This window comes from Streptopelia decaocto (genome assembly GCF_964273445.1).
Source record: "Streptopelia decaocto genome assembly, chromosome: 1".
Taxonomy (NCBI): domain Eukaryota; kingdom Metazoa; phylum Chordata; class Aves; order Columbiformes; family Columbidae; genus Streptopelia; species Streptopelia decaocto.
The window spans coordinates 116,923,943-117,067,595 of NC_138663.1; the positions used below are offsets into that span (position 1 = coordinate 116,923,943).

Sequence of the window (143,653 nt, forward strand, 5' to 3'; positions counted from 1 at the left end):
GGTTCAACCATAAATCTTAAAGAAGCATATGAGTTTAAAGACATCTTTTTCCAAGGCTCTGGAAAAAAAACTACTATGAAGTCAAAAAATGTGCAACTTCAATAATAATTGGTTTTAAAGGATGGCTGAGTTTTGGTTTTTTTTTTTTTTACCTGTATGCTGTGCAGTGATTCCTTTCTCACTGTTTTCCCTCACTGTAGTAGCAACCTTGGCTTGGGTGCTCTGAGCAGTGGAAAGCTGGACTAGTGTGAGTATCAGATGTGTGTACCTGTGTGTTAAAGACACTTTTCAAAGCTGGCCTAGCTTTTCTAGGCTGAGCAGCTCTGTCTTACTTCTGTTGCTGCTTGGCAGAGCCTACTAAATTATCTTTCGAAGTGTGTTTTGCATTTTCAGTTTCATAAATCAATCTCTGTAGTGTAAAAAACAGGTAGTATTGCTTGACTAAGAAAGAGGGGTGGTTAGAGCTGGAAAGGAAGAGGGGATGTGAGCCTGAAGCAATCCAAGTAAGTCAAAGTCTCGAAAGAAACCAACCTGTGCCACTCCACCTGTACAGTTTGGTAAGAGCAGGAGCTGTGTCAGGACACAGGAACAGGTTCTACACTGGCATAGGAAGGAAACGACAGCCACCAGCCACTCGAATTCACTGTAGCAACCCTGTTTGACCAGAGGATTTGGGGAAATAAGTGGGGTTGCTGAATGACTGAAAAACTTTCCAGAGCTCTTTCTCATAGTAAGGATAAAGGTGACAAAGAGAAGGGGAGGAGGAATCCTGCAAAATTGAAGTTTTTCTGATGCAAAAACTTATGAGTGTGATATATTTCTGCATGTCTGAGAATGTTGTTACTAGCCTGGCCCTGGTTAGTGGTATCAGTAGCTGTATTACCGCTGGATTCATCTCTCTTTCAAATACTGTGAGGACCAAAAAAGACATTGCAGTTTGTTTGGTCTTTAACCTGAAATTCCTGTCCAGAGCTCAAACAAAGCTGTATTTTTTCCGAAAGTAGGTGCCGATGTCTTCTGTTTACCTGTGCTGGCTAAACAAGTGCTGACCATATGCCTGAAAACTGTTTTGCACATGGATGTTTATATCAACAATTTATGCTGTATTTGTTTGTCACTGTAAGAGAATATCAATCCTTTTGGTCTGATGTTGGCTCTGCAAAAATAATTTTCTTACCTGAAGACAATTGTCCGGTAAACTCTGTATAATATTTTGCAAGCAGTTATCAGGCAATGACTTAAGGATCATTTTGAAGTTGTCATGTCCAGTGTTATTTCCTGCTTCTTGCACAAGCTGTGGCTGACTCCAGAACTCCGTCTAGCTGAGTTTCCTCTAAGCAGCCAGACCAGTCTCATCTGCCCACTGAGCTCGTCACTAAATGGTTTCTGGAAACTTCTGCGCACTGTTAAGAATTTCACACAATATGCTCACTTCTAGGTATTGACTAGCATTGTCCCTGTCATCCAACAGCCTGTCTTGCTGCGTAGTGTCAAGACACTAACATGGCACAAAGGCAGGTATTGTTATGCTTTAAGGAGCTGGGAAAAATCAATACTATGTGCTGCATTGCACAAATGTTCAGAAATGTACAGTACAAAAGTTCAATAAAAGTTGTTTGATTGCAGAATGACTCTGGGTTTTTTTTAATGGCATTTCAAGCGGAAAGTGAAATTGACTGTAGACTGTGAGAAATTTCTATCAGCTGCCCAAGATCTCCTGGTTTTAGTATGTGGGCTTAAGGCCTCACTGGGACATCGTCCCATCTCTGGGACTCGATGGGGGAAGGCTGGTGGGTGGAGAAGTGCAGGGGGAGTTTCCTCTGCCTGTCTCGGGTGCCAGTCCTCTGGGTGTGTGGCATGAACTCCTTGCTGGCTTGCTTGCCTGTGTGCTGGGTTTTCTTACAGGGGCATGGTCCATCTACCTCCTCACACATGGAGTGCTCTGTCCTCAGTTTTATCTTCTCATTCCTGATCCAGTTTGCCCTCCAGCAGCGTGGAGTGACTGACACAGCAGGCAAATGGTACACTAAACTTTCTTTACCTTACACATCCTTTTCATGTGATCTGCTGAAATGCTGTCATTGGCAGCAATTGCAGATCACTGCCTTACCTTTACCTTCGGGCAGTCCACTGAGAGGCAAAAAGGATCCTGCTATCGCAGTCTGATACGCAGAAGGCCAACGTTGCTCCTATGCTCACCCGAGCAAGGAAAAAGCGTTTCAGCAGAAAGGCCAAAGGCTAACCAGGCACAGAGAGCAGGAGGATCAAGTTCCACCTGCCAGCAGGCTGAAGCCATACCTGGCCTGGCCCTTGCCCTCTGCTGCTTCTCTGCATGTGGTTGTGGTCACAAACAGGAAGCTGAACCACTTAAAAAAGATACTGCAGCAAGGTAGATCAGGGGTGGCTTTGGCCAGTGCAGCTATTGAGAGAAAGATCCAGGGCTCCTCGGTGTGCCCCAAGGGCATCCCGTTATCAGCAGTGCCCAGGTTCAAACGTTGCATGAAGGGGACAGTGTACACCTCATAATTGCAGGAGAAGGCAAGATGTTTCCTGAGGGCTGAGGCGCTGCCTAATGGCACTGCTGGAACTGAACGGGCTCTGGCTGCAGCAGTGCCCCTCCTCACAGGTCACAGATGCAAGGAAAATTACTGGGTACAATCTACTGTACTGGCTCTGGAGATAAACGGAGGACTTCAGTCCAGAAAGGTACCTTACAAAAGCAATAAATTCCATTTGGGAAAATAAAAAAGAACACCAACTCATGCTTGTGTTGCTGATGGAATCACCACTACCTTTTGCTACTGCTGGGTAAAGGCAGACGTGTTTGAGCTTTGCTCATGGAATATTCCTGCAGGCGTTTTTTATCTGTACGGGTGTATCAGGAGCAGAGGGAGGTGGCTGCACACACGTGCACAGGCACGGCCCCTGCCCGGGCACAAGGAGTCCAGCCTTCACCAGGGTGCTGGCTCCACTCACCACAGGGTTAAACGCATACAGCGGGAATGCTCCATGTGTGGGTGGGTTCCACAGAGCTTGGACCTTCTCCCTTAGTTCCTGCCTAAGATGTGCTGCAGCCATGCCCCTGCCCAGCCTTGCACACAGCCACCCATGCTGCCATCCTGCCTTCCAGGGCCATGGCTTGGCTTCAAAGCTGCCCCAGCTCTGCATGGTCAGCTGCACTGCAAACCACATCCAGCTGAAATGCAGCTTTCTGCCTCCCCGCCCTCCCCTGGCCCCACACCACATTACCTCATCAGTGAAATCAGGTTTCTGGTTTGTTTCTCTAGGTGTCCTTAGTCGACGTAGCAACACGTGATCTGGATGGCTGGAAGGAGGGTGGGAAGGAGGACTGGGGGCAAGGGCTGCTCAGCTGGGCACCCCTGCTGCATCAAACAGGAGCTCCTGCAAAGCAGGACCAGCCCCCTGCCTAACTCAAGGCCAGGGGAGGAAACGATGGAGGAGAGCCACCTGTTATAGCTATGTCTGGCCATGCCGAGAGTCGCTTGGTGGCTGTAGTGCTGGAGGACAGTGAGTGTGGGAAAGGCCTGCAGGACCTGACCCATGGTGTGGCAGTAAGAAGAGCAGCCAGCTCACCTGCCACCACCTGTGCAGCCCTGCCTTAGTCTTAAGGAAAAATCTACCCGTATTCGGGAAAAAAAGCAAGCGGTGTTTACACTGCAGCTTGCACCACTCAATCGGTGGCCAAAAATATGCCATAGCTTCTTCAAACAAACGTACTTTCTTCTTTCACACTTGCCAACTCTCAGGCTTTGAAAAATTGCTGCCTCTTCTAGTGGTAACCAGCTGGATTTATGTGCCCGAACAGGGCAAGTGGCCTGCATGGCCCTGTATTCCCTGTGTAGCATGGTGTGTAACAGATGCTTCATGTCCATGAGGAAGCTGGAGTGAAGGGAATGTGCTGATTTGCAGTGAGTCTGCTGCCTTTTGGCCCCATCGAGATACAGGAATGTACTTACCAGACCCATGGAGCAAGCACAGCAGCTCTGACCTGTGAAGGGTGGGAAACTCAGTGTGTTCGGAACTGCTCCTGCCTTGGGTTCCTTACAGTGTCCTCCTAAGAAAAGCTAGCAGGTCTGCTCTTACCCCACCTGTCTCAGGAGCATTGCTCTCCCTACAGCCACCAGCAATAGATAGACTGTCAAAGGAGGAACATAGGATGCCCTAAAAACCTGTGTGAGTTGTACAAGCAAATGCTGACCCCTCCTGAAATGGGTGGGTGTGAATGGCTTCTTGAATGCAGTTACAAAAAAGGAAATTTTCCACCCCATTTCTGCCTTGGACTGTGACAGGCTTGGGCTCATGCACCTCACACTGAGTACATCACTCCATCATACAGATCCCTGCGAGGGGAGGCTAGTCATGAAATGCAGCACTGCTCAGAAGCATCAGTGGGATCTAGCCACAGGCAATTTTTAACTGTTTTTGGTAAGACTTAAACTACAGGGAGGGGGGCTTAATAAAATCCATATTTTGGACAGATGGCACATGTCCTGTTTCAGCTGGAACAGCTCTGCACTAAAATAAGGATTTTACATTGAGTGTGTTGAACACGTGAAAAATATATTTAACAGCAAGTAACATCCTCCTTTTTTTCCCAGTTTACCCACGTAACTCAGCAGGTGTTATGATCAGTATTCCAACTCACAGTCCTATTCAGCTTGACCAGTAGCATTTTCGATCCTTTTCTCTGATGGCCAAAGATAAGCCAAGAGCCAAGGAAAGCCTTCGGCACTGAATTCTCTGCTGGGCCTTCCCAGAACATTACTGACCCCGCTTCTCCTGGCAGCCTATCAAGCCCTACCATGGAGCTTCAAGTGCTTTGACGAAGCTATTTCGATTATTAAATTACATGGGAGAGGAAAACGTGGATTTCTTCCTGCTTGGTACGGCAGAATCAGGAACATTTTAAAACGAGATTGTCTCCTCCGGGAGAAAAAAAATCAACAGGGACGTGGATCTGTGGTCCTGAAAGATCTCTCCTTCCAAGCACCCAGAAGTAAAATCTGAGTGCTGTATCCATTCCGACCCTGCCAAGATGGGTACTGTGAAATTACCTCTGCAAAGAGTCTTTTCAGTGATGCTTTAAAAGCAGATGCCCTCTCTCTGTGCATGGGCATGATCTCTCCCGTCCCGCTTTCTTCTGAAAGCCAGGAGCCATCCCAGTGCTCACAGTCACCTCCATTACCCCCTGTGCCTCTCTCTCCTTTTATGGCCTGCTGGCTGGTTCTCTCCGGCTGCTGCTTCCAAGCCAAGGATGCTGCCGTCAAGTCAGCGGGATCCTGCAGGGTAAAAGCTTCAAGGTAAGAGTTCAGATAAAGGGCAGGGTGATGTGAGCTGTGCCATGTGCTCTCCTGTGTTTTTTCCACTTAGTAGTGCTTAAACGCCGCAGAATGGCAAGGTAAGGTTGGGTACTCAGGGGCCATGTTTTTATTATGTGCGTGGGCTGCGCATGGTGTGCAAGTGTGCATGGGCAGGTGCCTGGTGTGTCTGTGTGGAGTGGAAGCGTGACAAGGGTGCCAGTGCACACCCCAAACACCCCCTGCAGACCAGATCCTCCTCAGCTCTTAACCCAGGCACAGGCAAAGCAGGAAAATCCATGTCAGAACACCCACCGTCCTCACTTACCGGGGGCAAAACTGGCTGCGGCGTGCCGGTACAGCTCGTGGTGCCGAACAGAGTCTGAGTGCATAGCAGCTCTGGGGATGGTGGTTGTGGGCAAGTTTCTTGAGTATTTTGAGCAAATTTAGCTCACAGCTTTTACCTTGCTCAAAAGAAAAAAAAAGCAGGGGGGGAAGGAGAAGGGGCATGGGGAAATTTTTTTCGAAGTCCCCGAACTTGTCATTGAAATATTTTCTGAAGAAAATTATTCACGAACATAAAATTCATTAAACCAAGTGTTTTATTTCAAAATGATCTCCTGCCTCTCCAGATGCCCATCCATCCATATCTCTGTTTCATTTTAAGGTGAAAAGATCTCAATTTCTTGCCGTTTGGTCTTATTTTTCACTGTGTCTTCACTTGGAGCAGGCGCTGCTTCAGGAGGCAGCCAGGAAGGGGTGGCTGGGTTATCCTGTAACTGCAATACCCAGAAAGCACAATTCTTGCTGGGGTTAGGGTTATTTGCGGCCTCTTTATGAGAGACCTGCATGCTCTGTGTCACATCAGATAGCCCACAAGATTTTTTGACAATGGATTACCTCTGGCAATGTTTTCCAGAGAGTTCATTTATTGCAAAAAGACCAAAGGTAATGGCATTCCTGTGCTAATACCTACAACAGTCGCGTCTTTGAAAGGTTTAATTCCAAAATAAGCATTCCAATAAGCCTTATTTTCACCTGATCATCTAAGTAGTGGTGAAGATTCCTTCATGACTGTGTTTTGTGGGAGCATGGCCCCAGCCTGGGCCCAGCGGCTAGGAAGGAGTGGAAAAAGAAGGGACTGAAATTCCCATGGACTCTTCCTCTTCCAGTAAATCTGCATTCAGATATTTTCCTAATTGCCCTGCTGGCGTTTGGGAATCACCGCAGTGCACGAGCTGATCGCTGTGCTCAGCTGATTTACTAGTAAAGCAGTAGCATGAGGAGCGTAAGAAAATAGAGTTTTAGGGCTGGAGGCAGAGTGGAGACCAACCCTGTGTTCCCAGAAGACACAGAGAGTCCATATCAGACAGCACCTAATGTAATATGCCATTTCTGTCATTGCTTATGCCTGATTCAGCAAAGCACATGCTGACACAGACGGGACAGGTGGAAGCAGCAGGTTCAGTATGAAACACAAAATCAGCTCAGAAGCCCCATTCTAAAACCATCACAAAATTGCTGGGGGATGGGTGGAGAGCACTTCCGAAGATAAATGTGAATTAAAACGGACACTAAATCACTTTATATATAGATATATTTTTATATCCCAATCATTTATGCTCAGAGAGCAATCAGGTGCTGGGCATAATAAGGCGTGGGGCAGGACCCAATCAGCGTCCCTGCGCAGAGCGCTCACCGCTGCTCATTGGTGTCCCCAGCCACCCGGCACGTATAAGCCCCGGGCAGGAGCACAGCAAAGGCACTCCGCTGATACGCTGAAGGTGGTAAGTATGGCTTATCTGTCACCAAACACACAGCTTTTTTCTATTGGGCAGACTGCATGGGAGCCGTGCCTGCTAACCAGGTAACTTTGCTGTCGTGGAGATGCTTAAAAAGAGCAGGAATCTGGTAGCTGCTGCTTCTCAGCCTGTTCAAAGGCTGACTCTGATCCGGGGAGTGTCTGCGCTTTCAGCAAGATCTGAATAAATCTGAAAACTGGGGAGGTCCTGGCTTTACATGCAAGCTCGGTTGGGTGGTGGAGCAGGTTGCCTGGAGAGCTTGTGCAGTCTCCATCCTTGGAGGTTTTCAGGACCAAGAGGACAAAGCCCTGAACAACCTGGTCTGAACTTAGCACTGACCCAGCTTTGAGCAGGTGGCTGGACTAGGGGCATCCTTAGGCCCCTTCCAGCCCGGGTCACTCCATGTTTCTATTAAATCGATGTTGCATTTGTCTTGCTCAGTGACAGCAATACACTTCTTTACAATAAAGCAAGAAAATAGCATTTTACTTTGAATGGGGCAAGCTCATAGGTAACTTTCTTGACCTTGCTGAGTTCATCTTATTTTCCTTCAGTCTACTTAATAAGTGTCTTGATTTTATCCTTTTGAAGTTATCAGTGCAGCCTGATAACCTAATAATTGCAATCACCTTTCAGCAAAGTACTCTATAAACATTAGCCTGTGCTTTTTGTCATGTGTTTGCGTTAAGCGGCAGCAGCTGCAGAATTGTGTGTTATCACATCTCGTTTCTTGGCTTGCATCCCAGCTCCAGTGGATATTTCCATTTATCCTTTGTCCCATCTTGTACTATCTCAAGATTCTTCTCTATTTAGAAGAGAGTAACGGGGCCAGTACAGGACACCTACAACAGGCCAGACGTATTTGATGGCTGGGCAGATGATAGCTGAAGCCTCAGGCAGGGATTAGGAGCAGTATTGGGACAACAGTAAGATCTTCAGTAACCAAGAGAGGGCATATCTTTGCTTTGTGTTTTAAGGTGACTTGAAACTGCACTGGGAGGCAGCATGAGGAGATGTTTGCACTGCACATTGCTTCTCTCAGCCATTCTTGGCTGCAGTCAGACTGTCCACAGTGGTGCCATGCTCCTTTCTACCTTTACTTTCCACACAGCCTGCATTGTCACGGGGTTTGACTGCTGACCCATCAGCAGAGGAGTGCCTCGCTGGTGTCGTGTCAAGGCATCCAAAAGATGGGAAGGTCAGATTCTTCTCATCCTTTGGTACCATTTCAGGTTGTTGGCCATCTTGCATAGGTATTGTTGGGGTTCCTACACTTCAGCCAGTATTTAAGGTTACCTTCAGAACCGCAGGGGTTTTTGACATTACTCAAATATGAATCCAAACCTATGGCACAGCTCTGCAGAGATGGATCCAGATGTCTGGACACTGACATCTGTGCAGACCTGCAGCACCGTACTAGGAATTAACCAGCCTTTGAGGAAATACCTGAGAAATGCTCCAGCAGAGAGGAATGTAGGTGTTAACCTAGTCAAGGGGCAAGTATTGTTTCTTTGTTCTCTGGGCCTCTAGAAAATGTGTCTTTACCCACTTTGGATGAGCAAACAAAAGAAAACCCCCACTGTTGCCGTTTTCTGATATCAGATGTTAAGGGAACTGAACACAATAAGTAGAATGCAACTTTATTTTAGAAGGTGGAAAGCCAGTAGTGGTCTTTTCTCCATGCAGCAGCACAGCATGCTGCCTCCAACAGTTGGCTTTAGGGCTGGCTTGGCTGCTCCTGGCAGGGGTGATACTGGGGACTGTGGCCGTTCTTGGCAGTGGTGGGGTAGATACTCAGATGCTGCCATTCCCAGACTGGTGCCCGAGGGGCACTGGGTGCTCCTGAGTCTCCAGGGAGGTTGCCCACATTCAAGACCAGGCTGGACGGGGCTCTGAGCAACCTGATCTAGTTGAAGATGTCCCTGGTCATGGCAGGGGGGTTGAACTAGATGAGCTTCGAAGGTCCTTTCCGACCCAAACTATTCTATGATTCCATGATCCGGGGCCTGGCAGGACGCTGTCCCCACATCTGGACACATGGCGTTGGCTCAGCTGAAATGTGAAGTGGCTCTGGGGCTGTTGCCCTGAAGTGGGGGTGCAAACTCCTGCCTGGAGGGGGGCTGGTGGCACCGGGCCTTCTCCAGCCATCCTCACAGCTTGATGTCGCTCCCGCAGATGCCCATGGAGAAAGGTGTGGTGCATCCACACAGCCAGGGCTGGAGGGGAGAGGGTGCTTGTGTGGGGTCCCACAGCCGATGCTGGCCTTCCCGGGGGCCGGCACCCATCAGGGTAGGTAGCCGCATAGTAGCAAAGAGGGAAAAGACCCACAAAAGCAGCCCTAATAATTTCAGCCTCCTGCCTCTCTTCTCTTTCCACCCCACCACAAAATGGTAGAGATGGGCATCATAAAAAAAAAAAAAAAAATCCCCAAAACTTGTAAAATCTCGTTTGCTAATATTTTAGTTGGTAACTACTGACCTCAGTTGTGAAAGCGTGTTAACTACCTCTGATATGCTGTGACTTATCTCTTCTTTACACACAAGTGACTTTTGCTCCTTCCCAGTTAATTCATTAGGTAAATAAGGATTTGCCTGGGGACATACACTCAAGGCCAACACAAATCTTGGCTTGTGAGAAAATGAACATTTTTTTTCTTGACTTTAATCCCTCCCAAAAAGCAACAGGTTTGGCAGTGATGGGGAGGAGTACTGGGAGGCAAAGTTCGGTGGGAGAGATTTTGTCAGACTGGCTGCGGGGTCCAGATTGTTTTGGCATGATTGCTCTGCAATTTCTCGCTGCTTCGAGAGGTTGGAACCGGTGTCTCCGGAGAAGGAAAGGTGGCTCATCACTTGGTGTGGAGGTGGCCCGGTGTCCTCTGCCTACTGCCCTTCTCCAAGCTTCAGTTGTGAGGCCAGGCTTGCTGGGTTGCTGACCTCCATCTTCAAGATGCCCTAACACCTCTGGCTGAGAAGAAAGCTCAGCCTCACCCCACAAGCCATTTCAGCCCTCTGCTATGGCTGCAATAACTGTGAGGTGTATTTCTGTGTTTCAGGGACAGCCCAACACACAGGGAGCAACCCATAGCCCCATCCTCCCATCCAGCGGGGAAAACACCAGGAGAACACAGCACGAACCTCAGTCCTGCCGAGCTGCTGCAAAGAACCTACTGCCAATTCAGTGAAGCAAACAAGACAGCAGGAGTATGGCAGAAATGGTAATTAAGGCTGGCCTTGGGCTCACATGTCAAACCACAAATTGATTAGATAATCAGGACCCAGCCATAACAGCGTATTGGCTGCTTGCCTGGCCTTTGTGAGTCAACTGGGCTTTGCAGGCACTGCAGGCAGACTGGGTGACCAGGAGGGGCAGAGCAGTGGCTTTATGGCCTGGGATGAAGATGATACTCCACACACCCCTTGTCTTCCGCTATCGATGCTGCTTGTGTTGGCTCCAGCGTCCTCCTGTCAGCAGCCTGAATTATCTTCCTGGAGGACAGGCAGTAGTTACCGTGGATTTCCTGCATCCCTTCACCTACAGATGGCAGGTCTGGTCCTTCTGCAGGCAGTCCTCGGCATTTGGAAATAGGGTATTTCTTCTTTCTGTCATTGGAGGTCTGGGTTGGTTCTACCAAATTCCCAAAATTACATTTTTGCTCTCAATCTGAAGCAAAATGTGGAAGGCAGGTCCAACATCATGCCCTTGAGAATTTCTGCTGCAATACAGCTAATGAGAGCATTACACTTGCTCTAATTGCAAAATGTACCACTACAGTAGTGTAGGAAGATAGGGCAGGCTTTACTGCAACAAGCAGGTTAACATCAACTTTCGTCATCAATCCAACTGAGACACAAGTCTCCAGCCATGATCCTACTGAGCTGTAAGATCCCTTTATTCAACAGAAGCTGAATCAAGGCAAATTCATGTTGTTAACAAGCCAGAAAAGAAACTTCCAAGTACCAAAATCCTGTGTCTTTTCTCCATGCAGCTGGTTTCCTTAGCACAAAGGGTGGCTGATGAGTTGCAGAGTGGGTCACACCAAAGCTCCATGTAACCCTTGTTTCTACTATTGGTCAGTAGCAGATGCTGAGAATAAACTATAAAACCAGATTCCTCCTTTTCTCTATATCTGCATCAGCAACACAGAGAAATGAGCACAGCAAATTACCATGTTCACACAGTGCAGGTACCATTAGGGCCACTGTCTTTAAAAGCCACTAATGAACCAGACCTTTTCAAACTTGTTTAGCTCTTTTCTTGTTCCACTTTTAGCTGCTCTGCTCCTATAGTTGTTCCTGATAATTTGATTTTGCCTTATTATTTGATGCTGTGAAACAAAAAAGTGTTTTTCAGTCACCTTCTCCAGATCTTCCAGGATTTACCACCTGTTCTCATTTCCAGTTTGATGAATCCTCTGCTATTTAAGCAGTTTTACTCTGTAATCCTGAGCACCTCTGTTGCCCTTCCCTGATGTTTTGTTTCTATCGGTTATCTTTTTTTCACTCTTAAAACACTCATGCCAGAGTAGAGAGGCCACTACCACTGTACAAGTATTCTCGGTTATTGCTGGGTAGACTTATCTGCAGTTTCTTCACTGCTACACTGAAAAATACTGCTCTTGACCAAATAATTAGATACATAGCACCAATTTTTTTAGTGGAGGGGATGCTTCAATATACATGAGAGCAGGGGAAGATTTACAGGAGATGGTGGCCAGAATATGGTTTAACATGTATCTGATCTAGTATGCCACTCTAAAAGAGCGACTTTATGCATCTGTAGAATTGGGTTTCTGAAATGGCATAGCAGGGATGCCCCATGAAGCCTGGCCACAGTCTTCACACCCAAATGTAATTTATTGCTTTCAAAAATTATTGCCCAGTTGCCTGCCTGCCCTCTTTTCCTCCTGGGTGACTGTGGGTCTCTATTTCCACAACACAGGAGACGACCAAGGTGTGCCCGCTCATGAACGGTGGATGTGTGGGGAGTCAGGAAAGCAAAGCTGACAGCACGTGGACTCTTCCCAACTTGCCCAGTAAGTGCACATGGACAGCTGCAATGCCTGCCGCCAAGTCTCCACACTCCTGTATACCCTTGTAAGTAATTCTTTCATGCTGTTTTTTAAGCGTGCAGACAGCTCAGTGTCTTTTTCTGAAGGTGAAGTACAACTGTTACACCAGGCTGGTCATGACCAGAAGTCAGTAGCTTGACAATGTGTTGCATTAATAACCGTTTATTTTCCAGAAGGCAAAACCCACCTAGTACCTCTTGTCCAGAAAGAACTTTCTCACTCCCTTTAATCCTGCAGAAAGATGTGGCTGACTCGAGACTCAGCTCTGTGTTTTCCAGCACATATATGAAAGTGTCTGCTAGTCTGGGGCATCTCATTTTAGAGTTAAGATGAACATATTGTAGAGGTGGATTTTAACCAGGGACTTGTACACTTCTGCAAAGTGGACTCTGTGGGATCTGGTGCCGTACAGCAGAAGTGGAGGCACTCCCAGCTGCTGAGCACTGGAGGATCTGCAGTAATGGCTCTCCCAGCTGTAGTGTAATGCATGTGTACACCCCAAAGCTCTTGCACCCATCCTGTTGTACAGCACAGTCAGTAGCAGCCATGCAGTCACCAGCCATGCAGCTCAGCTTCCCTTGTTCATTCAAACAGTCCAAGGCTGTGTGTAAGAAGATTTCTAAGTACTAGCAATCCTCAGTGATGGCTAAGAGACCTTCATGAAAACGGATTACCAGGGCCTGGACTTTTAAATAAGCAGAAAATGGCCCATGCAGAGGTTGCCCACTGTGTATAAATGACTCAAGAGCGCAGTTCAAGGTGAAGTGTTTGCTACGAGCAGTTTTTTCCTCACCGTAGCAGGTTTCCACCCAGGGCAAGGTAAGTCTGCCAAAGTGCCCAGTCTAGACTGGATGAGAGGTGCTTTAATGGCTCGATCAACCAGGCCCAGACAAGCTATTAAAGATAAGGCTGTCCTATAAAGGTCAGGAGAACTGCAGACATGTCCCTGCTGTGCCAAAGATGTAAAACATGAATTCAGCTCCAGCATGTGAGGAACTGGAGCCTGTGGGAGGTGCGGCACTGCTCCTGGTGGACACCTGCCAGCTGGGAGCTGGCTGTGGGGGCTTCATATGACAAACCAGGCAGGACATAGCCAGATCGCAGCCATCACCATGTGCGAGGCCTCAAACAGCCCATGGGTCTGGCCCATGAAGGACAAGTGGGCTCCACAGCCTCAGAGCTGATCCAGCAAACCTGCACCCAGGCACTCACTCACTGTGATCCCTGCAGCTAGTATCTGAGGGCAGGATCAGCTCTTTTCAGTTTGGGGGTTTTATTTTGTTTTGGTCAGTCACCATGCTGAGCAGGATAACGTTCTTGGGTTTTAGCAATTTAGCATCACGGGCAGCAAGGCGGGGAAGGTGCCAGGTCCCTCCCACACCCAGCCAGGAGTTTTGGGGTAGAAACAGAGGATGGGGGCTGGCAAGAAGACAAGATGCTATTTTAATTAAGAACATTAATTATTTCGGTCTTCCCAAAGATACAGAGGTGGATTGGTTCTGATAGTCCTTGAGCCAGTTCTGACCCACTATAACATCAACAAGAATCACTTAGTTTGCCAGGCCTATTTTTATAGGGGCACAGTCGCTATGGCTGGTGGCAATGCAAAAAAGCAGTCCTGTTTCTGGTTCCCACCCTCTCCTTCCCCGCATGGCTCCCCTTGGCATGCAAGGCAGCACAGGTTGCTTTCCCTTTCCCCTTCCCCTTCCCTATCCATTTCCCCTTCTCTTTCCCCTTCCATTTCCCTTTCCCCTTCCCCTTCCCCTTCTTCTCTTGTTCCCCTTCCCCTTTCCCATTCTCTTCCCCTCTTGTTTCCCTTCCCCTTCCCCCTCTTCCCTTCTTCTCTTGTTCCCCTTCCCTTTCTTCCCTTCTTCTCTTGTTCCCCTTCCCCTTCTTCTCTTGTTCCCCTTCCCCGTTCCCTTGCCAGGCTCCAGTACGGCATACCGTGGAGCTGCACAGCGTGTTTCCGTGCCACATCACACCTTGCTGGCATTCAGAGGGCATGGTATCCTCTTGTTTGCCACAATTACTGGCTGATGGTAAATAACTGGTTTTGCTTGCTTCTCTTGAGCTGAATTCCTGCAATCTAGATGTGTAATGTAATAGGCAGGTCACTCTCTTGAAAGTCACGCTCTAGTTGCACACTGCCTGAAGGAGCTGGAGCCTCCTGGTGCCATCGCTCAGCCCCACTGAAATCCCTGAGCATTTTGGTGGATTTTAGAGCAGATGGAAAAATGCTGCAGCTATGGGGGAAGCTCATTTATTGAGTTATTGCCTTACATTTACCAGTACTCAATAGAGTGTGTGTGCAGTGACACTTTCCATGGAGACAGAAGCAACACTGTATGTGTAATACTCCATAATTTCTGGGCTTGAGATGGAAGGAGGCTGCCTCCTTCTAGTAGTAAAAAACTACTAACCCTGTACTCCTGCAAAACAAGAAGTGTTTATATCATGCTTGCAAAACCTGGAGGGAGGTGTGTGTGTGTGTGTGTGTGTGTGTGTGTGTCTTTAAATGAATCAGCATGTCATCCCTGTTCCGTATGGACTTTCTGTGAGCAGACAGCCATCTGCCTGGCTGTGATAGCAGACAAGGATCACTTGGGTTCAAGGTTCAAAGGATGATAGTAGGCGAGAGCTGTGCAAAGGAGAGCTGAGCAGTGAGGGAGTGGGTCTTTGTCACCCCACTCAGAGAGACGTGCTGGCGCTCAACCAGGGTCGTTACGTTTGTGGCCCCAATAAACTCAGCCTTCATCAATCTTTTCCCCATGTCTTTTTAATAGTTCAAGGACACAATTTTCCTGGCTGCGTGGCAAGATGCATTTGGTTGCATGTTGGGCAAACAAGTCTTTTCCATTCTGGTTGCAATTGCTGTGACGTGTTTCTTGGCTTCTGCTAGAGTCTGGCTGAGACTGGGAGGGTGGATCACACTGATCCAAGAGCTCAGTTTAATTATTTGCAAAAAACCCTCCAGAGTCCCCTGTGGCCTGGGCCTTTCTGATGGCTTGGAGCCATCCTTGCAAGTCTGGGAGTCCTGGCCAGACAAACAGTAGTTGGCCCAAGGAGAGCTGAAAATATGAAATGCAGAGGTGGTGCTGGGTAGGATGGAGGAAAGAGGAAGACCCATGTACCATGCATGGCCTTCTGGCTTTCTCACCCACTACATAAAATCCCGACGCTTCTCAGCTCTTCTCACCTCAGTAGTTATAAGCTTGGCTGAGGGTCTTGCAGAATGAGACATTTCAGAACAGCACTGAAAATTACTTAGTTTATTTTTTATGCAAAAGAATTAATAACATTGTTAGAGCGATGGAAAACTATAATTAACTCCTGTTGCCATTAATTGTTGATGATGACCTTTTCTCTTGGAGTTGGGGTGTATCTCAGTGGCCTTGCTAAAGTTGCTGAAACCTCACTCAGATTTTACCTTGGTTCATGTTGCATGCCAGTTGCTTTGACTTTTTTTTTTTTCCTGCATTATTTCAGGCCAGAAGAAACAAAGATCCTGCCCAACATCCTGAAGAAAATTGGCTGCACCCCAATGGTCCGAGTCAACAAGATTGGGAAGTCCTATGGGCTCAAGTGTGAACTCTGTGAGTGTCCCCTTTCCACCAGTTTTTTCCATGCCACGAGGTGAGTGTGAGGGGCAGTGTTGGAGGGGACTTCAGAAGAGGCTCTGTGGAGACCAAGCAGAGATGAGGAGGGCCAGATGCAGCACGTGTTGGGTATGCTTATTGGGTTACACTACAAGTAATTTGTCAGAAGAAACAGGATGCTTTCAAGCTGCAATGAGCAGGAAGCTAATGGTAGTGGAGGCACCTCTACCCCTAGATAAGTGCAGCACAAGCTCAGTGCGGAGCTGGGCTGAATTTGGGCATGAGTGGATGACAACACAGCAAGGGGCAGGGATGCTGCAGCACCCCTGGTAGCACATGGTGTGCACAGGAGAGACTGGCTGAGCCTTCCCAAAACGTGGTGGCTGGGACAGGGTGAGGGGCACAGTAGGACCCTTCCTGCAGCCTGCCCAGGCAGAAGGAGCTGCAGAGAGCTGGGTTTATCAGCCACACAGGTACTAGGTCCTGGTGCTAAAAGCCAGGCCAAGGTGCTGGCTGCAGGGACAGGTTTTCCTGCAGAACCCAAACTCTCTGAGGGGATGTTAGTGTAGTGCTGGTGCTGTCTCAAGTAAAGGTTGTTTTTAGCCTGCTCCCCTATGGAAATAAGGATGATATGATTAGGCTGTCTCTGCATATATGGGCTTTTCATTCTCCTTTGCTGTAACTTTGGTTGTCCTCCAGTACTCAGTACTGGTGAGGCCACACCTTGAATCCTGTGTTCAGTTTTGGACCCCTCACTACAGGAAAGACATTGAAGTGCTGAAGAGAGTTCAGAAAAGGACAATGAAGCTGGTGAGAAGCCTGGAGCACAAGTCTGATGAGGAGCAGCTGAGGGAACTGGGGCTGTCCAGCATGGAGAAAAGGAGGCTGAGGGGAGAGCTTCTGGCTGTCTACAACTACCTAAAATAAAGTTGTAGCATGGAGGGTGTTGGTCTCTTCTCCTGAGTAGCAAGTGATAGGACAAGAGGAAATGGCCTCAAGTTGTACCAGGGGAGGTTTAGACTGGATATGTGGAAAAAATTTCTTCCCTGAAAGGGTTATCAAGCATTGGAACAGGCTGCCCAGGGAAGTGGTGGAGTCACCATCCCTGGACGTGTTTAAAAGACTTATAGATGTGGTGCTTAGGGACATGGTTTAGTGCCAGAGTTAGGTTAACAGCTGGACTCGATCATCTTGAGGGCTTCTCCCAACCAAAATGATTCTACGATTCTAACTTTTAACCCTATTTAATTAATGTCAGCCAAACTGGGCAGAAGGACAGTAAGATTCAGGCAGTAAGACTGATGAGTGTCATGTAGCTGTGTAGGAAGGAGACCTGGTGAGAGCTCACACCCAGTAGAAGGGCACAGCAGGACCTTGCGATCCTGTGTGGCAGCAGGGATTCCACCTGGCAGCCAGCCCCCCCCCCCCGGCCAAACAGCCACACAGAACATGTTGTGCCCTCTCATCAGATCCCTTCTCAGGATCTGGGATCCTCAGGCCGCTAACCCTGCAGCCTCCGTGTTGCACCATCTCTTGCTTTGCAGAATGAGGCCTCAGGGAATGGTAGGGGACCGTGGAGCAGAGGTGGCAGAGGTGGGAGGGCAGGACTGCAATGTCTGGTCCCCCTCTGAAGGAGTCTATTCCTTGGAGAACATCTTGCTGTGGAAAGCACCTAACGGGAGTGAGAGGACTTGGTGCAAACAGCAGTGAGGAAGCCAGGGAGACTTTGCTGGGATGATGTCTCCCTCCCCTGGTGCAGGAGGGAAAGGAGAGCAGGACAGGCAGAGCAGCTGCACAGTGCTCTCTGAGCTGCAGGTCAGCACAGAGCCTCTTACCAAGCAAACACAGGAATGCCGGCAGCAGTTCTGTGTCAAGGAAGCAGTTGTGGTTGGACACAATAACCTTGTAATCTTTCTACCACCAGGGATCTCTGAGTAGCTGGTAGTTTTGCATTGTAGAATGTAATGATGAGCACAAGATTTTCTTCCCCGTTGCTCTGGCTGCTCAGGTATCATCGAGTTGATTGTCAGCCTGAAGTAGCTGTCTCTGCTGGGATGAAGTGAGTGACACCCCCACAGTACCCATTTCTCCCTGTTGTTCCTAAAACAGAGCTTCGTATCATCAGTTAAGATGTATATGCTCATCAAAACCTTGGTATGAAGAGTGCTCCCCAAGCACTAGCTGTGGGGGGGCCTGATTAGGAACAGTTTGAGCGAGCCTTGAAAAGTCTCTGTTACTTGGGTCTTGGTAGCTCAGCTAAGAAAGCATAATTTTGGCTGGCACTTGAAAGTGCCCTTTCTATTGTTTGTTTTTCTTTACGGCACCACATTCAGGACTACAGATCATCCCTACAGAAGGGTGCCTTTTTAGATACCTGTTGATAACCGTTAGGGCCCAGGAAAGACCATAAGACTTTGCTGTCAACTCTGACAGTGCCTTGCTCAGAGAAAAGTCCTCAAGGCATGGCAGCAAGGTACATCGTACTGGTGTGGGACCTTCCCCCTAGCAACCACTGTACGTCCTGTTGATTTTAAACCCAACTTGGACTTAACAGGCCTGCCCGCTGCCTTCAGGGTGCTTCAGGTAGACGAAACATGGGGGAAAGATGGACTATGGGCAGGTACACTTGTGAGTAATCCCATGACAAGCTGTGGCACTCTGTAAGCAGACAGTGGATGTGCTTCCCTCCAGCAAAAGACCCTCCTGCAGGGGAGGAATGGGTGTCCTCAAAGACCACAGTGAGGGCTGGGGGAGCAGGGAGCTGATGTTCCCAGCTGCAGCTGGTCAATGACAGAGCCTCATCTTTCATTTCCAGTGGCAAAATGCGAGTACTTCAATGCGGGGGGCAGTGTGAAGGACCGCATGAGCCTGAGGATGGTGGAAGATGCGGAGAGAGCCGGGATTATAAAACCGGGAGACACACTGATTGAAGCCACTTCAGGAAACACAGGTAGGAAAGGCAGGGATGCTCTCTTCACCGGGGTACCGCGCAGGGTGGTATCTCTGATGTGCTGCAAGAGGGCTAGGGATCTCAGGAGCTCTTGCACTGCCAATTACAAGGTCAGCTTGAGGCTCCATGGCTCTGGCTCCATCCTCCCCTTGGCTCCCCTCCCGGTGGCTGCAGGCGGCCCGGGGTGCTGAGATGCCTCATGGCTGAAATTCCTGAGGGCCTGTGAAGGTCCTGTGCCTGTGCCAGGTTACCTTGCAGCAAGGTAAACAGCCTCGGGAGCTGGAGAAGCTGGGGCAACCCCAGGCGTTTTCAGGCTGGGAAGCTCTTGGATATTCAGAGGTTTCCAGAGAGGGCTTCCCTGACAGGCTGGAAGATAAATAATCTGGTTTTTTTCCTGGTCACTGTCATCATGTTCAGGCACTAGATTATGGTGGAGTACAAGACGAAGGAGCACAACAGAGGAGCGTCCCCTTTCTTTTGCAGCCTGCACAGGACCATTGGTGCAAGTTTCCACAACTCCTTGCTGGTCCATGCAACAGTGTCCCCACCATGTCAGGGATGTGTGTGTGCACAGTGTGCTTTCCTGAGAGAAGGCAAGGTGGAGGCTGTAGAGACAGAGCTGAGGCTGTGTCTTTCACTGTGCTCCCTGCCTCCCCCTCACTAGCCATGGAAAATGGGGCTCATATCCAGGAATTTTTCTCTGTACCTGCCTGTTTGCTACAGGCACCCCAGAGCCAGCTGCTCTTTCCCCAGACATGGGGCTGAGGGGACCTGTGTGACCCTGGTACTGTTCCCCTGGGGGACTGCACTGCCTTCCTGCTCTCTGGGGGGTCACCATGCTCCCTGCAGCAAACCCCAGTGCCCTCTTGCAGGAACACACTGCTCCTACCTTGCCTTCCCCCTCTGGCTGGGGAGCAGCTGGCTCCATCCATCACCCCCAGTGAAATTGGAGCAGAGGTCCCCGTTGCCCACAGGGTGACATGTGCAGCTCCATGTGTCCCCTCCCAACTGAGAGCATTTGAGGGGGAGGGGAAGGCACTCCTGAAGGCAAAATCTCTCTCTTGTGTTTCGGAAAACAAAGGAGGAGGCCTGAGCCTCGGTGAGGGAAGGAAAGTGGTGCCCAGCCTTGCTGTTTGCTCGGTGTCATGCTAATAGACTCTTGCAAGCAAGAGGGATGCTACAGCTCGGCTCGTCTGATAGCACATCCTTCTGTTCTCCCTGGCACTCCTGGCACATGCCAAGAGGCTCACAGAGGATGCCCTCACCTGTGGGTCGTTCGTGAACATTTATAGGTTATGCTCACCATCGGAAAGAGTACTATAGGAAGCAATATACATCAGTCAGCTTTGTCAAATGCTGTTGTCGACCAATTCCCTTTCCTCCCCACCAACCAGGAATTGGGCTGGCACTGGTGGCTGCAGTGAAAGGTTACCGCTGCATCACTGTCTTGCCGGAGAAAATCAGCATGGAAAAGGTCAGAGCTCTGTATGGTATTACCCCGCAGCTGGGGAACATCTCCTTCCCTGTCTCTCTCTGCCTCTCCCTTTCTAGAGATAGAATGCCCTCTCTTTTAAAGGGTAACAAGCCTTGGTGCACACACTGACATAGCTTTGTAGTTATTAAGATTTCATCTAGATGAAAAAAAAAAAAATGCTGTGATGGCCTGGCTGATCATCTAGTGTCAGCAGTGCAGTTGGGGTCACACATTAGCTAAACATGGTGTGTGACTGCAGAGAAATACAGCAATATTTGCTGTCTGCAAGGGCAAGAGCCGGATGGAGCAGAGGAGAGGGAGGCAGGGCGCTGGGACTTGGCTGCCAGTCCTGCTAACTCCCCCTCTGATGTCTGATGTGTCACTTGGTCTCTCTGTGTCTCTACAGTTTTCTTTAACCTAGAGACACTTATGGTTATCTGAGCCTGCTTTCTTGCATGGCAGTTAAATTATTTGCATGAGAGCTGATGATCAGGTGAAACTGCTGCCCTGGAGATGGCAGAAACCATTGCATCGGGGAGCCAAAAGTCTGGCAACTGCTCAGCTGAATGCGTGCCAGTGAAGGCAGACCCGGACCCTGACTTGGCTAAAAGCTGAGCCCTTCTCCAAGTCACTACCCTCATTTCAACCTAAATCTCACTTAAGCTCAGTCTGGATCAGGTGCCACCTCCAGCTGCCATAGGCTTTACCTCCAGGTGCCCTGACACTCACCCACCCTTCTCTTTTGATCACCTCTTCTCCCGACAGCCACATCTCTCTGTGAATTAATACCCTTGGGCTGATTTGTAGTTGCTCTTTCCCCATTCTTTGTGAGGGAAGAGAAGGGACAAAGACAGCTGGGGCAAAGACAGCTTTAAGACCTCTTTGCATGCAGGGGCTCAGACCACACCACCCAGGAGATGCTGCTCCCTTACCTGGTTCCCTCTGCCCCTTTCCCCAGGCACCAAGGAGCACCACAGTGTTACCTACCTCTGCTGTGCCCCCCTCCTGCCCCACAAGTAGGACAGGGCACAAGGCCAGGCTTGAATACCTCTGCCAGTTTCAGGCAGAAGTTCCTGGGTGCCAGGAGGATGTCAGAGATAGTATAACTGAGAATTGGACATTGTGTCTCCAAATGCTAAATGTCTCCCATGTGCAAAGCTCTTCTGGCATCTGAGGCTGCCATGAGTCTGCAGGTTCAGATTACCAGCAGTACGTGGGATCACTTGCGTTAACATCTACTCTCTTCCCTCCCAAAGATCGATATTCTGAAGGCTCTGGGTGTTCAGATTGTGAGGACCCCATGTGCGCGCTTTGATGCCCCAGAGTCTAACATTCGTGTTGCCTGGAAGTTGAAAAGTGAAATCCCAAACTCTCACATCCTGGACCAGGTAAAAACCATTCCTTCCCTGACTCTCTTTCGAAACACAGTTTATAGTGTGTGCTCCAAGTGTGCTTGTGTTTGGGGGCTTGATTTGAACCAGCAACAGAGGCAGATTTCATCAGCATTTTATGGTATTTGAAATTGAATCGCTCCTCTGTAAAGCACAGTGTGACAGAAACACAATAAGGGACACTTCCAAACTTGTAATACTTCTGCCAAAGCCTGGATGTGGGCGAGGCTGGGTTTTCTTGCACACTTCAAAGGCTCCTCAAACTGCTTCAGATTTAACTTTGACCTAAAAAAAAAACCCTACTTTTTATGCCTGGCTAGCAGTCTCTGTTCTGCTTAAAAAATGAGCCTCATGCTCTGGAGGGCAAGCACCAGTGATTCACACCAGCAGTTCCTGCAGCACTGGGACTGTACAGGAGGGCACTTCTCCCTCCGGTCTGACCCTGCTGCAGGAGCATCCCTATAATGAGTAGGGAGCCCCCAAAGTGCAGAAAAGTCAGTGAAGTCCACTCCTTTAAAGAAAAAGGGAGCTCAATATCTGAATACGTTTTTCAGAAGCAGGCTGCTCTACGGGTGTGAACATGGGGCGCACACATTTCAGTGCTGTACTTGTGTCCCACCTGTAGTAAATCCCTCGGTACACGCAGGGCAACTACTCTGGCCCACAGTTCCCAGCCACCTAACTTGCTGCACTGCCAGCCACAAATGCCCCTAAATGACAAAACAGTTCTCAAAATGATACTTGAAAGAAGTTTTCTAATTTTTTTTTAGGAGGGATTTTTTTTTTCCTGAGCTTTTAGGAGTACCGTGGGTCTGTGTTTTCAGTTTTTTCAGGGCAACAGAAAAAGCTAAAAATGCTTCTACTTAAGCAACAGATAAAATACTCAGGAGCTCTCTTGCTTCCAGCAGCTAGCGCTTTAACAAAACCACCAGATCTCACAAAGCCTGGCAATGTGGCATATGGGACAGCCCCACCACTCCCTAACTAATAGTCACCGACTGCCAAAGAGTGAGTGGTTTTGGGCACACTTAGTCTTCCAATGTGGACAAATCCTTAGAAACCTGTCCCAAAGTGACAACCAGGAGGAATACTTGTGACCTGGCCTGGCCAGGTTGCAGTCTACCTCTTGCCAAGGAGGGGGGGAGGGGAACGTTTGCATGCTTTGGGTAAAGCTCATCAGGAGCTATTGCTAGTTTGGTATCTGACCTGTGCTTCAGACAGTAACTCACGCTGTTCTCTGTTGTAATAAACAGTACCGAAATCCAAGCAACCCCCTGGCTCATTACGACACCACAGCTGAGGAGATCCTGGAGCAGTGTGAAGGTACTGTCTGCGCTGCTGTTTCTATGTGCTGAGGATGTGCAGAGGGCTATAGCCCTCTCTGAGAGACTTGGTTTACACCATTTATTGTTCTAAATGTCTAGAAATGGCCAAAAGGTTCTCTGTAGTTGAAGGCACCCTTGATAATACTGATACGCAGACTGTGGCAGCTTCACATAATCCACTCCAGATCCACCTGAGCCTGCAAGACTTCCCTGCTACAGCCTCCCATTTCAAAAGCCTGAAGGAGGAGACCAGAGGCTTAACAAATTCAGGCTGTACCCAAGGAAGAAGAACTCATTTCTCAGAGGCTACAACATCTCTGTGACCTGTTAGCTGACAACACAAAATGGCCCAAGAGGCCTCACTGAGGAATATAAGTCCATCAGGGCATGACAGGCTGCATCTGATCTAGCACACTCATTTGCAAATCAAAATAGACTGAAACTTCACAGACTAATGACATTTGATGTGGCAGCTAGGGGAGTTTAAAGGACTGTCCCAGTCCATGTCTGTGCAGATAGAAGTGAAATTTATTGACAGTACTGGGAGGACTGCGAAATGTAAACAGGACTCAAGGGCTGTAGCTGGAGAGAAGTTATCGTAACAGTGAAGCAGCTTGGTAGCAACAGGAACAAGAAAGCCCCAGCCTTCCCTCCACTACAATACTTGGATTTGTTCCTACTGGCTGCCAGCAGTGAATTGCAAGTTTCCTTTTCCCAATGTAGCTCTCTCAAGCTCTCTCAAACTTTCCCAACATCTCTCTCAAGGCCTGACTCTGATTCTGCTCCTACCAGTCCTAATTCAGGATAATATGACTGATGCCAGTGGTGCTATATCTAACTGACACAGGTGCCATGGCAGAGCTCTGCCATCTCTCCGCTGTGGATGCTAACGCTAGCTGAAAATTTGTGCCTGTCATTGACATGTGCTGCTACTCATGTGCATGCTTTGCTTCATCGTGGTTTGGTTTGAAAGTGCTGAGATCCTCCCTCCCGCTTAAGCCACTAGATGCCAAAGATGCAGGAATCATGGACACCAGTGGGAGATCTGGATGTCACCTTCAGCTCCCTGTGCTGAGGCAATATTAGCTGTGCTCAGATCCTGCAAGCTTATCTAAGCTTCTCAGCAGGACCACACTTTGGCCACCAGCATGACTTATGACTACACAGGGTTGTAGCAGCTGCAGGGCACAGGATCTGTCTCTGCGCAGGGCCCTGAATAAAGGGGAGACTGTGCTGGGGCCATGCTGAGTCCCTGCACGCCTCTCTCTTCCCTAACCGACAGGCAAGGTCCACATGGTGGTGATTGGTTCTGGCACAGGAGGCACCATCACTGGTGTTGCCAGGAAGCTGAAGGAGAAGTGCCCGGAGTGCAAGGTAAGCTGGGAGGCAGGGCTACGCGCTGGGAGTTCTGCCCCGCTTGGGTTTTCCTGCCTGTGCTTTTGATCAAGCCTAACCCCATGGCTCACCTGAACTGGCACTTGTTGTCTCCACTTATTTGTTTTTTTCACAGCAAGCCTGGTTTTTGGTGGAAGCAATTTGATGTTGTGCGCAGCTTGACTTAGATCCACCTCAGTGCCTTAGAAGTCACAGGCTCCACAGCCCCATTACTAATCTCACCCTGCCCTTTGCAGGACAGTCAGATGTCCCCTGCAGAAGCGGCTGGCCCAGCTGACAGCATTACTGCTTCTGCTCATGGTTAACCTGGCTGCTGAAAGTTCCTGCTCTGGCACCTCTGTGAGAGGCACAGACTGTGCATGTGCTTCTCATCTGCCCCTGCAAAAGACTCTGTGCTGTCTGGTTGACATCAGTCATAGGTGCTCATTCTGCAGAATCTGTGCTTCAAGGCAGACGGGAGGCTTGTGCGCAATCCCTGGTCCACTAGAAGCAAATTGACGTGGTGTAGACCCAGCCACAGGGGAGCCTGGGCAGGAGATAACCTCACTGACTGCTTGAAGCTGCATGTGGAGCAGTGTCACCATCCCTTCGCAAGCCAAATGCTGAGGGAGGCAACCTCAGCCTTTACACTGAGCTATAAGCAGCCAGGGAGGTGCCACTGTCAGCCAGCACACCTATATGCAGAATGGATGTTTGTGGCCATGGGTTTCCCCAGGTCTGGGCTAGCTGCCTGGCTTTGCACTGGGGCAGATTAAGGAGCACTCACACTATCCTAAGAGTTGAGCTTTGGAAGCAGCAGGCTCTGCCAAAGGGGTTAAAAGAAACACCTTGAGAGTGATAATATTTTAAGCTGCCAGTCACTTCTGCAGCAGCTGAACTCTACCTAGGATGTTCTTAAAAAGCCAGTGGGGAACAAGACCCTTCTGTCCTGGAAGATCTCCATGCTGCCAGTGGATAGGAATATGAATATAATGGGAAGGAAAACATTGTGGTTAAGGGCATGAGTAATGTCTTCCTTTGAGCTGTGTGGTTGACAATTTCTGAATTCCTCTTGTGTCCTCTTCCTTCACTCGAAGATCATTGGTGTAGATCCTGATGGCTCCATCGTTGCTCTGCCCAGTGAGTTGAACAGGACGAACACGACAAACATCGAGGTGGAGGGCATTGGGCACGACTTTATCCCTACTGTCCTTGACAGATCAGTAAGTGGCTGTGTGATAAGAGGCCCCCATTTGATCTCTGGCTTTGCATCCAAGCTGATCCCAAGTCCAGAGGTAGCCAGCTCTGGCACCTGGCCGTGGCTCATCCCTAAGGCTACTTGTGTGCCTTCCCAGTGCAAAACAAGATGTTGTGTGCGAACTGAGGCCTCAGCCCTAAAGCATCTCTCTGAGTAAAACTGACTATAACTGACCTACGAGGAAAGGTCAATCACAGTGGCAAACGAGGAATATGCCACCGTATCAGCCACTTCAGCTCAGCCTCACCGATATTCAGAGCATACCTCTTGTGTTATGATCACATAGAAGAGGTCAGTCTGAGGCTGCTCTTCATCACGTTAGTGCTTCCTGAGCCTTTGCTGTTGTAAGCACCACATGCACACAGCAGAAACCCTGCACCATTTATGGGCTGGAAGACAAGATCTAAGCCATGTGAGACAATAGATCGTGAATGTTGTACAGCTTCTTGTCAAGTTTCTTTTCATTCTATCAGTTGCCACTAGGCACAGGGATTTAAAGCCCTGACTCAAGCTGCCTGTGCTTCCCTGGCCTCATTCTTAGAAAGGTCCCCCACAACCACAGACCCCAGATTCTTTCTATTTTCTGATGTTGTGTAAACAACATCTCTGCTATTGGTGCATGGCTTTAGAGCTGTGACATGTAATGACCCAACACTCTTTTTGTAGTTGGATCTGATTTTGCCTGGTAAAATCTGGACCATTAGTGTAGCCTAGCCCAGGACATCATGCACACCACTCCCTCTTCTGCATCCTAACTCTGGGCCTGTCAGACGTTCCCAGCTCTCCAAGGAAAGGGTGCTGGCTGGAAAGGCTGGCGGGGGTGCCTGCAAGCAATGTCATGCCCTCTGAACCAAGGATGCCTTGACAAATGCACTTGCTTTCAACAAGTGTGGAAAGCAACTCAAAGCTGCCAGATGTTGTAGGTGTCAATACCATGGCATGCCTCAGAGGGTCGGCACAGCCTGAAATAACACTGCCAAGACCCAACCTTCTTGCTTTCTCTTCAGGTGGTTGATCAGTGGTATAAATGCAACGACAGAGACTCGTTCCTCATGTCTCGCAGGCTGATCAGAGATGAGGGATTATTGTGTGGTAAGCATCAATGACAACAATTGATTCTCTTAACAAACTTTACGAACACCACCCTTTTGAGACCAAACAGCTTTGGGGTAGGTGCTCTCTGCATTTTGTATCTGCTGTAGGTTAAAGGTCTGAGTGGCCGGACCCTGAGCTAGGTTGCTGTAGACTTCAGACGTGTGGCAGTGAGTCCATGGTCTGGGATCTGACTCATGGGCCGCAATAATTATAGAAGCAATAACTCTCCTCTTACTGAAGCACTGTTGCGCATGGAACTGGATCTTCAGGCCCATCTCTGTGTGGTGTAGTGTTACCCACTCTGAAGAGAGGATTAATGGGACTTGGGGCAGGACAGGTGGGCTAAAACTGTCGCTCCACTAACAGCTCTGTAAGGCTGCACTCTGTCATTGAACAGTTGCCACACTAGAGGTGCCAGGTTTGGACCAGGAAAGTTTGAAAATAAAGAAAGTGTAAGATGTTCTTACTGAGTATTTCTTCCTGTGCCAACAAGCTGTAAGTGATCCCACTGGCTTTCCAAAATGAACAGGTGCCCTCAGAGGGACCCTGCCTGTAACCTAACAGCCTCAATACAGCATCAGCCTTTTTTCAACTTTTCCTGCCACTGAGCAGGTAGCTATATATTTGCTTCCAGGACCAGACAATTTGCAGGCTTGTAGTTACAGCTGATAAAAGTCCTGCCTGCTCACATCCAGGGAGTTTTGAAAAACTTCAGGCCATTAGTAATGAAACACATGAATGTTGATTTAACCTAGCAGGCACAGAGTCATTGTGTTTCAACAGAAACCACTTGCTGAACTTAACTATAATTTGTGAATAGTTTAATGTTCTCTGAACTGCATTTTTCAGGGCTGTTCCTCATTTGTTTGAAAAATGTGACCCAGTGCTAATTAGCCTGCTGTAAAATACGTGCTGCCTTGAATGCAGTGTGTAATTGGCACACAGTGGAATGTGTTTGACTTCTAGTACTCAAACTACCAGTGGAAGAATTGCCTCCGTAAAGCATGGACCTGCTTTCCCTACGTGCTGCAAACCACATGCGTGCACACAGACACAGGGAGTGTTTAAGTCTTCTCATCACGTTGGCCTGGTATTCCAAGCATGAATGTAATGTTTATGGTTTTTTCAGCCTTTACAATGCATTTAAAGCCAATTTTTGATTGCCAAATATGTCAGGAAGAAGCTCTAGATTTGGCATGGTCTTCTCCTCACCCAAATGAAGGTTATGGCATGGGCAGCAGTGGTATGAATGTCCCCATATTGAATCTTTCAGCCCTTGGACTGCCCACAGAATCATCACAAGAAGTGTTTCGTGAAGTTCCTAAGGTGACTCTTATGCTGCCTCAAAAGCCCATGGCCAAGAGCCACCGTATGAACACATCCCTTCTGTCCCTTGCCTCTTCTCAACCCTAAACCCTACAAGGCTGTGGGGCCGATTGTCCTCCCACTCCTAGCATCTTGAGCTGCCCTGGTGTACAAGGTGCCACCTCTGCTACTGCTTTGCCTGGGTGCCACCATGCTATTAGCTGGGGCAGTGCTGTGCCCCTCACACTGGGACTGTGGCCCTGCTCCCTGGGCAGCCCCAGCTCTTATCTCTCTCTTCTTGGTACCCATCCAGGCGGCAGCTCGGGTAGTGCCATGTCCGTCGCTGTGCGGGCTGCCAAGGACCTGAAGGAAGGTCAGCGCTGCGTCGTCATCCTGCCCGACTCCGTCAGGAACTACATGTGAGTTTCTGGCTTCCTCCCCTGCTTTCCAGTGTTGGGGTGGGAGCTCCCACAGCGGCCTCCCACACTTTCTGCATATGGCCTGGGCTGGGGCCATAGGGCCCCTCAGTGACATGAGCTTAGCACTGCTGAGCCCAGGTGGTGTGGGCTGCTGGAGAACCACCCCAATAATTCAGGCCAGACATGAGGAAGAAATTTTTCACCATGAGGGTGGTGAAACACTGGCCCAGGTTGCCCAGAGTGGTGGTAGATGCCCCATCCCTGGAGACATTCCAGGCCAGGCTGGATGGGGCTCTGAGCAACCTGATCTAGTTGAAGATGTCCCTGCTTATGGGAGGGGGTTGGACTAGATGAGCTTTGAAGGTCCCTTCTAACCCAAACTATTCTATAAATTTATGGTTCTATGATTCTAGCTCTGATAGCACGGCACTTGGAGTGAGCCCAGAGCTGGGAGTCTCCCCGGAGCAGCTCACAGGAAACAAACAAACAAACCAACCCACAATAAAATGCACAACATGGAGAAATAGCATACTACCCCATGGCAAGCACGAGGAACTGGGTGTTGGGAGACTTCGGTTTTATTTCCTCTTGTCACTGACTTACTGCACGGAGCAGGAATCAGTCAAGCTATAGTTTTTGAACTTGCATGCCTAAAGTTAGGAAGATAAATAGCTGACGTGCTTCTAAGAGTTACTGAGCACCTACAGCTCCTGTTGACCTTAAAAGGCGCTAAGAGCAGCCAGCTGCAAAAATCATGGGAGCCCCGGGGCAGTGTTGCAGTCTAATGCATGAAACAAAGCACGACTTCTTCTGGAAGGCTCAGACTTGCTCTTTGTTGGTGATTTCTAGGTCCAAATTTTTGAATGATAATTGGATGACAAAAAACGGTTTCCTAAATGAGGTCCAGGAGCACAAGCCTTGGTAAGACAACTTCTTTGGTATAAGCTGTGATAAGGGAATCAGCTTTCTGAGTCTGTAAATTATTATCTTCAAAGAAAAATGTAATCTTTTAGTATTTAGAAAAAATGCACTGAAGTCCCGATGCCTCTGGGGACTCCCTTCTTTTGAGTAGTCAGATATCCGAGTTCTCCAGTCAAAGTCTGTAAAGGAGCCACTTCTGTCCTGAAGTTGCTGAACTACTCCCATGTGACAATCATTGTCCAGGCCACCTAAACCCTGCCGAGCAGAACAGCTGTGGTGGACATCTAGCCCCATGCAAAACCTTCTCTCTTTACTCTACAACTGATGTTCAAAGGAACATCGGGCCAGAGGGGAGATTGGTCCCTCCTGTAGCAAGCACTCTTTCAAACGGCTCTCGAGGTCTTTTCAGGCAGGGAACAGTTCATTTTCATTTTCCAGAGCTGTGGGACAGAAAAGATTACCAACTCAGCACACCCTGGGGAAAGAGTCCCCTCAAGTCATGGAATCACAGACAAACTGCTGGTGCCAGTTGATATGTGGCTGGGCAAAAGCTGGTTGTTTAGAAAGCATCTAGTCCCACATTAAAGAGCAGGCCTTATTGATGTCACCTGCTCCTTTGGGTTACTATAACCAAAGATTATTGAAAAATATTTCTTAAAAACTTAATACATTTCAAAGGCCTCTCATGCCTAGTTAGAATTGCTATTGGCCCTTCCGGCCTCTATCATTGCCTGGCCTTTTCTGCAAAGACAAATGTCTGAGCTGAGTTGGGAGCTGCTTGTGGTCCCCAGCAAAGAAGCATGGCTTGTCCCTCATGAGTCACATGAACATCTCTGCCAGGCTCTCTCCTGGAGAAGCTGCAAATGCTGCATTTTGAGGACCAAGGATGCAAACTAAAGAAATGAAACTGACAGGCCTCTTCCACTCATGAGTTTGAAGTGAATGCCTCAGTAGCTTCCTTGGATTCAGGACAGCTCAGCAACTTGCTGACTGCTCGCCTCAGCCGTGCCTCTGACTCTGAAGTTGTATGAACACTGGGTGTGGGGAAAGCTTGGCTTCAACAAGACCTGGTCATGGTGGAGTTGTAGTGTTACTGCTTTTGGGGACAGGAGTGGGGTGAGCTTTGCAGGCAGACAGAATATCTCTGCGTGGGTGGTCTCACCTCTACCGGCCTTGCCTCCCTGAACAAGGCTCACGGCTGCGCAGCAGAGGGTAACAGCTTGGTACTGCCATTTGTCTTCCAACAGGTGGTGGAACATCAAGGTGCAGAAACTGAATCTCTCAGCCCCTCTCATTCTCCTCCCAGAAGTCAGCTGTCAAAAGGCAATTGAGATCCTCCAGGAGAAGGAATATGACCAAGCTCCTGTTGTTGCTGAATCAGGGTAACTATTTTTACTCATTACTGAGATGGCCATTCCCACGGGAAGAACAGCCATGATGAAGCTAAAGAGAAACCTGCATTTACTTATCCAGTGACGGGGCTCTTGTGTTGGATTTTGTGATGCATATTTTTAAAATATTATCATCTGCCTCCTTGTGAAGATTAATCAAGAAAGCTCCCTATAAGTGAGCTAGTTAAGGTCAATGCCAAATCCAGTACCTACTGGATTCAGCAGGTGTTGATTCAGTGCACAAGCAAGGGGAGGTCAGAGGAGAGGTAAGGGCTGGGTGGGAAACCCACTCAGATAAGCAACTGGAGAGCCCACAGGATTTACTTTTTGCAGCTGCTGGGTCTTGGACTGCAATAGAAGACTTTAACTGCTGTTAAACCAACAGCTTGGTGAGGACAAGGATCTTGTCCTGCTCAGATGAGCAAAAATCTGATGGCAGCAGCAATTTAGTCACTGACTTCAAGGGGAGCAGTTCAGCCTCTACATTAAATGTGTGCCTTACCTCAGGTCTGACCTTTTGGAAAACTCCCTGTTCCCTTGCAGACTTATTTTGGGAATGGTGACCCTGAGCAACACCCTCACCTCGGTGCTGAGTGGAAACGCACAGTTCTCAGACCCTGTTACGAAGGTCATCTATGACCAGTTCTCAAAGGTACCACTAAGGCTGTAACTGGTGTCAACTGCTTTTTGGGGACAGAGAAGGGGGAAGAGTTGCACCATGACCCTGAGATGTGAGAGGAGCTAGGAGAAAAGACAGAAAGGTGAAGGTAGAGAGAGATGGGGAAGGCAACGGGGATGTCATGGAGATGAGAGTAAGGACGGGCACCTGCAAAAATGTTGCCAGGCCTGTGGGGTTCAGACGTGGAAGCTTTCACATCAGGGGCAAAGCGTGTGAATGTCCACTCCCTTTCTGACATTGCCAGAGGATTTCATCCAGCCAGGGATCGTCCCCCTCTGAAAGCACAGCCCAGACATTCCCAGGGCTCAGCAGGGCTGGGGCAAGAGGCCCAGGCTCTGATGGGACACAGGGCAGGTCCTGTGGGTGTGCAGGGGAGTGATGCCTGGTCAGATGGCCATCAGCCGTCCAGAGATGGAGTGAGGTAAATGGATGGTGTTTTAGGGGAGTGGGAGCCATTACCCCATGCTGGTCCATGGAGGCCCTTTGGGCTGGGAGGAAACAGCGCTGTAATTCAACTACAGCAAAGGCAGGTTTGCAGGTTGCCTGCATCCCCTCCCATCTCTCCAGAACAGTGTGGGTGGGTGAGGTGTGTCTGATCCTGGTCCAGCTGGCTGCCACCCTGTGAATTCAGGGCTACAGACAGAGACAGGAGTCAGGATCCCTGATGCTGTCCTTTCAATATGAAGTGAAATGTAGAATGGCTTTTTTTTGTCCTTTTTAGATTGGCCTGGAGGACAACCTTGGGAAGCTTTCCTGCATCCTGGAAAATGACCATTTTGCTATTGTTGTATATGAGCAAATCCACTGTAGGTATCTGCAGAAGCAATGTACAGGCTTTGCACAAATGTTTGAGAGGGGAGAGGGAAATTCTCAAGCTGCGCTTGCGCAGCTCCTCCACATGTGCAGCCCCTGAGCCTCTGCAGGAAGGATTTCTGCCCTGTGGCTCTGCAAAGCCCTGGAACTGCCAATTATTTGCCCATTTCCTTTCCTGACACCATAGGGTTGAGAGGGTGCAATCTTAACCGCAGGAGCCTGGGACCAGCACACTGCGGGGCGTGTGTCCTGCAGGAGCACTTCCCAGATCCTGGCCATGGGACCTACATTGTCCCCCTATGCAGGGGTGATGCTGAAGCACCCAACAGCTCCATACCCTCTTCTCATCTCACAGCTTTCCATGGAAACCCACTTTTGAGGTTGCAAAGGTATTTATTATTGGATCTCATTTAGTCCCCTCCTCTGACAGCTGCAGTGGACTGCAGGCAGCAGCTTGGAGCACAGTGCCTTTACTGTACAGATGTAGGTTCCGAACTCTAGTATTTGTTTAGTCTTTTAACCTTGCTGGTTGTGGGCAAGAGAGGAAACATGGGGGACATGAGGGATCTCCACAGATTCAGTATCCCAATGGCAAGGTCGAAAAGAGCTCTCTGGTACATTAGATAAATCTTAGATGGAATTCAGACATGTAGGTGTAAAGGCAAAAACTACACAGCCTGCATCCTACTGCTTAAAGACCTCATGCTGTCCATGACCAGAGGCTGTGCCATCTTCTCTCAGCACCACTGTTCTTGCTACCCTTGGAGATGCAGCCAAGAGATGTCCTCATGCCTGTGTGCCCCAGGGTGTCTTGGTAAATTGATATGCTAAGGGGCCTTGCATGCTGGGTGCTATCAGATACCTACCCTGGAGGTCCAGGGTGAGTCAAGAAAGCTGAAGATAACTGTGTGGGACTGCAGGCAAGCCCTGTGGTGGGGCATGTGAGTCAGGAGCCACAGTACACACTCGTGTGTGGCCTGGGACATCTGTGTATAAGCCATACCTGGATCACGGCTGGGCATAGGGGTGCTCTGCCAATTCAGAAGCACCATTAGACTAGTCCTATAAAGCAGCTGTACCAGGAACTTTGGTTTATTCTCAAAACACTGTACATCCACCCTCTCCTTGGTGAAGCAAATTGACTCACTAGAGTCATGTGCTGTAGGACCACATTAGGTTGCTGACACAACCATAGCAGCAGGGGTCACACCTTGTTGCTCCTCTGACCGAAACAGGAGTGGTGACAGATGCTGTTCTGCAAATCTGACCTAACGCAACTTTCCAGTACAATTATAACGTAAAACTTCTACAAGTACAAATTTGGCCTTATCTCGAGGGAGTTGCATTGTTTAAAGTGTTAGCAACATCAAAAAGCAGTCAGATGACCCATGTTTAGGTCTTCTAAATTAGATCCAAAGGGTGTGATTTTATGGGATTACACGCACATTGAACATGCAAAGCATTCTTGTGGTGCTCAGCATGTGATACTGCACTGTATCGACTCCCAGCAAAGGGCTGTTTGCTGAACTCAGGACCTCGAAACTGACTGTGCGCAAACATCCCAACCCCTCTGCTTGTACCTCCGTGGTCAGCCGCCGCATAGCCCCATCGATTCTAACGCTGGCTTGCAAGTCCAGCCATGTTCCCACAAAATGTTGCAAACAAAAGTCAGTAATTCAAAACTGCCTTTGATGCGCATTTCAAATTATCCCACCAAAAATAATGCTAGGCAGAATTTCCTCTTAGCTATGCTGACATATAATAACAGAAATCTAATTTGTATCACATTTTTTATATAAATTAAGTGGTATCTGCAAATTAAATGATACTCACCAAAAAATAACGGCCAGCTGTATGCAGTGCCTCTTGCTCTGGTTTTCAAACAACACCTGTTTTCTTTTCCAGAGCTGCTGTTTTAATGCTGTCATGGTTAACCCTTTATTTATTACTTTCTTCCCAGGCCTTCAGAGCATGCATTTTATCTTGTGTTTGGACTCTGGTGGCTAGTTCAGTTTTTATTTAAGAAAACATTTATCAGATACTTAAAGCAATTGCTGCAGTGCTGTTTTATTAATGGAAGTGTAAGACATTATGAGAACAGAGACTAAAGTGTGTCCTTGCTGCTCTTAAGGAGTGTCATTAGCTTGACTTGAAAAGTTTTGTGGTGATAGAAACAGGACTGGAACAGAAGTTTAGTAATAACAACTTGGAAATTAAGTTTCCTGCTCTGGTAAAGGGTTCATTATTTGCAGCGAAAACCTCCCTGACGTGATCCCAGGCTGAGGCTGCATCAGTCATTTCTGTTGAGGCAGAGCAGAGACAGCTGCTGTATCCATTAATGTTTTATTTTAATAAATGAATAGCAGCCTCTGCAAAGCTGGGGGTGAGGAGGGTGCTTGTTTGCTTGTTTTTATGTGGCTTTTTGTTTCATTTTGGTTTTGGTTTGGTTTTAGGTTTTTTGTTTGTTTTTGGTTGTTTGGTGGTTGTTTTTTATTTGTTTTTGTTTCACTAAACTGGTATTTTCTGTGCTCACAGTCAATGGAAATGGCAGTTCCTTCACGAAGCAGATGGTGTTTGGTGTGGTCACAGCGATGGACCTCCTCACCTTCATCAGCCGAAACGAGAAGTAGCAGAGCATCTTGGCTGCACCCCACTCTGCTCCTCTGGCAGGGCCAGGCATGCCGCCCCAAGCCTGAGACACCCAGCTGAGGGTGCTTGCTGGTCTCATGCAGCTGATTGTTTCTCAAAATGACTAGGTGAAAATTGTAATGTAATAACTATTTGTCTGCTAAATGCCACCCAGAATGTCACTAAAGAGAAGATAACTAAAGAAATTGCCGTGTGTTGTTGCATGGAACGTCCCAGTGCAGGAGAGGTAACACAGGGGGAGGGTGGGGGTGGGAAAGGGATGATTGAACTTTACTTAAAAGGGACTTATAAGAAAGATGGGGACAGACTTTTTAGCAGGGCCTGTTGCGATAGGACAAGGGGAATAATTTTAAACTGAAGGAGGGGAGATTCAGGCCAGACATGGGGAAGAAATTTTTTACAATGAGTGTGGCGAAACACTGGCCCAGGTTGCCCAGAGAGGTGGCAGATGCCCCATCCCTGGAGACATTCCAGGCCAGGCTGGACGGGGCTCTGAGCAACCTGATCTAGTTGAAGATGTTCCTGCTCATGGCAGGGGCGTTGGACTAGATGACCTTTGAAGGTCCTTTCCAACTCAAACCACTCCATGATTCTATGGTTGTTATCACCCAGATTTTAGCAGGTGGGGGGGGTTTGGTGTGTTTTCCAGCAGTAGGTACTGATGCACTGCTAGTGTTGCAGCTGCTGCAAATCACCCTGGTCCCACTGGGGCTGGACCCACATCTCCACCACCAGAGAACCAGGGCTGGGGCAAGCCACATCATGGCTGCACTCTCCTGCCCCTCTCCAACCCCCATGAGGAGGGCTGCAGGCACCCCTGGGAGACCCTCCTTCTCCTCTCCCCCACAGTTCTGTTTGCAGGCCATGGAGGGCCCCAGAGGAGTGATGAGGAGGGGGGAACCAGTGGGATGTGGCACCTCAGTATGTGAAAGGTGAGGAACTGGACAGGAGAGATGAGAAGGGACAGTCAAGGGCTGTGAGAGGCAGGGAGGATGAGGTGCTGGGCGGGTAGGGAATGGTCACTCCTGTAGCAGCAACTGGCCTTTGGAAAGCTCTTTCCTCACATCTGGGGGAGCCGGTGGCACCGGTTGTCTCGGGCACTGTCCCACAGGACGTGGCAGTGAACAGAGCCCATTCAAGATGACTCATTCTCATGCTACAGTATCTGAGAGAGGGGATACGGCTGCATCCCTGTGTCCTGTAACACTTATCTCACGAACATGCATCCTGAGAGCTCGTTATCAAGGGGCAGAGGCAAAGGAGAGGTTGATCTTAAGGTTGCTGTCTGAATGTTGTGTTCCGAGAACTGATAATGAAGATCAGAAGAGCCATTTGCCACGGGTGAAAAAAACCACAAATGAAAGCAAATACGAAAGGAGGGCTGTGATACCAAACTAAGAACCAATGAAACCTGGTTTGGGGGAATTGCTCTCAAAAGACACTAAGAAGTTTGCAGTCTTTCCATATGTCTCGGCAACTGCCCTAAGGGACAACAAACAATTCTGATCTTGGGTTGCTGCTAAGTGCCTAGTCCATACTTTCAATCTAATCTAGTTTGTTTGAGACTTCTATTAAATAATAGAATCCTGAAGTATTTATATTTAGGAAGAGTGTCTCCACTGTCTTCTGTTTCTTGAGTGACACAAACTATAGCAGATCTCTGCGAGTTTTCACTTGAGTAATAACCATATTTGTCCAGAAAAAGTAGAGACTGATTAGTTTGACCTCATTGTATTGTATTTATTTTAGCAACTCTGATGCAAGCTGAAGTGTATTTGTCCATGAACGTATTCCAAACTCACATGAATAAGTCTTTAAGTGCCCCATAATGCCATGAAGCCCAGAACTAAGTCTGAATCTGGACCACTTTGAAGCCTGGGACATACCAGACCCTTCCTGGTGCCCCTCACTGTAAAACAGAATCATTTAGATTGGAAAAGACCTTCAAGATCATCGAGTCCAATGTTAACACTGTCATTAAACCATGTGCCTGAATCTCACCTGTGTGTCTTTTAAACACCTCCAGGGATGGTGACTCAACCACCTCCCTGGGCAGCCTGTCCCAGTGCCTGACAACCCTTTCCATGAAGAATTTTTTCCTAATATCCATGCTCTCCTCTGTGGTAGACCTGGCTGTAAGAGGAGGGGAGATTTGCCTCCACCCCACAGCAAGGGACACACCTCTCTTTGCAGGGGCCTCCTCTTCATTGGGGATTGGGACCCTCCCCTCCAAGCCCCAGCTCCCCCACCGCTTCTGCAAGTACCCCAGTGGAACGGTTCTTGACCCAAAGGCAGCTCATGGGTTCAGAGGGCAGGTGTGAGACCACTCCTTGGGCTGCTCCAGAGACACAGGCCCCTTCAAGGGAGTGACCTGTCTATGCCTGGAGACTGCTGACACCCTGTCCCAAAACAAACCCCTCTAAGTGCACACGGAAACAAGTCCCTGCATGCTGGGCAGGTCTTTCCTGGGGGTTCAGGGAATCTCTAGGGTCCCTGGGTTGCACCCAAGAGCTTTGCAGCAGGAATGAGAGTTCCAGGCTGCTGCTGCATACATGTGTGTGCAAACAAGGGCTTATGACAGCTCTCCTTTTGGTCTAGCAGTACCAAGGCTGTAGGGGACAATCCGTGCTCACGGGCTGTCCTCTCAGAAGTTGCATGTTTACGTAAAAGATGTACAATTACTGTGAGTTTGAACAGAAACAAATAAAATATTTGACGTGTTTGAACTGGACGTTTGCTTGCAGAGCCAGCTGCTGCCTGGCACATTGAGCACGCAGAGTGTGGGGCTGTGTGCTCACCTGGGCCTGCAAAATGAGGCAGTTTTGAAACAACAACCAGCTGAAGACGCAGAGGACAAACTAATGACATGGAACAATGGCCCAGACTTCTGCCACCCTGGACCTCTTTGCAGTCCTCATGTCCCCTGTGGTTTAGCCCGAACCCCAGTGCTCCCAGCAGCAGCAGCAGCAGTGCCATGGGGCAGCGGCTGTCAGCTGTGGGCAGGCTATGGGACAGAGAGCTCCACTTCAGTGAAGGTGAGGTGACTTCTGAATAGTAACCAAGGATATTTACAACGGCTTCTGTATGTTAACTGTGAGTTGTGGGAATTAACAAAGTTGGGCACAAGCTCCAGGCGTTTCAGGATTGCTCCACCTGGGCTGGAGCCAGCCTCACATTCTGCCCCTCTGCTCTGCTCTGGTGAGACCCCACCTGGAGAATTGTGTCCAGCTCTGGAGCCCTCAGTGCACAAAGACTGTTGCAGAGGGGCCAGAGGAGGCCACGATATGATCGGATGGCTGGAACAGCTCTGCTGTGAGGGCAGGCTGAGAGAGTTGGGGCTCTTCAGCCTGGAGAAGAGAAGGCTCCAGGGAGACCTATTGTGGCCTTTCAGTACTTAAAAGGGGCCTATAAGAAAGATGGGGACAGACTTTTTAACAGGGCCTGTTACTATAAGACAAGGCGCAATGGTTTTAAACTATAGGAGGATAGATTCAGTCTAGATTTGAGGAAGAAACTTTCTACAGTGAGGCTGGTGAAATACTGGCACAGGTTGCCCAGAGAGGTGGGAGATCAGGTTGCTCAGAGCCCCGTCCAGCCTGGCCTTGAATGTTTCCAGGGATGGGGCATCTACCACCTCTCTGGGAAACAGAAGGAACAAATGGCCCCAGGGTAGCTTGGGCTGCCTGGCCAGTCAGGGCATGTGGGTCATGCCCACACATGAAAACCATGCAAACCTCCTCTACTGGATGAATGGTCTTGGCTTCCCACAGCTTTACCCAGAGGAAATCAGCTGTGCAGGGCTTAAGGTGTGTAGAGACAGAGATAAAAAGAGTGCCCCAGGAAGATCCATGCCCATCTCAGGTGCCTGTGGAGGAGCATCGTGGGGTGCATCACCCTGTAGCTGGCTGCTCTCCACCAGTGTTGTCTCAAGCTTTAAAATCGTTTTGCTTTACCTCTAGACACCAGCATCCATGCCTCTGGTAGCGTGCAAAACACAGGGGAATGCTGACTCTTCAGAAAGCCTGGCTGCAGTCTGCAAAGAGAGGCGTGGGGAGAGAGGACAGACCTGCGGACAACCTGCGGATGGCTGGGCGACGCCGGATTAGTCTGCGGTCAGACTAAACCAACATCACAAGCAAGATAAGCATCTTGCTGGCCCTGCCCAGCCACCTTTTGTGTTACGGAGGCCTCTCCTCCTCCCCCACCAGTGTTTCATCATGGAGCCACCGCCAGTGGCACATAAATAGAGGTCCCGGGCAGGCTACAGGGCCAAGACCAGAGGCGTCGCTCAGGGTCCTGCAGCGCACTCCAGCACCTGTCCCGCCTGGCCCGGACACCCTGCAGGTAACCAGCACCGTGGCCATGGTTGGGAGGGGAGCACCTTGGCCAGCCTCAGCCTGGTGTTCCAAAACTTAGGGGGAGGATGAGCATTTTCACCAGGAAAAGTGGCCTGGCTGGAGCAGGAGTCTGTTCCCTCTGCAGCTGCTCAATGATAAATTCAGTGTTGTGGTTTTGCTGGGAATCGGCTGTGTTGCAGAAGCCCGACTTCATTGCTAGGTGGGGTGGGAGTTTTCAGAGGTAATTGAGACTGCAGGGTGTGCAGAGCCTTTGACTTAATGGTATCTGAGAGTGGTGTCCTGCTCTGTGCGTGAGTGAAGCCCGGGGAACCGGGTGGCTGAAGCCGGGTGGGAGCAGCCTGAGGCAGGGGGCTGGGGAAGGCTGATCCTTGCCGAGCAGCAGCCTTTCCATGGGGAGCCAGTCTGGGGTCTGTGCTGCTTGGTACAGTGATCGCTCTTCTGGCAACAATGATAAAGCAACCGGTAGTTTAAAATGTGTGAATGAAATGAAGGGCCAGACAGTAACTTATAGCAAGGATGAAGGACAGTTATCAATAAGTTAAACAAGCAAGAGTTTGCTCTAGAAACAGGAAGACTTTAAAGATAATTATTTGGTGTGATCTCTCTTTTTTTCACGTTGAAGTTGGACAAGAGTTCATGCTTTCAAGTTTTTTCCATAGTTATGCAATTTGGATTTTTTTTTTTTTTTGCAAGTGGTTGCATGTCTGCAAAAGTAGGAAATTTGTGCCATCAAATACACATCACAAAGGAAAATATAATTGTAATCAAAGGTGGTATTTGGGCAGCTGGAGAAGGGATTCAGCCTGGAAGGACCTAGTGCGGGAGGGAAGCAAACGTATTTAATACAGCAGGACATAAGGTCATACAGGTAGCGGGGAGGGATCTGAAAGCTGCACTTAAATAAATGCAGTGTCCTGAAAAGCTGCAAGTCCAAAAAAAAAAAAAATCCTTAGCATTAAAATAAAGAAGGGAGACAGCATGAGTTGCCAGGCAGTGCTATGCATCCTAGGAGGTGCAGGTCCAGGAGGAGGGAGCAGGCACGGGGAGGGGATCGGCGCTCTGGTTGAAAATAGACTGGTCAAAAAACTGTCAAAAGCAAAAAGCAGAGTCAGACATGATTGCTTGACATCTGAAACACCTACCTGATGAAGTGGAGGCTTCATGAGTTGAAACAAGGACTGGGTGACTCCGTGAGGGAAGGAGGGAGGGAGGTGGCTGGAGAAGGCAGGCAGGGAGCTGCCAGGTGGCAGGTGGCACAGCGTGAGGGAGCTGACACCCAGACCCCCTCCCTGGGGAAGCAGGGTCCCGATTGCAGCAATGGCACCAGGACGAGCTACCCAAAGTGCTTCTTTGACCTCTCCATGTGTCCAAGCCTGAATGCCTCCCAGGAACAATTAGCCACTTAAATGTAAATTATCACCATCAATATGGAGGCAAGCGTCACCCTCTGGCTGGGGCAGCTGTGCCAATGCTTGGTGCATGCCATAAGGTGGCACTTTGCTACCCCACATTGCAGTGGCTTGAAGAGCTGATGGGTGGAGGAGTCCTTGGTTGAGCCAGAACAAACTTCTGGGCACGGGACTTTGTGTTTTAAGGTGAACCACCCTGGTTCCAGCAAGCTGCCGATGATCAAAACTATGGCTAATGGGCACGCTGGGTAGAGGCAGCTGTGTCTTGCTCACTTTAAACCTGGGGGGTTCAGACCTTGGGGGCTCAGCACACCCACTCCTGGCATGACACCTGCACGTATCTTCCCTTTCTCTCCCCAGAAGCATGGCTCTCATCGGTGCGTTTCGCCTGTCGCTCGCCTGCCTCCTGCTCTGCAGCGCTGCCCCAAAACCCACGTGCGACCCCAGCGCCTGCACCCCATGCCCTGAGAAGGACCTGGAGGGGCTGACCACTGCAGCTGCTGGGGGCTGCTGCCCCCCTTGCCCCCCACCCTGCACCTGTCCCCCCTACCTGGAGAGCGACTGCGAGATTCAAGGCTTCACCAGCGGCCGCGTTCCCGCTGGCCGCTCCTTCTACATCGACTTTGCCCGCAAGCTCTGCACCTGCGGCCCCAGTGGGGACATCAGCTGTGCCCCTCAGTGCTCCCCTGTACCGCCCACCTGCCAGGCTGTGGGCAGCCCTGTGGCCGACGGCTGCCCCCGCTGCGTCTGCTATGATGAGGAGGAGATGGCGGTGCCTGCTGGCACCGTCACCACCCGGGGCACACAGATTTGCACGTGTCCCCCTGAGGGGGGCCAGCTGCAGTGCAGCGGCAGAGAGAGCCAGGAGTGAACCTCTCCCCTCTGCCGGCTGAGGGCAGGGGGACAGGGGAGCCCTGCTGGCAGCAGAAGGCTTTCTGCACCTTGGGGCATCCTTACTGAAAAGTGTTAAATGCTTCACACTGTCCCAGAGGACCCGGCAATGAACATGGCCATGCCACAGAGCACTGGAGAGGTGCTGCATTGTATGTAATTTATACGCCAGGGCAAAGTGTCTATAGGGGGTGAGCTTTCTCTGTTGTAACGTTTGTTCCATGGTGTGGGCTATGAGAGCTTAGATTGTTTGTTGCTAGCACCTAACTGGAACAAACACAGTTATTTATTTATTTGTAAGATGATTTGTGCTTTTCTATGTGTTTATGTTTATATAGTGTATAGACAGCACAGCCTTAAGTCAACTTGTTGGATAAACTTCCTCCTAGGATCCAGGTTTTCGCTTCCTGTAATTCCATCAAATTCAAAGTGGTGGGACCAAAATCAGAAAGCTGACCGACATCCCCATCTCCAGGCTTTTTTGAGCTTGGGGGAGTACGTGTGTTAACACAGGGCTGTGTTCTTAGGAGGAGGCAAACCCCTCTCATGCCTCCCTCCTCCTGAGCAAAGCCTTGAAGACCCGCATAAAAGATGTTGGCAGTCCAGGGTCGATCCTTCACAGCCACCTCGATGAAGCAGTTATCCAGGGCTGCCCCACTGTCTGTCCCAGTTCAGCAGGAATACCCCAAATTGTGTGTCACTAACTGTGTCCTCCCCACTGACGCCCTCCTCTTACTGCTGCTGGAGATATAGCATATGGCAGAACTGCATCTTCTGAATGCTTTGGCATATGTAAATACATACACATATATATGTACAGGAAGACTGTAATAAAAAACACAGCTTCATCAAGCTGAGAAGTTAACAAGTGTTAACTGTGATCCTTCAAGGCATTGCATAAAATCAATATTACCAATAAACTTTTGAAAACTTTACTGACAAGCACACATATACTTTCCTCGTGTGTTAGCTGGTGTTACTTGGGCCAGACGAGCCTCTCTTCAGTTCCCTTGGCCCCAGGTATACCTGGAAACATTAAACGTGCCCCTGGCTCCTTTGCATATTCCTCTCTAGTGCTCTGTCTGATGCTGGTTGGCTGCAAAAGAAGATTGAGCGGATGAGATTCAGGTGACAGGTTAGAGAAAAGTTGGAAGAAAGAGGCAAATTTGCTTTTCAAGATGAAACAAGGGTCTCTTGTCAATTTGGGCTGTCAGGGGCTGACCCTGCCCTGGGCTTTGGTGAGCCTTGGCCAGAGACCTGGCAACCCAGCATATCTGGAAAACCACTGCAGCTCAAAGCTGGGCTTGGGGAATAAGGGCACCCAGGTGGCCGCACTGTTCATCTCCGCATGGCCGCCACACCGACAGCCTTGGGCTCGTTGTGGGCTGGGACCCCCGGTATGGACTTTTCCTGGGGCTGTAGAGGGCTCTCAGGGACTAACTGGGCCTTACTGGTTTGGGGCCTTGCACTAGGCAGTTTAATAGCACCTAAAGGGGATGTGCGGGGGACATAAGTGGACGTATTTGGTGTGGAGCTGGGGCAGCCAGGCTACGCCTTGCCTTGGTCCTGACTGGCTGCTGCGGGGACAGGGCAGCAAGGGAGCAGGAAAGGAGGCGGAGGACGCCTTTAACAGGGAAAACAAAATGTTCCCCCCCCCCAACCCAGGTACCTTCTCTGCACTTCTCAAGCTCCCTGTCCTATCCCTGCTGGCAGGAGAACTCTTGTGGCCATCATCCCCCCTGCAGAACCAAAGTGCTTGGCAGTTTCACCTCCTGCTTGTGTGATTTACAGAAAATCACAGTGAACCTGAGGGTTGATCTGGGTGAGGAAAAGTGCTCACTGCAAACCCAGGCGTGGCACAGCCCCCCAGAAGTCACCATGTGCTCCTGCTCAGTGTGGAAAACCACAGGAGGCACCAAGTCAAGTCATTTTCGGGCACCCAGCAGTTTCTGCAGCACGTGCTTTGCAGTTCAGAGTTGAGAAACTCATCGCTTGTGACAACAAGGTTATCAGAGAAGGTAGTGGTGACTGCAGATCTAAGCAGGCATTGAATGTGCAGCAACATCTCTTCCACCACAGATTTTACTGCAGCTGAGCTGTGGAGTGGGGGTCAGAAATCGCCATCCCCGAGCAGCGAGGGTGCTTGTGCCCCTGTGTGCTTCAGGTCCAGCTGCCTGTCAGAGCTCCCCAGCTCTGGCACAAGAGGAGCCCCTGGACTCGTGCACGTCACTCCCTGTTCCCAGTGACTCTTCCCCCACCGCTCTTCTCCATGAGGATGAAAAAATATCTTAGTAAGGTTAAAGCTCACTGTCACCTCACAGACCAGACACCAGACATCCCGTGCTGCCGCGGAAGCCCACAGCACTAGAAATTCCTCCCATTACAGGCTTTAATTAAATGTCATCCAGGTATTTACAGATAGCTGAATGATTTCATGTTCTATACAAGCTTGCAAGGGGCGGGTGTTTTAGTCCCTGGGTTTATCTCTCATTTGTGTTTTCCAAGCACTTGAGGAAATCAGGATGCATTTGCAAGTGCAGTGATTGGGTTTGCAAGTGATTGTTGGGGGGGAGTCACGAGTGATTTGTGCAGAGTCCTGGTCGCCTGGGGGGGTGGTGGTCTGCTGAGGCTGTTTATTCTTTGTCACCCACCTTATCTGTCAAGCGGCTTCCCCCTCCTTGTATGACTAATAACCTTTGAACAGGAGAGAATGACTGACAGACTGCAATCCCTGAACAATATTGGGTTTGTGTGAATGCTCTTTATACAGGGTCAGCGCGGGAACAACAAGGAGTTATTTTTCAAACATCTGTGCTCAAACGTCCCCACCAGCTCCTTTGCAAGCCACCCATCAGAGGTGGTGAACAGTTTCTTTGCTCTTCCACCACCTCTGGTTGGCGGACAAGCTTGCATCTCTAGCTTCTGCCTACAAGTCGCACAGGATCTCTGTCCACATTTCATGATGTTTAAATAAAAAACCACAGTATGTTACTTTTTTCTATGAACAGCTGTACCAGCCTAGCGAGAAAAACAAAACAAAACAAACCGTTCAAAGACAATGCACCATCCAGTTGTTAGAATTTATTCACTTAAGTTTAATGTCTTGGTTTTTAGCATGCTTTATTTGAATGGGTGTTATCCTGGATTCTCCAATATTAATCACCTGTGTGCTTGTCTACATTTTGGACACAGTATTGCTGGTATTGTTTTTTATATTTTTCCAGCTCAAATTTTCCCCATGGCCTGGACATCGACGTAGTTTTGTGGCTACTTGTTCGCATGGTTGCTGTAACTTTGCATCACAGCCAGACACATTTGCAAGTAAGGAGCCATACATGTTTCTTAAATACAAAGCAGCATACAAACTCTTATGCCTCCCTAAAAAAGCCCTGAAAATTGAAGCAAAAGCTGAAATTTGCAGGTCCTAAAGAGAACTCATTTTACATGTAGCATAATCAAGATGGGTGGGGTTGTTTGTGTTCTTTGCTGTCCCGTAACTTTGTGAAAGATCATTCCTGTTGCTTAGTTATTTGTGGAACTGACGGGCCCTTTCTTCATTGTATTAATAATTTAATCATTGATTTAAATACAACCATGTTTTGGGTATTTGTCCTTTTAACACGTCCTCTCAGTTCCTGCCTCATGAGGCTGTAAAATAGCAGGGTAAAAAATTAACGAAAGCCTATTCGGAGGTGGCCTTTCAACACAACTCTACCCAGCGCCAGGAAGTCTGAGTGTTCACCCAAGTCCTTCTACCTTCCCTGACACCCTGCCAGGAGAAGGGGATTCCTTCTGGGGGGGTCACCAAACAGCTCCAGCATCCCTGCTGCTCCCATTGCCAGCCTGCATCTGTAAAGCCCAGCTTTAGGGGGATGGCTGCCTGACATTTTGTCTAGCGATTCTGCTCTTAAATGATCAGAAATTGTGATCCTGAAGCAGGTTATGAACTTGTGATTTCTGATCAGGATGAGACAAATCTGACAGAAGTTTCCTAGAGGATCCCCTAATTTAACTAAAGTGAACCCACCCAGTGTTGGTAATGGGCTGACTTCATCCCTCTAGAAATTAATTTTATTTAAAATTTGGGGCAGGGACAGAGGCAAAATTTGACACCATCTTTTGAATCTGTTCCTTATAGGAAATTTTAAGGGCGTAGGGTTGCCCTGACATGTCTGCTGGTGGGGTAATGATGCAACATACTAACATAAAAGCAGCACAGGGACAAGAACTACTCACACACACAAATGTGATTGGGTCAACATAAAAACAGTATGAAATAAAAGTTGACCTACACCAGGACATTGAGCTGAAACAGAGTTGTTTTTTGTTTTTTTAAATGCAACGTCAACTCATATCCCTTTGGTTCAACATCACAGTGAAAAATCATGGAGGTATTTAGAAAAGAAACTGCAAACAATATTGCTTGGTATTAAGAGAAGTCCCACTGATAAGATGTTCTCTGTGTTATAGAGTAACAGCCTTTCCTTCCTCCGTGTGGGTGGGCAGGGGGGACCAAAAATGCAGATCTGGCATTTAAAACAGAAGCCTCTGGGAAAAGCAGAGGAGCTGAGACTTGTGTTATCTTAATCAAAATTACAGAACAGCGAGCAAGGGGCTGCATGAGAAGAGAGATTTGCTGGTAATGATTTTCAGGGCAAACTCAATATATGCACACTTGATGCAGTGTATATTTTATGTCTGAAATTTGAAACTGAAACGGGTTTTTCTGACCATTTATTAAGTGTAATTTCTTTAAGGATTTGCATTATTTTGTAGGGAAGGGTTTTTTTTCCATGTTTCCCTAACAAGTGCATATTTTGTGCTGCAGAGTACTAAAATATGCATATTTCTATGCCTAGGACCTTTTACTGGGGCAACACAAGCATAAAAAAAGCATCTATGTGACAAAAATGGCACACATTCATGTGGGAAAATAACATACCAATTGTTTTACGGCTAAAGTGATTTATTTTTAACGTTGTGCATCTATGCTAAGGAACAGCTTATTTTTAGTTATCATTCCAATGCTGCATTCATGGCAGCATCCACAAGTCAGCTCTGTAGAGCTGTTGGGCTTTTTCCAGCAGAGCTGGCTTGGAGTCATCTGCAGAGTCACTCTTCAGCAACTACTCGGAGTTGAAAAGCTCAAGAGACAGAATGATTGTAGTGTATATAATCAGGGATTGTTACCAGCTTTCAAAGGAGGGAAAGGAGGGGAAACAACAAAAAAATTGTTCTATGAAAGATCTTGGAGGAAAATGATTATTTCTGTAGCTGCTTAAAGTGTCATTGCATTTACAAGTGAGCCAGGAGTAGCGTTTCCCCAGCGTTTGAAAAGCTGAAAATGCAGCACAGGTATTACCTAATGAACGCCAACCCAGTTCCACAAAATCTCTGGAGTTTTGCAATTCTGTGTTTCATTTGATGATGCTTCTTGATTTTTTTCAAGAGCTTTCAGGTCTCAATCCAGCCATAGTACTAAATTAAGAAAGTTAGTCAGAATCAGCTGTGCAATGTAGTCCTTTTGTGTGTGTGTGTGTATATATATATATATATATAAATATATATATATAGAAAATCACCCTCTTGTTCCAATATTACAATACAGTAAGACATCAGTAGCAGAAATACTCTTTCTCTTTTTCCTTCCTGGCCTTAATCTGGATGTCACCCAAGGAGCCATATATACTCCTAAGTATCTTAGAAAAAACAGCACCTGTGCAGTAATTGATTTTGCTTATGTATTTGCACATATAATTAACTCTCCTTGTCTTTTCTGTGTGCTACCCTCTGCTGAAAGTAAGTGGTCTAAATCTTAAAGACCAAACAAGGTGATAAACTGAGCTACGCAGAAATACATAGTAAATATAATTTGATAAATGTGTAGACGTTCAGGAGAGTCTTTACATTTTGTAGCTCATAGTGAAAGGCTGCAGGGGAGCAGGCACAGCAAAAATGGCATAAGTGAATCACTAACTTCTTAAGTATGATCTGCATATTTTTCACAACTACTAAAAAACTAAGTTTTAAAATGATCTTAAAAACTTCCTCTAAATTAAATTTTATTACAGTTCACATTTAGTATATGCATCAGTCAATATTTAGGATTCAGTGACCAATGTTAAAAAAAGCATGCTGTGAATAACAGCCAGGAGTGGGTCCATGGGCCTGATCTTCTGTACCAGCTGTGACACAGAAGTCCAAAGACCAGAGATGATAAATATCCATAGATTTTCCCTGATTACTCTGTAAACTCCAGATCACATCTTAGTTGCATCAGGGGGACAAACCAAACCTGACCTGTGAAGGTCACAGTACGTAAATGGTGGTTTGTTTATATATATATATATATATATATTTTATACCACAGCCTTAATCCTGTATACCTTGCACACTCTGAACTGCCATGAATTTAAATACAGATTTTAAATACATAATACAGTACCTAGTACGTGTTCCAGCCTTATCTGTGATTTTTTTGCAGAATCCTCATTTTACACTGCAGTAGAGTTTATTTCCCTTTGTTTCATCTCTGGTTTTCTACAAAGAGGGGTATTTAGAAATAGCCCTAAGTTACATACCAAAAGATTACTGTTTTGTAAACAGGTGCTCCACAGAAGTAAATAGGCTTGGTTTTTACTTAGGACTATGCTTCCAATTCCTGTAACTTCTTAAAGAAGGGGATTTATCATTCAGGGGAACTTCAAAACAGAAGTCTAGGAATACACTATACTGGACATACCTCAGGTGAAACAATCTGCTTTACAGTTTTTATTTTTGGTTGGTTTCTCTTCAAATTAAGGAAAACTTTGCTCCTCGGCAGCACCGGACTATTTCCAACGTTATCACCAGGAGTTATTCTCAGGCACTCATTTAATGTTGCACAAAGAAACAATCAAATACTCCTGTGTTTAGAACACATACTGCTCAGTTAATCACAGATTAACTCTTTAAAAACGAAATATGAGTCAGACTCCTTGGGGACATGCTCTGGAGGAAGTAAAAAGCTGCTGAACTTTGGCACAGCACCGGGAGGCTGTACCAGCTCCAGCCAGTGGGGTCTCACACAGCCCCTCCAGGTGAGGGTATGGGGCTCAGGGATGGACTTTTTGGGGATCCCACCTGGATGTCACCATGCCAGATCCCGAGAAGCAGGAGTAGGAATAAATAATGCTTCAGTGCTGAGCAGAAGTGCGTCGTATCTTCAGAGCACCCACGTCCGGCTTCATCTTTGCTGAGTAAGACTCATGCACGATGGATGAAACGAGTTTGAGTTTCTTGCTAGAGAGGAATCGCTATCTTGTAATAAAAAGGCTGCTCATTTCCTGAAGGTTTCTGACCTGGCCGAACATGGAAATCTTAGAAATGCACTACTGTCTATCTGGCTAAACAAGTTAACACATGGGATTCGCACAAGGGGAAGTCTTTTCAAGTAAGTTGCTACCATATATGCTTGGAACCATTATTGAAAGTTTGATGTCCATGCCATTTTAATTAACAATTTCAAAACAACAACAAAAAGAACCCCAAAGTCATACACATTATGGACTATTTACCTGCTAATTCTTTTATGGAAGCTGCTCCTGCATTACAAAAGCGTAATAAAAATCCCCATACGGGTAAGAACTAGTAAACATTTTTCTTCATTTGCATAAATAAGAAAACCCAAACAAATAAAAAGGCCAAGGATTGTTCCTGGCCAAGAACTGCTTAACTCATTTGAAACTGTGCTCATGACATCTTGAAAACAAATTTTTCTTTCAGCCAAACAATACTTTTAATGTTAAAGTAACGCAAATGCTTTGCTTTAAAAATGTGCTTTTTCAGTTCACAGAGAACAGTAGTGTAAAAATAAATCATCCATGAAGCATATTCTCATTTTTAAGTTTATCCCTTGATAGATCAGTTCCTTCAAAATCCCTTAACAATCAAGGAAAAAAAAAGTTACAGGGTTCACAATTTATAGATTGTCAACTGTATAGTCAAACGTTGCTAATTAATGGAAACATTTATGGGCGATTTCTGTCAGTCTCCAAGGCTGGTAAGGCATTCCACTGCTTTCTCGCACCTTGCTTTTCTCTGGCAAAAAACACCTGTGACCACTCAGCAGGTACTAGAGAGCTGAAGTCACAGAAGAGGAACAGATTTTTCTATTTCCAGGTGACAGGAATGAACAAATAACATGATCTGGGCAACCACTTAAAAGCACATTAGTGCCAATTTCACTACACTTTACACTGGATGATCAAGTTACTTCAGGACTTAAAAATTAAACAGCCCAAAAACAACCTGAAGGAGCTTAGCAAGCCAAGGTCAGGGGTGGGATGGGGGAGGAACCCACACTGAGTTCGGCAAAACCAATCTGCTTTTACTATTCAGCTACCATGAACAGTAAAGAGCAAAGTGTATTCAGCACGAACCTGATGATTTGATCCTTTGCACACTACAATTAAATCAGCATTTTCATGGATATGCTCTGGTTTTAGGAGGTGGTGAGAGTTTCAATATATTATTAGGGAACGGAAACATTTCATTGTTTAACATGCAAGATTTTCATGAGGGAATGAATGTTAGTTACATTTCCAACAGGACTTCAAAACTACATTTTACCTATTCAACTCTAAAAACTAAGCTGAATATAAGGCTGTAAGGTTTAAAAGACTAATCAATGTAACAGGAATCAGATAATAACAATACAGCACCTAAAAATGGGCAATTCACACATTTTTGACATTTATGTCTTGCATAGACAAATGCTTATTCATTTTTTTTTCTCCCAAGACAACTCAGCATCAGAAAATAAATCTTAAATCAACTTTAATTACAATTAAATGCATGTCTTCCAGTTTTTCAAACTACCAGGGTGTTTTGGTGTGTTGTTTGTTTGTATGTTTAAGTGCCACAAGTCTAATGGTTTTATGAACGTACCATCCCTTGGAAAGGCTTTGTATCTTCCTTTGGGTTGTCAAGTTCATACAGTCAAGAAGCTGAACTACCTTGTTTTTCCATGTGATTAGAGAAACAAATAGATGTTGTTCATGCCCTAAGTCTTTGTGGCCCTTACTCTGCTAGACTATCCATAAACCTGATGCTACTTTTAAAGCACAAGAACCGGGAACTCCAGTTCCTCAGTGTAGGTCTGCGTTCTGGCCATGTTTTGAACATCAAAATGATATGTGGTGCTCACCAGAACAAGAATTCCTGCCTTTCTAAGCCATTCAATCATAGCCTGGTTTTCCACCAGAAGAAAATCTAGGTATGCAGGCAAGGTAAAGGTGCAGGGCTCTGCAAAATGTTCCTAATAGTGATCAGGGACCAGGAGAAGGAACCAATTCTCTTGCAGGTAAACGCAGCCTGACACGCAGCCTTACAGAGCTGCCAGGAGGTCAGCAGGACTCCACTTTGACCCAATATCCAGACCGAGGAAACTCTGCAGAGCCAGAGCCTGTTGGCTCTAAATGTTCACCAATATGACTATTTCTTTAGAACAATTATTTAAAAATATATCCTGATCAATTTGGAATTGATTTAACTTTAGAAACATTGCATTTTAGTAAAAAACAACCAGAAATTGCCTTGCCTGTTATAGAAATTTTGGAAAAATTGGACTGAGAACCCTGTTTGGGGTTAATGAGCTAGATTATGTTGAAAAAAATATTAGAAGTTTCAATAATCATAACTGCAGAAGAATTACGCTGATTTTAAAAACAAATTAGTTCTATTGTATATGAATATGACTTCAATTGGCAGTAGGAGTGAATTACACACGGGTTTAAAGTTAGGTCCCCTGTAAAGAGTTTTTAAACAAAAGTAAACATGTACCTTTCCTGAATAGTCATGTTTTGCTTAAACCAGAAATCTTTCTTATACAGCAAAATAGGAAGAACATTATTTCTTTTTTAAAAACAAACCAACCAACCAACCAAAAAAAAACCCCAAAACAAACCACAAAATAAACCCAAAATGTGAGAAGAACAAGCACTTCTGTGCAGTTCATACCCACTACAGAATTCTCACTGAATTAAAAGACAGTTTGAGTTCCATATATTAAGCAATAGCTTTGATTACATTGGTAAAGCCTTTTCAGTTTTAGGAATTCATGTCCCTATGTTTTTATGTTTCTAATTTGATAGTAAAACTATTCCACCATTCCCCTCTTCACAGTAGATTCTGTCAGCTTCATTTTCCAAGTATTGATAAATGAGCTGAAGACAAGGTCACAAATATTTCAGAAGAATAAAACTTCTGGTGCATATAAGGTACAGGGAATAAAAAAGCTAACCAGATAACAGTTTCTTTCTGAAAAATAAACTTTCAGAAGCTTGCAAACCCTGATGCCTGGTTGTTTCCAACTGAGTTACAAGTGGCACATAAACTACATGTTCCTGAATGAACCCCCTTCCAGCCAGCTGTACAGATATTACAGAGTTTTAATACCCTCTTTTTAAGATCTCAGTTCTCCTGGTTTTTGAAGTGTGGGAAAATGGCCATTTCCACATTATCTTCAAACCATAGAAGTTTTGCCTATTTTGATTTACCCTTCCCTTCACTGCCGGCTCCTTGCTACCTACCCCAACAGCTCTGCCGGCTGAGCTGCTTCCCCGGCTACCTCCAAGGGGGCTGGGGAAAGCTCTGCTGGTAGATCTGAGGCAGCAACACCTGGTCAGGGAGGGAAAGGAGATGGTGAGAAACAGCCTGTTCCTCCAGCAAAGGCTGATTTGGAAAAGCCTGTATTTGTCCATAGGCCTGTACACACTCAGAAGTAGAGTATCCATCTGCCTAAGTGCTAGAGGTACAAGGATTAAGTATGAGTAAGGGTAGCTGAATAAAAACCCCCAACAAAATGACAAATATAACCTGCTACGTAACAGAAACTGTGGGGGGGACAAAACATTTATGGCGTTAAATTGAAAACAACTACAAAGAAAAAAACAGACTCTGTCTCTCTGTTCTAGTCATCTCAGGTATCCTTTGTAGGAGCAGTAGGTTGAATGTTTCCAAAGGAGCATGATTTATACATGATATCTGTCTTTTTAAAAGTTTTTGGGTCTAACTGGATTTGACAATAGCCTTTGATATAGTTACACCACATCAAGGCCTTACTAATCAAATCTTTCATTATTCATTTACTGTGCTCTTTAACAAACATGACACATTAGTGGCAAAGCAGAAAAGTTAGAAGGAAACAAATTCTTTAGAAATTACCACTCCAGCAGAAGAGATCATTAGAGTATTGCAACTAAGCAGCAAGATCCTCAGCCAAGAGTAAGCGAAAGCCACAGCAGAAACATTGCCCGTGTTGAGTAAAACGCAACGCCAATTTTTCAAAATGGCTACTAGTAATTGAAAACTAGTATTATTCTCCATGTATGTATGCAAATGCTACTGAGATTTCTTCCTGAAGTTTCTCTTCACAACACCTTATACTTGCCTTGGAAGACAATCTTTAAAGACCAGTGTCCAACCATTTAAGCATGTCAAGAAGTACATGTGTTAATCTTACTGAAATCCACAGGACCTAAGCACATGCCTGAGTGTTTTGCGAAGCAGAAATTAAGAATTCAATTAAACACTTGCATCTGTCAAAGGGCTTTGTTCAAATACAATGTCTAAGGATTCTAAAAGCTAACACCTTTTTCCTTGTCATGTTAGAAACATGACTAGATACTGTCTAAATGAGGAGGAAGTTCTGGCTTTGATCTAACCCGACACTGTGACAAATGGACAGGGGGAGAAGAGGATGTAGATCAAACCTCGAGACTCTTGGAGTCTGTTATTTGTACTTAACAGTGGGAAATACAAAGTTCCAAAAGTAAGTGTTCATGGATAGACAGACACAGACTCCAAACTTTAGGAAAAAAAGAAATTAACTGTTACCACAAAAAAAGCACATTTTCATCACTAGCTCTTAGTTTTTAAATGACACACAAGGATTTTCTACTCTAATAAAGCCTGCTGTATATTCTAGTAGTAACCTTCAGATTTGAAGAAATTTTATATAAATCCGTAAGTTAGATTTCTTTTTGTATTAGGGGAAAATATTTCAAATGCAATAAAATAGCAGAGTGATAGCAGAATTCATGACTGTAGAGTAGGCAACTTCTCATTTTTCAGATTCAGTTGTACAAACTAGAAACTGTTACATTTTTCTAATAACTGGAAAAGTTGTGGGTACTTGAATTTACTTACCTGAATACTCATTTAGCAAATATCTTCAGATACAAGTCTAGATACAGAGTTAATGTAATTTGAGTATTAGTTTACACATAATATAAATCAATGTTTGACAGTATCAAAACCCCATCAAACAGTGGGCCCTTCTTATGCTCTTATCAAATATAGTATATTACTGTGGGATAGCTGAGAATCATAGAATGCTAGTGTAGGCTTGTTTATTAAATTTTGTCAGTTTTCAGACCTTCCAAATAGGAATACTAAATATTTATTTTTCCCCTCTGGAAATTCCTTTTTTTTTTCCTTCCTGCTTAATACAGTTGTCATCCCAATTCCTAGAGAATTTATAAAAATATTTTTTATCCAATAACCCCGGCAAGGTAAAAATAGGAGTTTTTATAGCAAATGATAAACAGGCTCATGGACTATGAGAGAAACTAAACTTATTTAAATTGCCATACATTCGCTACTGAATCACACATCAACATTTTCCTTTTATGTGTGTTGCTGTCCACCTCAGACTAGCAGTTTTTAAGGTGCAGAAGCATCTTTCAAATATATGCATCTAACTTAATGATCAAGTTCCACACACTAGTGTCACATGCTTTAAATTTACATCACCGGCCCATCAAGAGCTGTGTTAAATAACAGCACTAATTGAAAACTGCATAATTCTTTAGAAACTGCAGCACTTCCAATTCATAGAACAAAGGGGTGCTTACGTGGTTCTTTATATTACTAGATATACTTTTCTGAAATAAGAAAAGGAAAAGAAATAACACATTTGAAAGAAGTTGCTGCACCTGCAAAAACACTCTTTAAGCTTACTATGAAATACAAAAAGTGCACCCTTCTATATCTACATATAAAACATATTAGAAATAAAACTTGTGTAAAATGTTTGCTGTGCAAACTATAAAAAGTCAGTCAGTCAGTCCATTCTTTTTCCTAAACATTTTGTCACACTCTCTTGCTTCCTACTGCAGAGAATCGCTGTTATCCAAGACCAGCCCGCTGATATTTGTTGTTGAGAGATCTCCTCCGTCATCTTCACCGCTGTCTACAGACTCATCCTCACTTTGCCCTGCCATCATAACTTGCTGAACAGCCAAAGTAGCACCATCGGATGACAAGGACTGGAGACTGTCTACATTCATGTTGACCGGAGCTGTAATTGTTACAACAGCACCTGGAGAAGCACAATCGTAGTCCTTTAGCATCTTGCTTGGTTTCTAATTTTAAGTAACACATATTTGTAAATAATAGAGTTTGTTTATAAATGACAGGAAGAAAACCTAAGGAACTAAATTAAAATAAAAGCTACATAGGTTGTCAAACACTCAAGTATCAGGAAATGGCAGAACTAAGTTGGCCAGGAATCTTAAACTTAGCTGTGTTCTGGACACCCACTATAGCAATTCTCTAGTCAAGTCATCACAAAACTATTTCTGCAAAGTATTCCAGCTTAATTCAGTGCAGAAAAATGTGAGTATTCACAGAGATTCAAGGTGACTTAAAAGGATAAAGCTGTTGTCAGATGCAGTGGAGGCTGAGGGAAAAGTTGCTACAAACTGGAAAGGAATAAAGCAGCAGCTGGCAGGAAAGAAAGGATGGCCGTAGACTAAAGCAGTTATTTATCTTAAAGTGAGTCTGTTTCATCTGATAGTAAGGAAGTTACTTCAGACAAAGTCTTTGGAGGCTCTATTACATCTATTTGCTTCTCAGTGTTCAACTTGAAACACACGAGGCATATACAGAATTGCAGATGCTCAGTCCCTCCAGCAACAGTGGAAGGTATGTGAACAGGATGGGGTCAAGAAACTGAATTTGCAGTCCAGTACTGCTAATCAAACAGAATGCTACTGATGTGCATCCACATACTAAAACACTTCGTTGTACATCTTACCTTTGTTCTGTTGTTTCATAACTTTTAAAACAATAGAACAGTCTCTCAACATAAATTCCAATAAAATAACTCCCCAAAACACAGAAAAAATGTAAAGAGGGAAGAACTGTTGTGTTTTTCCAGATTAGAAACACATTTATACTGAAGTATCAAGAAGTTCCCCTCCCCTCAAAGACATCAAACCCTTCATTTCCCCGTTACAGAGGAATTAACTTTATTATCTGTGGTTTAGCCAGTTCTCCTTACCATCTGACATTGTGAGCTCATTAGATTGCTGCTGAGCAACTCCTGAGGCAATAGAGTCAGGCCAGAACCTCTGAACCGGTCGGTTCTGAGCTGTTTTCTTCTTTGTTTTTGGGGTTTCAGAACAACTGGAATCCAGCATTGGCTGAAGAATTCGCCTTCTAGCATTGATAAACCTAAACACAAAGGCAAGAAGTAGTTAAAACCAGCTGGATGTACAGGCTTCCTGACTTTCCAAGGTCTGGTTCCTGATTCAGGAGACAACAGCAAACACTGTTTTCAGATCTTTCCCAATTCCTTTCCTTTCCTTGATTTTCACTTGTTTACTTGAGCATGCTAATTGATGCCCTTCCCCTTTCTGCTAGTGAACAAGAAAACACTTAAAACACATCTCGCTTGGCTACCACCAGTTAACTGAAACAATTTCAATGTAGCTAGCTGTGGCAAGGTGCTGTTACTGAGAAGAGCATCTTTTGCTAAATCCGACAAAAACATCCCCAGGACCCAGCTCTACCTGCAATGGAAGGAAGTAGGGTGCAGCTGGCAGGTCCACACGGTGTAACGCAATGCTTTGCAGAGACATGAGTCAGATCCCAGTACCAGAGAGCTCCATTACTATTGTGTCACACAAGCAGAGTTACACTATCCCACTTCTGGAACCAGTCTACTGCCACTACCCTTGAGTATTTCTCCACTGGAACCCTCTGCAGCCATGCAGCCAGCATCACCTTTGAAACCTGAGGAGGATCCCTGTTGGACTTAGCTTCAATTATTTGAGGAACCAATGCCACAAGCAGAATAGGATGCATGTCAGCACCCTAGCTTCTCTCTTCTCCCAGGGCACGTATATTATCTTAAACCTCTAGTGAAGATAAGATCCGGTAAAACATGTTGAACCATGAACTACAGTAAGTGAGGGACTGACACCCTCTGTTCAGACATCACTGCTCAGAGGATGGGATCCTTCAATACAAGAGCAGAATGATCATCTGTTGACAGTAACTTCTTAAACATTTGCAACCATGATTATCAGGGGAATGCTTTTCAGAGTTTCAGGTCACCAAGTGCCTTTAAACTTCAATTTCTCTACTTGCAGAAGAGACATGAGAGTACCTCCATCTCTTTCAGCAATAGAACAGAATGTAACTCCTTAATGTTGCAAAGTTTTCTGGAGCCCTTATATAATTTCAATGGCACAAGTATTATTATACCTTACTATAAAAATAATATGCTTGTATATCAGTGCATAATTCTTTTTTTTTTTATATGTATTTGGTAACACATGTAGAACAGTAAGTTCAACTACAGACATCCAAGTTATACTCTTAACTTTCTGTATCTTGTAAGTATGTGCAGACAACAACAGACATAAAGTAAGAGTTTTTGCTCTTACCAGTTGTTAACCTGGAGTAGTGTCAGATTTGTTTGTGCTGCAATCTGTTTCTTCTCATCCTCTGTTGGATACGGATGCTAAAGAAGACCAAAAAAGCAAACAGAAAAGGCATAAACTTGTTTCATCTCCTCATCAAAAATAAAGACTCCTTTATTACAACTGATTAAAGCTGCTAGATTAAGACCATCTGATGTGTTAAAAACCAAACTTTTGAAACATCACAAACTTTTATAGATTAAAATCATTTAACAAAGAGTGCTTTACTACATGAAACTGATTTTATCCTTGAACATTTATATAATAGCATTAATCTGCTGATACATAATTCAGAAGAAAAAGCTCTCATGGATGACAATCTTCACTAAACAGCATGATCCCCAGACAACACAGCATGTCATAAGATCTGATTAGTTATGCTGCCTAAAGGCAATGTCATATGAGAATACTGCAAGCATTTTCTAGCTAAATCAAGCTACTCTGAAGTAAACGGACAAAGAGAGTATAGGTAACACAAGAAGCGTACATGCAGTTTCCCTGTATTATTTGTCTGTTGTAAAACAGTTGTAAAACACAAAATATCAATCAACTAAACATTGTGGTATACGTTGAGACCCATTTATCCTTTCAGGATAAGTATCTGTGCTAGAGGAAAGGCATTCTGTCAAAAGCACAAGTAGACAGTAACACACTTGGTACACATTAGAAGGATTGTTGGAAAGGAGGTAAGGCCATAAAATCTGAAATTCTCTTCTAAAAAAAAAAAAAAACACCCAGAAAACACCGATGGAACTATTCTCCCTTCTGCCATGAAGCAGGGTGTAGAGAGCATTACGTTCTCAATGCAATGAATGAAGAAAGATCCCTTTTAACAATGTTTATTGAGATCATGAGGTACAAATGTAACCTACTTACTAAAATAATAATAAAACTGACATTAGACTGTGGAGTTACTCCAAATGACTTCAGGGAAGACTGAACTGAGATTACACAAATAACAACAGAATAAATTCACCTTCTTTATGAGGCAAAATCATAAGAGACCACATAAAAGAGTTACATAAAATCCTGTGACTACTGATCGTGTCCAGTCCTTACCCCTATGTGCTGAAATAGCCAAGATCTCATCACATTTGTAGCGTGCTTGGGAAGAACTCCTCTTTTATTTTTTGATGAGCCATCATCTTGATGCAAGATGCCTAGATCTTGGTTTAATTGCAACTGAAGCTGCGCATGTAATTTTAGAAGAAATAAGGCAGTTAACATAGTAATAGCAGTACTCTGTATCAATGTATGAATAGTCATTTATAGAAGGAATGAAAAGAAATTAGGCTTGAGGCATGCTGATTATAAAAAGCTACTTTATTTGCTAGGGAAGACTTAAAATAGCAGCTCTCCTACAATAAGATTCTAAAATGTCTTTATCCAGGGAAAATGCTGTATCAGATATCTATAGTTTTCACATATCATGTAGGAGTTATCAGGCTGTGTATGTGATCTTGTGACAATAGCCAAATGCTGATTTACTATAATTTAGAATAAAATCCACCTGTGTAGTGCATGTCAGATTAACAATCCTCTGTATTAAGCTACACTACGCTAGGGATCTGATTGCCTTGTCTATATAGTCATTTGCACATGTGAAGAGCAATTGAAAAACACAACGCTGAATACGCTCACTGTGTGCAAACATAAACTATGGAAGCTGTAAAATAGTACTGACCTAAGACTCAAATAAAGGACTTAAAGTAAAATTAATTATTATGCCAGAGCTGCAAACAAAAATGCTAAAGGTCCTGCTAAATAAATAAAAAACCTCAAAGAGCAAGAAGATATATATGGTAGAACACTTAATTCACTTTACAATACTCTTACTGTTTTCCTAAAGGTTTGTATCTCTTTCTCACTTTTGATTTCTTTTTCTCTTCCTATGGATACATCAAATGATTTGCACATCAGTTATTTGAACATTAGAGAATATGTTCTTAAATGCTTATGGAGATAAGACGAAAAAGCATATAAATTGCATATGAGATTACATTTCAGACAATTACAATTGAAATCATTCTAAATCAGGTTTTTCAGACAAGACAGAGCAATTTTTTCAAGCCAGTCATTATGTCTATGTGCTGTATGAATCAAGTTTTAAATGAGGTTTACTCTATCACAACAAATACGTATCTGGAGCATACACATTTCCAAAACAATGTTTTACATTCTAAATAATCTGCTTGTATATGAAGGCTTTATAAGTAACTTTAAACAGCTCTCCCCCAGTATTTCTTCCTTACCTCCATGGCATTCTGAAACACTGAAAAAAGAGGAATTTGGAAAAAGATTTCCTATGGGTGACAAGGAATACAAGGTCCAAACCTATGCGCAGGTGGGTTTGGAGATTCCTACTCACACCATGAGTAGCCACAGATACATATATAGAAGGTCAAATCCTTTTTCTTTTTGTTTATAGGCTACAGGCATTATTTTCTACTCAGTATGTTATATTTTTCATTAGACATACAAAAAGTATTTTTCTTGCAAAACACTTTAGTGTAGGAGAGTAATTTTACACACACATTTCTTTCTGAAAGGTATCTGAGGACAGAAATGCATATATATATATATATATAGGCAAGTACATGCATGCCACTGACAATAAAAGAAGGTAAGAACACTCTAAGCATACTTTTTTGGTTGAAAGGTCGTAAGAAGGAAGAAGACAGTGAGTCAGTGATTACCAACACATTTCATGCTGTGGAGATGGTACCTCCTCATTCACATTTTTAATTGATTCCAGATTCCTGCAAGATTTGATTTACCATTTCCAACTCCAAGAGAAAGCTAGCAAGGTTTTCCATAACTGAAGATGGTCTAGTTTTCAGGTTTCCTGTTCCTTAAAGTTGTTTCTTTGAGTTTTTCAGATCTACTCTCAAGAGACTCCCCAAAAAAGAGTGGTTAGCTTTTAGGGTATGATATAATCAGCTCAATGTGAGGATCTCCCATAGTCACTCACAACTGAGTATTTTGAAGGTTTTATTGCAAAATGCTTCTCAGCATACACAAATTCTGAAATATGTAAGTTTCACAGTACTAGTGGTTGCCATCATGATAAAAAGTCAAATTTCTGACAACAGCAGTGTGGCACCAAAATGCAATATAGTAAATCTATCTAGCCACCAAACTAGTTCAACAATTAGAAAAGTTTAAAATAATTGAAAAAGTGTCCATTTAATTCAGAGGGTTTTCTTTGTTTGTTTGGAGGATTTTTGTTTGTTGGGCTTGGGGGGGAGGGAGGGTAATGTAACATATATATATATACATTTTTTGTTTTAATCCATGTACCTATACTTTTCTGCCATCAATAAAAAAAGATACTTCACAGGCAGGAACTGCCTGCCACTGTCGTGGCAACGGAGATCTGTCTAGGACCTTATGCCATGTTATACAACTTGTAACTCCTATAGCAGTGCTTGCATTCATTTTACATTAGTTACTATGTGTGTGTACACAGAACTCATTATTGACAGTGCATCAAATTTAAACCAAAGCTCTTCAAACCAGTGAGATTTACTTCAACCAGGATATTATTCTGTGAAGCCCATGAAACAAACCTGAGAGTTCTGGATCCGAATAGTCCCAGGTGACAGTGCTTGTGTCACCACTTGACCTTGTGGAGTGACCACAGTGACTGGCTGATACACTGTCCCCCCTTAAAACAGAAGAGCAACAAAGATTATAGGTAAGTAAAAACCCTTTGGATATTATTCTCTTTAAACACACAATCAGCAGCACAGACAATACAACAGTTTTGGTAATATAGCAACTATTCTTTTCTAGTAAGCATGTAAGAGATGCTCTTTACTACCCTACATTTTTTTCCATCCACAAAAATATGTATGAAATTTTATTATGTTTCCCTGTATTTTAAGGGAATTCTAAATGTATTTTCAAAGGAAAACATCATGACTATCAGGCTACAAAATGGTTCATTGCTTTTTTTTTTAACTGAGCTAACTCTTCGGCCAACAACGGTCACAACATCAAAAGCACACCTGTGTGTGTCAAGTGGTTATGGCAGTCAGATGGGTGACACCCAGATGTTCACATCAACTAAGGTGACAGAATCTTGGTGAACGCACAGGGGGTCCTGCACACCAAAGCCACCAAGCACATCTTGTGTCTCAGAATAACCTCTCTGAAGGATCTACATTGCTTTGTTGCATTTGTAGTCAGGGGTTTTTTTCCTGTTTGTTTTAAAACCTTGCTTAAAGGCAAGATAAAACATTTCAGTTCAACTGTTGTCTCCATACAACAGTAGAACAACTTGGATATCAAGGATTTCACAGACTTGTAGGTGTGGTTCCAAACTCCACAGAGCAGGAGACAGCAAACAAGGGCAATAATTTAGGTAGTGCATGATTTTCCCAAATGGAATTCCTTTTTTGAAGGAAAAAAAAAAGTGTAAACCACCCCAGTATCTGAAATGTCTTTTAACAAAAGTAGTATTGAACAGAAAGATCTCTTATATTATACATATTTCAGCCACATACGTATACCTGGTACACATATAAATTAAATGAACATTCAGAGACGAGCAAGGCAGTCGACTGTATCATAACAACTTTTCAGGTATTAGAGTTAAACCACATTTTTTAAAGTATTTGTGTATATTTTGTAACAACTATAAAAGAAATCAAAATGAAGAGCAAGGTGCCAGTTTTTCTTTATTGTGTCATACCTGCTACTGTTGCCATAGTTACATTTCCCTGCTGCAATGCTGATGCTGGCACCATAATCCCTTGGGGACTGAGTGTGCCTGCAATGGCACTTGGAATTTGCTAGGAAAATAAAACAATTAGTTTCTTGCATTTTTAATTTTTTTTTTAAGGAGATAAAGCATGCTTGTGTAATTTTGGCTCTAAAAATACATTTGGAGTTTAATCACAGGATTAACTTCAAATAGAAAGAGACTTCATTAGAGGTTCATCATTACCTACATTAACTTTCTCATTATCACCAACCATTAGCTTTGAAACCTCATGAAAGCAACTGTTAGAAAAGACATAAAACTATCCTGAGAAATTGTAGAAGAGAAATTATTCTGGGTATATAAATACTAAGAGAAAGAGTTTCCAAAGGCACAAGGGAAAAAGGACAGATGAAATGGACCCTTGATATTCTTATTACAAGCATCAAAGCTTTTAGTTATTACCTTAATTCCTTTAATTTCAAAATAAAGTATTAAGTATTCAAGATGCCCAATATCTTTTATTCTGCTCAGGATAGTTCTTACTCAACCCTGACCATGCAGACTCTTAGACATTCCTTCATATGAAAACTCAGTCCCTCCTGCCTCTACAGAAGACTGTAACAGATATACAGATAACCTTTTAAAAGTTGCTTTTGTCTAATTTTAGACTCTCTTTACACACTTCCAGACATCAATACCTAAGTAAAGAGTCCAGACAGTAAAGTTTAAAAGTCAATGAGGCTTTTCAGAATACACAGCATCAAACACATCACTAAGTCATAGAACGGCCCTCCCCAAAGACTGGATATCTAGTAGGCACTTGGATGGCAAGGCTCACTTTCCAGCATCTAACAGCAGCAGCATCAACCATAATGTACTAACTGTATAATTAACTGTCTTCAATTTAATACAAAAAAATGCAATTGGTTATTGCATTTAGGTAATGTCAACAATATATAAACTGAGGTTCACATATATAGGAAGGGGTACTGGTCATAACCACACAATTACCCCAGGTGACAGGCAATGACACACATCTCAAATATTGCAACTATAATATATCAGACACTGTCTCTTTCTTCCGGAATACAGATTGTATATAAAAAATATCAGCCACCTCAATATTTTAATGAAGCAGACTAGACTAAGGAGACCTTCTTAACAACAAGGTTTTTTTTTTCCTTCTCCTTTGTTTATTCTGTTTCCTAGCCTCCTTCCAACAAAACAGCAATTCCAGGCTATACTGAATATCTCAATTTGCTCAACTGAGGGAAAATCATAAAAGGATGACAGACATGTCAAGTGACTCTAAGTTCTGCCACATTTCAACATTTTTTTTCCATCAGCAGTGGCACATGGGTGTGCACTAAAAAGTACAGCTCTTTCTACTCTTCATAAACAATTCTGAGAAAGTAAAACAAACTACAGAAACTGTTTGCAAACTAACAGCAATAGAAGTGTAATTATAATTTCCTAAGGAAATGTAAGCAAGAGTATACTTAGCTGTATTTGAAACATACCTGAGATTGCACAGGTGAATAAGGACTTCCAGGTTCTCCACTTAAGAGAGTTTCACTATTCATTTTTGTCTTCAGGCAGGCAATATAACGACTACAGAAATCCTTGCAGAGTTCATTAACCTTTTCTAGCTCAAGAAGATGGATTCGTAGAACTTGGATTGCTTTTACCATCTAGAGAGAGAATTGGGAAAAAAATTAGAAACAAAATAACTGTTAATTTAAAACATATTTAATGTGAGATTTAAGCAAATGCTACCAGTAACAAAAGCCATCCAATCAAAGTAGAGTTACTAATTGTTAAGTGCTGACTAGAGTTCTCTAGCTTTGACCATTATGCTCCTGAAATGTGAAATGAACGTGTTTACATACAAAGCCTGTATCCTTCCACTGCATATATATACTACCATACAGGGGAAACTAAACACCATAATAATAGGATCTTTGTCTCTTGTCACATGTGACACATCAGGAAGACAGATCGTAGTTAAGGTGTACAAAGGTGTACAAAGAATGAACCTGCACAGCCATGTGATCTTTATCAACATCACACAGCTCTGAGTCTTCCATCACACAAGACTGGAAGTGAAGGAAAGTTATCTCATCCACACATAGTATTTGGAAAGCATGGTTGGAACAGGCTTGGTCTCGTTGAGCTACATATTAGAAATATCAGGTTCAGTTCCACATTACACCCTGATCCAAGAAAACTGAAAGTGTACAGATGAATTTGAGATGCAGTGAGAAGACCCTTCTGTGACTTAGCATGAATTTGTCACACAGATTCCTAGGGAGGGTGAAAGGCCTAGGAAATGGCCTGCCATCTCGCCTACAACAAAAACACAATAGCTTTTATTTTTCTATAAAATTAGAATAAAGAGGTCCCAAAGTTTGTCACATTGTTCAACAAAGCTTAGAATAATCAAACAGTTCTTCAGCCCTAGAGCTTTGAAGTTCCTTTGCAATGTATGTCAAAGATTAACAACTCAGGGGTAAAATCTTATAAGAACTTTCAGATGAAAAGACCATTTCTGACATATAAACCATGAAATACAAAGCACTAAACCCAATAACAAACCCCTGTTTAAACAAAAATTGAAGTACAGGAGATACGTACGTGATAAGAGTACTTATCATGATTACTGCGAGAAAATGACTCGTAAGCTTGGATAGCTAATGGTATTACATGCTGTATAAAAATAGCTTAGGTGATTGTAAGGGTCATGGCAGATGATCAAAAGCTAAAAACAAATCCAGATGGTCTAAATTTTCATGAAGCAGTAGGAAATCCAGGACATTCAAATATATACATAACACACTGGCAAAGTAATTATTTTTTATACAGTGTGCCAACATTTACTTGTTACACTAGATCTCCGAGAAAAACACCCTTCAGTTTTATGAAATAGAACATATTATAATTTTGAAACATTGTTCAAAGCTTGATTTTAACATGATTTGGGAAAATCTGTCCTACATGAAGGGTCATGTACCTGGCCAGAGGACTGAATCCAATGACCAGAAATGACAGCTTACTAAGTAATCCACTCAGTACTTCTAACTAAACAAGCCAACTGGGAGCTGAAGTTGCCTTTGATCAAAGCACCTGAAGGAGATGAAGGCAGCCAAACTCACGGCTGTGCTCTCCTCCACATCATGACTTTAGTTTTCATTGTGACAGATCTTTTCCCTGATTTTTCAGTAGAAGGTATTCCAGCTGTATGACACCCAGTGCAAACAACATGTTCAAATAAATGAGGAAAAAAGTGAAGTGATAACAAAAAAAGGAAATCTGATTCCTTCTCAGGGCTAAAAACAAAACCAAAACAAAACACACATAGATCTTTAAAAGCACAGCTGCAGAAAAATCTGAGCTGTAGACTTGAGGCAGTTGATTTAAATTAAAATCTGGTAACTCTTATGACCACCAAAAGCCTTTGAAATAATAAGTGCAATGGCCCAACGCTGAGGTATATAAAACAGCAATCTTCTAAAACAGCCCTGAGCAGTGGTTGCTGTTTAAACTGCATTTAAGTACCTTTAAACACAAGCAAGTTAAACTCCGCAAATTTAACTAAATTTTAACTAAAACCAAAGGTCATCTATGTTTAAAGATATTTTGCTCCTTTCAGAATTATTACCGATTGCTCTGTAATATTGTGGTAGCCAAACAGTTTCAGAGACAAAAAGTTTAAACTGTAACGTTCTTCATGTGTGGCAGACCAACACAGAGCACATATATTAGTGAATGCCTGAAACATTAAACTAAAACTGAGGTAACGAAACTATGGCTTTGGACACATAATATTTGACTGTACTAGCGATTAGTTTTGCTCAGTCAGGAGAGTGTTTTTTTTTTTCTTAAACCGTTACCCTTATTTATATTATTTAATGATCAGCATTTTTTCGGAGGAAAAATAAAAATCCTTTCTTCAGCATAGATTTAGTTTCAAATTTATGGTTGATACTTTAAGTGAAAATGGAATTAAAGTCAAAGTTAACTATAAATCAACAACGAATAACACTTCCCAGGTTTCTGCAGAGCCACACACAGTCACACTATTCTTGGAGGAAGCTGCACTACTGTTGTTAGGAAGGCAAACAAAACTTTGTAAATATGCCACGCCTGTCACCAGGACTTATTTACTCATTTACAACTACACTAATAGTGGCCATTTGGCTCTTGCTCTCTTGCAGCATGGGTGGACCAAACTTAAATTTGTTGGCAGAAGTTAACTTCTTCCTGGAAACTGGGGGGGTGGGAATCAAGGACTCCTGACAAAATCACTCATATTGAACAAAAGTAATACAAAGAAATTATACCAGACAGATCACAGCAGCAGTAATATTTCATTCCTATATTCTTAACAGGCACATCTTAAAAATCTACAACCACCATGTTTTTGTTATTTAGTGCTACTGAGTAGGATATACCATGGAGCAATGAATTTTTATAACCCAATTGATTCAGTCTTTTCAGCTGTAGAAATAAACCTGGAGCATCATTTCAGAGATATGCACAAAGACAGAAGTAACCATGAGATATATGTATATTATTGAAACTGTTGTAAACAGAGATAATGGTAAACTATTAAGCAGAGAGAAAAAGACTACTGAAAAACTTTTAGTCCTTGCTAAAACTGCTATTCAGAGCATATTCACATACAAATATATATTAAATTTGAAGACACCTTTAGCCCTAAAACTGCTTCAGATTGTGCCTGTGTGCTGTCTTTTCAGTGCCTCAAGTACATGGTACTAAGGGCACAGAACACACTATCTTAGTAATAAACCCCAGTTCATCTTTGTTCATCTAAAACATACACCCACAATTTTTTACAGACTTCAGGGCACATATGCCTATAGCAAATACATATGTAGACAACATTTATGAGAGAATCTCCACAGACTGATGAGTAATCTTCTTACTCAAATTACTCTTGTCATTTGCAAAAAAAAAGTTACAAATATGTACATTTACAGCTCACCTGCCTCCCTGAGCAAATCCTTCTGGGGTGATTTAGATCTTCAGAAGAAGAACACTAACTCTGGGAGAGGGGGTATCGTGTTTTCATTTGTTTTGATTTGACAAGCTCTCTCCCATATTTTGAGTCCCCAGCTACCAGACATAGCTAGGAAAAGTATGACTACACGTTTATTGGACTGTTCTGTACATTACAATAGCAAGAACACTTTTCAGAAACGCAAAAGCATGGCTTCTTCAGACAATAATATCCAAATGACTTCACCACCACTTTTCCTGATAAAACTAAAAATTCTATAGGATAGTCTTTGAGAAGAGGGTACTGAACCAAAAATCCTTACCCCAAATGAAACAAAAACTCGGGGGTCTTCAAAAAAGGCAGTGTCCTGTTCAAATACAAAAGTGAGAGTACACGTTTTGTGTTGTTTCTAGACTTGATAAAGCCATAAGTAACCTGTTCTGACTTCACAGCTGACCCTACTTTGTGCAAGAGGCTGGACTGCAGACCTCTGAAGCTTGTAATCAAACCTGAATCATCGTACAGTCCTATGAATGTGGGGAAATTTTAAAAAGCCACCCATATATAGGAAGAGTTTATTATGAACAGAAGCTATGTGAGAGGTAGGAACCATCCTGGGGAACATGATGTTTCTGCAGTGGCTAGGTTAACAGTAAGCAAAGAAGTGTTAAGTACTGAATGTCTTCACACATTATGTGTGAAAGCTCTAAAAATTAACTGCAAACACTCATGCTGAACAATTTCTTAGACATGGAGGAACCTGGCCCTGTAAGTCCTAATGATACTAATGGAGAACAAAGAGAAGTTGGTTCATTGGTTCATTCCAAGATCTGGTTTAGCTGTGAAAATGAGACAGAGGTGGCAAAGGGTAAGGAGTTCCAACAGATGATACTCTATGTTACGGATATGCAGCTGAGCACGCTTCCAGAAAGAAGCACATGCACTTGGGAACATCTGGCTAGCAATACAGACCACCAAGATCTGGTTCTTAACAGTGAACACATCTCTTCTGATACTGGTGCTCGACAGAACAACTAAGGTGGATGCAATCCTTTGCACATATGTGTACAATCCAAAAATAAGGAGGAAGTTAAAGCTCTGGGAAGGAAAGCACACTGCCAGTCTACTAAGCGAAACAGGAGCACAACCTTTAGCTTCCACGTCTTTTCCAAAAGGACTAGGATTTGAAATTGAGAGGTCTGCAGCTCTTCTTGCAGCTAATCAGCACTTTACATCAAGTTCAGAGAAGATCAGTGGAGACATGGAAAGCATGACCAAGAATCAGAGAAGAGAAAAAAATTATTGAAAATCAGAAGAAACTTGTAGAAGACATTCCAAGATAAAGGGTAATTCTGGCTCCAGTAATATGCAGTGCCATGTGTATCTATAAGAGCTAAATATTTACCGCAAAAATCATAAACTTGTACCTCTCTCTTTTACCTCTCTGAATAGTCTAACCTGTGTGGTCAGAGCCAATGAAGTTGGAAGGTAAAAGTTTCAAAAGTTCTGCTGGTGGCCAATAGTTCTTGAAGAGCAAATGTAACTGCCACAGAAAAGCCACTTTCTTTGTGTATATATCAGGAGTTCCAGTCCAAAGACAACTACTTCTGACCTGAAGATTAATCTATGTTAAGAGTAAAGCCATACCTAGAATGTCAAGACTTCCTACATCTCAGGGCAAGCAGATCAAATCTGTCCAGGAGCTAGCACTGAAGTTAGCTCAGTTTTCTTTCAACAGATTTTAGAATGGAACTTTGCATTTTCCTGCAATACACTCTTCCTTGGAAGGAAAAGAAGCATCTTATACACCACTCAGATAAAACTTCAGGCTTTAGGGAAGCCATAAGACAATTTCATAGGATTTTTTTTTTAGTGCTGCAGGTTTTGAATACAAACCATTGCTGACCTTATTACATGAGTGTACATATAGAAAAGTACGAACATACAAATAAATCAAATTAAAAATATGCTTAATCCAGGTGATTTCACAGAGTTCCTTGAAACATCATTTAAGAAAAAGAAAAAACAACCTTGCACAAGATTTCCAACTCTTTCCAAATTATTACAATCTCTTCTGAGAAATTCTTGCTCTTCTAAATATGCCGAAGCCTAATATCAAAGTTCTGACCCGATCTAGAAGACATCAATATTTGTAGAAATGTTCTCATCCATTTCACTGCAAACATCCTATTTTGACAGTGTATTTGACGAAGTCAGACTTGGGAAAGACACTGCAAAAGTGAAAGGCCCTGTAACACTATTTCTGTTTTGACCATAACCCTTTGCCATGTCAAGTCAAGATCACCAACTGACGCTGTTGGAGTAGTTTACTAGAAAGAACAGAATTCCTCTATCAAAACTTGGTTTACAGGCCAGGCTTAGCAATATATGGATGTTCTTAAAATTAAGTTTCAGGTGGATGCTACCTGTATTTCCCAGTATCCTTTATACTACTACTGCAGGAAACCACTAAATAATTTAGAAGGGGAACCATAATACCAAAGTAACATGGTAATCCAGACCATAGTTTACCAAGAGTTACTCAACCTTACATCTCTCTTAATGATCTTCCTTTCTGTTCAAACTGATCTGATGCCTGTGCCGTCCAGATTAACATACTGTGATCCTCTGGATGAAAACCAAACTTTTCCTTTGGAATATTCAAGGCATTTCAAGTGAGTGCACAATGTGAAACATTGTCAGGATCCCAAGTTGCCTTACAATCAGTATCTGTGACCCTTCACAATTTCTATTATTAGTCAATTAGCCTACAGGCAGTATGGAGCCTGAAATTATATTCTACTGTTTTGGACTATTTAGTTTAAGTCCGTCACAAAAACTAAGCAGTGTAGTTGCGTTCTAAATGCTGCCTCCAAAAGAAGGAAAAATCTGCAACAGTTGAATTTGTGGCCAATTTCCTTACAGCAGGCAGGCTTGTGACTCTTTTTGGACAAGACCTGAATTTGATGTTCAATTCATCTCAGTTTAGCTGTGGCTCCAAGTTGAGCAAGCATTTACACCTTGTTTGTCTGACTCTGCTGGGGTCAGATAAGAGCACAGGTGGAAAGCAAGTAGTTGTCTGGCCTAACAGCTCCACCCTTCTGGCTCGTACTCATTACCAGTCTTCAGCAGCTGCTTCTTTCAAGTAAATGGTTGATTTAACATTGGAGTTAAAAAGGGAGGACCAGCGAGAACAGAAGACATAATGCACAATGTTGGAATCTGTCTCTACTAAAAAGAGATTTTCATTCTATATGAAAATGTACATATTATTGTGACACAAGGCAAAAAACTCTGCCCAGCTCCAGCCTTCTCTGTGCAATCACCAATATTCCAGTCTGAAGAAGAGACTGAAAACTGTACTGGCTATTTCACAACTTGGCAGAAACTTCTGTTCACTGCCCCTGACAAACTGAACAGCCTGTTAGAATGTCAGCTGTTCAGAGTCCCCCATCTTCAGGACAGGCAGAGGACAAGTCACACTCAGATTTCATTTGGTATGTAGTAACAGAAAGTCATGGCCAACAATACGACTACAGAACAGGAGTTCAATGCCAAAAGAGTTTTGATTTTGCAATGTGATTCTAGTTTAAGATAGTACTGACCTCAGCAGCCATGAAATATAAGACATAACTACTTCATCATCCACCTCAGGCAAGATCAGCTGGATTTGTGCAGCCCACCAAGGTGAATACCACATGAAACAAGATACTGCTAAAATCACAAACAGGTCAATCGGGAGGAAGGACTATTTGAACACAGCAGACTCATCTACAACCAAAGTAAACTAGATCTGTGAGAGAACGTTTGTGTACAACCAAAAGCATGTGAAGCAGGTCAAGGCATGCAGGATCTTTGGAAACTGATCAGCTCACAGAAATGACACAATAGTTGAGGTTGGAAGGTACCTCTGGAGATTGTTTAATCCAATGCCCCTGCTCAAAGCCAGGTCAACTAGAGAAGACTGCTTGAGGCCATGTCCAGCTGGGTTTTGACTGTCTCCAAAGATAGAGACTCCACAACCTCTCTAGGCAACCTCCTCCAGTATTCTATCACCCTCACAGTAATTTTTTTTTCCCTTATGTTTTAACGGAACTTCCTGTGTTTCAGTTTACATCTTCTTGCCCTTTCACTGGGCACCACTGAGAAGAGTCAGCAAGTCCGTCTTCTTTATCCCCGCATTAGGTATTTAGATATATTGATAATATCATCTCCCAGACCTTCACTGCTACAAACTAAACAGTCCCAGCTCACCAAATCTTTTCTCATATAAGAGATGCTCTTGTCCCATAATCATCTTTGTGGTCCTTTGCTGGACTCATTCCAGTATGTCTATGTCCAGCAGTGGGGAGCCCAGGACTGCACACAGCACTCCAGGTGTGTCTCATCAATGCCAAGAAGAGGGAAAGGATCACGTCCCTTGGCCTGCTGACAATGCTCTTCCTAACACAGCCCACGTATGCTCAATTTCTTTGCCGCAAGGATACATTGCTGTCTCATATTTGGCTTGGTGCCCACCAGAACTGCTGTTTGGCCCCCAGAGTGTATTGGTGCATGGGGTTATCCCTCCCCAGATAGAGGACTTTGCATTTCCCTTTGTTGAACTCCATGAGATTCCTGTTTGCCCATTTCTCTAAAAGTGACAAAGTATCTCTGAACGGTGGCACAGTCATCTGGTCATCAGCCACTCCTCCCAGTTTTGCAACATCTGCAAAGTTGCCAAGAGTTCACTCTGTCCCATCATTCAGCTCATTAATGAAAATGTTAAACAGTGCTGGTTCCAGTATCAATCCCTGGAGTACATCGCTAATGACTAGTCCTCAAGTGAACTTCATGCTACTGACCACCATCTTTTGAGCCCAGCAGTTCACAGTTCACCCAGTTTTCAGTCCATCTTACTGCTCATTTATCTAGCCCATATTTTATCAATTTCACATAGGAGACAACGTCAAAAGCCTTACTAAAGTTAAGATAAACCACATCCCTTGCTCTCTCCTCATCCACTGAGCCAGAACTACTACATTCCAACTACTAGATTTCAGATGTGCTTCCGAAGAGAAATTGGGATTACAGAGATAAGGGAAAAGAGTATATTTGTGTTGAATCCAGAGTCATAAATGAAGCAAATAACCCGAGGCTTAGCAAGTCAGCAGACCTGCTGCATGCAGAACAGCACTAACTCTCATTTTTGAGTAAAGTACTGGAGGCAAATATATTCAAAAAAGTCTTCAAATAAAGAGCCATGGAAAAATTTTATTAGCACCTTCAAATATACAGTTTATGTGCTAGAAGCCCTCTGGAGGTGTGACTGACAGCAGTAACAAAAAGCCAAACATATTACGGAGTGAAAGAGATAAAGAAGCACTTCCAAAATCATAAGCATTTCTGCTAGTCAGATTTCTAGATACCTGGGCCAAACCACAATATCCTGAAACCAGTAGGTTATTTGGGGAATTCTGCATGCAATTCATTTTTTAACAACCAAAGGTATCACAAGATGTTGCACATGTGCAAATTAGCATCTCCGATGAACTGCAGCTTTTAGCCAGCATTTAGTCATCCTCAGAAACTAACGGCTCTTTAAAGTATTTAATTCTTTCTCCTTCAAAAAAAACACTATTTTTTCCCCCAAATTAGCCTAAGTGCTCTCTGATTCAAAAAAGACCTAAAATAATGATACCAGTGGCCCTCAGTCTCCAAGGATTTCTGCACCCTAGCAGAACAGTCACACTGTTCGCAGATAGACCATCTCGTAATTATTCTGAAGTACTTATTTCTGCTTACAAATGTAAGACAATAATCTTGTGCTACAAGTATTTCATAAATTTGTTACACCTTTCACATTCCAAATAAAAAAAAAAAAAAAGGCAAACCACCCCACACTACTGCTGCTCACACTAGGGCAGTAACTGAAGATACTTATCATTTATTTCCCTTTGCTTTTAGTTTTCTTCTTTCATATTCTATTTTTAATTTCTACAGCTACAACAGTGATTCTGCTACAGCGTTTATTCATGGAACTGTTTTAGTAGGTATGTCAGTGCTTCTTTGTACTTAGAAAACTAAGTAACTGTCCGTATCAATAAATACTTATCAGATGAGCTGTGTCAAAATTTGCCCACAAAAATCTAATGATTAAGACATTAAATTGATATTTCATGGATTCAATTCTCTTCTAGTTGTAACTTTGATCCAAGTGCCCAATGACTGTTCTTCAATTCTGCATTTATAAACTGAGAATCTTTACACTCCTTTAGCTGCTTTCCCACCATTCTGAAGGGCATTGTTTTGGATTACCTTCTAACACAAAAACCTTACTCAGGCCTTAAAAAGTTTCCTAACTGAAAATAGAAGCTTCTGTAATACAAACAGCTCCTCAGCCAAAGCTGTGCAAGAAGTTTTTGCAAGCACTCTTACAGGTGGATTAGGGCAAAGTGAACGTGATCCATCCTTGAAGAAGATTTAATCTAAGGTGATGTTATATTTGCATAGACTAAGATAATTGATGCAATGTATGAAGATATTTCAATCCTGGGCACTGCAACCTACAGTTAAAAGGATGTAACAAGTAGCTGAGAAGGCAACTTTTTAGGTCTCCTTAGCTAGAGCTGTAAAACCTTGCCTGATTCTAGAACACACTGTCTTCAGCCTTCTTCACTATCACACTGGTTTTATTATACATAGATACTCCCATAGCTTTATTTTCTATGACACTATTTAAATATTAACTTCTCAGAACTTAAGTACAGCAACAACTGGTCATAAAGTGCTCAGAAAGAGATCAAGTTATGCAAAATGACTATTTAGGCTGCTTGTAAAGCAGCGAAAATTGACTCCTTTTTTGCAACAATATGTGCCCCTCCTGACATGCTGTTCACTGCAACACTCCTGCCAATTCTAAACAGCATCTCAGATTTATTGTTTAAGTCTTGGTTTTAAGAGTTTTCTCCAGGTACATTACCTTAGCCTCCCACATAGGATATTATTTGCCCACATAAATCTTTCTAGATACCAGCTTGAAAACATTACTATTTCTGTTGTTTACAATCCCACATCAATTTAGTTTTGTTTCTGCATTTAAATATTTTAAGGAGCCTTTTCTCCCATGAGTTAGACTCAAGAATGAAGACTCATTTTATTACACAGTCCCCTTAAAGGAATGGGTTTTCAAGAGTTGAAGGCAGGTAGACAGTTTAGAAACTAGCATGCCAAGAGAGGTGTTCTCTAGAGATGTGACTCAAGGAGACTAAGGGACTGAGGAAATCACAGCTTCATCACAGGAAGGACTTTCAGAATGTGCAAAGGAGACAATGACATGTAAGAAAAAAAGTGTATAAGAGTTTCTAAGCTCATCTCGTAACCGTTCTCCTATATTAACTAGATGAACCCTGATTAAAAAAAAAAACAAAAACCAAAAAAACAATCCACCAAAACCAACCAACCAACCAACCTGCCCCCCCCCGAAGGATGGGAAACAAATGTGATATAAGTTTATAGATAAGAAGGGGAAAAAGGGGTCAGAAGAAATTATTTTAAAAAGTGTTTATCAGCATTAACATGAAGAAGAATTTCTTGCAGGAAGAAAAGCGTGAGGAGAAACTATAAGTACCAGCTGAGATCAGAAATTAGGAAGAAGACGCAAATGTGATGACTGTTTCAGAAATGAAAGAAACAGCTTATGCTTACCAAATTATCAGTTTCTGGATCTTCACAGAAAAAGGGTTTTCCTTCTTTCTCCTGCTTCCTTACAAAATTTTCAATATCTACATCAAAACTAGCAGAAGTTGTGCCTTCTGAGCCTTGTGTGGATTGTTCACATTTTTCAAATAATAGTGCTAACAAGGGAAATAGTGGGTGCCTAGAATAAAAGTTAAAATACATGATTAAGTATTTTCACTTATGTGTACCCCACTGAAAAGTTAGACATCTAGAGCTCATTTCAGGTAACAGTCACTCATGTAAGAAACAGAAAGCCAAGTCTTGGAAGAGAGGACACGTAACACCACTGGCTACAGCAAAACATGATGAAAGGTGTTTGTGTTGTTTTGTTGTTGGTTGTTGTTTTGATTGTTTTTCATATATTTAAATAAACAATCACAGGCTAAAAAGCTATGACATATTATTTAATTCATTGTAATTGAGTGGCAAAAGAAAATCTCAAATTAGTGTGTTGTTATACATCAACATTTAATCCAGTTTGAGCTAATTAATGAGTGACAGATTGTTATTCCTAAAGCACAGGGAGTAAAGATCAACTTAATTACAATAAAAATAAAATCTCACATTAAAGATAAAAACTATAGTATAACAAATAGTGAACCATAGCTCAATGGTCTAAGTAGCTTGCTAGATTACACTTGTGCTTGAAAAGCAGCCACCTTTAGAATACCCTTTAAAAGTATGCTGAAATTGAAGAATCCCACAATAAAGGGATTTTTTTTTTCTTGACTGAAGACTGCCAATAAAGCTAATTTGATCTCATTCTTTCCCCGCAAACTACTAAAACAGTTTGCCAAGATATAATCTGATTTCAAGCTACTTATTACTAACTTAAAAAAATCCAAACCAACACAACACATCCTCTATTCTTTACCCTTCAAAAGACAGAACATTAATACCTGTAAATGGCCTGCTTATCTGCATCCATTGGAGTCTGAGATTCTACAGGGGCAGGACTCACCCCTTCTGCATCAGTTTCAGAGCAGTTGGGATCTTGTTCAGTTTTTAACTCTGTTACTACTTGCATCTGTAGAAAAAAAAAAAAGTTAACTAAATCTGTGAGCTTGACGTAAAATAAGTGTACTGTTTTCTAAAAAAAAAAAAAAATAGCCAGAAGGTTGGTATGACTTGGCAGTTACACAACAAGTTATAGCAGTAACAAAACCTCTCTTTCAGTCCTTGACACTTTTTGATGGGTAAAGATCACGGTAAGTTTTGGCACTCGGCTCTAAAATGCAAATAACAGATATTAATAAGTTGTTAAAGCACTTTATCTCTGATATGGCTATTTTTGGAATAGACTAGCAAAAAATAGGCATTTTTTTTTTCTCCCAAAAACCTATGGGGATACCTCAATTAAAAGCCTCTAGGATGAAAGTAACAGATGGAAAGTTTCTACTCCTAAGTTTTCTTTCTTGTTTCCTACTGTGCATTATATCAAGATACTGAAGAAAAGAGATTCTGAAGCTTTTCTTGTGCACTAAAATGCACATTTTCTTACAAAGAACTGAAATATTATGTGTCCCTCCAATCTTTCAATTATCAGGAGCACACCATTCCCTGACCTTTACCACTCAAACGTATATATTGTAATAACAAATTATTTTAGGAATATCAAGCTATAGAAGGAAACAGCAGTAACTGCTTCTACAAGTCCATTTAACACAGCTACACAATCTGCCACTACCGGAAAAACAACGGTGTCACAGCTTCTACCAAGCACCTTCTAAATTGCACTAGAGCCCTGTAATGCCTTTGAGGGGCCTTGAAGGCGCTGAAAGTGGCTTGCCCATCACCTCCAGCTAGATATCTTTCTGAGCAAAAGGTCTCAAAGGGATCTGACCTCTGAAAGTTCCCACCCCCCAACCCAAACTCCTTGGTTTTCTCCCCTTTGAGCACTGGGAATATCTTTGCAATGACAAGATATACTGCAATCTTTTTTCCCCTAGGTTAAACCTAACAAGCTTTAATCTCTACTAGAGGACAGACACTTTTCTAGATATCACCAGGTGGCCAGAACTGACACATATAGAAAGGAAGTGCTCAGAATGAAATCCTATGCCCTTTTTTCCCATGAGATATACATATCACATCACTCAGAGAAGAGAACCGGCCTACAGAAACTATTAGAGAACCTGACTGACAGAATGTAATGTGTTTAAACACAATATAAGCAAAAGGAATGTATACTGTTCCCAACAAGAAGTCTGGGAGAACCAAAAGGTTTGTGGTTTATTACTCGTTGAGGCCAAGCCATCTCCTAGTAAAATCAGAAACTGAGAAAAAGCCAGTGTATCCCACCCAACAGAGCAGCCTGCTTTGCAAAAGCTTCCTCAGCCAGAATAGATTATTTTAAAGCCAGAATGCTACCAAAAAGAGATGCAACTAATGGACTCATTTCTTGGCTAATGACAAGAAAGAGAAGAAAAGTAAAAGGGGATGACTCATACAAGTGATTATAAATGTTGAACCACACATCTAGAGAGATTGAAGGGAGAGAGCATGTTCAGTTAAGGCTTTGTCTTGCTATAAGGAGGAAACAGCTCACTTAAAACTGTGAGCTATTTTCTGTGGGCCATTTCCAAACTACAAAAGCAGCAGGCACCCAAATTACCTGTGTATCTTGGTCACTGAAAGCCTAAAATACAAAACAAATAGAATGAAAATGCTCTCTCCCAATCCGGTCTTTACAAAAACATGTATTACTTCACTGACATGTCACAGGATGGCATGCATTTGCTGAGGGAATAAAGTAAAAGATGTAAGGTAGGAGAGAGAGAGAGAAATTAGAATTGCAATAAAAGAAGCAAACAGCAACAATCAATAACCCCAGATTGCAACCAGATAAACATATTTTTACAAAAGATGGAAAAAGTTGCTGTTTTTCTTCTGATTGTTCACCACTGTTGCCATCTGCTGACAGAAGTACTGACAGAAGTAGTTACTGCTTAGGGCTGACACACAGTAACGTAAAAATGGATCTTCAGAGTACAAGCCAGGGCATGACTTGTCTCCAGTTAACAGTATTTTAATTTAACAATTCAAACTGTTGCAATATACAGCCCGTTGTACAAAAAAGAAATATAATGACCAGACATATCTGAGTATGTTTCACACTATTCTAGCTGTTTGTTAACAGAAATAAGAAACTGGAAGCTCATTGGCCACCTTTCTAATTAGCAATTCAAATCAATAACCTCATTAAAATTAATTTAAGTATTTTACCAGTTTTCAGCCTGCAGCATATTCATCAACTTAAGCGTAGTCAAAGTAATATATAATTCTAGATAACTAAATTTATCCTTCACTTGCTCAAGAACAGCAAGTCTATAACTGTGTAAATGCCACATAGCTATTGTAACTGCAGACACATAAGGCCATATAGACGAAACACTAAGCAGGCCCATTTGACTTTCCTAAAAACAGGTATATTACAGCACACAAACCATCTAGAGGTGATTCAGAAGAAAACCACTTATCTAACCATTTTCCGGAAGTTAAGCAAAATCACGTGAAGATTAGCTAAGCCTTTAATAAGTATCTGAGTATTAAAGAACAACAGTTCATCACTTTAAGGATCTTGTGTTACAAACAAGAACAGATACTTAATGCCAAAGCAGGCATTAAGGAAGAATTCACTATGTTTTTTCTCTTGCTAACTGTATTTAGGTCAAAGAGAAACAAAAACACACCTACCTGTTGTCCATCTTGATAGTTGTCTATACTTAATGTCTGTGTTGCCATCATGGTTAATAAAACATCAGTTATGGCACATCATCATAAGTATGAACAAATATTCCTAGGCAAAAAAAAGAGTTAGTTACAAAAGTGACCACTTGGAATCCAGCTCTAAAAGTTTAAAAAAGGATAAATATCTACGCACACCTTCACCTAAAAAAAATAAGCAAGTAGTTGATGATGACAGTTACGTGCATTTTCTCAACAAACAAAAAACAAACTCCAAGTTGGAAAGTGCAATGGGTTTCATCACCAAACAATTAATGGTCTCATTTTATATTTTAATGTAAGATTTTTAGTAAGAGGCTGAGGTTCTCTTACATTCACAAACTTCAAGTAAACTTTAGCATTTATTTTTCCACTACTTAACTAACTTATTCTAAGGTAATACATAAAATCTAGAAACAAGCAAAGATTTACGTTTCTGTGCTTTGAATCTGCTAACAACACATTGAGCATTACTGTAACCAAAATAATAATAGTCTACAACCAATGAACCAGATGTACAAAGTGTTAAGGAATACCCTATTTACTTATGAGTAAGAATCTCATATTCTAACGTTAGGGCCTGAAATCACTTTTAGAAACTGAAGTCTCAAATTGCTTCTGACATCAGGAAACTACCATCCAAGTCATTTAAAGCTCAACAAAGAATGGAACAGTATCTAACAGCTTTTAGCAACTGGATCTCTGTGATTATATAATAGTTTCAAAAGTGATCTAGGAATTCAGAAGTCTCATTTTCATAGACATTTGATACTTTGGGAAAGATTAATTTTGATAGGATTTATAACATGAATAAATTTATGTAAGTTATTACCTCTAACCATTATCTGGAGTTTGGTGCCGAGATGAGTTAAACATTCTTTTTTTAAGTTAGACATCCAGTAATTAAAAATAAAAAGGCATAGCTTCACCGCCAAATGGAGCTTATCCATCAAATTACCAATTTACATTTCATTTTCTTGTCGGATTAGCAGCCATTACAACTGAAATCACGTAATTCATTAAGCTATTACCATTACATATCACCACAGAACTCAATTTTCCTTGACACATAGGAGTCCTAATGTTTAGCTATTGTAAAAAAATTGCAAATTAAAAAAGAAGACAGAGCTCATGTCTTGAAAAAAGATTACATCCAGGTATTAATTCTCATTTTTCTGCTCTCTTCCACTTATGTCAGTATCAAACAACTAAGTTTTACAATTTTTTCCAGTTTAAGATCTGAAACCAAAACTTTTTTTCATTGTAGTGTGTTAAATCACTACAAATTTTTCCAGCTATTTTTAAACCTTTCCTTCACCATTGCATACTACCACAGTATATGATCATTTTGAAGAACACTGTTTACATTTCTGGATATTTTCCCCTACAGATGATAATAATCTCAAGTACACGTTTCATTTATGAAACACAGGACAAATTTCAAAAGCCCCTTCTTTGTTTGCTTAACAGTTTCAGGCACAGAGACAGACCTAACTTCTCAGGACAAAACTCAAGCCTTAGCTTGCATCAAGTTCTTTTCAAAGTGCAATTCCTAAGCGTTACTACTTTTTTGTTATTGTTGTTTTAAACAGCTTTAAAGACCAGAGAAGTTCGCTGGGATGACATAAGCATGAATTCCTTTATAAACTACGTTATCGATTTTCACTCACTCAGGCTTAAATGGAGCTGTTAGTCTTTGGGAGTCTTTGCCATTTTACACACACAAAAGCATCTTGGGAACCCCAAATATGAGCAGATAGAGCAGATCTTGGTTCTGGCAATGGGCCATGTGCTTGCAGAGCTGAACAAGTTTCTATCTGTAGACAGTATGCATGTATCTTCTTAAGTAGCTTGTGGAATATTAGCTAAAAGGTATGCTACAGTTTGGGAACTCCTACGCTAAATCATGTTTTTTTTTAAGAATACAATTTACAGAGAAAAACAGTAAAGACTGCATTTAGAGTTTTTCTAGTAGCTTTAATGAAAGTATTTTCTGGTTCTAGTTCGTTGATCTGTCTTTACAGAACATCAGTATCTTTTTCTTTGAAACTCCAAAAATATTACTGATTTCTCCACCAAAAAAAAACAAACAACAAACAACGGGAATGAAATAAATGCACTCACTGATAGAAGTACTTCCGATTTTTTTTTAATATATATATATATATATATAGCTATGAATCATTTAAAGTTAAATTAGCATTTGCCACAATAACAAAGTGAAATATGTTTTGAAATACTTTAAGGGGACGCATTCTACAATGTTAAGCCCGTAAGCATTTGCCTTACATTTAAACATTTATATTCTTTCAAAAATGGTAGCTTACAACTGGGGCACTAGTGTCTTTCTGTATTTATAGAGTGAAAGGGCACATACAAAATGCTGCTTTTCTTCCTTCTCAAAATGTACACATCTAATTTTGACTGTGATATCCAAAGCACAGACCAGACTATCCTCAAAATAAAAGTAGAACAGTTGAGCATATCAACAAAGAGTAAACACTATTCAGTGATTGTTTCAGAAGCTGAAGAAGTTCCTCACAAAATGCTGTTAAAAAAATTGTTTGGCTGTGGGAGAAAGGTGAATTTCTCAGTCAGAAAGGAGGAAATAAGAAGGGGCAAAACAGTCGTAGAAGAGGAAGAAAGAGTTAAGCAAGGATGTGAGATCATATTAGTGACACAAAGAACAACATGGAGAGGGAAGCAACAAAGATAACACATGTAAACTGGTGAAGACAATAGGACATGGCAAGAATTTCTGGAGAATCAAGACAAATTGGACCAACCCTTTCTTCCAAATTTCCATAAGGAATAGACATTCCACATCTGGAAATCCCTCAGGCCACACGAAGGAAGAAAGAGGTGCACAGCTTTGAGCTACATCCATAGATTACTTAATCAAGAAGGACTTTTGCCCTATTCTCTCCCTTGGGAATCGTTGGAAAGAACTCTACAGGGGTATATCCTTTATTTCCCGTAAGAGCTTCCCCTCTGACTTACAATTACTGTAGAAGATTAAGCTATTAGGCAAGATAGCAACTGATGAGATTTAGTGAAGAGAACTACTGCAAAGCAAGGAGAACAAATTGAGCTAATCACACACTTAAATTGAGGCAATTAACTGAGGAATTACTATGGTTCACTAAAGAGAAACATCTTCTCATTATCCAGTAGTGGTAAGAGACAAACTATGTTAAACATTAAGAAAAATAACTGAAAAGGTATTTACACATTAAGCTTTTATAACCTAATTTAGGATACAGCATCCAGTTCTAGTTAGCAGATAAACAGCCTAAGCAGATGTTCATTCTGCAAACAATGATGCTAGATGAAGCTGGTATCACTCCCAGATGTTTATCACTGCCACCCTGCCAGAGCTAATTACTTGCACAGTTCTACCACTGAGCTCACAGAACACGCGAATGATTTCTGATCCTTTTTGCATCAAGTCAGCTAGGCCAGTTCAACCCGCTCACTGTTAAAGGTGGCTATGATGGAAACCAGCTGACTCCATCTGAAGCACATTGCTGTGCACTCGCACAACCCCTGCTCTTGGCTGACCTATTAGTGTGGTAATTTCTGGCTCATGTGTGGCAATTATCAACTCGCAGCAGGGCCATCTTTAACCAGCACAGCTACACCTAATACTCTATGGCCTAAGGTATCTGAGGTGGGCCTAGGAACACAAGACTTCTGGACAACTTAGCTTTAAACATGCCAATTATCCTTTGTTAAAGAAAGCGAGAGTAGAAGGAAAACTGTGCCTTTGTGTTATATCAAAGAGTTACAAATAACAAAAAAACCCTGAGGCTGAGAGAGTCAGACAGTCTGCTTCATGCAGAACAGAATTAACTCTCATTCTATTTATTTTGAAAACAAAGTGTGAGAAAAAAGCAAGAAAATGTCTACAGTCGTGCAAACTAGAAGCTGATGCATGAACTGCAATCAGAAACTCCATGGATATCTGTGTCAAAACAGAATTCATAAAAGGCTTGTGTTCTGCAAAACAAAGCAAAAGGAAAAAAATTCAAGCCTTTAATAAAAATAAGAAGGTAAAAAGTAGAGTAGAAAGGAAGCTAAATTAAGAGGGGTAATTATAATCAGAAAAGTGGAGACTTTATGCAAGTTAAGGAGTACCTAAGAGAAGAGATTAAAGGTCAGCTGAAACATGTACACAAAGTGATCACTTAACATACATCACTCCTCACTTGCTCTACTTCTTCATAATTAAGAACAAAGGGACCACCCAGTAACACTAACATAAGGTGTAAGTAAGCTGCTGGACTTCAGTAATATCATTTTTAACATATACAAGCTACAACAGATGTTTGTAAGAGATATAAATAGTTATGCTTCAGGGTATAAACCAACCACTAACTGTTTTAGGGTTGGGAAGAAACTACCCGGCAGACTTGTTAACAAGTAATTGTTCCTTCTAATTTTCCCCAGTACACGTTCCTTTGAAGTCCTTCAGAGAGAAATGGATGACTGGCAGATTCAGCATGGCTATTCCTTCGTTCTTATATAATGTTAGTCCTGGTACTTGCTCTACAACACAGATCCTCATATTCACATAGAAAGTTAAAAAGAAACAAAAGTCAAAACAGCAAGCCCATTTGAAACATGAAAAGCCTCTAGAACTGGCTTCACTTTTTGTCAAAATACATGATATTTGCTTCCAGGGCACACTGCTTTCTAAAGGAGATAAAATATTGGCCATGAGAAAGCTGCTCACCCCTTTCCTTCAGTGGGTTGAAGGAGACATTATCTTGTTCCAGCAGAGTGAATCCCACTGATGTACAACACAGGGGAGAAAAACCTAAAAACCAACAGAGAAATATTATTCAGAAGGAGACAAAAACATAGATCATGCTTTCTGAGCAACATGATTAAAGAAAATATTTTGGTTTATTATGTGGTTCCCTCCCCAAGTTCAAATAAACCGATCATTTTTTTGTTTATGTTTTGCATTTTTTTTTGCATATTTAAAAATCTCTAACCATCCCCACTATTTGAACTTTCCCTCATCTTATTCCATTCTTTCTCCAATTTATTGTTGCTGACAACTGTAACAGAAGGCTGCATTTGAACTGCTAACTCACTTGCTGTTTAACCTTTATATTTTACTCTCTAGCTCAGTGTCTGTCTGCTATAGACTAGACAAGACACATCCCAAAAATAAAACTATGAAATCCAAATAGGAACAACTAATTAGTGTTGTAAAAATTAAGCATGAAACCAAGAAAGGTGAAAGACTATTTAATTTAAATCTCCACCACAATAATGCTTTGATTTTACCAAGGAATGTATTCTAATGATGGCTATGATCAAATGATGCACTACATGATAAAAACTAACAGACTATAGAAAGGGGTGTGAGCCATTATTTGGATCACGTGTTCTGTGAAGACAGGTTCTGCTGCAGAATTATTCAGCAATTTTAAAAAGCTTTCCAAAAGTTACCACTTAAAATTACTTTAATTATATTTAATTTAATAGCACCTGTTTGATATAATAAAGCTACTTTTAAAGAGTAGTAATGATTGTGAAAGCAAAGTAGCAAAGATTGTGAAAATGTATTTAGAAAACACAACTGCTGAAAAGCAATAAAAAAAGTCTGCAAAACTATCTCACAGGAAGTTTCAGACACCGATGTTGCACAAAGACCATCTGAAATGATATGACAGCTAAAACACACAGCTGAGATCTTGAATCAGATTATCTCCATTTCCCACACAGACAAAGCTCCTGCATTGCCAGTTTTGCCAATTACGAAAGAACTGGATTGAGAATAACTCCAGCATTTTTGAAAGTGAAATGAAGTTGGTATTTGGACTTGAGAACCAAAACGTACCCATGCGTAGTGGAGAAGAAATGTTTTCCAGAGACATTCAAAGAAAAACAAAATGCTAAGAGCCACTCAACGTAGATGCCATCTCTGGCTCATGAAACCTAGTTCTAAAAGAGCAGGGAAGGTAGTCTGAGGAGTTATAAGGCAGTATATGCTTCAGTCATTGGTTAGAGATTAAATACTGAGCTAGAAAGAGTCTCGGTCCCAACTGATACACCTGGTCTTGAAGCCTGAAAGGGCAGATGACACATTAAAAGTTCTCACCACTTTCTCTTAAACTTTCAAAGACCTATATTTCCAAATAACGGGCTTCCCTCATTTTTGCAAATTCTTAATTCTCTTATGAGGAGACAGTGTACTCTCTGATTCTCTTCTTTGCACACTATCTTCTATAATTTTGGTGCTCATTTTCACCCACCTCAACTTACTGGGCTATTTTCAAATAGAGGACTTCTCACTATTTATAGCATTGTCTGAATGCAGGCCACTGCCTGATAAATTTGGATTATCTACTCCTTGTCTCTGCTCAGACATAAATGACTACTTCACTATTGCAAATCTGAAAAAAAAACACCCTGCTCCCTTCATTCAGAAACAACTGCAGCAAAGAACTGATTGCGCCACGGCTGCCAGATGCAGTCAGCCAAAAATATTTCATGTATGAAGAAACAGTCCTTGCCTGCAAAGCCTTCAGCTGAAACTCTGGACATAGGCAAGTTTCTAGACAGCATATGAGATATCGAGGGCAGGAAGAAAGAGGTACTGAAGAAATGCAGGCCCAGGTGAAATATGCTGCAGAGAAAAAGGTTTGGCTGAGAAGGAGCCGGAGGACATTGCAGTCATATTGCCTTCTTTCAAGAGACACTTGACAGCAACTAAGACTAGAGTCTACGCTAGAACATATCAGACAAGAAAACAAGAGAGATTTGAGCTTGCATGTTATCTCCTCTCATGTATCTCAGCGGGGGCAAGAACAGGGAGGAGGAGATACACCTCATAAAGGATGGAGGCAACACCAGGGCACTGTGGAGCCTAAACTTGGAACTGCTATCACAAATTTGTTTTTTTTCCTTTTGTTCCTCTTGCAAACAAGCTTTAAAGTCATGGTATCATAATAAAGATACTTAACTATGAAACCAAAACCAAGGGCAACTTGCATATCATAGCTGAAGTTTCTACTATGGTTTTTATGATCTTGTTCATTCAAGTGTAGAACCTTTTTTTGGGTCTTCTCTCACTTTGCGTGTCAGCTCGTAAGAAACGAAGACGTGCACACATTCACATATACAAATACTAGGAGACATTAAGATTCATTTATATATTTACAGATTCAAGTAATAATAATGAAGCAATATGTAGAGTACATATGTCAACATGCCATTAAGGATTCATTCTACCTTTGCTGCAGTGGTTATTTATCTCCATCAACCTGCCTACAAAGAGGCATTCAGTAAAATTAAGACAAACAAACCAATGTAAAGTTGATGCACACAAGTTTATTAAAACTGTGCTCAATGAGAACATGCTCATTCAGCACCAAGGTAGCTTCCACTTCTTCTATCTTATGTGCTTACAAAGTATAGTAATTGTTTAGAACATTATACTTTTAGAAAGATGATGTTCCTGTTCAGGAATATAATACCAGCCTCAGGGAGTAACACGAGGCAGACACAGCTAAACAGTTATTACCCAACAGCTATGCTGTCAATTTCCCTGAGAGACAAGCCCTAAAACTCCACAAAACCCATTTTCAGCTGCAGCAGAACATCTTACTTTGTGTCACTTTTTTCCCTTTATTGTTTGTTAGTGCAATAAAGTTATTTATATATTAATCTTGATGAATATGAGATTACATTAAAAAACTGATAGCATATTATACTTTAAGAAACAGAAAATTAAAAATAAATTAAAACTCACTACTAAAGTTGAGTTTCTTGAGAAATACAGGCTACACTGCCAGCCTTCAACCTTTCTTTGCCTGTAGGATTTTGAACACATGTACTATGTAACACTAACTTTATTCAGTAAGACCTCTCCAAGACTGGATATACTGTTTGTTGTCCCATTAATCTTTCATAGCATCCTCTTTTCATATCATCTCATTTCAGAACTTAACAAGCCATACTAAGTATCACAAACTACGCTCCAAGCATCACCACACAATGTCACACAGCATGACAAACAACAAACCATTCCATGAACAGATTTGCATTCCTTTATCGATTCGCTCTTTGTGTAAACTCTGCTTTTGGTATTTTAAAGGAATTCTGGAAATTCTCCTATTTGCAGGTACAAAATATGAAAATAAACATTATAAATAAATGTGCCACTTTACAAGCTAAAATTGCATATGCAGTAACATAAAATGGATATTAACAATGCATATGACAATAGAAATTTCTCAAAGCACAGTAACAAAAGCAGAATTAAGGGCACCTGGGTCTTTTGAAGAACTTCAGCTCCTTGATTCTGCATACATCTTTTGTGTTTACAGCAGCATATTTCTTGGGAAGCATAACAATGCTTCATGTTCATGTACTTCCCAATTTACCACAGAGCTTCTCAACCACAAGGAAAAGAAAGATGAGGAATCCTAGCCAATCTAGTAATAAAATAATAATGTCACCTCAGTACACTAGGTATCCTTCCTCCACTGGGTCTTGGAATTGCAGAAGGAAATCCTCTCCTACCTTCTGCGAAATGAAAACCTCATTCTTCTAATAAAAGATCCTCAAATTCAAGCAACTTCCTGCAGCATCTCAGTTTCTCCTACCAATTTCACACTGTTATTTGACCTTGCTTTATTAGCACTATAAAGTAATAGTAAGGAATTAAGGCGACTCAAGAGAAATTTTGGTAAAAGGAAAACAAAACCAGGGGAACAGAAACCTCCCTTCTTTAATTGCTCCAAGACTCACAAGGGATTAGGGTATGAGGGAGCAAAAAATATTTCTCATCACTCCCTCATCCATCCCTAATATTCACATAGTAAATGAAGGTTTCTTCGGGGTTGTTTTGTTTTCTTCTGTATTCTTAACACTGCAAACTGACTTTTTACATTTTTTGCTTGTGAATCCTAGCATACGAATAATTAATCCCCACACATATCTACTTGTCACAAGACAGAGAAGTATTTTTTTCCTCTCAGTATTTACACAATGTGCTGCCATTATAACGTTTTAGACCGCAAAAATCAAGAAGACAGCGCAGTATCTGCCTTGCTGCTATTGTGGTAAGAGGACTGCATTAATAAGACCAAGAACCCCTTACATACCAGAGGACATGTACTAGCAATTCCACAGCTGGAACCGATTCTGTTATAACTTTGCTACTTAATGATATTTAATTACTTTTTCAAACACAATATAATTAAAAAAAAGAAAGATAACTCCACCCTGCACATTTCCCCAGCATTCCCCACATGGATAAAAAACAAGCTTGCATATGTACTAGACACAATTCCATTCCTTTGCCACTGAAGCTTTTAGAATATCCATAGAAGTGTGGAGTAAATCTCTTGCTTCTGGAGATGTGCATTTTATCATATCCTTTCAGGAAAATTAAACCAAAGCAACAGGAAATCCTGTTTTAATCATGATTTGTATCAGCACCCAATAAACTATGACTAAAATTAATCTTGTTTTGTGTTTATACTTTGTGGTTTCATAAAGAAGACACAGAAAAAACAGCAATCTCACTATGTCTTTATTGCTATTGAATTCTTTACAATGTTAACAAGCAGTTTATTTAAGCATATGTAAGTTTTCCAACATTTTTATTATAAAAACATAAAGGCTTCTCATTATTCTTTCTATGAAAGAATTAATTCCTAATGCTACTGACGTACAGTTAAAGGATGAAGAAGAGTTTTATTTAACTAATAACTGCATTTAAAATGGACTTAAGATGTTGAATACCTAAGAAAATCCCCTCCACACATTTTTGGCATTTGAATACTTCATCAAGATTAAGATCTTCTGTTGTCAATTATTTCATTTTTATGTCCCTTATGGTTTCAGAAATAATGAGCTTGTCAATGAACTAAGCATTAACTTGGACTAGGTGAATAAACTAAAGTGACACAAATCCTGGTCCTGCAACCGCCTGTCAAATCCACTGCCGGTCAGTAACTTTTGTAGAATCTTCCCTCTTTTGACTCTGTCATTTGATGGAACATGAACAACATCGTTTTCCTACTAAGTTTAGGCCCTAAAAATGAATTGCTACTTTCTTTTTTCAATTAGCTGTTGCAAGGAAGATGTGCCGTGTTCTAGACCACTGTTGGAGAAGAGCTCTTTAAGCTCCCTTACTTTTCTAGCCATGTTCTTTCTGCTTTACAGTCTAGTACTACCTCTCCCTGTTGTTCCTGCCACATCAATGTACAGCTTGTCCTCTTTCTCACCTCTTGCCCTCTCTTGTTCCCCCCACTTCTGACCATTCGTAATTTTGCGAGTACCATCCTTCTTAGGTTCCTGGGCCTACTGCATTTCAACCAAGCTTCAACCTCTGTTCCCCATCTCTCCCCAAAAACCAGCCTTCATCCCTCCATGAGTACAACTGCTGCCTAAGTATTCTGGGGTTGGGAGAGAAGCACAAATAAAGACAGACTATTTAGGACTAAACTTACCTACTACTGTGGGGATACATTATGCTGAACTACTTGGTCCAGATGATGACTACACAGTCAGATGACATGCAAGGACCAATAGACAGGAAGACACTCATGTTACATAGAATATTCAGATACTTAGTCAATAAATATTTGCCAACTAACATGCATGAACCAGTTTTTCAAGAGCTTAAAATTCGTTGAAGTTTCTCAAGGAACAGCCATATGCTCTGTATGAATGTTTACACTCTCTTCCCCTTTCTCCTCCACAGTGCCAAATTCCAGAACTCAAGCGTTGATAGGCTCTTAAACCAAACAACCATTTCCCCTCTGCTTTAAATTAACATATTTACTTTCTCTTAAAGTAATTTTCAAAATGCTGAGATATTTTAGCTTAAAGTTTCCAGAATAACTCTGCTCAAACATACTCATCACAGCAATTTTCAGTATGACTAAGAAAGAAGCTATTGAAAACAACATCTCAAAATACAAAAGAAGAATAATCAGGTAACCTTACTCTTGGCATGGCTATTATCACAGCCTATAACATACAGAAATGGGCTAGAAAACATATAAATTAAGTGATCACAGGCTTACCTAGAAGTTCAAGTCCTTTAGTTATAAACCATACAACACAACACACATATTTTCATTCTCCTATTCTCTAGGCGTGTTACACATGTGTAATGCTCCAATTTCTGGTTTATAATTGCCTCTGTTTCCTTTTAATATGAAAGACTTGAACTTCATTTTTCAGTAATAAGTATTATAATATCCTTTTCCCTTTGTTTTGTTCACTATGTAATTTGAAAAAAGCAGGATGTGAAGTACAGACATATTTCCTAGCTTCCTCTGTCCTCAAGAAAAAAAACAGGCAATTCCAAAATGTCACACATAAAATATAAACTGGAATTTGGTGGTCTAAAAAAAATTGATCACTCTTTCAGTACACCAGCAGTAAGCCATCATATTCTACTCTTTCATTTGAATTTACTGTCAGCTGCAGCAGATGACAGTTACAGACCCATGGTAGGGCAGGCTAAGACACAATACATGATCATCACCGTCAGTTAGTACCCATTTTCAAAAATCACCTTTTGTCTGTCTATGTACTTAAATGGCCTGCTTAACAGAAAATAGCTCTTTCATACACACATGTAGGAAAAAAATGACTGGGCTTCATCAAAAGGAGGGTGGCCAGCAGGTCGAGGGAGGTGATTCTGCCCCTCTGCTCTGCTCTGGTGAGACCCCACCTGGAGTCCTGCCTCCAGCTCTGGAGCACCAGGTACAGGGAAAACATGGACCTGTTGCAGAGGGGCCAGAGGAGGCCACAAAAGCGATGAGAGGGCTGGAACAGCTCTACTGTGAGGACAGGCTGAGTGGCAGCTGTTCAGCCTGGAGAAGAGAAGGATCCAGGAAGACCTTATTGTGGCCTTTCAGTACTTAAAAGGGGACTATGAGAAAGACGGGGGCAGACTTTTTAGCAGGGCCTGTTGCAATAGGACAAAGGATGATGATTTCAAACTAAAGGAGGGGAGGATTCAGGCTAGACATGAGGAAGAAATTTTTTATTAATATAATCAGGGTAGTGAGACAGGCCCAGGTTGCCCAGAGAGGTGGTAGATGCCCCATCCCTGGAGACATTCCAGGCCAGGCTGGATGGGGCTCTGAGCAACCTGATCTAGTTGAAGATGTCCCTGCTCATGGCAGGGGTGTTTGACTAGATGACCTTTGAAGGTCCCTTCCAACCCAAACTGTTCTATGATTCTATGAAGACTGCAAGGACTTAGTTTTAAACTTTATTTTTAATCTTCAAAAGATAATCCCAATTTTTAAAACTGTATCTAGATAGAGTACAAGTCAAGGCTGTAAATTACTTAACATTAGATTAACTTTTTATATGACAAAGTGAAATTTCCAAATACAAAATAAAAGCCTATCTTTGCCCTGCAAATAAAGTAAATGACACTATGCCTTTCACCACTGAGCCGAAACTTATGTTAAGAAAACATAGTGGAACCTACACTTAAGTTTTCTTGTGGATACTTTAATAATAAGATTACAAGAAAATATGTAAAGCAGTAACAGTCAACATGGAAAATACACAATACACTTAATAAACTAAAAATAGAACACACATTAAAAAAATAGCAGAATTACTTATTTTGGACAGATTAAAAGCAATGACATACCAAGAAGTATAAAACTGTTTCTTCAAACTGAACACATGTGAAATGTTTTGGGATTTTTCCTGATGAGTTTTTGCAGACTTTAATGTCATGATTATATATGGCTACACCTAGACTCAGAAAAGGATAATTCTGCAATTTTATTCCACAGAACCATTTAGAGAATGCACTCAAAATGCATTTGCTGTTGCTTGATATTCTAGCAGTGACTAACTCTGGAAATACATAGATGCATTTCTGCTACAATCACAACTATTTGTTTCCCGGTTCAGCGTAATCCATTAAATTTGTACATGCAGCTAACAGGGACTAACCAGGACTCAAGACTTCAGCACTTACCCAGCTGCAGAACCTATATTACTTTAACTACACATACCTAACTAAAGGGATATAATCCCATAGCATGAGCAGACCGTAAACAGTTTATAAGCCACAAAGGAAAGGGAACAACCTGTAAGCATATTCACAGTATGGAGAACAGCGAGGTGCATAAATTTATTAAGCTGTAATTGTTACAATTCCCCTAGTCAAACAATCTACACTGGTGAAACTTTGTGCAGTGCACGCTCCACAATAAAATCAGGAGTAGTATTATGAAGTAACTGTATGTGCATGTTTTTGTAAAGACTAAGAATTTTTCAGCTTTTTAAAAAAGCAATTAGATGAGACATTTAGCATACACTGAAAATTATCTACACCCTCCTGCTAGCCTCCATAGGATGCTCGCTCAAGTATTTTCCAACATCCACAGACAAGAACACATTGTCCGTGCTCCCTAATTCTGTGATCTGTTTACATAGAATGCACACATCATATTCCAGATAGGGACAAGGACAAAACAGAATCTTGTTTGGACAGCTCTTCATTGCATGTGATTAAAAATAAAATAAAATTCACTGCATGGCATTAAAAAAACCCAAAACGCTTATAAGCGTATTGTACTAGACCTAGAGTCTCCTCTCCCTCCAAAAACCGTACTAATCTTTTACTTAGACAAAACTGACGAAAAGGGCTCACAAACTGCAGCAGCAGATTAAAAAAATATTAGTACTGAGACCATGCCTCTAAAATTATACGTTCCCATTTAGGACAACAGACAATATTTAAGATTTTTGTTTTAAAGCGCAATAATCTACAGAGGGAGGTATCACATAGATGTGTTAACTACTTATATTTGCAACTGATGAACTCTGGGCCATACAGCTGGTGTTGTGGGAATGAGGGAAAGCTAACGACTACTCCACGGAGACTCGGGACATGTGGCTAATTGAGGCAATATTTCAGGATAAAACCAGCACTTGATTTATTGTTGTTTACACACATAATAAGCAGGGCCTCTGGGCAACGTCAACTTTCAAACTCGTAATTGCGGCTGTGTAAACACTCAGGAAGCCTCCGTCTAGGTGTCAAGAAGCCTCCACTCGTAACCGAGCCAAGAGACAATGAGGTCACATCAAAAAAAAAAAGAAGAGGAAGAAACCATCTCACGCCAGAACCGCGCACACTGCCCCAAGTGCCAGCCGCGAACAGAATCTGCTTTCTATGAATAAGAAGGGAGGCGGCGGGGGGGAGAGAAGCACAGCCGAAGACGCGCCAGCCCCCGCTCTCCCGGGGCCGGGTTCTACCGAGACCGCATTGCCACCGGAGCCGCACCAGGGCCAGGGGGACACCACCCCACCCCCGCCGGCACCCCACGGCGCCGGCACGGGGGCTACGCGCGCCTGCAGCGGCCAACCGCCGCGGGCGGCCCCCTTGGCCGCCCCCCTCCCCGGGCCGCACCCGGCCGGGCAGGGGCAGGTGCGGAGCGGAGGCAGCTGCCGTGGTGGTTTGATCCCCGCCATAGGCGAGGGCTCCCCACGCTGGGTTGGACCGGGTTGCCGAGGCCTCGCCTGTCACGGCAGAGAGGGGAGGCGGGTGCGAGGACCCCGGAAAGCCCCTGACCCCCGCCCCCCCCCAAGGAACGGCTGCCAACACGGTGCTGGCCCTTTAAGTATCGCGTCGCCTCCCCCCCCACCACCTCCCGCCGCCCTTCTCCCCCCTCCCCCCGGCCCCGCGTCCCCTCCGCGCGGCGCCGAGCAAGCGGCCCGCGCTCCCTCTCGCCCGGTCTCCCCTCCCCGCGCGCGCGCGGCGCCTGCGCGCCCCCGCTGGCGCGCGCCCACAAGAGACAACGGTTACACGGCGACCGTTCCAGAATTTTCCTCGCTCCCCCCCTCCTCCCCCCGCTCCCCTCCCCGCGCCTGCCCGCCACCGCCCCTAACCCCCCTCTGGGCCAGTTGCGGAGTGCGGGTGCCCCCTTCCCGCTGTGCCGCGTTGCCGGGCTCGCCCCCCCAATTCCCTTCCCCAACCACCCCCCCCGGTCTGGTGGTGCGCCTGGGCCCGGCCGGCGGCGGCGGCGGCGGGCGCGCCGTGATGGATGGCTGGCTGGCTGGCTGGGAGCGGGTTTGAGTGACAGCGCTTACCTGGGTGCCAATCTTCGTCACACTGACAAGCGGCTGCAGCAATCGGGACCCGCACCGCCGCGACACGCGTCACCGCGCACACACGCACCCGGCCAATCGCCGGCCGCGCCGCCCGAGACGACACCACGCCGCGCATCACGCCTCATCAATATTCACTGCAGGGGGCGGGGCACGGGCCAGGGCAGGGAGGTGGCGGGCGGTCGCCCCGCCTCGCTGCTGTGGCGGCGGGGCGGGGCGACCGCCCGCCACCTCCCTACCCCGTCACCTCCCCGCTTGCGCTCATGAATATGGATGAAGGAGGCGGGGAAGTCCGGGCGGGCCCGGCCACGCCCCTCCCGCGGGTCGGAGGGGAGGGGGGAGGTGAAACCACCTCCTCGGGGGGCGGAGGGGGGAGGAGGAGGAGGGAGATACCAAGTGGCTTCGCCACGAGGGGAGAGGGCGGCAGCCATGAGGTGGGGGCAACCAGTCCTGGCCCACTGCTCTCCCTGGGGCCGCCACAGTTGCCACTGTTAAACATGCCCCATTTCCCTTAAAACGTTCTTAATTAAGGAGCAGGAGAATCGGGGGAAATGTGTTTTCTGACAGATGTGCGTCTTGCGGCTTATCAATTTTGCTGTTGGGATATTTTCGTATTTTCTGCCTTGCAGATTCTCTAGGTTGGAATGTACACCTTTCAGTCGGGTCACTCGGGTCACCTGTCATCTCCATATTGCTCCTCATTCTTAAGACATCTGAAAGATCACCCTAGCAACCTCTGCCTCTCTCTTTGAGGGCAAAGGTGGAAAAAGCTGCTACATGCAAAGCAAATCTCAGCTCAGGAAGCTCAGCTCAAAACCAAAGCAGGTTTAGTTTCAGGTTTTGCAGTCCCTCTCCAGAACAGCAGCTGAGAATCTACTTGATTATCCTGTACCCCGTTAAACTGGGAATGCTCTACATTTTTTTCAAGGTCCATGCCACTCTTCCTGTTGATTTCACAGTAGCAAGCCACCTAGTTTGTTTTTTATAACACTCTTGTGGGCCAAGCCACTTGAAGAAGATCTGGCTAGTAGTCTGGCAATAGAAACTGCTACTTAAATGTTCCTGGAAGCCAGATCTGCTTTCAGTCCTCCCCTCATAACTGCTGTGTCAAGACCCTGCTCAGCCAACACAGTTGCTCTTGGTCTTCAGGAATCTGGTCACCCTGTGCACACTTGCCACTGTTTGTCCACTAACAAAACCATCATTTCATCTTCTCACTAGACCTCCTGGAGCCTTTTTTGAGCCATTTTCCCCTGTACAGTCAGAACTGTGTGGATGTCGGGCTTGTGAACAGAGAAAGAACTTGTACACCTAGCAGAGAGAGTGGGAAAGAAAAGGAATTGTGCTAATTCAGAGTGCTCCAATGTGTGAATCAGGTCTCAAAGTTAACGTGAATGACTTATATAAACAAGATTTTTTAACAATGCAAGTCTTAGTTCATCTTACAAAAGCCTCTTCTCTATTTTTGCTTTTGCACTGTGTAACAACAGCTCTAATAGAGTTCCTGTGGCCAGGCTGGGTTCTTCTACCACAAGTTTCATCTCTCATTATTCCTGACACATTCATTAGTGACACATTCCCTAAACAGTGCTTAAAATTAACTGGTTTCCATGCCCAGACCTGCCTCTTCTTCAAATTTTATTCTCCTTGCAAACCCTTTGTTCTCCTTCTGACTTGCCTGCACTTCTTTGGATAGGCGTTCACTGATTTCTTCTGAGAAAGTACAGATTAAATTCAAACTAATTTGGTTTCCATTTAATCTCTTCTCCCAGTGATCTTCAAAACCTTTCTAGACTTCTTGCCCAATGTGTTTATCAACTTGAATTTTCCTTTCTCCTCCTCCCTTCCTCTTCCCCTTCCCTCCTGCCACTGTCTCTTCCCCAGCTTCCCCCTCACACATGATGGATGTAGGAATTTCTCAACTGCTCTGTTCCCCTCACCCCAGTAATTCCATCTCTTGGTCTCCTTTGTAATAAAGATTACTCCATCCTTTACCCTCCTAAACCTCCTGTGCTTCTCATGATATCAATAAATATTCTGACTCCTGTGATCTTAAAGCCTGTGTCTCCCCAAGCACCAGAATTAAGAAAGCCTGGTTCCTCATGGTTTGTTAACTTTAGGGTCTAAGGTGCAAACTTTAACTGAAATCTCTTCCAAAGTTGTGGTGTACACAAGGTCTCTCTTTAGTCAGTGGATGCTGTTGCATAAAAGATCCTGCTGCAGACTTTCCATCACGCAGGGAGTACATGATACATCTTCCCTGCTCCACAACTTAGTTTCATGAAAGTTACAGCTTCAGTCCTCTCTGGTGTAATTTGCCAGGCTCAAATATTATTAAATAACATGGGTATATGCCCAAATATACCTGTACCTACATAACATGAACATATAAACCTGGTTCCCCTAAGAAAGTAAACTAAAAATCACCCTTGATCTAACTTGTGCCTTCCAGCTGCCCATCTCTGAAGTCACTGAGTACACTGTTCCCAAGCCCTGTCAAGAGGTCTCTGCTTTTCATTTTATCTTCATTTCTCTGATACAGCCTTCATAGGCTTGAAAGCTAAGCTTAATTTTTAAAATATCACAACTGAAATGACTGCTGGAGATGAAGATTTATGAAAAGCACTAAAAATTACAATTCTTTTGAAAGAAGCCTGCAACATTTGGAAAATAGAAGGAGCCAGGAGGAGAAGAGCGGCAGGGGAAAAGAATGAAGCATTATAACTAAGCTGAGTGATACAAAGGCAAAGAAAAAAAAGGGAGGAGGGGGAAGGATAGGTACCCTTTTCTTTCTTTGTTTCTAATTGTCCAGACAAACTGTGTTGTCCCTCATCAGTTCTGCAAAAGGACAAGAGTCCTATACACAGGACATAGGACAGAAGACAGCAATCATGAGGAAATTCTCCATAAGGATTATTACACAACTGATGTAGTTTTATGCTACATACTTCCGTTGGTATGGGTGTACGCACTTAAAGCAATGGTGACACAGCTGCTTTTTTTTTCTAAAAAAGCAAAAGTGGCAGGGTAAATGAAATGCTATTTTAATATTTTGTAATCCCAAGTTACAAGTATGTAAAAATGAAGTTCTATAATATTTAGGCTGGTAACTGCATATAACAGAATACACAGTTTCTCAAGCTTCTCTTACTTTTTTTCACATTGTGCATATTTAATATGCTCATTAAGTACAGCTCGTTGCTTAAAGCCTGCACAGATATGTTTGTAGGGTCAGGACCTTACTCGGTTACTCAGAACAGTCCCGGATATACAAGAACATTCCTCACAGTTGGAGCAAATATTTGCAAATACTAAGCTATGAAGATCCTGTCGTACCAAATGAGAAAAGCACTTTCCCAAACCTATTATCCCAAACACGCTTTCAGTTGCAATTTAATTATAATAGGATTGCATAAATGTATTAGAGGGCAAAACGGCATCCTACATACAGTTGCTAGACAAAGTAGGCTTACTTTGACATGGTTTAGTAATTTCCAAGTTCTAAACATTACAAGTGTGTGCATAATATAACATTCATATGCATCTAACCTCTCCAGGGAAAGGAGACTTCTCATGTCATTGCTCTTGATGTGTATTCAGCAACTCTTTCATAATTAAGCTTTCAAAGGAAACATTTACACAGAGGTGAAGGGATGGGCTTCCATGCAGGTGGCAATAATCTGCACTCATAAATTATTGCATAAAGGCTGAAATTGTAGCGATAAGACAGGAATAATCTAAACAGAGCAGGGTTTCCCCCAGATTCCCATAAAAATCAGGTGAGTCTTTAAGTCCTGATCTCTTAACAACAGGAGGCCTCTGCAGCAAACCAGTTTCTTTCATCACTCCAAGGGAAAAAAAGTATGTAATAAGACGCGTCAATGACTTAGATGTCCCCTGGCTGTTTGGAGAGCATTCCAAAATGCAGCCTCTGTGCGCCTTGTTTGCAGGCACAGCACATTCGCATCTGCAGCCACAACTTTATGTGGTATAAGAGGAGCCTGGGAAAAATGTGTGACTTATTTTATAGTGGATATGGCTTTTAAGATTTTAAAGCTGAAATTAATGAGTTAACTCAGTCTAAATAAATGTCAAGCTTTGCTTGAACTAGATTGTGGAGATCTGTGTAACTCAGCTGGGAACACTCCCCCTGGAGAAATTAAGGGCTCATGTCCCACAGCAGGACTTGGGCTCAGACCAAGAGCTGGCACTGCAGTGCAGTACTACTGCAAGGAGTTGCTGTGGGAGGATCAAGATGCCATCCTTCTGATGAGCTATTATTGTCCTATGTTTTTCCAGCCTCCCTGTTCAGTAGAAAAAACAATGTACTTAAAGCCTCCTTCAAAAAAGGAAAAAATTATAAATATCTTATTCAATGTTTCTCGCCTTGTTAAATCAAATTTTAATTTCCAGAGCTGTACATTAGCTGAATCACTGGCTGCATACTACTCACTCCATCTGTATATATGGTTGAGTCACTGCATTACCAATATCTTAACACGTTATTTGGAAAGAATTTTAGGCAATCTGGAGCATAAAATCCCAAAGCTCTATAAGATAATGTTCCTTTCTGTATGTTCTGCAGTACCACACTCTACGTTGCTCGCTTTCTGCTATTAGAGATGTTAATTTGAACAAACTGCTATTTTAGGAAAAAGAGCTTATCGTAAAAGTACAGCTGAGACTGAGCTGTGATGTAAAAATCCACTGTGTCACCTTCCCACGTGCGATGCCTTGCCCTGGGAACTGCACGAGGAGTTCCACGGTGATGGAACAAACATCTTTCACAATCCACTTATCTTTTTTCCACTTGAGATACTATAAACAGATTACCTTCTGAGGGCAAACTGGCTGCTTTCAATGATGCCAAAAGTTGAGAGTATCTTGTTGTTTGACTGCAAAATTTCTTCAAAAATGTGTTATACTTAAGAAGACATTTTCATTTACCTCATCGTGGAAGGAAGGGGGCAAAAAACAGGGCAGAGGGACAGAAAACCATAGTCTGAAGGACAGAGGTGGAATTGCTAATACACATCTTGATTTTTATTTCATGAAAAACATAAAAAGAGAATATTTTGTATGAATCCCACCATGGAGGACTATGAATGCATTCACATTCCGTGAGCTGAGAAGCAGAAAGTGAAACCAACCGAAATAAAAGAAAACCAGTGAGACTAGTTTTACCTTCCAGACCAGGGGCTAGATCCAACTCTCACAGAAGTCAGTGGGACAATTCCCACCGGCTTCAGCGGGATTTGGATTCGGTGAAGTGAAATGCAGAAAAAATAACCAGGAGGCATTAATGAGAGGTTCTCAAACACTGGTCTACAGAGCACTTTCTTCAGTCCACAGAGACCTGTCTTTCCTCTCCATTACTCATTTACTTCCAGCTGCTTTTATGGGTTTATGGAGCCTAGAAGACCAGGAGGTGTTGGTAACAGGGAATAAGAGTGGCCAGCTCGCCAGCCTGCTCCCAACACTGTTTTGCAAATGGAAGAGGAAAGAATTCCATTGCTGAGCAAGTAGAGAAAAAATAAAGAAGGGAGTATCTGAAGGAGTAGAAGGCCATTAAGCTGAGAGGATTAGGTGGCCTTCAGTGAGGATTAGGTGCTTTGCTGCCTAATGCAACTGTCTAGCCAGGCACCTGAGCTCCTTGCACAAAGCAAAAGAAAAGCTGAGCTCCACACAAACATCTGCACTGAGCTAAAAGCAAATAGGAAAAGCCCAGGGCAGAAGCATTCCACAAACATTCCCCTTCTTGTCTCCGCCAAGTCAGGATTTGTGGAAACTACCATCCACACTTACCCCTGGGCTGAAAGCAGACAAGCCCATCTCTGATGGTCCACACTGCAGTGCTTAGACCATATCCTCCAGGCACACATCCACCCTCTCACTCCAGATGTGACACATTCCTACCACCACACCTAGGTGAAGCCCTTCCCCCCTGGAGCAGTCAGGCGTCTGGTCCAGGCTTGGGATCAGCTGATGGTTGATGTTTGGGGCAGCATTCCCATTACTGCTTTCAGGCTCTTCCTCAACATGGAGAGCTCTCGTCATCTGAGTACAAGGCTAACACGTGCACACATGACAGCCTGGATGGACACAGCTGGCACCTGGTCCTTAAATGCAGGGCAATCTCTTCTTCCACATGTACCTGTGGGTCAAACTGCCTTGAGTCCAACAATGGCCAGTAGCAAGTGCTTAGTGAAAGAGTGTAAGAAACATGAAAACAACTTGGGTCAGCCTTCCTCTGGTGTATCTTGGGAGCACCTGGGGCTGATAGTTTAGAGGAGATACAGGAAACATTCTGGCTATTTTTTTCCTAAGATTTATTGATGAGAAAACATTGTAGGAAAGAAAGGAAATGTCAACAGCTTGCAGAGCAATAAGGTACAGAGATCCCTGTACTGGCTCTGCATGAAATAGCTTTGGATCTGGAAGCAGTAGAAGTAATATCAACCTCATGCTGTGCCCCAGTTAGCTGGTGGGCTGAGAAGAAAGGCAAATTAGCCTGAGACTGAATGCTATGCTAACAAGGCAATACTGCTTCTGGGATCCAAGCTTGTATCCCTGCCAAGGTCTGCTCCTTCCTCCGAGAAAGACTAGCCCATTCAGGCCTGGGTTGGGGATCTGCAGCACAGAGATGCATTGTGCCACACTGGCACACTCCGAGAGGCACGCTCCCAAAGCTCTGCAGTGCCTGAGGATACAGACCCACCTCCCCCGTGGACCATCTAACCTGGAAGCTGCCGGGCAGTGACTTTCCAGCTCTTTTTGGTTTGCACCATCCTGTTTATTTCCCAGAGTAGGTGCAGATTTCTAGGGAGACATTTAAGCCTCCTCCCATAGAAAGGATTAATGAAATCCCACAGATCTCCAGATCACATGCCTCATACCATTGCTATAGGGCCTCCTGGGACAGGAACTGCACCCATCCATTACTGAAGTTCTTCCTTATCACATACAGTATATACTGACCAGCACAGACAATGATGGAACAATGCTCCGTAGGATTATTTAAGCACATCTAATCCAGAACCAGACCAGAAATAAAATCTGCCCTATACCATACCCTGATTGCTCTCACACCCCATGTCCAAGCCAAGTCACATCCTGCATCCATCGGAAAGCTCCATACATCACATCGTGCTCTTAGGAAGGATTTGAAGCACAGCCCGAGGCAGGGTGAAGTGCGTGGTGTGCCCAACAGCCGTCACACACTGCTTGACACTGATGGGACCTTGGTAAAGTCCTCCAGCAGACTGCTGACTAAGTTATGTCCAGACTAAAAGAGTAACCATGGTCTAGTGAGCAGCACACTTACCAGGGAGAGGGGAGACCTAGGTCCCAGCTCACAGGGCCAACCACCAGCCAATACAATCATTCTGGCTGGCTTTTTTCCCTTATCCATGGAATTCTGAGCCTCAGAGAAGGGAGCTATTAGAAACTCCTTCTCTTTTACTCATGTAAGGCATAAGTCACATCAGTTGGAATTTTTGTTTCTTAAATCTGATAAATGAAGTTCATATAGATTGCATCTCTTTTCTAATAATCACTATATTTTGCTAGCTTTACTTTTATAAATATGGCATTGAACAGGGTCAGAGAGAACACACTGGAATCACCAGAGGCTTTTCAAAAAGTGCCAGAAACAATAATGCTTATGGCTTGGTGACTGTTCATAGAAAGCAAGAGTCAGCGTAGCAGTCCATTTCATAACTAACTCATACACTCCATAAATAGTTTAAAGCATCAGAAAAGGCAGCGACAAAATCTGCTCTTCATTGAGAGGTGACTCTTAAAATGATCCTTCACCATTTCAGATATTTACAGTTCAGCTGTCTCCAGGGTTTGCTTCCCTCAGTCCTACTTTCTATTACCACTGAACCTTGTCAAAATTGTACTTTTGTTTTGCACTGCCTTCTCCAATGCTGCTCTAAAAATGATCATGCTTCTTCATTTCCAGTCACACAGGAATCAGAAAGTTGTATAAAACCCAGTATGTTTATCTTGGTATGACATCCCACATATAAAATATGTGCCTATTTCGGATGTCAATCTTCATTATTTTCTTTACTTCAATCAGACCTAGGAAAACAATCACAAAATGTGCAGGGGATTTTTTTTTTAAATTCCTTGGTACTGTTTCAGAGTACTGTATGCATCCATAGGGTGGTGGCATTCCTTTGGCTGCTAAGCATGCATATCCCCTGCCTGCACAGTCTCCATAGGCAGCAAGTAGCTGAGCTCTCATGCTGCACAGTTTTTGCGACAGACTGCATTGCACAGTGAGATTCAGTTCTGTCTGCTTGTAGGGACTGTAGTTTGCTTTTTCTTTCTAGAAGCTGGGAGCAGAGTTTTACATTATCAAAGGTTTGGTGTTTCGTGTTTTTTCCCCAATTAGTATAACATAAGCTGCATGTAGCCAGAATCTGTGGTGACTCTAAATTCCAGCTGCTCTCCTGGTAGATCACGTAGTGATAGGACGCTATTGATATAGTTAAACATGAAAAAATGAAAGCTTTCAGAACCCCCATTATCTGCCATACCTAGACCCAGCCTTGCCCCTTTCTCATACTCCAGTTCAGTTTTGTATCACCACCTCCACTGCTGACAAGACTTTTTTCAATGGGAATATCACAGCCGTAGCCACTGCCAGAATCTCTTGGCAAACGAGCTCCTTTCTGAGTCAGAGCCTAATGCCATTACAAGGTCTGCAACAGCTGCAGCAGTCATACATCTGCAAGTCATTTGAACATTTTATGATGAATAAAAACTATCCATTACATAGACCTATACATTATATATTAACCCTAATACTTATTCAGTTACACCAACAATAACCTTTTCCCTCTGCATGCTGTAAACTTCTTTGGCTATGGCATGTGTTAACAGAGATACTGAGAGCTCCAGTCCATGGTGGAGCAGTCCCTGTGTACATATTACCTAACCTATTCTACCTATTTAAACACAAAATGGGATGATGGAAAAAAAGAAAGAAAGTGAATGTAAAGCTATAAAAATTCATACCATGCATAAGGAAACCATTTTTATATAATTGCAAAAGACTGTGTATACTCATACAAATAGGGTACAAAACAAAGAGAAATAAATGCAGAGGAAGAATGAAAACATGGATTCAAAACAGATAGTTAAGAGATTTGATCCTGATATGCACAGATCTCAAACCCATCCAGATGTCCCCAGCTGGCAAACTGGTCCTCAATACCATAACCCAGATTTGAAATCTAAAAAGTCAGAATACCGAAGATGCGGTAGCAGGGCTTATGGAAAGAGAAACGGGAGTTGTGAGTAGTTAAAAACCTTTAAAATAATAATGAAAATAAAGAAACATAAATGTGGTTTCATGAAGGAAATATATACACAGCCACAAATTATGAAGTCAGCCCTTCAGGACATTATATTCCTCATGCAAGTTGCTGAGCCCGCTCAACGTAAATAGGTGTAAAATACACTCACCAGCTTAGTGACTTCAAGGGTAGAGTCCCATATATGATTCCCTACCAATGAGTATTTTACATATGTATACTTTTACAACAGTAAATGAGAACTAGGCAAGACATACCTCCCTATGAGTTTCACCATAAGAGTTTTAAAGAGACAAGGCGAAAGTCTGGCGTGACAAAAATCCATCATAATTTTTCTGTGAGATTCACCCACAGCCAGAATTTTACTAGCAACCCTATGCGCATGTGAATACTATTTCATGTTTGTTCATTATCTATAATTTGCAATCTCTTTCTAGATTTTCAGAAATACATCTCTGTTGCTTCCCATTCACTTTTAATCTGTATTTCATGTATCAGCTTAGTGCCCGTCATAATATCAGTATCGCTTTGGAAGCAAAATGTCAATTAACTAGCACTTCCACACTCAGTGCATTAGTAAACTACGAAATAGTGTAGGTTTCAAATAAGAAGCATCTATCAGAATAGTCCTACAGTTAGAGAAGTGACTTTTAGGAAATGTTTTCTTGACTTGATCTGCTTCCTCTGTGCAGTCAGAGGCCAAACTGTTTATTTTACTGGCAACCCATCTTTATTGCTTGCGCTGGCTTTAATATTTCCATTCAAACAGTCTACATATTAAAAATGAAAAAGAAAATCCTATTAAGGTTACAAACAGTTAATTTAAAGCGGATTCGAAAGGCGTCCAGCAGAGATCTTTCTTTTAAGGGTCAGAAAAACAGCACATTCTAGGGCTGAAAACCACCTTGCCACTGACGAATGGGATGTTTTACTCGACACGGCGGAATCCCCGTGGTCAATTTGTGAAGCACCTACCTCCAGCTTTAAAAAAAAAGAAAAAAACACAGGAGGGGGGGGAAATCCTGCTTCTTGTGATGGCAAAGATAACTTACCAAGCGTGACGTGACGCAATGATGTCTTCCAAAGTCAGCAGCCAGCCAGCTGCATCTTTGCTGCTGCTCCCGCTGTTCCCATGCTCCGGCGGAGCGGGGCTGAGCAGCCAGGCCAGTCACACAGCCGCTCTCGAGTCAAAGGGCAGGAGCAAAGCTTGGAATAAACACGTTGTTTTCTCTCACTTGCTTGAAGTGCTGCCAAATCTCTTAACGTTAGCACATATAAATCGGTGAGGATCAGGAAGCCCGAGGCCCGAGCAGCTGGAATCTTGTAGTTGTTACCTGAAATCTTAACGTCCAAAAAAATAGCTTCCCCATTCCTCGAGGCTATGTGGAAAATCTCAAAAAACACAATCATAAAAGTACAACCAACATCAAAGAAAAGAACTCCCAATTATTTCTTTCTTTGGTTTTCTTTTTTTATAGTCATCTCAAATTTGCGGGGGTGGAGGGAGGGAATGGGGTGTCTTTCTTGACATTTTCAAACATGCCGGTTTCCCAAGACTGTGCAGAAGAAGGCGCTCACTGATTCTAGAGGTAAATCCTAAAGTTATTCAGAGAGAAAGAGGACTATGAAGACAAACAGCTCATGGCCCAGCAGTAAACAAAGGTAGAGCAGGAGCTAAGTAGCTGGAGGAAGGGTAGACGGGTCGATTTTTGTCTGACAACAGTGACCTTCAGGAGGCAGAAGTGGGCAGAGTTGTGATGTTCCTCTCCTGGACAACAGATTTGAAATTGTTCTTCAGTAAGGACTTGAGAGAAAAAGCTCCTTTTCCATATCCAGCCGCCACAAGAAAAGGAGTTGAAAAACACTGAATCCTTATGGCTAATGGGAGGGTGATATAAAAGATGGAGTCCATTGACTGGTGTCCAGAGACAACAACCTGGTATGAATTCCAGCACCATTCCACTTCCCAGCAGCTGGATTTCTCACCAGGGTGGATTGCTGGTTTTGGACACCTCCCCATTTTTTCTCGTCTGTTAACAGTCTTCCACTAGTAAGTATTTGGAACAGTTGTAAAGCTTTTTTTGTATCTCAACAGCCTTGCCATTGCTGAATGCAATTTCAAAATTGCTGGCATTTCTGCGCAGACTATCTGAAGTGTATTTTTGTCATGCTGTTAATAAGCATTGAGTCCCTTGGGAGAACCTCAGCTAGCTCAGAGTTTCTAAACTATTTCCCATTTTTCACTATTTTTTATTCTGAATTGCTTGCTGAATAGATGTGATGTACAAAGAGAAAGTTGGGACCATTAACTCCTCATCTATAAAGTGAGGATGAGAACCCAAGAAATTATGCAACTTGCCAGTGGTTACACAGGCAGCCAGGGGTCTCACAAATGATCCAGAGCCAGTCCAACACCTGAGTCATAGGGACCATCCTTGCTCTCAGTTCCTACATTATCCCTCTGTTTTCTATATTCTGAATTTCTTTCCAGCTCCCCTCACATTTCTCCCAGTCCTCAAACAATAGAATATAGCTCACTTGTAGGGATACCCCAGGAGAGTTTGGGAAACATCAATACAATTTACAATGACCTAGTCTGGCATGATTTTAAACTAAATTAAGCATAGGAGACGCTTTTTTTTAATAAAAAAGGAGTGAATGAAAATGAGAAATGAAAGCATGAAGGGGTGGTTCTTTCACGTCCAAGCCTCCAGGGAAAAGTAACTATTGTCCCTTTCTTTGATACAAGACACTAGCACACAACACAAGGTGTGTTGTGTCTCTCGCATGTTCCTTCTCCAGTGCTAGACAGATGCTGTCACAGATTTTAGAAACCATGTGTATCTCCACTGTGAAAACAGCCAAACGGGATACCAAGAACATCTCATAACCAGGAGGAGAGGTAAGATAGAAACAGAAGAAAGAATCAAAAGCTCAATCAACAACAACAAAGAAATAACAAGTAATCTTAATTAGCTCATTTTTTACATTACTGGATATTAGCTGCATTAAGAACTATCTATCCAGACTTGATAAAACACTCAGATTTGGAAAGAAGTACTGCCATTTGAACCACATGTCAGACTGGAGTAACAAAGATGACTACTGCCAAGAATTTTAGGCATTAATTTTAACTAAGACACATGACATGGGTTCTGTGAATACTAGAAATTAACATGCATATAGGCTGCATTCTCTGATGATACTACAGATTTACAGAACCATGTTCCTGTTGATATATTTTGCATTTAAAAGTTTGTTGAGAGTGCAGAGGAGACCAAAATAAAGTTTGAGAGCCGACCTACTGGCTCCATACACTGACTTAAAGTTTGTGGGTTACTTTAGTATCATAAATACACATGCTTAAACTTATGTCCCTAACTATGAATGAACACAGTCCTTTCTATCCCAAAGCTGCCACAGTTCATAAGACTTTCAGAGGTGGGTATGAATTTCCAAATGTAACTGAATGTATATATGCCAAAAAAAGAAGTGAGCTCAAAAATATGTGCAGATGATACTGGGCATGGTATCATCCTGAGATGAACACTAAGGATAATATGTAAGCACCAAAAGCATAGAAAAGTTAAAAAAGTATTTATACTTCCATGAAATAGAACCACATGAGAGGATAAGGATGATCTGGAAACTTGGCAGAATATTTTAGAGTCCTACAAGTTTAATTAAAATCATCCAGAGTTTAGAGGAGTTTTTCTCAAAGGACAAAATTAAAAGAAATAAACAAACAAAGCCACAATACAAGAACACCATGCTTGTAAAGTCAATCACTCAGACGTTCAAAGGACCTGTACTGAAGTGCCTATATTACCCTTATTGTGTTGGCTCTTTTGTATAAGTCACCACACAAACAACAGCATATAATACAGAATAGCATAGGATAGCTGTAAATCATAGGCAGATATAGCAAGTACTTTGGCAAGAACCATGTCAAGATTTTTTTTGTTTTTGCAGCAGGATGCAATAGGGACTTGAACCTGCCTGGCACTACTGTCACCGTGTAGCATCTAGAGGAACAGGAGTCTCCCAGGTCCCTTCCTATTGACTATGCAAGAGCCCACACTAAATATCAGGCAAATTAACATTAAGCCCCTTCTAGCATGTTATACCTTGAAGCATAAGCTATGGGGAGGGGGACAGTCAGGGACCACTTAGGCAACGTGTCGCTACAGAGCAGAGTAGGATGTGCCCACATGGGCCCACTGTGACCACATGAAGATGCAAATGATCCTGGAGTGTGTTGCACAAGATGAGCCTGAAGGAGAAGAGATTATCTGGTCTGAAGAGGAAAAAAAAGGAGACCTTATTACTACCTTCAACTGCCTCTTTAGGGTATAGAAAAGGCAAAGCCAAGCTTGTCAGAGGCACATAGTAAGGATCAGTGTCAGAAACCCAAAAATTCCAATTAGATATCTAACAGGTAAAGGTTTTGCTTGCTGGGTTGTTTGTTTTATAAATCATTAGGGTGTTCAAATGCTGGAGAAGGTGACCAGAAAGATTGTAGGATCTCCATCCTCGAAGATATTCAAAACTCAACTGGACAAGGTCCAGGATCCTGATCTCATTGCACCTGCTACAGAGCAGAAGACTCATCACCTCAGGACTTCCCTTCCAACCTCAATTTGCATAATTTTAATGTTACGCTGCTACAGGATACTGTGAGCATGCTTTCTACTTGCTCACTCGCTGCACAGTAGTCATCGATTGGATCCACCAGGAATGAAAACTCTTTCGAACAGACAAGCAGCTGCTCTCACCAGCTTCTTCTGCTCTTCCTCCCAGATGCCACAGTCGCAAAATCTCACCAAAGCACATTATGAGCTGTGGGATTCTGATCAGCATAAAGCTGACAAGTTCTACTCTTCTATGGATCTTCAGCAGACTTGGACAGCCTGGTGACTGTTCTCACCTTATGTTCTCATTACTGCGAGCAGCTGAAGGAAAAACAGCACATCACCTCAAGACAGTCTTAAAACTTATAATTTTTTCATCATGGTAAGAGCAGACTCTGCATAATTGTACAAGTAGCTTAGCTGGTGGCATCTCTTGTGGTGGGAGAAAAGATGAAGGGCAGATTTTTATGGCTTATGAGTTTACAGGAAACCAAAGTGAGATGCATTGAATGTGTTTTGATTGTTGGAAGTTGGGGATATACTGTGGAAGATCTGTAAGTTCACCCAGTTAAAAGTCTCATTTCCCAAATTTAAAATAAATCTTGAAGACAGCTGTATAGATTGCAGTGCTTGTCATGACTGGATGCCAGAGGAAGCACCAGGAGGACCAAAAAAACCTAATGTGATCACCAGAAACTCTGCTTGCATTACTACTGCTGGACCTTGGATAAGTGAGTTTTCAACTGCTGTCCAGAACATTCTGGGCTAGTAAGTCCCTTCTGAAGGATCTAAGTGGAAGGAAATTATGAAAAGTGATTTTATTAGCAGTTTGCTAGACCAAGAAAAAAAAAAAAAAATCAAAGGACCTGAAGTTTGAAAACCACTCCCTTTGAAAGTAGTTGCTTCATCTTTTTAATGAGAATTAGTGAATTCCACTTTCCAGATTTTCATGCACTCCCACAGTAACACCCTATTTACACATTGAAAACCTCACTTCTAGAGTGCTGGTTCTGAAGAGCTGGTTTTCACAAAAACTAAGCTGAGACTTAATTTCCTTCCCATTTGAGGTTTTCCAGGAATTATGTTAATATCTTCTTTAAAACAAGGTCCCTGAGTGTATCTGACGAATGCCTAGCACAGCAAGACAAAGATACTAACATTACAAAATTTGAGCATATTGTATCACATCCTGCTTGAAATTTAAATGCTAGCATATGACTCAAACACAATAACATCTGATAATAGCCAAGTACAAAAAAAAATGAATCCTTTTTCACTGAAGTCCAGGAAAACCCAACAGTGGGAAAAAGTCTTGGTGCCCTTCCTCGCATTATCCGCCCTTCCCGGAGCAGGCTGGTTCACTGCACAGAACAAATGTGAGACATGTACCATATGTACCAGAAGAATTACAAAGTTATTTCACTTCCAGCTTGATTTTAGAGGTGCAAAGATCACCGGAAGACACCGAGACAGGATTATACAGATAAGAAGGGCATTCACCATTAATTTTTTGCTGTAATAGTGAAACAAGGGTAGCAAAACACATAGCCCAAACATAGATTAGGATCTCCTTCGCTTGAAATGCAGCTAAGGAGAGTGTAGGAGTAGACTGAAAGCAAGACACGCTTCTGTTTCAACCCACTCCTCCTTCCCTGATTAACTCAGTGTTTACAACACCAACCCTCCTTAGAAATAAAAAGGGCACTACGTTAACAAGTCTTAACTCCAAACAGCTAACAGCCGCAGCTACTGTGGGCAGATTTAGTACATACATAAACATATGAATGGACTACCTCTAACTTTTACTGTTTAGATTCTATCTGACAATTTGCAGCCTCCTTCCGTAATCACAAGACAAATGGTGACAAACACAGTTCAGCATCAATGCAGATCTATGCTACAGGGTTCAGATTACTACAAGGAGTCTCAGTTATTAACAAAACGCAGCAGCTTTAGTGGGGCCCTCCAGTGGGCTCTTAATAAAGGAAGACCCTTTTCCTCATTCTTTCATGTTTTTAATGTTAACAGCAAATTTATTTCCCTTTTACAAGTCCAGTGTACGTGGTACCACTGGTGTCTCAAAGTGACTTTGTTTTTTTTTCCTAAGCATGTGGATTTATACATTTGCTGATTTTTAAATTTCATAGTTAGAGTCAGTAATATGCTTTTTAGTTTTTACAGGATAATAAAATTGCTTGCCAGAGGTCTCTGACTTAAAATTCTACACAGCAGATTGATGTAGGCCTCTTGATCCTTCCTACCACATTTTTGCCAAGTTAGAGTATAAAATATCTGTTCTGCTAATTGCACCCAGGGATTTGCGTCCAATACCCAGATAGACTCCTAAAGCCAACTCTGTTTTCCCTTTGATCTTGCATATTCTGTTGCTTGAAAGAATACAGACAGGTGATGGAAAATGCTGGTGCTATTGCAAGTACAACTGCTCAAAGACCAATTAACTCCAAAAACCCCAAAATGAACAAGAAGCTAAAATGGAACTAAACCCACAACAGCTGGTGATCATCAAGGCAGTTTTCCCAGAGGGCAGAAGACTGTTACTAATAGGATGGAAATACAGAATTTACTGAGACCAACTGTGACTGCTGATAACATATATTGAGAAATGCCTCATTTCTCACATTTTTTGAAGAGCAAGACTGAAGCTGGACAGCAATCTTTACTTTTACTGTGGAGGGGAAAAAAAAAAAAAAAAAGTGGGAACTGAAACATAGTCCCACTGAGCAATTAGTACCAGGAGCTGATTTTACCATAATGCTATTTTCATCACGTTTAAAAATTACATGCAAGTGATTCTACCCATAGAAATATGTTCTTTCTCAGAGTTAAATCAATGTACGATAGTTCATTAGGAACTGCCCACTGAGATTCTCTTAAAGTTATTTCAATTACTGCAGAACCTGGATGCTAGAACCCCCAACAGAAAATTAAATAAAGTTATATGTTCTCCCTTTACAACAGCAGAGATTTTGAGATGTTTCAAACACATTAACATAAACTTACATTCCTCTACTAACACAAAACATACACTCTTTCCACAGGAGACAAATACTTCTTAGGCTGTTTCCAGCCAATGACTTTAACTTCAAATCCAGAGTATATGTAACCTCTTCAGAGCTGGGAACATGTTTGTGTGCAAGGAGAACAGTCTGCTGCATTGCAATGGTAACAATACCTATTTAAATCATGCCACATATGGAACAGGCACATGCACAAGGGCCATTATATGCTTTGACATGATACTGAAAAAATGCTCAGCTTCAAATTTTGGAGACACTTTTTTACACTATCACCAAATACTATATACTGAGAAGCAGAAAAGCTATTTTTACTCAATGCTGATTATTTTGCATCTCCTTCATAAAGGTCAAGAAGTAAGGGACTCCAAGAATAAAAAGTGTTCAAAAGCACAAACATAAGTTATCATGCATTTATTTATTATCTGACTTATAATACACTGCTAAAATAGAACAATTTATCTTTCTGCCTGGGCATTTCTTTTAAATGTGGTTCTTTCAGTGCCTTGGTGATGGTCTTCCAGAGGATGGCTGAGGCTGCCTGAATTTTGAAAGACCCACAACAGAATCAGCAAAGGTATAAATGTTATATTCGTGATGCTGAAGGTTCTTGTAGGTAGAATTATCGAATTCTTCTGGAGCAGGCTCAGCAGCTGCTGGGGTCTCTGTGAAAACAAACAGTAACTGGTGATTATAAGGATGCCACACCAGAGGGCAATATTCTTAATTACTGAGTCAGCCTTCATATACTGCTAGATCCCTCATCCAGCCAACATTAATTAAAAAAAAAAAAAAAAGCAGCTATAATGCAAGGTTAGGTTTACTAAGTTCTGCTGGTACCTTGTCAGGTCCTAAAGCAGCACATTAGTATGCAGTAGGGGAACAGGAATCAGTACAAGTCATCTAATGTATCACAGGTTTTAAAATCCAAACTACCACCTAATTCTGGGGGTGGATAGGGCAGAACATTTCATTTCTATTTTGAAGACATATTCCTGTCTTATTCACAGTTGCCTTGGTTTTCACTGCAGCCAGAACAGTAGGTGACATTCTTAGCAAGCCAGGAGAGGCAAAGAAGCAGTACAGATGATATATCTTCATGTCAGACCATGATATACAGCTATTAGAACTACTTTACAAATTGATTTTTTTTTTCCATGGGGAGAACTGATGGAATTATTGAGTTGTCCACAGTTTAATTTCAAATGTGGTTATACTCAACAGTAACATATCAAGAGCCTTGATGTAAATTTCCTTTCTTCTAAATATAATCTAAACTTTGTATCAGCTCTTCTTACTAAAAGAATAACCTAATAAAATTATTCAGAGCTCCCTACTCCACATTAAAGCCAACATTAATTCGTACACTTTTAGAATATTATGCAAATTCAGGCAGTACCATTTACATAAAAGGCTCCTGCTACAGGCTGATTTTACAACCAAGGAAATTGCAAGAAATAAAAACTTTACTCCCAATATTAATTTATTATCATATACCCGGAGTTTTAATAATAAGACAGACATAAGCATAATCTAGTGAAAAGCTTCATCATATAAATGCAAATGTCGTGTTTTAGGTTAGATTGTATTAAGCTTCTTTTTGTAATACAACCGTCTACAATAAAAATACAAGAACTCAAGCAACTGAACACCAGAATTTCCCTTTATTATGACATAATTATTGCAATGTAATGTTATCAGTTCAAGAGCATGTATCCATAACGTTTAGCAAGACTTGCTTATAAAGCACAATGCATTAAGCCGTGGTTTCAGCAAAACAACACACACAGCTATGAAAGGAAATATCCCTGTGCCTACTGCTCAGTTCCCACTGAGACAGTGCATAGGAGATAACACTACAGATAGGAAAGCCAGATGATGCAGTCTTTGCTACAAATAGCCTGAAGAACAGGCAAGCATAGGCAAGTGTACATTCAACCTGCAAGAGACAGTTGTTCTGAATTAAAAGACAGATGCTCAGGAAGAAAAGCAGATGGAATCTCATTTTTCCTGCCTAAATACACTGTACTTGGCTTCTCAAAGGAAAAAAATTATCCCCAAGTTCATCCTCCCCATACTTCAGCCTTCACCCTTCTCTCTTAAAGAACAAGCATTTCACAGGATGTTCTTCCAAAATGAATCAGAGGTATATTTCTGAGTCACCGTGCTACTATTTTGCTATTTACTCAGCAGTTATAGTCAGCAGTTTTTGCTGACTGCTTAGCATGCCTTCTCCACAAAGTAGATGACATCACCTTAACATCCAGGTTTGTAATGGGAAAAATCACTTTTACATCTTCAGTGCACCTGCTGCAGTTTGCAGATGAGCAACAGAACACAGGAACAAGACAGAAATACAGGTTACAGAAGGTATCATTAACTGTGAACATTAAACATGTAAAAGTAGTATCTGCTCTCAAACAAGGCCTCAAAAGAAAGAGAGAACAAAATGCACCTGGACATACCAGTGATGCCCTTGAACATGGTGCAGCCAGGCTTGACTCTGCTACCCCCTGGCACACAAAGACATTATACCAGCAGTAAAAGGGTATGAACTTGCCTGTACTAACCCCCACCTTTCCTACAGCCACTGCAGCAGAGTCCTCTAACACATACCCAACAGCAATTTTCCCACTGTCATAGCCTTAACCACCTTCCCAGAATCAGAGAAGCTCAACAGCAGAAGTGCCATCTTCAGCTAAGCCAGGTCCTACCCACAAGGGGTTTGCTGGTGTGGTTATGATGGTGATGGGTCTGAGGCACAGTGGTATTATCGCCCCCATCAATACAGATCTGCAGGAAAAGTTTGTGTCGTGAGCTTAACTTTATCCTGAGTAGAGGAGGCTACTTCATAGATCTTCAGTGTGTCATAATCCTTACCTTGAATCAGAACATTTTAAGACCAACTCATCCCTCTCATACTTGAAGTTAACTGAACTCATTTTTTGAGTCTTCCTATCATCTTCAATGCGGAAAAAAAATAATATTTAGGCATCTAGAGCTCCACTGTGGGTGAATGGAGAGAAAAGCATCATCTATCAATAAATACAGATAGCCTTTTTTTTTTTTTTCCTAAAGCAAGCTTCTGCTGATGACTATTAAGGAGGAACAAGCAAATGAAAATGTCACTTACAAACAGTGCTGCATTTTAGCATTTCAGTTGCAGTCAGGTAAGAACGTAACCTTAGCTGCCAACTCTTAAAGCAGATCAAATTATGATCCAACTAAGCCCTTAAAACAGAAGGCAGTACTGTATCCTGGAAACCAATGTACAAAAGCAATTATATGTCACTCAACCTGGTTAGACACTTCACAGAATCACAGAATGGTTGAGGTTAGAAGACACCTCTGGAGGTCATCTGGTTGAACCTCAAATACTCAAGCAGTGTCAACTACAGGACGCTTCCCACGATCGCGTCCACACAGCTTCTGAGTGTTTCAATGGATGGAGACTCTACCACCTCTCCAGGCAACCTGTGTCAAATCTCCATCACTCTCACAGTGAAGTGTTTCTCGATGTTCAGGAAAAACCCTGCGTTTCAGTTTGTACCCACTGCCTCTTGTCCTGTCACTGGGTACCACTGGAAAGAGTCTTATCTCTGTTGTTTTGGAACTCTCCCTTCAGGTATTTACATACATTGATAATATTCCCTGAAGCCTTCTCTTCTCTGGACTGAAAAGTCCCAGCTCTCTTAGACTTTCCTCACAGGAAAGATACTCCAGTCCCTTCATCATCTTTGTGGCCCCTTACTCAACCCTCTCCAGTAGCTCCATGTCTCTCTTGTACTGGGGAGCCCAGAACTGAAGACAGCACTCCAGATGCATCTCATCAGGGAAGGAACATCTCCCTCAGCCTGCTCGCAACACTCCTAGTGCAGCCCAGGATACCACTGGTGGTCTTTGCCACAAGGGCACATTGCTGGTTCACGTTCAACTTGCTGTTCACCTGGACCCCAAGGGCCTTTCCTGCAAGGATATCACCTGAAGGATGATATCCAAGCAGCTTTACAATTATGCTGCTTTTACTTCCAAACAGGCAAGTTCTTGAATTCAAAGCAGCAACCAGAAGTGGTGCCTTAAGGATGGTATGCTGCCTAAGTTGAAAGGCAAGAATGGTAAGCCACCACAGATGAGGACAGAGGGGCATTTGCTACTGAAATACTCAGAATGAGATCAGTAGGGAAGTTAACAGGACTGGCAGTAAATAAGAGTACATTAGATATGGAAGTGTAGCTAGAGAGATGATTATATGAAGCACAATGTGATTTTCCTAAAACATATCACTGTTTCCTCCCCAACTCAGTATAAAAACTGGGTTATAAGATCAACTCTGTGCTACTTCAACATGACTCACAGCCTACCAATCTCAGAATCAATACCTGTTTCTAATTCCTTTCACACCATAACTGGAAACTGAGTGTTACCAAGCGCTTATAACAATTAAGTAAGGAACAAGAATTTATGTTCCAGAAAGTGACTGCTACGCAGTCAACTTCAGTATAAACATCAGAGAATCATGAACAGAAAAGATTTCAAAACCCTTTAAAAAAAGTTAAACCCTAGCCCAGATGAATCAAGACAGTTCAAACAATTTAAAGTTGTACCCTCTATTGTGCTTCTTTCTCCAGTCTGGACTCCTGCTTCCTGAATGGTCTCCTCCTTTGCTGTTGTGCCCATCACCAACATCGTGCTTGGAGAAGTCTCTTCTTCTAGTTTATGAGCAGTTACTTCTTCTGATTCCTGTGCCTTCTTCACCTTTTTTTCTCCTCCTCTGGATACAAGTTTTTGTTTTTTGTCTTTCTGAATCACTGATGAAGCTTTCAGCTGAATAGCTGCTACTTGGGTTCCAATGGACATTTTATCCAAATAATCAGATTTATGAGTGACACTACTCAGGTCTTGGCTTTCAACCATGTCTGGTTCTAAGACCAGCTTCTGCTGACTTGCCTTTTTTGGTGTCGATTTTACTTTGGGGTCTCTTGCTTCTGATTTTGAAGTTTCATGGCTGACTGCTGTTTTAGAAAATGTGACCTGCTTGGTAGGAGACACATCAGTTTCTGTTTTACGCGGCTTCTTCTTAGTTATATATTCTTTGTGGGATTTCTGGGACAAGTTCTCTTTTGCTACCATAGATGCCTTTACTGCTATGTTTTCAGAAAAGATGGAATCTCGCCTAGGAAACTCAACTTTGGTTTTAATGGCAACTTCTGAACGACCATTTTCTTCCTCAGAATCTGAGCTAGAATCTGAATCTGAGCTAGAAGACGATGAAGTTTCTTCCTCAACTAACTCTTTCCTCAGGCCTCCTTCTGTTGCAGCTGTAGTGAGATTTTCCTCCTCGACAGAAGAAACAACTACTCGCTGAGGAAATGCAACCACAGTTTTTCTTGACATGAACATCCTCATGTCTTCAGCAGAAGGTTTTGAAGCTTCCTTGAGGTTAGGACTAGATATGCTTTCACCTTTGTTTGCAGATACTAAGAGAGAGCTAGAGGACAACATTTTAGGAAATTCAGCTGGTGCCTTGATGGCTAGCAGCTTGGTGCTTCCCTGTGGTTCCACTACATCTAGGAAATGGCATAAAGAGGATTATCATCATTATATCCAACACTGCTGTTAGTTAGTGATCTTAGTAATAAAATCTAACTTTCTGAGATAATATGGTACAAAAAGCAAACTGAAAGAAGTTATTATAGTAAATACGGGCATTGTGAAACAGAAAGTTTTAAGACATTTTAAGAAACTGGAGTTCTAGGTAGCACTTAACAGTTTTTGCTGCTGCAATCCTGAAACTCATGAGATAATGCCTTTTGCTCCTTGCTTGGCCAGACTCCTTGCAAAAGTTGTTTTTCTCTGCGCTTGAATTCTGCATCACTAAAAATGGTTTACAGACATCTTTCTATCTCAGATGAACATTAAGATAGCTTGCTAGCCGAGCTCTTCAAATATGCTGCAACAAAGATAATATTTGTCTATGAACAAGCCAGCGAAGCAGAAGACACAGTAAACAGACATAACTAATGCAAGAGGCTGGCTATTGCTATCTCTAAGGCAGCAGAGAGGGAGGACTCCTAAGAGACAAAGTAGCAGAGTAAGAGATACCTCAGGCCATACATGAAAAGTATGTGTCTATGTGACCTACCAACTGAACTGTCTAACACAGTTTAGCATTACCTTATCTCCTCCAGTCTTCACTGTCTCCACTTCCTATTTTTGGTTTGAGACTTCTTTGCAAAAAAAGTGTTAAAAGATCTCCTAATGCTTCATGTTAGCCTGCCTTTACTTCTTCTCCCCCCATGGATACTTTCATTAAGCTAAATTTTTCAGCAAGGAGCGAAGAGAAAGCCGCAACCTTCAGGTTCTTTCAGAAAGCACCAAATACCCCTTGGATGCTTGTGCCAATGATATCTTCAAGAAGCTGATCAACAGTGAATGCTGTTGTGGTTACAGAAAACAGGAGGACAAGGAGGACTGGAAGCACATTAAGAAGATACATTCCCAGTGAAATTTGCTACAGCAAAGCCAACTCCATTATGAGTTGCACTACTTCCAACCAGCAGTGTAATTCAACAGATTTCCACTCTACTGTGCAGATTTATCTGCACAGTTTGGAAACCCAGATCTACTTTACAAGAACATAAATTAGATGCAGTTTTCCCCCTTGATAATATTTTATGGTAATACTTTGTATGATCCAAGGAGTTACTATAATTAGTTATGAATAGAAGTAAGTCTTTAGCAATGTCCAAATGAAAACATCACAGAAGAGGTAGATACATAAAAAGCAAGGTATTTAAGAAAAAGATTCAGAATTTTTAATGTAAGTACAAATGAAAAAAATATCATTTCAATATACAGATAATGCTTTTGAATAATTTCTGACACATACTTCTCTCTGCCAGAAGGTGCAGCGTGGGGAGGGAGAGCAGGGGGAAGCAGAAGGATGAGCAGCCACCTCTGAAAGAAGCCTGACTCTCTGCACAGATTGATACAGCCAAATGGCAGCCTGTAGAAAGTAACCTGTGAGGAAACCTCACTCAGGGTTGAAAAGTTCTTCAAAGAAGTGTACAGGAAGGTCAAACTAACACAAGAATGACCAAAGGGATTACAGACAAGTGAAAGCTGAGCTACTGTTGAAGAAGTATTAATGCGAGGACATCATAAGAAACCAAGAAGGCAGGTAACATCCAACTTGACCATTTACAGTAGGTGTTACTGGAAAAATACTTTAAACAGTAATATTTGAATATATGAAAAGGTATGTGTTTCAGCTTTTAATCATAAAGCCTAATACAAGTAGTACAAACACTTTAATTACGGTACTTCAAACTTTGTACCACTTAATCTGTATTTGCATCATTTTGCCAAAAAGAACAACACATCCAAATCAGTAACAAGAATATTATTGCCAGATGCATTCTTACTGATGCTTGTAACATCAGTACCATTATTGGAACGTGTTTAAAACATGTCTGTGCTCCAAAAGGTAGCATGCAGAAATTACATGTCTATTCCCCATCATCGACTTCATAGGTAAGATGACCTTTTTATCAAAGCAAAGAAAATTCGCATACCCTGTTCCAGCTAAAATCTGAAAAAGACAGCTGCATCCTACATACCTTACCTAACCTTAACCATTTACAGGGGAAGCAGCTGACTGAAAGAGGTGGCCTAATAAGTCTCCTGACACCTTCTGAAATCAGAGCTGCAGGACAATGAATCCAGAAAATGATGCTGAAGTACATCTCAAACACACTTAAAATTATGCGTAAAAAATAATTAAAAGTGATTTGTTGTTCAATCAAGCTTGCAGAAAAGGCTTTCTTAAAGGAACAACAAGCTTTTAATTGTCTTGGCATTTAAGAAGTTACCATTAGAAGCCAGAACTACTCTTTCAGTGATCTTTTCCACAGCCGTCAACAAGTCTGATCGCTCCTACACATGGTCCCATGGAGCTTTGCTGCTTAAGCATCTGTATCTCTAATCCGGGATGGGAATCCTACTCAGTGAATGAGTAAGGCCCTTTTTACAAACAGCATTTTGCACAAAATATCCCCTGTATTCATGTTTTGACTTTGGTCAGGGCCAGAATCGGTTCAAATACTTCCAACTGTCAAATGCACTGCAGCATCTAAACCCAGGTCCATGTACCACCTTGTTTGAAAACCTACGGGGCATTATAACTAAATTTAACACAGCAGGGCTGTGGTAGTTTTTTTGCAGCTTCTCAACACTGTTGTGTGGAGTAGATATTTGGATCTTGCAAGTCTGTCTTTCTACAAAATGGGATGCTTTTTGACCCTCATAATCCAAACATTTCAAAAGGTAAGGGGGAACATCTGAAGTTCAAAACCAGATTTTGCACCTCATTAAAAAAGTAACTTGCTACATTAATTTACATCAAATTTCAGGCAACTTGCAAAGCTGCTTTATATTGAGACAAATGTAATGATAGCTCTCCTTAAGCCTGGTCAAGCATCACACCGGCTAATACTCAGGTGAAGGTAAACAGGAAAGAAGCATCAACCCTATAGCATGGCCTACGACTATAAACTACGAAGACCCATTCCTACCAGATTTTAGGGTTTTTTTTTCTTATTACACAGTAGGTTTGAACAGAAATCTCTGTCTACATGATGAACTTCAACTTTCTTGGCTTGCATACCAGCTGTTCAGAGATGTGGCCTTGAGCACTGCTAAGGTGTTCTTGCCTACTTAAAGACAACGGGAGAGACCTTAACTGCAGATGGGCACTCCCTAGTCCAACAGGCAGATAAACTTTCACGGTCTGGGCATCACCACAGGGCACAGAAACCTCCAGAGGCTCTAGGGGAGGATGCTTAGCTACCTTGCTGCCTGAGCACCAGAAAAGGGGGCCGTCCTGTCTGAAACACCCGTTAACGTTTATTTACACCCCACGACGAAACAAACGTCTTACTTCTTGCCGGCGGTGCCGTCCCGGAGCCCACGGGTCTGGTGCAGAGCGCGGCCGACGGAGCCGTCCCTCGCAGCCCCCGGGCCTCCAGCCGCAACACCTGCAAGGCAGCGTGTAATAAAAAGTGAACAGAACGGGACAAAAGTGACGCAGGGAACCCCGAGGGGAATCCATGCCCGCCTCCCATACTCCTGCGGAGCACAACACGCATGCGCACTTTCACCCCCGGGCCCGTTGCGCAGGTGCCCGCCGCCTCGCCTTGGGCGAGGCGGCGGGCACCTGCGCAACGGGCCCGGGGGAAAAGGAGGTGACCGGTGCCCTCGGGAGGACCCGAGCAACCGCGCGGGGGAAACGTGCGGCCCAGAGGAGCTCCTGCCAGCCCCTTACCTTGCGGGTGGCCGCCCGGCCGCAGCCGAGCACCGAGGAAGCCGCCATCTTGACGTGAGCCCAAGGCGGTGCCGCCCGGAGATGGGGGCGGCCCCGGGACCTCCCGGTGGGTGGGGCCTAAGCGGCAAGGCTCCGCCCCTTTCAGGAAGCCGGGGCAGGTGTGTGTGTTTCGGGCACTCCTGTGAGCCAGCAGTGTGCCCAGGTGGCCGAGGGGGCCAACAGCATCCTGGCTTGTGTCAGGAATAATGTGGCCAGCAGAACAAGGGCAGTGATCGTCACCCTGTACTCAGCACTGGTGAGGCTGCACCTAGAATTCTGTGTTCGGTTTTGAGCCCCTCACTACGGGAAAGACATTGAGGTGCTGGAGAGAGTTCAGAGGAGGCAACAAAGCTGGTGAGGGGTCTGGAGCACAAGTTTGATGAGGAGCGGCTGAGGGAACTGGGGCTGTTTGGTCTGGAGAAAATGAGGCTGAGGGGAGACCTGATCGCTGTCTACAACTGCCTGAGAGGAGGTTGTAGCATGGAGGGTGTTGGTCTCTTCTCCTGGGTAACAAGTGGTAGGACAAGAGGAAATGGCCTCAAGTTGTACCAGAGAAGGTTTAGATTGGACATTACAGAATCACAGAATGTTAGGGATTAGAAGGGACCTCAAAAGATCACCTAGTCCAATCCCCCTGCCGGAGCGGGAGCACCTAGATGAGGTTACACAGGAAGGCGTCCAGGTGGGTTTTGAATGTCTCCAGAGTAGGAGACTCCACAACCCCCCTGGGCAGCCTGTTCCAGTGTTCTGGCACCCTCACTGTGAAGAAGTTTCCTCTCCCATTCAAGTGGAAACTCCTGTGTTCTAGTTTGAACCCATTACCCCTTGTCCTATCATTGGTCGTCACTGAGAAGAGTCTGGCTCCATCCTCCTGACACTCACCCTTTATATATTTGTAAACGTTAATGAGGTCCCCCCTCAATCTCCTCCAGGCTAAAGATAACCAGCTCCTTCAGCCTTTCCTCATAAGGGAGAAATTTCTTCATGGGAAGGCTTGTTAGGCACTGGAACAGGCTGCCCAGGGAAGTGGTGGAGTCACCATCCCTGGACGTGTTTAAAAGACACGTAGAAGAGGTTCTTAGGGACATGGTTTAGTGCCGGTGTTTGTTAACGGTTGGACTTCAGGATCTCTTCCAACCAACATGACCCTACTACAGGTCGCCCCCAGGGCCCCCCAACGCCCGCTGCGCAGGCGTGGTACGGGCCCTACGTCATTGTTTCCTGGAGCTGACGTCTATACCCTGCGCCGGTCGTGGCGCGCACGTGGCGCCGTTGACGCATGGAGGGTGGTGCGGGCAGCGGGGGCCGCAGCCCCGGTCCCCGGCCGGCGCTGGCGCTCCGTGGGGCGCTGATGGCCGCCGGCGGCGGCAGCCGGTTCCTGGCGGCGCGGTACAGGGAGCTCGGGTCAGTGCGGGGTGCGGCCCGGCTAGCGGGGTCGCAGATCCGAGCGGCAGAGGCCGCCCCGCTGCCGGGGGCTGTACCAGGGTGGGAGGTCACCGCAGGTCCCCTGGGCCTCCTGCCGGGCAGCCGGGGGCGGTGGTGGGGGCTTGCGGGAGGCTCTGCCAGTGCCTGCCTTTCGGGGGGCGGGGGGGGCTCTGCGTGGCCCAGCGCAGGCCTTCAGCGGCTCCGTGTGTGCGTTTACCCGTTACTGAATGTCACTTTAAAGCTTTTAGCCTCAACGGTTTTGTGGCACGATTATGCAGTACGAAGTGCACATCGCTGGTATATGAACAGCATGGTAAATGCTAGTGACAAATATGTTAATTCTGACAGAAATGAAATATCATGATTATTTTGTCAACAGATTTTATTTTATTTTATTTTATTTTATTTTATTTTATTTTATTTTATTTTATTTTATTTTATTTTATTTTATTTTATTTTATTTATTTTTTTGCATGTGTTCACAGTTCAAGGTTTTAAGCTTCTACCACATCTGTAGCACTTTGGGAGCCCGTTTTGCACGGGTGGTTCCTTGAGATAGGGGTCTGTTGCACAAATAACTGCAAAATAATGGCGTGTTACAAAAGAGTTGTCACTCTTCATAGTTAAGCTCATGGCTGTTCTAGTTCCGGGGCTTTAATGTGTTGTTTTTATACTTGCAGTGATGATAGTCTCTTCGTGTACGATTGCATCAATGCGGAAAAGAAGACCTTAGGAAATAAAGGGTGAGAAAATTTGCTTAGGCAGTCTGCTCTTTTCCTAGATGGTGCATCTTCTCCTGAGGTTAAGTGGCAGTGAAAATAATAAAAGAAAGTCATGGGATGACTCGTTGGTCAGGTGATGGCCAGGTTGCTTTTGCTAATCTTGATGTCTTTATATGTATGTATTCTTTTGTTTCTGTTTCATCCCAGAGGGGAGTCTGTATGCCTTTTTCTACTTTAGAAAAACATCCGTAGCATAATCAATTATTCTGTATGGCTCTTCTCAGTCAAGACATTTACGGAAAAATGTTGCATTTTTTTATTAGCCCATCTAAGACAGTTAGGAAAAAAAAAAGCAAACTAAACACAAACCAGTTACATAACTTCTCCTTCAGGTCTATTCTGTATGTCATGAGATTTCAAAACCCGAAAAAGTCTTTTTCTTAGTTCACTCACTGGGTATTGTTTTACCTGGAGCAAATGTAACTGTTTTCCTCTAAATTTGTATCAAGATCTGCTAGCACATACCCTAACTTTTCTTTTTTTTTTTTTTTTAAGCAGGTTTTGATACATGTGTAGACCTTACATTAGTTTCCTTTTTCTTTGCACTAATGTTCAAGTTGGCTCAACATTTTAAGCACAAATAACACGTTCAGTGTTGCACTTTGTTGTTCCCCTTCTCTCTATTAGGCAGGATGGAAAACAGACAGATAAAGGAAGTGATGACATCCTAGCTTTTGCCCTCTCCCCATCAGGAGATTATTTTGCCTTGACAGATGACAGCAAACGTCTGATTCTGTTCCGTACGACGCCTTCCTGGGAATGTGTTAGCATCAGGTAAGGAAGCAGGATGGTGCATGTGACTTTGTTCTAGAGTTACGGCTGATTAGAGTTATAAAACGGTAGTACTTGGGATGTTGCTATTTGTTATCACTAAGCTGCTTCTTTTTTTTTTTTTTTTAATTTAACCTTTTACTTGCTCAAACAAACTTAACGTTCAAGGGAATTCAAAGATATTTGTCAAGAAGTGGTGCGTGGTGTGCTCCACACCAAGAATGGGAATGCAGGTGTTTATATTATTGGCCAAGGAAAGGAATAATCTCGTTTCTTATTCCAAAATACAACATTTGCATCTTTAAAAACTAAAACTTTACCCAACTCTTAGTGAACATGTAAGGTTGGGCCTTTAAGAATGATATTGAGCAGTTTAGTGAGTGCACTGTCTATTTCTGTTGATTTGGAGGAGGTGATGTTTTGGGGAGTTTGTGGACTCTCTTAAAAGCATATCTGTAGAGATACTACCAACTGTTTCCCTTGTGTAGTACAGTCCTCTTGAGAAAACAATCTGTAGCTGTCCACCAGAGGTCCTCCGGTTACAAGTTTGCTGCTGCTGCTTGTGACAATTGTCTATGAAAAAGGGGACCATCAGGGAGTTCTGAGGAAGTACCTGAGTGTGTGACATCTGTGCTTCTGTTGGTCTCTGACAAATGTGAGGCCCTGATTGCAAAAGGAAGAGGAATCTCTGTCAGCTTGGCTGTGTGTGTAAGGTACATGATGGAACTTTGGTGGCTTAACCAATGTTGTAGTTTGTAAGTTATCGCCAGCAAAATGAGAAATGGCAAATTCTGCTCATTCTGCATTCCGTCTTCCCTGCTGCCCTGCCCTGTATGTCTTGCCCCTGATATGGCATTGGATAATTGTTTGATATTTCAATTTTCTGCTAAAAGATCAACTGGGACGCAGCTGTTTTTTGGGGGGAACGTCACTACTTCCTATTATGAAACTCGGAATACAGGCAGAGGGGTCTCTGAATGAAAAAAAGAATGCCAAAGTTGAGCTATGTATCTTGCATTGGTGTTTCACTTGGTGCTGGATTTTGTGGTTAGCTCATTTCAGACAAGGGAAACTTTTGAATCTTTGTATTTAAGATCAAAATCAGTACAATGAACTTGGAGCAAGACTCTTGTGTTGGCAAGGTAACCTGTTTTGAAACTGTGCTGCCTGAGCCTTCATTGTGTTCGTAGGCATTCTTGTCGTATATGTTTTCCCATTGTTACGGTGTTCCCTTAAACAGTCACTAAAACATCTTGGAATTTCTGTCTTCTTACTTAAAGTACAATATATTGTTCTTACCTAGGCAAGATGCTCAGTTGAGAAAGTACCTAAGCAAAATGCAGCCTTAAAGGTCTCTCCTTTTTTTTTTCTCCCAGCCCCCAGGTGTTTGCTATTACATAGTTCAGTCATTGAATAGGTCTCAAAAGTGCTATTTCAGCCTCATACCTTCCCTTAACATTATTCTCATTGCTGCCATTTCAAGAATGTTGCATCTGAGAGCTTTTCTCTTCATTGGTTTAACTGGGTCTGAATCCAGACTTAGTGAAGCTGCCATCCAGAGCTGTTCAGACTGCCATTTTTCTTTCAGGTCTGTGAACAGGAGATGTACTTCCCTGATTATTACAGCTGCAGATGATAAGATTCTGGTTGCAGACAAGTCTGGTGATCTCTATTCTTACTCAATAACAGAACCCCAAGCAGATGGAAAACTTGAGCTGGGTCACTTATCTCTGCTCTTGGATGTGGTAAGTTAGTGTGCAAACCTACGTTCCTGCTTGTGTTTGAGTCTTGCGTTGTTGCTCTTGTCACCGATTTGGGAGGTCTTTTTTTATATAAATGGAGTACGTGGTCTTAAATTCTTCTTATTGGGTTTGTGTCCACAGAGTTTGGTAAGGAAGCAAGCTTACCACAGGATTATCTATTCTGGGAGCGTGTGTGTGTTCAAAAAGTCTTAATGTTACAGTCACAGAAGACTTGGTGATAGAATGTATACGGGAATTTATCCAGTCTGTCATGTCAGTTGAGCTCTTCAATGTGATAAGTTTCTTTCTTTGTAAGATGCAGTCAGACTTCTGCCTGTACTGTTGAAGCTCAGCGGCTTTCACTGGGCTCAGTAGTCAGTGTTGTTTGTCTTAGCGAGAAAGTTGCTGTCATAAAGACTTACGCTTCCATTGTTGGTGGAAAAGTGTGGTTTAATGTTTGTACCTGCCATTCAGAGTCAGGAGAAAAAGTTTACTGCTTAACTTATTTTCCCCTGGTTAGGGAGAATTGCGTAAAAACAAGCATTAAACTACTGGGCATTAAAATGCTCCCTTTACCAACAGGCACTGAGTCCTGATGACCGGTATATCCTAACTGCAGACAGAGATGAGAAGATCAGAGTCAGCTTGGCAAAGACTCCTTATTGTATTGTATCCTACTGTCTGGGACACGAAGAGTAAGTTTGTTGTGTGCACAAGTTACTGTGTGCAGTTCTTCACTGTGACTCATTGGATAAATTATCATCTCCTCAAATCACGTTAAACAACAGCTAGGTCTGTGTTAGAATCAGAGAATACTTTGGGTTGGAAGGGACATTTAAAGCTCATCTAGTCTAACCTCTCTGCAATGATCAGAGATGTTTTCAACTAGATCAGGTTGCTCAGAGCCTTGTAATTAGCTTGATGTGGAGAATCTCTTTGTTTATTATAAGGTTCTATTTGAAATCGGTGTTTTCTATTTGTGTGTTGAAAGACCAGAGTCTCATGCAAGAGAGTTCAACTTTTCACTACTTTCCCATTAGGTTTGTGAGCAAAATACTTGTAATACCCAACTATCCTGATCTGCTGTTGTCAGCTTCTGGGGTATGTATTGCAATTTCTTAAAAAAAATGTATTTTTTTCTTGAAAATTTAGGATTTAAAACCACTTTTTTTCCATGTGTTTCTCCTAAATTCCTTGGCATACTTCAAATAAACTCTCATGGTTTTCAACATACCCCCTCTCTCTCTTCTTTCCCCCGTTTCTCAGCTTTCTGTTCAGTGTTAAGCCATTCTATTGCTAGATAGTACAAGCCATTTACTGTGTCTATAGCAAGACTAGCTTCTTATTAAGATCTTTGGAATGGAGAAATTGCAAAGACCTCAGGTGTTCTTCATCATTAACTCTTGTTTTGGAGCACAGACAAACTTTAATCATTGGACTATTTAAACAACTTTGAAGCAAATGGATATTACGTCAGCCTGCCATAATAACGAGTGTCTTGAGAATTAACAGCCTTAGGTTCACAGATTTTTTTTTTTTAGAGCTTTTAAGATGAGAAAACTGATCCTTATTCACCTTCCCACTTGCTTTTCCCCTGTGAGACTTGTTCTGAATTACATCCTTGTCTGTATGTCCTCATAATACAGCCAGTGCATGTTGTATAGAGATTGCAGTACAATGCTGCTCAGTGCTTAGATGAGGACTGAAGGAGTGTTCCCTCCTTTCCCTCCCCCCAGCCCTTTTCTTAAGTTAATGGGATTCTGCCAGACCTGTACAGAGTGAGTAGATGGAGTCAGCGTAAAGAAAGGAAACTATATTCTTTGTTTCCCAGACTACCAAAGCTGCATAGGAAACAAATAATGTTTTCTGTGAAGATGTGAAAATTGTAGTAATTCTTAGCATTTGGTTTCAGCTGATGCTCTTGTTTCCCCAAGGCTCTTGTCTCTTGTTCCTCTTATTCTTTAAGCAATTCTAGCATTAGTGCTGTGTGTGGCTGTATTTAATTTTTAGCAAATGCTCTTTGATGACTCTCTTTTTCCAGAGAGGTGTTTAGCTTCTCTCCGGGAGGTTACTAAATCAAATGACAATTTGGGTGATAACAAGAGTGGGGGTGGAGAAAGGCAACCTGAAAGAATTGCCATTAAAATGCTGAGCACATGGATTACTGTGCTGTTTGAGACAGACTTGAAATGCACTTCTCCAACTACCAAATTTCCACTTCAAAAGGAGAATTAAAATTAGCATGATTTAATAATTTAGGATGGAGGAGAAAAATATGTTAATGCTTTATCTGCAATTTGAGGTCTCAACTAAGTGACTATTTAGCAACTTCTGTGAGAAGCTCCTCAGGGAAATTGGATTTAGCTGATGGCCATGAGTCGTCTCTCTTTGCCTGAGGTGCTGTTAATAGTAGCACTTGTTTCTGCTTCCATCTGTCCAGGACTCGACTCTGAGGCTTTGGAAGTACAAAAGTGGAGAAGAAGTGCACTGCTGTCATCTGAGTAGTATCTGTGGGCCAGAGACTACCAAAACTGACCAGGTACATCAATATATGTTAGTGCTTTTGCTATCCCTCTGACCCTCGTGACTCCAAAACACGTTGTTTGCATTTTGTTAGGGGTGCTTCCCTTATCTCAGCAGGTTTGGAAGTTATGTGAGACCTGGAAACTGTTGAAATACTTTGGGATTTTGGGAAGGGAAGAAAGTCTGTGGAATCCATTCCCGTGTGCAGTTCTAGAAAGTGCCAAACAGTGACCAAAAGAAGCTCTTTGTGATTCTTCCTGAATAGAAGTTCAGCATGCTGGACAAAGCCTTCACTTGAATTTTTTCCAAAAACACAGGTGCCTTTGTCTCTTAGCCAGAAAACATCTCATAACACTGGAAAGATCTAAAAAATTACCCATTTTTAAAAAACTTAAAATTTCAAGTGTTAAAGTTGCAATTTATCTGAGCAAAAAGAAGCTTTGTAACATGCAGGTGATCTCCTGTGCCCCAGACTGTAGCCATGAGTACCGTAATGTGGTGAGAAGGGAGCACCACAAGGTTGATTCTCTATTCCTCAGGGTTAATGCTGCGCTGCTGCTTGTGCTCTCTAACATCTTAATCTTTGCCAGTATTAGGAGATTCTTGGTATGAATTGGTCCTGTGAGGGAGACGGGCTCCTGCGCCCAACCCTAGCCCTGCAGGGTGGGTGACAAGCTGGGCAGCCGCAGGGCACTTAGGCTTTTAGAGTAGCTAAGCGAGCTGTCTGCACCTTCTGGTGTTTCTTTCTGGTGATGCCATCTCTTGTCTTGCAGATCCTGACAGCTTTTAATTTCATAAAGCGTGAGGTGAGAAGAGCAGGATAACTTCCTCCTCTTCATTGCCATCAGTGTTCTGTTTTGGCTGTAGCAGCTCAGGTAGCATAGGAAAGCCAGAAAGCGTTCCTGCACAACCCGAATTTCAGGTTATTGAGTTTACCCTGTTGCCCCTCTGGAAGTTTCAGGCTCACTGTGCTAATTTCCGTGACCTTGAATTCTCAAATGATTTATCTTTGCAAGTGAAGCTTTCCCAACAAGTTCCCAAAGGACCCCGGATTTATTTTTGCTGCCTTTTCCCTCCCAGCACAGCTGAGGTTAAGACTTATTATTAGATAAGTCTCCATTCAGTTTTGTTTCCTGGAGCGTGAGGTTGAGACAGTTTGATGTGCAACTTTCCAGTCTAAAGCTTTTGTCTTTACTGCTGCTTCAGTGTTTTGTGGAAAACGTCATATTAAAGCTATTTCTTTACATTTGTCAATGTCACAGGGGTGTTCTGATCTTTTCCAAGGCGTGTCCATGTGCAGGCAACAAGTGGCTTTTCAGCCTCTTGTTATGTTCCAATGTGCCAGTGTGTCACAATCTTATCTAATAAGCACTTCACAAATGACTAGGATGCTAGTCTTCCAGTATTCAAAGGGTGGCTACAAAGAAGACTCCCCGTTTACAAGGAGTCACATGGAAAATATGAGGGCTAATGGGTACAAGTTGTTCCTGGGGAAATTCCAGTTGGACACAAGAGGGAAGTTTTCTATGATTAAAACAATCAGCCATTGGAATAATCTGCCCAGGGAAGTTGTGCATTCCCCAACATTGGACACTTTTAAGATTCAGCTGGGCAGGGTGCTGGGCCATCTTGTCTAGGCTGTGCTTTTGCCAAGAAAGGTTGGACCAGATGATCCTTGTGGTCCCTTCCATCCTGGTGTTCTGTAGTTCTATGATCTGTAACCAATCACCTGCAACAGTATTGCCCTGGGGAGTCAAAACACTGGGCTTGTTCCTTTGGGTTGTTCTGAAGCTGGACAGTGTACAAAATTAAGATGTAGGAGTCCTATGTGAAAACTGCATACCCTAGGAGCTCTCCTTAACTTGAAGCCTGTACATCAGTGGTGTCTTACGTACATGTTTGGGGTGCTACTGCGATTTGGGATGCTGATCCGATGTGAGCAGTGGTTCTGATGGTACTTGATCTCTGGTTTTATTCTTCTTGTCAAGTGAATTGGCATATGACCTGTTAGCAGTGAAACAGCACTCATTCTTGTTCCTGCTGTGCAGATTAGCAAGCTTCTAATGTGTTGGGTCATTAAGGAGTTGTCCATTTTACCACCCACCATGCTGAGTGTGTTTTTTGTGTGAATATCTAAAAACTCATCTCTCTCTGAAGACCACAGCTGTCTCCCAGTTGTTAGGTGACTGGGAAGCCTGTAGCCGTGCACAGCTCTTGAGGCAAATCCACCGCGGAATTTGTATTCAGGCTGAAATTGAATTGAAAAGTTCTGTCTTTCCTCCATTGTGTTTTGTTGTGGTTTTGGTTAGTTGAAGTGTGTTGTGCAGTCAGGAGCCATTCCTGGGGATCTCTGAGATTCTTTGCTGTCCGTGTAGGCCTGGCCTGATCTTGTTAGTGAGGTTCCCAGTTACTGAACTGGAGCACAACCCATGGAAGGACCAAGCTCCTAGGGACAGACGTGACAACTCAAGGTTTTTTTCTGTACAGAAGACATCAGCAAGTTGTTCTTTGTGTTGGAGTAATAACATGCAACTTTCTATCTGTACGTAAGCCCAGGAAGGCAACCACTTGCATCAGAGCATTCAAAGCTGAGATACTAGACATCTTGGTTTTGTCCTAGAGTTCCTGTTGCAGGAATTCAGGGTAGTATCTGTATTGGCAATTTAACCTCCTTCTGAACTTTTATGTATACTTTAAAAAACACCTGTGCCGGAGACTTCTCATACACATTCAGAAGATATCTGGTTCATTTCAGCTTGAGTTTAGTGCTCGAAATCTTTGCAGTAGCTATTACTGTTTTTTTTTTGTTGTGGTTTGTTTTTGTTTTGTTTTCTTTTTCCACAAATAAAAAACCAAATGTATCATATTAGGCGACAAGCCCATCTAGTTGGTATCCTCTTACAGTCTGGGTGCAGCAGGATTTGAGTGAGGAAGGGAGAATTAAGATTGAGGCAAACCTACAGAACTACTTCAGCAGATATAGCCTTCAGAAAATAAGTGGCTCTGGGATTTTCACAGTGAAACTGTTTTATCTTTGTGTTCAAAAATAGCAAATTAGAGTGTTTTGTTGAAACAACATAGTTTCATAGCCATCGAATCCATGTCTGCAGTAATGTTGCAAGGCCTTTCTTTTGGAGGGAAGAATGGTTTTATTTTAAAATACTTTGCCTTCTGGCTTTATTGGATCATTAAGGACTAGTAAGCAACCAGCTGTGAAGTGGGGAATCTTATTAATTTTAAAAATGCTACTTGTTGCTCAGACAGGCTCAGCATTTAGTAAGATAGCTTGCATGTAAATTAACAGTGCTTGATTCCACACTGAATCCTAACTCCGTTGCTTACAAACAAGTTTATTAAAAAATAATCTTAAACTATATAATAAACCTTGGATGTAGCACTGGATAAACTAATAAATGTTAGAGGAAAAAAACTTGTTGCTTCAAGTAGGAACTTCTGTCCACTGCCATGTGTTTCTCCTAATGGTGATCTTGGAAACCTCAGGCTGGCCCGTTCCTTGAATCTGTGCAATTCTGCTTTCTGCCCACTCTTACAGGCATTTTAAAATCTGCCTTCAGTGACACTAAATTTGCATGATGCTTGAGGGGCACAGAAGACTTGGTTTCTTCCAGAACTTGTGCATACTTGAACAGTGATCAGGCAGTGTCCCAGTGATTACAGACAGATAAATGACAGAATTAAACCTTAATGCGGTGCATTGCCACCTTTGTGCTGTATTGCTACACAGCTGTCAATATGTACTTTTTTCAGAACAATTACTGTCTTGGTGGCCAGCAGGATCAAAGGGGAAAAGAGACGTGTGTTTTGCTGGCATCGTAGTGCTAGAAATGCCAGAGATGGTGTCTGGTGGTAATATTTAGTTGTGCTGTGTATCCAGGTGTATCAAAGATCATCTTCACAATCTAGTGTGATATTTATAGTCTGAATTTAAGAGAACAGTCTCTTGAGTCAGTGCTTTGTAGATTGTAACTAGTGCACTGTCTGCAAGTGACTCTGGCAGCCAAAGATCAGGTGGAGGTATAAGTGCTTTTTCTTTCATGTTCTCTTTCATTTTTACCATTGATAACCACTGTGAATGCGCTGAAGCTTGAAATGCAACTTGAAGCACAATGATAATGGAATCATCAGTAATGGTGGGTCATGTGCACACATAAATGTGGCCTTATTTTGCTTGGCAGATGACGAATATGTGTCTGTTTGGGGAATGTAGGAGTGTTTCTGAGCAGTGTAGGATTGGTTTCAGCTGTTTGGTTGCAGATCCTCAGCTCGTTTTCCCACCAGAATGGGAGTAATTCTCTAATTTTGTAGTGCTATACAAATATTTTTCCTGCTTTGGAGCTTTCACCTCATCTGATCCTCTTGACAGAAGAAGCTTGTTTAAAGTCCAGAACATGAATTGCACAACTCTACCCTGGTGCTCCAGTACATTAATTTTTTATAGGGTCACCTCTTCTCACAGATGACATCAAAAGTTAATTTTAAGGCGTTGGCAGGCTGATAACAGTGTCATATAAATACTGAATAAGTTCAGAGAGTGTCAAGTGAACATCTGTTTATTACAGACTGCTCTTGTAGCTCTTTAAGTTAACTGATTTCATAGCCTTGTCCTTGAACAAGATACTGCTCTGGGGCTTGCACTCACCTGGCTTGCATTCACCTACCCACACATGGAAAGGAACGAGCTTGCAAAGAAGTTGCATTTTCTTGTCTCTGTCCAGCTGCGCATAACACTTGGTTCAAATGAAAAAAGCCTCCTCCTCCCTCCCCGCAGTGAGGGTCGGGGAGAGCTGCTGCATAGTTCAAGTTCACAGAACCCTTTGTCTCTCTGACAGAGCACTCAGCTGTGTAGGTGGGCACTTTCCATCACTGTTCTTGCCCAGCATGTTTTGTCATGAGACAGGCAGAGCTTTGTTATTAGAAATAAATATCGCAGTTGTTTATATACATATATATGTATATATATATATAGGCCTGTTCCCTTAGATGTCTAAAGAACCCACTGGTGGTTTACAATAGGAACTGTCAGTTCTATTCTAACACTGTGGTGTAAATGGCTCCATAGTGCAATAACTACATTTAGACGTATTAGCTACAGAGAACCTTTCTGATTCAGCACACTCATACTACTTGGTATTTGGAACTGTAAGTATTTTTTATGTCCATGTTAAACAGCAGTCCTGGGTCCCGATGCTAAATGTGGAGTAACAACTTAGTATTTCTGCAGAGTAGCAACATTAGTCCCATCTGCTCCCAAGAGCTCTGAAATACATCATCTTTTTGTTAATGTTTTCTATAAAGTGCTCCTCTTCTGTCCAAACAGGCAATTCAGTATGTAAGTGAGAGATACGTGCATGCCGTTGTTCTTGCTTCCCCCCCGTGAGACTGTATCACACGATGGGTTTCTTTTTCCCTCCTGTGCTGGAGATGCACTGTGCAACCCTGGTTTTCAGCTATATTTATACCATTAATTAACTTTCTCGCAGTTGGTTTATCTTTTAGTAGTTGTATCATGTTGTCGAGGGTTAAGATTGCGGGGTGACAATAAAACCCTGGCAGATGTATTGTTAATCTCCTCTCCCCCCTACTTCCTCCTTTTTCCCCCTCCCTCTCCCCCCTTCCCACTCAGGACAGGCAATCGGGAGGGAAAGAAGGACAGAGAGAAGAGAGCTGGAAAAATTAAAGATGTTTTACTAATGCTACTAATAAGAATAGAGAAAATAATACAAAATATACAAAACCAATCTTGAAAGTCTCAGCAACTGCAGAGCCAGCCACCAAAGTCCTGGATTAGACTCTGCAGCCAACCGGAGCTGGATTCAGTCTCTCACTAGGCCTCAGTTCTCAGGGATGAGTAGCAAGATCCTCTCGTAATGTCAGCCATAAGGAAAAAGGGGAAAAAAGGGACAAGATCCTCGTGGTCTCCCACTTTTATATGTAGTATTCACGTGAATGGAATGTTATACCCAGTTGGTCAGTTTCTTAGTCACTTGTTTCTCGTCGCCCCTCTCGCGAGATGTCCATCCATGCTTATCAATAAGTTTGCATTCCATCGCTAGGTTTACCAAAACATGTGTCTGGTTCTCCAGGAAAATGCAGTTAATATGAAGGCTTTAGCTGACAGGCAAAATTCACTGAAAGAGAAACTTGTTTTTAACAAAACCAGGACACATGTACTGTTGACAAAATAGCTTCTGGTGTTAAACCTGCTGACTTGATTGTTTGGAAGCTGTACAGCTTGTTTTGCTTTCCTACATTGATTACAAAATTCCAAAACAAGCACCCTGACAACACCTATAAATCAGCTGGTAGCTCAAAGGGTAAAAATCTTGTGGTTATTCCCAAATTCAGCTTAACCTGGGTAACCAAAGGTTCTGTCTAGTGACCAGTGTCATGTTAGGGAAAGAGTTGAAGGCTGGAAAGAAGATAAAAGGAAAGAGGACTTCAGGATGCATCTGAATTTGGCCAGCAGAGTGTCAAGAAGATGTATTTTCCCTTCCCTGTAGGGAATACCTCACTGCTTCTCTGTTAGGAAGGTTTTATTAATCAGAAGTGCTGGTGTTATCGCTACTTATAAAATATACTTGAGAACCAGGCTTTTGCCTTTGCAGTTTTATCTTTTGCATTTGCAGTTTTGCCTTTTGCATTATATAACAGATACTTTTGAAAAAGTGCTCTGGGGCATCTTCTTGCGGTTTCTCTGCTCCTCCCAAGTTCTTACTTCCCACTCAAGGAGCCTCAAATCAGTTGTTACATATTTCAAGTACCGTGGTTTGTGCAGCAAAGGCATTTCTCTGATTCTCTTCCAGATAAAACTATATATCTTCTAAATTAGGAGTGTGGTGTGGGGTGTTTTTGTTTTGCTTTGTTTTTAATGAGGAAAATGGCCTCTGGCAGTCCTGCTGTGTTCTTCAGAACACATTTTCTGTTAAGCTATATGACTTCACTCAGACACAGGTTGAAAATAGACAGTGCAGCAAGGATGTTAGCCATGCTTCACTATCTTCTTTTTTTGTTTGTTTTTTTAACACACATAGCAGCTAATGGCTTGTGTTTATAATCTCTAAGGTGCTAGTGTGATATCCTGGCAGAGCAGGCTTAATGTTGATATGTTTGCCATTAACATTGCAGGAGAGAATGTTTGAAGGTGGTGTACTTTTCCTTCACCTGTTGTCAGCTTGTCTATTAAGAATAGTTCACTGAAACCTTTTCATTTGATCTTTGGATGACTGTGACTGGAGAAGTGTGGAAAACTTCATAAAATAGCAAACACTGGTACAAAAATATACTTGACTGCAGTTTAAAGGTAGCTGTGTTGCTTAACTTGCTGTAAATTAAGACATCTGCAAAATTTTAAAGGCTAGGACATGAAATGGAATGTGAATTTTCTGCCCATAAATGGTCTTAACGTACAAGGATGTTTCTTTTTCTTTTCCTAATAGAAATACCCTGTGTCAAGAATAACGTACTGCTGTCAAGGTGGTTATGTTGCCATTCTATGTGATAGGTAAGAATCAATGGAATAATGACTAAAATCATCACAGCTCCTGCAAAGGCAAGAGCAGCTTTTGCTGTTGGCTGACCTAATATTCCCCGAGCCTACAGTACTTGATTCTGCCCCTCTGCTCTGCTCTGGTGAGACCCCACCTGGCATCTTGTGTCCAGCTCTGGAGCCCTCAGTACAGAAAGACGTGGACCTGTTGCAGAGGGGCCAGAGGAGGCCACCAAGATGATCAGAGGGCTGGAACAGCTCTGCTGTGGGGACAGGCTGAGAGAGTTGGGGTTGTTCAGCCTGGAGAAAAGAAGGTTCCAGGGAGACCTTATCTTGGCCTTTCAGTACTTTAAAGGGGCCTATGATATTGATAGGGACAGACTTTTTAGCAGGGCCTGTTATGAGAAGACAAGGGGTAATGGTTTTAAACTAAAGGAGGGGAGATTCAGGCCAGACATGAGGAAGAAATTTTTTACAATGTGGGTTGTGAAACACTGGCCCAGGTTGCCCGGAGAGGTGGAAGATGCCTCATCCCTGGAGACATTCCAGGCCAGGCTGCACGGGGCTCTGAGCAACCTGATCTAGTTGAAGATGTCCCTGCTCATGGCAGGGAGGTTGGACCAGATGAGCTTTGAAGGTGCCTTCCAACCCAAACTGTTCTACAATTCTACTTGGTAGGGTGGATCTCCGAGCATCCCAGGCAATCCTGTGGCCTCACAGGGAGACTTTGAGTCTTTGTTGTACTTGGTCTGAGTGCAGAGGTGAGTGCAAGGGTTACCTGGCTTAGTTAAATTTTGCAGTCTTTGTGATGCCTCTACCCCATGGGAGGAAATGTGAGGCTAGGGTGCATGAGAGCCCTGCACAGTGCTCAGGATGTTTCCCTAAATTTCTGTGCCTGACCCATGTGTTTTGGACCCCATTTTGTTCATGGTGCAGTGGCGATGGAGCAGCCAAACTTCTGTTACCGTATTCTGCTCCCATAAATGGGTTCTGTTTAAAACTGCTAAGAGGCTACATTGACTTTTGGCTTCAAATGTATGTGTTTGCCTAAGGAGAGGGTGCCTGGGAGCTGAAGGGCCTAAGCACTGAGGAACCTTACAAGTCCAACTGGTGGGGAAATGTCTTGCAGGGATGGACAAGCCCTTTTCCCCCTCTCTTTCCATATCATCTTAAGCCTGCCAGGGGAGCTGTTCTTCCTGACAAGATCTTGCCAACAGGAAAGAGAGAGGTTGCCAGAGCTGCCTATACAGTGAAATTGTCAATCTGTCCACTCAGTGGCCTTGCCCTTCACCAGACTGAGGAACCTTAACTGCTCCCCATCACACCTTTTGCATGGGCATCCACACTGGTCCTGGAAGGGGAAGCCATGTCAGATGAGGGCTGTGTCAGTGTCACTTAGCCCAGGGGCTGCATTGTGTTCATATCAGGCTTTTATTTCCCACTTCACAGCCCGGTTTTTCTAAACAGGGCCGTCATTTGGAGCTGGTAGACTGCTTGGGAGGGAGCCAAGATGTCCTCCCTGGCACACTGGGGACTTGTCCGAGGGAGGTTAGGAAGCTCTGCATGTAGAGGCTGTGGCCATTAGAGGAGTGAGTGCTGAGGGAGAGGTGGAGCTGAGTGCAGTGCCAGAGTCCTGTTCTTCAGTTGTTTCAAGGTTTCCTGTCCTTCTCATTCCCTCCTCCCTTCCCTGGCATGTAATTCCTGTTTTATTTTGACTGGTGCTCAGCTATTTATTCCTTCAAGTGAAGGCCTGTAGGCCAGTGTGCCATGATGCAACACTCCTGATATAAATCCTTAGTAATCTTTATTAAATTCCCTTTACTACCTTTTCTTTTGAAGAAAAGGCAACACTGACTGCTTTTTACTTTCATATAACACTTGAAAAGCCATTTGATGTATGAGGTATTTGCAACTTCTGTCTCAGATCATGTAAGCAAACTGCACTTGAAGTGCTAGAATATTTTTTGCAATTCCTAGCGACTTTGCTTTGGCTCTTTTTGGAACTAGAGTGGGTGGTTGTAGTTCACTGTACAAGTGATGGCTGTAGGTGGATTTGGTTATAATGGTAATTAAGTTTTTCCTCTCAAAAGTATTTCCACAGTCTACATCTTTCAGCTTGATGCCATTGCCCAGCAGCTAGTTTACAGACAGCAAATCTCTTCAAAACACAAAGTTTGGGACATTGCATTTGAGGAAACGGGAGATCTGTGGATTTTGCAGGAAGAGAAGGAAGCTCCTCTTCAATTGTACAGACCACGTGATGAACAGTGGAAGGTAGATACTTTTGTTGTGTTAACAGGATGAATGTTTTGTGTTGTCTTGAGGCTGTAACAAAAATGGAGTAAACTACGTTCCATGAAAGCGAAATGGCACACTTCTCTATGTCTTGAGAAAAAGTCACTGACACACATCTCATTCTACTTCTCACCTGCATATCAATGCAAGGCTGCTGGGAGCTTGTTATGAATATCAGTTTCTTCTCTGGTAAAGCTAACATCTGGCATAGCAGGATGAAGCAGAGCGGTTGTCAGCTGTTACGCTCAGTACTTTTTAAACCATTGCCCGTGCTTTCTGTGTGCTACACTTGATTGTTTTAAAAACCCACATAACAACAAAATCCCTTTGTGGTTTGCTCAGGAATGCTTTCTACACAGCCTTCCCTGTGCCTGCCTCTGAGGGATCCTTTGGGGGACAAGGCATTCTGGGAGCGAACAGGGAGTTAAGTTTGAGGGATATGCTATCAAGTTCTCTGTAACAGCCTATTAAACAATATCCACTTGTTATCCTTGTAAATCCCCAGCTAATTATGGTATAATTGTGAAATGGTTTTAAGTGAAATTTCTAAGGATGTTCTTTGACCCTTGCATGTTCCTTTTAATATTTCTTTTCCTCACATATTAGTAAGTGGGAATCCATTTTCTGTTCCCTCAAGCTGCAAGGCTTCCCCAGCAGAACATATGATCTCAGGCCAGGTTTCTGTAGCTGCCCTGGAAAAAAGGAGCCTAAGAGAGATCATGGAGGGCTTACACTTTCCTTTCACTGTAGTTGGCTGAGAGATGCTGCATTTTTCAGTGTGCTGTGAAACATGAGCTTGTTTATTCCCAAAATATCATGCAGTGTTCCTTGTTTTCCCAGGAAGTAACTGATGACAAAGGATTACAGAAGATGTCAAAATATCTTCAAGACAACTGGACAGTGTTTGAAGGTGAGAAATTGGGCCTAAAGGCCCAGAAAATGCTGGTTTTACAGCTAAAGTATAAGATTTATAAGCACGATTAGAGTTCAGTTTAGCTGGCTGTTGAAGTCACTTAATCTTTCTGTTTTCTCAGTTTCATCACTCCATCTGGTATGGAAGTTAATGTAGATTGTGAAGTGTGTTTAGGTTACTGTTATCACAAAATGATGTAGGTATTTAAATCTGAATTTATAGCATTATAACTGATTTACATAGACACCTTATCAGAGGGATATAGATATATCACCCTATGACAGATCTGCTGGAGCCTATCTTGCTGCTGTGATATCGAATAGTGTTGTTTGTCATGTTGTCTCTTACCTGGGTGTGACACTTTATCAAAAGTACAGTGAAGATAGTAGGTATAGAATAGCCATGGGAGGAGCAGCTTCGCTGTAAAGATGGGCCATGCGGGTCCACCTTGGCAAGGCAGATGATGTGGAGCTCGCTGTGGCTGGAGGGTGTGACTCTGGATGGTATCACAGATGAAATTGATTGGTGTCAGAGTTGGTTCATTTTGTTCTTGATTTCTGCCCTACCCCCAGTCTCTGGCAGAAAAAGCATACATGGTTTACTGGTTCAGAAGCACCCCATGTTTCCAGCATATTTTGTATTTAAACATCACCCAAATTCATTTAGAAGCTGAAGTTACAGCAGTGGTGGCTGCAGGGTAGAGAAGGGTTGTGGCATGTGCTAGTGGATGTTTCATGCATTGAGAGTTAATTAATTGAAATTTCTCTCCTGTACATTGCTGGGAGACTGCAAACTTTACCTAAAAAAGCTGTTGCAGTCCCCACCGGCCTTTTGGTCAGTTCTTGGTGATCATAATGTTAAAGACGGAAGAGTTGCAGGAATGTGCAGTCTAACGTAAAGTCTCCTTGATATCTAGTATTGGGTGGTTTTGGTGTAGCTGTCATTAAGTTGGTCGTTATCATTAAGTTAGTTGCTAAGTTATCATTAAGTTGGCACGGTCTTTGAAGTCTAAGAGGAAGGCAGGTACTCTTTTGGAAAAGAGAGTGTTTGCATATAGATTTTGCAAACTTGATAGTTACAGCCCGGCAGATAATTAGAAGTGTGAGGTCTGAGTGAAAATGAGCAACACAGAAGTAAAAAGAGCAGGCAGGGGAAGAGGTTCTGAGCATAATTAGCCAGTGTTAGCAAATTACTGTGATACATGGTAGCCGGCTGCATCTGCAGCTGGGAAAGGAGGATTGCTTGGATGACAGGGTCTATTATTGTTAATTAGTAAGGGGAGGCTCACTTGATGAGCACTTATTCCAGTGCATAATTAGTGCTTGAAAAGATAGTTACTTCTTTTTAAAAAGGTAATAGTTTTATTGTTTAAACCCAGTCTTAATGCCTGCATATTGTCCTTTTACAAGCTTCTTTCTACTGATCGCTGATTCTGTAGCATTTAAGATGCGAAGGTCAACCTCGGAGTACATGTTGGAACAGTTAGATATTCTGTTATAATTGATCCCAGCAAAAGACAGAACCAGATTTAGTGTAGACTGATCAAGTGGAGAGTAGCACAGATCCTCAAACTGGCAGCACGCACTTTTTGCCGGGGCCAAATAAATTGATTAATTTGTGAGTGCAAGGCCCTTGAAGCGTGCTCTTTGCTGAGTACCAGCAAGGGAAAGTTGCTTTTTTCGTCTACCAAGAAACAAGGGAATACTGTATGTACACTATTGTGGAATAGCACACTGGCTTCAGGACCAAACCCTAGCAAATACCAGATTTCCTTGCATTTGCTCTTTGAGATCAAGAATTTTTGCAAGTGGTAAAAAGTAGGAATACAAAGAGAAGTAGAGGTAACTGGCTTGTCAGGTACCACTCTCAACAATTTTTAGAAACAAGAACCTGGCCAGCTAGTCTCCTTCTGTATTCTCTACAGAAACCATCTGATTGCGGTTTTTTGGATAGTAGTTTGTTCCCTGTTGAACTTGACTATGCTTACAGTCTTGGAGATGGTGTGATGAAGATTATGCTGAATTCGCAGAAGGTGTAACAGAACTATCAGGGGAAATATTTAGAAATGTGTATGCGCTGTAGGACATCACTGTTTGAAATCTACTTCTTTGTGCTCCTTTTAAGTTAATTCTCTAGGACACAAGTCAGCTAAGAAGGGTTAGGTAGCATACATGCCTTGCAGTGCTTAGGTCTTGGGCAACTCCCCCAATGGCATGTCTAACAAGTAGGGGACAACAGCAGTCACGTTAAAAAGAGAAGCCTTGAAATCTGCAACCGTCCAACATGTGAAGGGAACTGTGTGCTCTCTTTGATTCAATGTCAGGTGCGAATTTTTTGGCCTAAAAATGGAGGCTATGCTTGGCTGTGTAAATGCAGGACAGATGCTTATGAACACAAATCAGGCTTACACAATACAAATGCTGATATTTAGTAAAGTGGGTAGGACCACAGTAAATGAGTTGAAATGCCACTGTCTAGAATTACAGTACAGGAAGTAACTGGTGAGACCGCTGAGGGAATTAAATCTTGTGTTGTGTTAATGCTTTGCCCAATTGCAGGTTTTGTTGGCACAGAGAGCCACTATAGCAGTCTCTACAAGGCTTCGTTTGATAACGCAGCCACCTACCTAGAGAAGCAAGAGGAAAGGTTACAACAGCAGAAAAAGAAAAGGAAGGAACTTCAGCGTGGTTCGAATGGACAAACAAAAAAGATGAAGAGTGAAGAACCATCGCTATGACCCTGTTGTTAGCTTGTAACTTTTGCCTTGCTGAAAGGAACTGATCCAACTGCAGACTGGTTTTAAATATAAAATAAACTGTGGAAAAAGAGTGGTTTAAACTTTTATTCACATTCAACTTCTTGGGTAGCCTGATATGGACAGTATCCCGCTTGCAGCAGATAATGTATTTACAATATGCCGATGCTTCTAGCAGCATACAACTGTTAGCATTTCAGTCCTAGTAATCTCTAATGCGTGATATATGAATATTGGAGATGGTATTTCCCTTGAAACAGGTTTTTCTCTTTTGCCTACTGTGTTCAGGCTTTCTTCTTCAGGTGGAAGTGTACTGATTAAAGTTGATGTTATTTTGTTTGTTTGTTTCTTTTGGTTTGTTTTTAACTCTTCAAAAGGCCTGTCAGTTAATGTAATTTGAGTACACCTGTCTATGGGAAAGGGAATGTAGCAAAATTCTTGCTGTATATGAAAGGTTTTAGCTGAGACTTCACCATCTCTGTTTTTAGCCTTTACCTTCAGTTCCGATGGTAGAGATCCTGCCTAGCTTCCAGTCCATTGCTTCCTACTTGTGGCATATCTCTATAGGAAGAAGTGCAAAATAGATTTTTATACACTGGAAAGTAAAAGTAAAATGTGTCAGTCAATTTTGAGTTCTTGGAAGATCCTTCTGTGTGTCTGTGAGAATGATTTGAGAGACCTATGAGCAAAACTTGGGGCGCATTGTGCTTATTTCAACAATAATTCTTTCATGTTGCAATTGGCCAAGAAATAGATCTTTTTAAAAAGTTGTCAGTAAGAGCCTTATGGGATCACTTGTTGCTTCGTCATGAGGCAGAAGACGTGCATTCATCTACCAGATAGCATTGTGTCTATATGAATTTAATGTATTTCATAAAACCGAGCATAGAAATCTGTACGATCCATCAAAAGTATTCAGAATTAGCCTATGAACCATGGTCTCTCTAGGTCTCTCTGTATAGCTGTCCTCTCTGGAGTATCTGGACACTTAAAACTTTTGCACTCAAGTTTTAGTTACACTAAGGTGTAAGACATTGAGATGTAGCTTGCTTTGAGGATGTCAGATATCCAGCAACGAAGCAGAACTTGCTGATTATGTCTGTTCAAAATTGCAGTCTTGTCCTTATTGTGTGTCCCTGAGGCCATGAGTCTTGTGCTGTAGGATGTTACATGGATTTTCAGATTCCTTTTGTCTGGAAGTGCCTCCTTAAGGACAGAGCACTGCACGTGTTAGCACAGGGCCAGTCCATCACCTCCAGGGTCTGATTTCTTTTGGTGATTTACATAAACTTCTGCCTTGACAAAGGTCTCTTTGGACAAAAATCGTGAAGTGTTAAGAGTGGTATTGTCTGTCCTGGTTAAAAGCCTGCATTCAAGCAGCCGCTGCCTTGGCATGAATAAATGTGAAGTAGGTTTCTATTACATGTACAGTTACATGACATAAGAGCACAGTGTAACATCTGCAAATATGATGGTCTTGTGTAGCAATTCAGCTCCCTCTGTCCAATATCTGTATACCAGGGATCTGAAGCATCTTGTCTGGGTATCACCAAATCAATTGTGTGCTCCTAGATTATGCTGGGTCTTGGACAAAGGAGAAGGTGATAGGTGGGCATGCTTGGGTTTGAGGAGGAGTTTTACCCACTGTGGTACAATAACTATTAGAGAGTTTGCTGAGATAAACAGACCTGAGTTTACATAATCTGGAGCAAAGACTTTAGAGCTGATGTACTTTTCTGTCTTTCAAGAGAGTGAACCACCAGACAGACTGTCCTGTTGGAGTGGCTCGCTGGCTTTCATAGTGAAGAGCTGGCCTAGCTTGGACACCCAAGGAGGGGCTGATGTCTGAGCACCCTGAGTGCCTGAAGGCTCTTCTGCTGCTTGGAGTCCTTGCCATTTCCTAGGAGTTGGCTTGGGTAGTTTCTTGATTTGTAGTGTTGACTGGTGAGGATCGCGTTCTCATACACATGTTGCACTCCAGGAAGGTGAGGTCTGTCCTTCTCTGTGCTGTGTTAGAAGCAATTACTTCTGCAGTGCATCATTGTATATGTGTACATACGTCATGTCATATAAATGGAGCAAATGCTTTCCTATATTTAGGTTGGAAATGCAGTACAAGGCTTAAAGTTGGAGCTCGGATCAGGTGTGAGGCCCAGATGCTTGGTTTGCTGACAATTCGTAGTTTCCCCTTCTCCAGCAGAACATGTTGAATGTCAGTAACGGGGCTTAACAGCAGGTAGGCAAATTTCCTGGTATGTTGCCTACGCCCCACATTGAATAGAAGCTAGGATTCTGAAACCCTGTAATTTCAGTCTTCTGAAGAACAGTTACATGCATGACATGAAACTGACTGTATCTGGAGCAGTAAATATGTCAGTTCAACACTGGCAATGCACTTTTCTCTTGGTCCTCAAGAAAGGATGAGAAATTGCCATCCGAGGTGCTTGATCTTACGGCTCTGAAAGGTGACTTGGAGACAGAGATACCTGCTGTATGATGGTGCTGTTAAAACTTCGTAGTTCTTGTATTAATCTAATTTATGGGGGGCTATAGGGAAAGTAGTTGGGAAAGCAATTAAGGAAACCCCAGCTGCAGGGTGCAGCTTTGTGATTGTTCAGGTAAGGAGATTGGTCGTGCACAGATTCAGCGGTATGATCTTACCAAAACGAGGGCAATAGTCACACTGCTTGTAAACTGGACAGGATAGGAGGAAAAAGCTCCAACTGGCCTTTTTGCTGGCTGTTGGTGAAGAAATTATTCTTTACTGCTGATACATGTAGCAAATGGCAAGATTTTTGATTGAATTTGAATCTGTAGAAGGAGTCTGTTTTGGATCATTTTTGCATGTCACACGGTAATAGCTGTTTCTGAAGTGATGGTGTGAGCCAAAGGCAGGTCTTTTTTTCTTGTCATCAAGTGATTATTTCCAATTTTGGTCTTTTTTTACACTTCCAAAGGATAAGAGACTACCATGTTGGCAGTTCTTATCCCTGAGGGATATTTTTCACCAGCTGCTTTCCCAGCGCAGGATAGACCTCAGCAGTGAT

General features: G+C 43.0%; 4 protein-coding genes across 8 annotated transcripts; 2 read left to right on the plus strand and 2 right to left on the minus strand.

Annotated features, from left to right (window-relative positions):
* Positions 1 to 3,479: 3,479 nt before the first annotated feature.
* Positions 3,480 to 34,876, plus strand: LOC309453113 (cystathionine beta-synthase-like; the record flags this gene model as incomplete). The annotated part of the gene is made up of 16 exons (XM_082076313.1): positions 3,480 to 3,572; positions 12,059 to 12,213; positions 15,675 to 15,781; positions 18,600 to 18,734; positions 20,129 to 20,208; positions 21,465 to 21,596; positions 22,853 to 22,922; positions 24,207 to 24,298; positions 25,396 to 25,521; positions 26,564 to 26,648; positions 28,270 to 28,375; positions 29,225 to 29,296; positions 30,544 to 30,678; positions 31,231 to 31,339; positions 32,088 to 32,172; positions 34,715 to 34,876. The coding sequence occupies 16 exons, from the start codon at positions 3,480 to 3,482 to the stop codon at positions 34,807 to 34,809; spliced, it is 1,677 nt and encodes a 558-aa protein (XP_081932439.1). The 3' UTR covers positions 34,810 to 34,876.
* Positions 34,877 to 47,872: 12,996 nt separating this feature from the next.
* Positions 47,873 to 93,600, minus strand: PKNOX1 (PBX/knotted 1 homeobox 1). 4 transcript variants are annotated; one of them, XM_082043691.1, is made up of 13 exons: positions 93,520 to 93,600; positions 83,147 to 83,230; positions 78,382 to 78,484; positions 75,585 to 75,712; positions 74,653 to 74,824; positions 67,289 to 67,333; positions 63,467 to 63,637; positions 61,935 to 62,034; positions 60,808 to 60,905; positions 58,298 to 58,426; positions 57,203 to 57,279; positions 55,813 to 55,985; positions 47,873 to 54,849 (listed from the first exon to the last, which is right to left on the minus strand). In XM_082043691.1, the coding sequence occupies exons 3-13, from the start codon at positions 78,430 to 78,432 to the stop codon at positions 54,638 to 54,640; spliced, it is 1,356 nt and encodes a 451-aa protein (XP_081899817.1). In that variant the 5' UTR covers positions 78,433 to 78,484; positions 83,147 to 83,230; positions 93,520 to 93,600; the 3' UTR covers positions 47,873 to 54,637. The 4 variants fall into 4 exon arrangements, with proteins under 4 accessions (XP_081899817.1, XP_081899819.1, XP_081899818.1 ...); XM_082043693.1 differs by lacking the exon at positions 93,520 to 93,600 and adding an exon at positions 87,713 to 87,788; XM_082043692.1 differs by lacking the exon at positions 93,520 to 93,600 and adding an exon at positions 85,392 to 85,410.
* Positions 93,601 to 110,931: 17,331 nt separating this feature from the next.
* NDUFV3 (NADH:ubiquinone oxidoreductase subunit V3) lies at positions 110,932 to 119,978 on the minus strand. The gene is made up of 4 exons (XM_082042949.1): positions 119,855 to 119,978; positions 119,471 to 119,567; positions 115,137 to 116,099; positions 110,932 to 111,197 (listed from the first exon to the last, which is right to left on the minus strand). The coding sequence occupies exons 1-4, from the start codon at positions 119,900 to 119,902 to the stop codon at positions 111,031 to 111,033; spliced, it is 1,275 nt and encodes a 424-aa protein (XP_081899075.1). The 5' UTR covers positions 119,903 to 119,978; the 3' UTR covers positions 110,932 to 111,030.
* WDR4 (WDR4 tRNA N7-guanosine methyltransferase non-catalytic subunit) lies at positions 119,921 to 140,945 on the plus strand. 2 transcript variants are annotated; one of them, XM_082042951.1, is made up of 11 exons: positions 119,921 to 120,012; positions 121,999 to 122,061; positions 122,728 to 122,874; positions 124,460 to 124,616; positions 125,196 to 125,308; positions 125,654 to 125,714; positions 127,054 to 127,152; positions 134,594 to 134,658; positions 136,734 to 136,917; positions 137,779 to 137,848; positions 140,410 to 140,945. In XM_082042951.1, the coding sequence occupies exons 1-11, from the start codon at positions 119,936 to 119,938 to the stop codon at positions 140,586 to 140,588; spliced, it is 1,215 nt and encodes a 404-aa protein (XP_081899077.1). In that variant the 5' UTR covers positions 119,921 to 119,935; the 3' UTR covers positions 140,589 to 140,945. The 2 variants fall into 2 exon arrangements, with proteins under 2 accessions (XP_081899077.1, XP_081899076.1); XM_082042950.1 differs by lacking the exon at positions 119,921 to 120,012 and adding an exon at positions 121,127 to 121,297.
* Positions 140,946 to 143,653: the final 2,708 nt, after the last annotated feature.

Excerpts from the sequence above, each read along its gene's own strand:
- WDR4 (XM_082042950.1), top strand. The coding sequence starts at position 121,173 with ATGGAGGGTGGTGCGGGCAGCGGGGGCCGCAGCCCCGGTCCCCGGCCG. Across the intron at positions 121,298-121,998 it reads GCGCGGTACAGGGAGCTCGG|TGATGATAGTCTCTTCGTGT; the intron begins GTCAGTGCGGGG and ends TTATACTTGCAG. Across the intron at positions 124,617-125,195 it reads TATCTCTGCTCTTGGATGTG|GCACTGAGTCCTGATGACCG; the intron begins GTAAGTTAGTGT and ends CTTTACCAACAG.
- NDUFV3 (XM_082042949.1), bottom strand. The coding sequence starts at position 119,902 with ATGGCGGCTTCCTCGGTGCTCGGCTGCGGCCGGGCGGCCACCCGCAAG. Across the intron at positions 116,100-119,470 it reads GACGGCACCGCCGGCAAGAA|ATGTAGTGGAACCACAGGGA; the intron begins GTAAGACGTTTG and ends GCCATTTCCTAG. Across the intron at positions 111,198-115,136 it reads AGAAAGAAGCACAATAGAGG|AGACCCCAGCAGCTGCTGAG; the intron begins GTACAACTTTAA and ends TTGTTTTCACAG.
- PKNOX1 (XM_082043691.1), bottom strand. The coding sequence starts at position 78,432 with ATGATGGCAACACAGACATTAAGTATAGACAACTATCAAGATGGACAA. Across the intron at positions 75,713-78,381 it reads ACTATCAAGATGGACAACAG|ATGCAAGTAGTAACAGAGTT; the intron begins GTAGGTGTGTTT and ends TTTTTTCTACAG. Across the intron at positions 58,427-60,807 it reads TTCGGATCCAGAACTCTCAG|CTTCAGTTGCAATTAAACCA; the intron begins GTTTGTTTCATG and ends TTACATGCGCAG.